This window comes from Calypte anna, chromosome 5 (assembly GCF_003957555.1).
Source record: "Calypte anna isolate BGI_N300 chromosome 5, bCalAnn1_v1.p, whole genome shotgun sequence".
NCBI classification, from domain to species: Eukaryota; Metazoa; Chordata; class Aves; order Apodiformes; family Trochilidae; genus Calypte; species Calypte anna.
In genome coordinates, this window is record NC_044250.1 from 313,620 (window position 1) to 447,625 (window position 134,006).

At 53.5% G+C, this 134,006-nt stretch overlaps 9 protein-coding genes across 14 annotated transcripts in view; 6 read left to right on the top strand and 3 right to left on the bottom strand.

The window, feature by feature from the left end:
• The first annotated feature begins 1,883 nt into the window (after positions 1-1,883).
• On the top strand, positions 1,884-38,469 carry PTDSS2 (phosphatidylserine synthase 2). 3 transcript variants are annotated; one of them, XM_008506003.2, is made up of 12 exons: positions 1,884-2,134; positions 11,429-11,530; positions 16,354-16,436; positions 22,325-22,392; positions 24,781-24,915; positions 25,617-25,667; positions 26,899-27,012; positions 28,513-28,631; positions 29,334-29,448; positions 30,998-31,143; positions 35,755-35,940; positions 36,180-38,469. In XM_008506003.2, the coding sequence occupies exons 1-12, from the start codon at positions 1,959-1,961 to the stop codon at positions 36,322-36,324; spliced, it is 1,440 nt and encodes a 479-aa protein (XP_008504225.1). In that variant the 5' UTR covers positions 1,884-1,958; the 3' UTR covers positions 36,325-38,469. The 3 variants fall into 3 exon arrangements, with proteins under 3 accessions (XP_008504225.1, XP_030306931.1, XP_030306932.1); XM_030451071.1 differs by lacking the exon at positions 1,884-2,134 and adding an exon at positions 3,208-3,506 and having other exon boundaries at positions 36,180-37,529; XM_030451072.1 differs by lacking the exons at positions 1,884-2,134; positions 16,354-16,436 and having other exon boundaries at positions 11,487-11,530; positions 36,180-37,529.
• Positions 38,470-39,583: 1,114 nt separating this feature from the next.
• On the top strand, positions 39,584-49,666 carry SYT12 (synaptotagmin 12). 4 transcript variants are annotated; one of them, XM_030451074.1, is made up of 8 exons: positions 39,584-39,672; positions 43,597-43,660; positions 45,494-45,687; positions 46,109-46,501; positions 47,324-47,539; positions 47,760-47,880; positions 48,089-48,222; positions 48,499-49,376. In XM_030451074.1, exons 2-8 carry the CDS (start codon positions 43,624-43,626, stop codon positions 48,670-48,672), a joined length of 1,269 nt encoding a protein of 422 aa, XP_030306934.1. In that variant the 5' UTR covers positions 39,584-39,672; positions 43,597-43,623; the 3' UTR covers positions 48,673-49,376. The 4 variants fall into 4 exon arrangements, with proteins under 4 accessions (XP_030306934.1, XP_030306933.1, XP_030306936.1 ...); XM_030451073.1 differs by lacking the exon at positions 39,584-39,672 and adding an exon at positions 40,184-40,328 and having other exon boundaries at positions 48,499-49,666; XM_030451076.1 differs by lacking the exon at positions 39,584-39,672 and adding an exon at positions 41,207-41,308.
• A 1,184-nt stretch (positions 49,667-50,850) lies between these two features.
• On the bottom strand, positions 50,851-73,719 carry IGHMBP2 (immunoglobulin mu DNA binding protein 2). The gene is made up of 15 exons (XM_030451046.1): positions 73,644-73,719; positions 72,758-72,927; positions 71,748-71,940; positions 70,928-71,025; positions 67,883-68,046; positions 67,394-67,603; positions 64,506-64,653; positions 62,531-62,705; positions 57,932-58,114; positions 55,926-56,044; positions 55,679-55,773; positions 55,244-55,367; positions 52,213-53,061; positions 51,625-51,797; positions 50,851-51,300 (listed from the first exon to the last, which is right to left on the bottom strand). Exons 1-15 carry the CDS (start codon positions 73,715-73,717, stop codon positions 51,103-51,105), a joined length of 2,973 nt encoding a protein of 990 aa, XP_030306906.1. The 5' UTR covers positions 73,718-73,719; the 3' UTR covers positions 50,851-51,102.
• Positions 73,687-84,098, top strand: MRPL21 (mitochondrial ribosomal protein L21). Its single transcript, XM_030451085.1, has 7 exons — positions 73,687-73,790; positions 74,830-74,890; positions 75,539-75,624; positions 77,758-77,921; positions 79,277-79,329; positions 83,256-83,359; positions 83,918-84,098. Exons 1-7 carry the CDS (start codon positions 73,763-73,765, stop codon positions 83,980-83,982), a joined length of 561 nt encoding a protein of 186 aa, XP_030306945.1. The 5' UTR covers positions 73,687-73,762; the 3' UTR covers positions 83,983-84,098.
• Positions 84,099-90,416: 6,318 nt separating this feature from the next.
• LOC103539553 (ras-related and estrogen-regulated growth inhibitor) lies at positions 90,417-95,324 on the top strand. Its single transcript, XM_030451084.1, has 4 exons — positions 90,417-90,561; positions 93,034-93,090; positions 93,420-93,493; positions 94,000-95,324. Exons 1-4 carry the CDS (start codon positions 90,465-90,467, stop codon positions 94,483-94,485), a joined length of 714 nt encoding a protein of 237 aa, XP_030306944.1. The 5' UTR covers positions 90,417-90,464; the 3' UTR covers positions 94,486-95,324.
• Positions 95,325-99,929: 4,605 nt separating this feature from the next.
• LOC103539554 (SITS-binding protein) lies at positions 99,930-109,929 on the top strand. Its single transcript, XM_008506065.2, is given in 13 exon segments — positions 99,930-100,005; positions 100,493-100,811; positions 100,813-100,995; positions 103,298-103,469; positions 104,274-104,481; positions 104,583-104,691; positions 104,693-104,734; positions 105,492-105,692; positions 106,306-106,574; positions 107,661-107,797; positions 108,071-108,192; positions 108,700-108,879; positions 109,623-109,929. Coding segments are annotated over 12 exon segments (2,073 nt in total). The 5' UTR covers positions 99,930-100,005; positions 100,493-100,535; the 3' UTR covers positions 109,797-109,929.
• Positions 109,930-115,329: 5,400 nt separating this feature from the next.
• DNAJC17 (DnaJ heat shock protein family (Hsp40) member C17) lies at positions 115,330-128,346 on the top strand. The gene is made up of 11 exons (XM_008506005.2): positions 115,330-115,443; positions 116,723-116,792; positions 117,632-117,690; positions 118,959-119,046; positions 119,426-119,508; positions 119,712-119,808; positions 120,778-120,827; positions 121,036-121,113; positions 121,759-121,839; positions 122,559-122,687; positions 128,135-128,346. Exons 1-11 carry the CDS (start codon positions 115,366-115,368, stop codon positions 128,255-128,257), a joined length of 936 nt encoding a protein of 311 aa, XP_008504227.2. The 5' UTR covers positions 115,330-115,365; the 3' UTR covers positions 128,258-128,346.
• On the bottom strand, positions 124,767-127,032 carry C5H15orf62 (chromosome 5 C15orf62 homolog). Its single transcript, XM_030451088.1, has 2 exons — positions 126,544-127,032; positions 124,767-126,122 (listed from the first exon to the last, which is right to left on the bottom strand). Exon 2 carries the CDS (start codon positions 125,984-125,986, stop codon positions 125,468-125,470), a length of 519 nt encoding a protein of 172 aa, XP_030306948.1. The 5' UTR covers positions 125,987-126,122; positions 126,544-127,032; the 3' UTR covers positions 124,767-125,467.
• A 236-nt stretch (positions 128,347-128,582) lies between the features above and the next one.
• GCHFR (GTP cyclohydrolase I feedback regulator) overlaps positions 128,583-134,006 on the bottom strand; it is a 6,012-nt gene continuing 588 nt past the window's right edge. The window contains exons 2-3 of the mRNA XM_030451089.1: positions 132,125-132,219; positions 128,583-129,391 (exon numbers count right to left, since the gene is read on the bottom strand). Of these exons, the coding sequence (XP_030306949.1) occupies positions 129,265-129,391; positions 132,125-132,219 (222 nt within the window). The 3' untranslated portion in view covers positions 128,583-129,264. The remainder of the gene's footprint in view (positions 129,392-132,124; positions 132,220-134,006) is intronic.

A 134,006-nucleotide genomic window follows, 5' to 3' on the forward strand; every position in this document is an offset into this window, starting at 1 on the left:
AGTGGGAGGTGGCACCTCCTGGAAGGAGCTCGGTGCCTCCAGGTCTCAAAGCCCAGGGTGGGATGGCCAGGAGAATGCTCAGGTTGGCCGGGGATGGTGCTGAACCTGAGGTGTGTCTGCAGAACCGTGTTGGGTTTGGGCTGGTTATTCTCCACGGGCAGCATTCCGCCTGCTCAGGGCACCTTTTGTTAAATCCTTCTGACTCCGAGGTGCCCACTTTGTACCGAGAGGCAGAGAAGCCGCAGCACAGCAAAGCTCCTGCCACCCACAGGTGGCTGGAATTGTTCAGAACTGGTGTTTTCAGTCTGTGTCCCCATCCCGGCTGCCTGCTGCCATCGGGTGGACAAGTCCTTGATTTGCAGCCACCGAAATCTCTCATTTCTTCCTCGGTTTCCTCCTCCGGCTTTCCCTCCAGGAGCATCCCCAGGACTGAGGGGGTCACAGGGCAGGCTGGCTCAGAGCCCTTCTCCCTGAGTAATTCAAGTGTAAAACTGAACCGAGCCCTTCTCTTCCATTGCCTTTCTTTGGGTGCTTTTGCCGAGAGATGCAGACTTGTACCATCAGACACGGGGACAGCAGTGACACAGCCTGCAGGTTCTGACATCCCGCTGTCCTGCCACACACCGAGCGGCTCCTGGAAGTCTTCTGTTGTGGGGTTGGTTTTTTTTTAGGTTTTGCTTTGGGGTTTTTTGGTTTGTTTTGTTTGTTTGTTTGGGCTTTTTTGTTTTATTCTTTTTTGGGGTTTTTTGGTTTATTCTTTTTTGGCTTTTTTTTGTTTTATTCTTTTTTGGGTTTTTTTGTTTTATTCTTTTTGGTTTTGTTCTTTTTTAGTTTTGTTCTCTTTGGTTTTGTTCTCTTTGGTTTTATTCTTTTTTGCTTTTATCCTTTTTGCTTTTATTCTTTTTTTTTTATTCTTTTTTGGTTTTTTCTTTTTTGTTTTTTTCTTTTTTGGTTTATTCTTTTTGGCTTTATTCTTTTTGGCTTTATTCTTTTTGGTTATATTCTTTTTTGTTTATTCTTTTTTGGTTTATTCTTTTTGGTTTATTCTTTTTGGTTTAATTCTTTTTGGTTCTATCCTTTTTGGTTTTATCCTTTTTGGTTTTATTCTTTTTGGTTTTATTCTTTTTGGTTTTATTCTTTTTGGTTTTATTCTTTTTTATTTTATTCTTTTTTATTTTATTCTTTTTTATTTTATTCTTTTTTGTTTTATCCTTTTTGGTTTGTGTTTTTTTTTTTTAGTTTTTTGTTTTGGTGGTGTGTTTTTTTGTTTTTTTATTTTATGCTTGTTTTTGTTGTTTTTTGTTTGTTTGTTTGTTTGTTTGTTTGTTTTTTCCCCTACACCTTTCACATTTCCACAGAAAGTGAAGCCCCCTCTCTCTGCATTCTCACCCCTGGCACAAAGCACATCCCCTCCCCTCCACTCCAGCCAGGTCCATCAGGGCTCTCAAGCTCTCCATGACGTTGAGGGAACCCCAGGGCTGCGAGGCGCCCTTAGTGCCTCAAGAGCTCCAGGAAGGCTGAGGAGGGACTCTGGATAATACATGGGAATGCTTAAAAAACCGCCTCGACGAGGCCCTTCAGCACATGCCCCCGCGGCCCTGACCAATATACTTTATATAAACACAGAACAACCAATATATTTAATATAAATAAAGAAGAGGAGCCCTCAGCCCCTCGCCCAGGCCGCCATCTCCGCGCTCCCCTCACCAACGGCGCCAACACAGGCGGCGCGGGGGGGGGGGGGGGAGCAGGGAGTCGCCGGTTGCCGTGGCAACCGCGGTTGCCACGGCAACCGGCGACTCCCTGCTCCCCCCCCCCCCGCCGCCGCGCTTCCCTTGTCAGCGCTTGCGCGGCGCCGTGCGCGCTCCCGCCTACGTGGGTCGCGTCGGGGGCGCGCCCCGCCCTCCTCACACCGCCAGAGCCGCCCCCGGTTCGGTTCCCGCCGCCCCGCAGCGGCCATGAGGCGCGGAGAGCGCCGGGGCCCCGGTCCTGTCCCGGGCAAAGGTGCCCTGGAGGAACAGCAGCCACCCCCGCTACCCAACGGAGGAGGCCCTGAGAGGGTGAGGGAAAACCCCGCCCTGCGCCGCAGCACCGAGTCCGAGGTCTACGACGACGGCACCAACACCTTCTTCTGGTGAGCGCGGGCCGCTTCCCGCACACATCGCCCCGCAGCCCCTCCTGAGGAGGAGGAGGAGGAGGAGGCCTCGGGCCCTCTGCCCCGGAGTAGCCTTTTAATTCCTCCCTGTCCTTTGCGGACCGCTGCCGCCTGTTCCTAGGGGCAGTCGGGGCTGGGGGAGGAGGTGGGTGACCGGGTTTTGGGGGGATGCAGGTGGAGGAGGTGGCAAGTCACCCAGCTGCGTCTGGAGTTTTCCCTTTTTCTCGCTTGGCTGCCACAGATCCCGATGCTGAGGCTGCGAAACCACGGGCTGTGTCTAAAGATGTTTTTTCCTGGTATTGTGGTGCTGTTCATTATTGTTTCCTGGCGATTTGGCAGCGATTTAAGGCAGGTTTTGGGCAGTGGCATCTCCGTTCGCAGTCCTGTCACAGCCAGAGGTTCCTTTCTGCCAGACCAGGGGCTTCTGTGGCCAGGGGAACACTCGGGGGGTGTCCCTGGGGAGCCCCCAGGCTGTGGCCAGGCTGCCAGGCTTGATTCCCTCTGTTTCATCTGCATCATTTCCATGAACTCCCTCTCTTTCGAAGAGGTCTTTTTGTGTTCCCTGTGGTCTTGCTGGAAAGCTGAAGCTGTAATGCTGAAGGTTCTGCTGGACGGGCGTTTTGTAGGGTTTGGTGGCGTGCTGAGTCCTGAAAACCAGAGAATCCTGGAATATCAGCTTGGAATGGATCCCGAGGGATCATCTGGTCCAAGCCTTCTTGGCAGAAGGACAGGCTGGACAAAATGGGTGCAGAAAACCGTGCCTGCCTGCCTGAGGAGAGTGGGGCAGCCCAGTGTTTGTTAAATTCAGTGCTCGAGATGTGTGTGTGCCTAGAAAAGCACTTCCAAATCCTGCTTTTCCGGAGCTGTTCCAGGAATCCCCTTCAGCATACCTGTGTGTGTGCATCCCCGTGGCTTTCCCGTGTGCCCTGACCACACGGGCTTTTTGATTAAGGAAAGGCAGCCGGGGTGGGTGGGAGTCCCTGCTTTGGAACATGATCCCAGGGCGCTGGGGTTTGGCTGGAGCCTGACATGAAGGAGCAGAGGGGAGGGCACTTGGCTCCTGCTCTGCCAATCTGGGCAGCAGTGCCTTGGGGAGGAGGTGGTCTTGGTGAAGCCGCTGGTTCTGGGTGACATTTGTGCCCGTGCAGACTGTTGAAGGGACACTCGGGTACCTCGGGGTCGTGGGGTGGTCCCTGCAGACACCTGAGTGGCAGGAGGGTCACCGAGGGACATCGCTGGCTGGAGGGCAAGGGGACCTTTCCTGGGGAGCCCCTCGGCGTTGCCACATGTAGGCTGAGCGACTGGAGAGCTGGGTCCTGCCGAGTACTGCTGTCTCATAAATGGAAAATGGGTAAAACAGTCATTTCCTTACTGTCTGGCTCTTCCCAGGGGCTTGGGGGTGCCTGGCAAACACTTGCTGCTGGTTTTGTTGTGTAATCTCACCTTGCTGCACCCTTTCCCTGGGGTGTGGGGGTGCGGGGCCACTCTGCCACTCCTGCAGTTATTTTGTCCACCTGAGTTGTTCTTTTGGAAATCCAGATGTGCCACTGTTATCTCGGGGCTTCCCCTTTGTCCCCTTCCAGGAGGGCAGTTGAATTGCTCCTTAACTTACCTGTTTTATTTTATTTTCTTTCCCCTCATAGCACGTGCTGCTTGTGCTGGCAGCCAGGAGTTTAAACGCTTGTAGAAGTTTGAAGGTTTTCCCTGGTGTTACTTTTGACTTGTGCATGGCAGTGCTGAGTGTGTCAGTGTATCCGATGGCAGTGACCCAGTTCTTAGAGCAGCCTGTACTGAGGAATGATTTTCTTCCTGTGAGCCTTGGTATTCTTCTCGTGCTGTTACAGAAAATGGGATTTAGGAGAGTAAGTGCCCTCTGCCTTTGCCCATGTGGTGAAGTATGAAAAATCCCTTTTTTCCTTGGGGTTCAGAAGCTGGTGGATGTGGTTACCCACCCGGCCTGCTTGATGTCGGAAAGTTCAAGAGTTTTGGACTTGTAGACACAGTCAGGAGTCGTTCCAGAAGCAGTTCAGTTTGCAGAGGTAATTTTACTGCTCTGTGATCTTTGGGAAATGTCTGTCTGCTTTTTCAGCCTTGTTAAAGCTTTGAAAAGAAGTTACATGCTGTATAATGGATCTGGTTCTGTTCAGCCTTACTTGAGACTGGAAAATGCTGTACCTGAACGATGCTGTGGGGACCTGCTCAGTCAGCTGGCAGCTCTGTGTCACTGGGAAGTGTCAAGGAAAGGGAATGGGAAGAAGCTTTACTGATTGTCAGTCTCTGTACCTTTTGTTGTGGAACTAAAGTCAAAACATCTCTGAGTCCCAGCAGGGAGCTGGGAATCCCAGCCTGGCACCCACTGCTCCAGGCAGATGCTCACTGTTGTTCCCAGGACCTTTGATTGTTTCTTGCTCATCTGCTTGGAGAATGCGCTTTCTGGTCACAGACAAAGCACCTCTTTGTGGCTGAGATCCTGACTTATTTTTTGTACAGTGTGCAGCACTGTAAATCTCATATTTTAACTGAGCTAGCATGAAAACACCACCGGGTTTGTTTTGTTTTGTTTTTTCAAATGTCCCCACATAGAGCCTTCTGCAGCTCCTCTGTGGCTTTGTGTCTGCAGAGGAGCCAGCACTGACACGTCTCATGGGTTTGTGCTGCTGAGACTTTGTTTTGTGCAGAAAAAGGTGAATCCAACAGAAACTGGGTAGTGACCTGTGAGCAGCAGCAGTCAGAGATGCCTAAAGGTCCTTGCAGCTGGAAAAAGAGGACCTGGGTGTCTTTCTGTGGGGGAGCAAAAAAACTTGGTGAAACGGTAAATTGATTTATCTCTACTGAATAAATAATCAATAACTGAGAAATGTAGAGCTGGGGAATAACTTTTTTTGAAGATGAAACCTCTCCCCCCTCCCAGCAGCCAGCAACAGGCAGCAAAGGTGATATGATGGTATATATCAGCCTAGCCCAGTCTTGGGTTACCAGTTTGGGATCATCTAGTTTAATATTGTGTGGGATTTTCTCCTAAAACATCAGTGTTAGCCCTGATTTCTGTACACATTTCAAAGGCTGTGCTTAAGGCTGCATGCCTTCTAGGAAGGCATCTGTCTTGATTTGAGGCTGTTGGGAGGTGCTAGATAAATATTTGCCACCAGGTTGCCTTGTGACTTTATAGGTTAATTGCTTTTAATAAGGCTTACTTTAATTTGAACTTAATTAGCTGTGGTGTAATCTGGTGGTTATTGATGTGTTCTTGTTGCTCACAGTGAATAATTCTGTGTTGCCATCGTGTGGATGGGATTTTAGTTGCTGTGGTCGTAGTGTGGCAGCTCAGGAAGTATAAAAGAAACACAAAGAATTAAAAAAGAAGGAAAAGAAGGGAAGGGTGAAACGGTGAGTCGGAAGCTCTGTGGGCAGCTTTTGTAGGAATGAATTCAGCCTGTTTGGTGTAAAAAGCATAGAACTTGCAGGGAAGGTGGCTGGGGGTGCCTCTGCCTGGGTGTTTCTCTCCTTCTGGGTTGGTATTGTAAGAACTCTTCCCTGGTGGCAGCACAGGGCACGAGGGGTTGTGTGTTCAAGCCAGCCAGCTTGTGAAATACAGGACTGGTATTCAGAGTATTTCTTAGCCAGTCCTTGCACATTGTTCTCTCACCTGGCAGCAGTGTGGGAGTTCCTTGGGGCAGAGCTGGGGGTTTATCTGAGGGAGCTTAGGGAGAGATCTGCACCCTGGCAGGAACTTTTTCCATCCCCTCTGGTGAGGCCTGGCTGCAGCACTTCCCAGGTGACATTCCTCAAGCTGGCTGGAAGCTGAACATTTGCTGGATTTTTTTTTTCCATCTCTTTAAAGCCTTGCTCTTCCCAGCAGGCCCTGGTCAGGTTCTGTATTTGCTGATCCACTCTGCTGCTTCTCCACCTGCTCAGAACTGACCAAGTTTAGGCATGTTGCTTAACCTGGGCAGAGAAAGCTTGCATCAGGGTGCTGCTGTGTCACCCCACTGTGTGTTCCTGGTGCCCAGGCATGTCCTGGCTGTGTCCCTCAGCACCCCAGAGCCCCAGCTGCCAGCCCACCCTGCACTGAACTCTGGCAGATGCAGACAGCTTTCTCCTGGGAACTGGAGTCTTGGGACCTGTTCCTGGAAGGAAGGAATTGCAGAATTCTTTCTGGTAAGCTACAAGTGTAGAAGAAATATTATTAATACAGAGGCTTTGTGAGAGCTTAATGCCCCACCTGGGGTTTAGGTTTCAACTGGGGAAGTCACTTTTTCTGGGATGGTGTAATGGAAGAGTTTGTGCTGAAGAGCACAGTCTGGGCTGGTGGGAGCTCTCTACAGGCAGCTTCTTCCCTCCTGATATTTGAGCTCTGTCACAGCACTTGAATTCTATGGCAGTTTACAAAGCAAATCATCAGCCTGAAAAATTATCTCTCTGCTTTTACACAGCTGAATCTGGCACGAGGGCACCTTCCTCCCTTTATTGCCATTTCTTTGTAGAGGCCTGAGTGAAGTGTGTGTAACCTGCAGTGCAAAGCCACACTCCCTCCATGGAACTGTTGGAAATCAAAGGTTTCCATTGCTTTAAACACATTAAAATGTTGATTACTTAAGAACAGGTAGGTTGGGGAACTTTGATTAACTTGTGAGCTCTGTAGTACTGATGAATGGGAACTTTGTCTTTCCTCTCTTATTTAAAGGAAAACAAGAGATCTGCTGAAGCTTTGCTGCTCAGCCTGTTGTGGTTTCCCAGGGGGTTTTGTGCCTCTGGGCCTCTCACACAGAGTGATCGTTTTGTGAGAAGCCCCAGCTTATGGCCAGGAAAATGGACGTTACTATTTTGGAGTCTCACAAGCTCATCCAGAAACTTAATCAGTGCTGTGTACCTTCAGAGATGTGCTGGAGACTTGCTGCTGGTCTAAGAATAGGTACTTTTTATTATCCCTGGAGTTTAAATGCATTCTAAGACGCAGCCTCCAGAGTAAAACCTGCAGCCTTGTTCTGGTGTGGATGTGGATGAGAGATCTGTCACGAACTGCTGGTTAACCTCTTGGTTTTGAAATGCTGAAGCCTGACTGCAGCATGAACACCCGAGTTTCAGGTCTCTATTTTAGGTGTACCCACAAGATTATGACCAAGGTGGAATCTTTGTTGAAGGTTTTAAACCCCCTCAGTCTATCCAAACAGGATTGTTTCCCTGTTAGTTGCAGATTTTGAATGTCAAAATATTGGTCAGTTTTAAATTGTCACTAATTTTTGTTGTGTTTTCCTGTACCTTATTCTTCACACTAACTTCAACACTATCCTGCTGGGGAAGTAACAGATCTGTTGCTGCCTATTTGTCCTGTTTTCATAGAATTGCCATCGTGTGTCAGATGATGTGCTGGAATGTGGAAGGTAGAGAGCTTTGTCATTTGTTCACCTTTCAAGTCTCTTTCAGAAATGCTGTTATGACTTTACCATAGTTTGGAATAAAGAAAAAAAATACCTTTGTGAAAAAGGTGATGATAGCTGAGGTGGGACTAGTTGCTTTTGTTGACAGATTCTTTCTCTAACAGTAGCTATTAATACAGCTTCTTAATCCAAGGGGGCAAACCCTACCTACTGGCTGCTCTTTGGAGTTTTGTTTCACCTAGAGAACTGACAAAGAGATAAATAAACCCTTTGCATGGTGTTCTGCATGATTGATACTGTCTTTAATGTAGTTATTGCATCACTAATGCAAAGAAGAAGAGCAGTGCTGAGCAGTGGGTGCTGAGGGTGTGGTCCTGCTCATTAAAGCTGATTTTAGTTTGTGCTGGAGGTGGAATGAGGTGGTGCCCGCCCAGCCAGGGTGCTGCTGCTTTCCCTCCAGGTCTGGAGGTATCTCCCCCAAAAACATTTCCTTTGGTGTTTTTGCCACGTACTTTATTTGGAAAATGAAAGATCTAATAGCCATTTCCTTGGAAAACCTGCAGTTTCTCAATGTGTCAGGAGGACAAATGGCCATGAAAAGGAGAAACTGGAATCAAATTTAACCCCACAGAGTGGAAGAGCCCCACAGCTCTGGAGGCTGAAGGGCAGGAGAGGTGCAGTGGCTGAGGCTGCCTCTTGGTCTGCCAGAATCACTCACTGGGTGTTCAACAAAGGCAGCAGGGCAAGGAGGTTTATAAAGCCAAAACTGGAATGATTTCACTCAAGTGTCCCCATGTTTCAATAAGGAAAGAGCTAGGGGCAGGGCATGGGGAGACAGCCAAGTGCTAGTGCAGAAAAATAAGTTCCTTAATGTTCCAGCTTTTTAGCACTTGGGGATTTGTTGTGTTGATCTTCCTGTCCTTACACACTGTGCATGTACTTTTAAGCACTGCTCTCTCAGAGGTTTTTTGACATAAAGCCTCCTGGCTATTGGCTGTACCCCCTTGCTCCTGCTGTGTTCCCCCACTACTGTCTAATTCCAAGGGTATAACTCCAGCTCTGCTTAGCTCTGCTCTTTCCAGCCTCCCCAGCCTCCAGGCCAGGAGAACTTAAGCCTTTGCATAATTCCTGTGATGCTTACCTTGCTGGCATGGCCTTAGCTGTGTTGTCTTCCTCTTGCCCTACGTGGGGACTGAAATAATCCCTCCTCCTGCACTGTCATTCACCTGGGGTGACTGCACTTGCCCCAGTGCTTCTGGATGCTGTTAATTTTCCTGGCTAGGGTGAGCACTTCACATTTGGTTTTGTTCCATAGGACTGAGGATTTCTCTTTTCTTTTTTTCACTCCCAAGCCCTGGGAAGTTCTGGTGTGTGTCTCTGTAGGTCTGCATGATGCTCTGCTACCTCAGGCAGCTGCCATCCCTTCATCACTTCTGCTTAAAGCTGCCAGCCTGCTCTTTCCAGAAGACACAAACCAATCCAGGAGGTCTCACCAGCCTTCTGGGTTTCATGCTAGACTGAAAATCTATTCACATGGCCTGGCTGTCTTGAAAACTCACTGCAAGATGAAAACTGAGCCAGAAGGGACAGGACGAGGTACTTAGCCTTGTTTGGGGAAGTGGTGGAGTTTCCAGTTGGTGTTGGAGGCACCAGAAGTGAACTCCCCAGGGATGAATGAGAGGAGCCCATGGTGGCTCTGGTAGAGGAGGTTCTAGCTGGGTTGCCCTAGATGAGGACATTCCAAGCACTGCCTGGGCACAACACTCAGAGCATTGGGAATGGAACTGCCTTCATGTAGGGGATGTGGTAAGATGGAAAAGAGCATTTCTGGATTTATTTCACTAGCCTCTTAGATATTAGTTTCAAAAAGGGAAAGAGCAAGCCAAGGTTTTTCCTGTGATGGAAATACAGGTGGGGTTTATATTAATTCTGTACATATCTACATGCAGCAAACAAGGCTGTGGTCTGGATGACGTGGATTAGAGCATTTCATCCAGCCCCCTGCTGTCCTGCCTTCTTTGAGAGGGCTGTATTTAGTTTTTTAAACTACTGTAGGTTGCAAAATAGGCCCCATCACGTGGCCCTGAGGTGCATGTTAAATACGTGCTGCCTGAATCACCTGCTCTGGCATCCTGGGAGGCAAGTCAGAGGGAAGATGCATCTCTTGAGCAGGGAGCTTGCTGCTGCTGAGCCTTTGTGTGGGGTTTTTGATGTGTTGATTCCTTGCTAATTTTGAAAATACTCGTGGGTCCTTCTCTTTTTTTGTTTTGTTTTGTTTCCCCTGGAGCTGTGAGTCTGTGTCCTCTGGACTCCAGGGAAGGGTAGTCTTAAATGCCCAACACCTTTATAGCAGTGGCAGAAGAGGATTGCATCTGCTTATGAGGTATTGCATGTGTTTTCCAGTGGGATTAGAGGGTGCTGGGAGACGTGGCTGTGTTTGGATTAGGATGAAATCGTAGTTCAGAATAATTCTTACCTTTCAGAGCAGTGTTAGGTAGGTTACTGGGTGTGATGTTTCAAGGCAAGTCAGTGGACTGGGAAATCCCTGGTGATCTCCTGATTATCATTCGTCTTATAAGCTGAGAATATACAAACTCTGGTCTTTGGGAATACAGTGGAAGTGTAATGTTTGCTTCTATTCCAGTATGATAGAAGAAGGAGATGTAAAAAGCACCAGTCTGTAATTCTTGTCAGACAGTAATTTTCATTCAGTTTTTCTGTTCTCTAAGCTTGATGCTGTGTACCTGTGTTGTTGTCATCATCTGTCTTACCAGGGGGTGTGTAGGGCTCCAATCCAGAACTCCTGTCCTTATGGTTTGGTCTCCAAACCGCCCACACTGCTGAGCTGAGGGCACAGGAGCTTTCTGCTGAAAACAGTGAAGGGCTTCCCATTAGCAAAGGGTTTTTCAACTTGAAATGAAGAGTGCAGTGCAAGAATATTTCTGTCACGATGAGATGGTTGGGGTGGGGGGTGTATGCACATCAGGAAGCTCTGCTCTTCACTCTGGGATCTACTCAGCTCTGTTTTCTCTTTCACACCCAAAAGCTTACCAAACAAAACCAGGCTGAGCATGTGGGCTCTCAGGGATGGGGAAGGGAGAACCTGGGACCCCAAGTGCACCAGCCATGTCCTGCCTGTCCCAGTGTGTCACACCAGCAAGGTCACACACTTCCCTGGCCACCAGGCTGTCCTGTGGGGCTTTGCTGTCACAGCCCTCCCAGCAGAAGCCCTGGAGCAGAGATGGATGCATGCAGCTCTGTGGGACAGACCTCTCACCCTCATCTGGTTTCTGCTCCTCAGGTCTGAGATGGAATGAAAGCATCAGAATTTCTGGACATCAGACATCTAGAGGCAGCACTGGGATGCTTATAAATACAACTGCTCTCATCCAGGGATTTCTTTTAGTTATTTTTCTTTTTTTAACTAGTTTTGCTTGTAGTGTGTAATTCCCATGTGTGGAGTGAATTCCCTTCTGTTTGGTGCTAAGAGTGTTCAGTCTGTTGCAGTTTTTGTTAACAGGTTTGAAGCAGAGCTGTTTCAATCCAGCACCCTCAAGTATGTCCCCAACAAATCAGGAGAGAAATCTGGAAGGTTTTAGAGTGAAATCTTAGCACAGTTGGTGGTGATTTTTTTTTTTCAAGCCGCTGCTGTTCATTTGGCAAATGTTTGTGCCAGTCTCCCAGAACTCAGAGCTCTGGGAAGGGAATAGGGAGACCCATCCTTGTGGGAAGCTCCTGCCCCATGCTGGAGCTGGTAACTAAATTCTGTTTTCTCTGGGCTGCAATAGATAAAACTCCTCCAGGGTCTGTCTCGGGCTTAGTGAGGCTCCCCTGGCAGGTGGAGATGTAAGGTTTTCTCCTTTCTGATGTCAGTTTTCTCTTTTCTGCATTTTAGGAGAGCTCATACCTTAACAGTCTTGTTCATCCTCACGTGTGCGCTGGGCTACGTCACCTTGCTTGAGGAAACCCCCCAAGACACAGCCTACAACACAAAAAGGTCAGTGTTGCAGACAGGGTTTCTGTCAGCTGTGTTAGGAAAGCAGCTGTGCCAACAGGTTACCCTGCACACTTTTACCTTGTGTGTCAGCTACCTCAGGTGACCTTTGCATTAACTTGTTTCAGTGCCCAAACCCTTAGAAAGTGACAAAACCAAGCCTAAGTCTGTAAGCTCCTTTTGAGCTGCTGGTTGAATTTAATTTCTAATCAGTTTACTGTCACTCACTGTCATACCCACTGGCTGCTGAGGGTGAGTATTTAAAATCAAACACAAAACTCTCTCTAAAGCCTCGAAGTACTGGTAATAATCCTGCCCCTCTTTCTTAAAATAACCTAACTTTCTAAATTATGTGAGCTGTGACTAAATTTTTCTGACTTCAGTGCTTTTTGTAGAGCCATGTTCAAGATTTCAGTGCAGATCATTCATTGTCATTGAAAATTAGCATAAGAACTTTTAGCCCAAAGGGAAACGATTGGAAAATAAGGGGATTAATCTGTCACATGTGGTCCATTTCTGCCACAATTTAAAATGATTAAATGTAGTTGAATTTCTTCTCTTCTTAAAGAAATACAGTAGGGAAGAAAAAGAGAGAGGAAAAGTGGTCTTCTGAAAATCCAGGGGTTGCTTACAGACTGCAAAGCATCCTTGCTATAAGCATGAAAATAATTCTGTTTTCTACCAGCCTAGTTTCTTAAATACTATGCTTTTTTTTTCTCTTGCTATTAAAGTTTCTTCCTACTTTTTTTTTTTACATTGTTAAAGTGGCTCAGGATATGGTATTAATTCTCATGGAGCACAGGACTTGGGATATTTCCTGGGATAATCTGGGTTGTTATTCTGTCAGTTTCACAATAGCTGTAGCTGAGGGTTGGTGTTTTCATGCGTGGGGGTGAAATGGAACAGGCTGGAACACAGTGCCCTGTCTGGGGCTCTGGTGTGATCACTGCCAGCTCTCAGGAGTCAGCGTGGGGAGTGGATGGAGACCACACTTCCAAAATAAAGCAGGGGAAAAGCTGAATGAGAAGTGATGACACATCATGAGGGAGTAAGACAGACACAAGGTCACTCAGTGGAATATCGTAATATTAAGATTAGAGCCTTTGCTGCTTGAATACAAACAAAACCAGAGAAGGTTAATCAGCAGATTATTCTTTCCTGCATGAAGCAGAAGCTGCTTTCTGCACTTTCACTGCAGGCAATAATGTGTTGTTAAAATCAGTCTCAAAGCATCACACTGGGCCATGAGTAGTGGATGCTTTTTGATCCCCTCTGCATCTCTGGCTGTGGAATGTTGTCTGCAATATCTGGATGCAAAAATACGTGACGAGCAGTGTCCTGAGAATTGTACACAGGCTTCAAATGGGGGGTTTTGGGACTGGTTTTGAAGGATGTATCTCTGTTTCTACTCAAGGTAGAAACAACTTATGCTGTTGCTGTAGTCACACTACAGGCAGAGTTCTCAGACAGTCATTAATTCAGACAGGTCTTTACTTTTTGGAAGCTGGCAGTCCAGACCTAACAGAGGAGTCCTGAGTGTCACCTCTGGTGCCTTGGCCCTGATGTACAGAGCAGGTGGAAGTCTCTGTGTTGTTCAGCACACGCCTTATGCTGAACCAGTTTTCAGTGAACTCCTATCTGGTCCCAATTAAAACTCTTTTCTAAGGTCTTTGCCAAGTTCAGCACCATTAAGCACAAAGAGTTCCAGCTCAGTTCATGCCCCAGCCCTTGTTCTTGCCTCCTGTACCCTCCATGTGCCTGTCACTTTCTTGCATCTCCCTGTTCCTGACCTGTCTGGCTCTTTACATGTATATTTGAATGAAAAGAGGCATTTCAGAGCAGGAGTAAGGTGGTCACAACATCCATAAGTATATCTGTATCTCAGATTTCCACAGATGTTTTTTTTTTATTCCAGAACTTTTAAAATACCTCCTTCTGCTCTGAGGTCTTTTTCAGTCTTAGTGTAGAGCTGCTGTGTGCTGTGATCTAACATTCTGGCCTGCAGAAGGCTGTTGCTGTGCTATTTCACAGGAACCCTTGCCTGCTTAATGAGCAGAACAGTTTTATTTCCAGTGAGCAGTGTCTCTGGCTGTCAGGCTTTTTTATTTCCAACTGCTGCACACTGACAGTGGAGCAGTGTCTGGGTGCTGAGGTGCAAAGCCTGAGCACTTGCAAACCCTTCGACCTCCTTTGTTCCCAGGCTCTACTGAGAGGTTCCAGGGTGCCTGTGAGCTGTGTTAGGTGCTCAGAGCAGAACACTAAATTAAAGCAAAGTGTGCAAATTGCTGTGCTGTGTTTCCTGGGTAGCTGAAGCCAGGAGGAAGTGCTCTGAGGCTCCCAGCTTTTCCCCTGTCAAAGTGCTTCACCCAGTCCCTTAGAGAAGCAGCTGAGGGCAGGGTGAGTCCCTGGGTTCACACAGTAAGTCACCAGGAGAAATGATGGGCAAAACCAAAACCAGAGCATGAGCCTCTGAGATCATGGGGTGTGGTATCAGTAGCTCAGGTTTGTATTTGCATCTGTTTACATACTGGGTTTTGAGTGGCATTTTCCCTCCTGCAGCATGCTAGGGCAATTAAAGGAGGATTATTCCTTTTTTTTTTTTTTTTTTTAAGATAAGATTTATAGAAATGTTTTGTATGTAAACTTAGTCAAAGGTCACTAGGATCACACAGACAGATGTTGGTGTGAGGGTGGGATATACCAGTGACCAGAGTGCTCTGCTGTAAGGACAGCTGAAGATCTACACTGTTGGGCTGTCATGCAGCAAAGCCTGGCTGATCAATGAGAATTTTTATTCCCACAGTTCCTACAGCATTCAGAGCAGCCTGGAAACAGCCCATGCTGTCTGACAACTGCCAGCTTCTTCTCTTCCCCAGGAGGAGCTGACAGATTTGAGGGTAGCAAAAAAAAATTCAGCAGGGTACTTGAATATTTGCATACAGTGGCTGTGGAAGGAATCCTGATCTTCCCAGCACTTCAAATGCTGAGCAGGAGTCCTTGGGAAAAAAGGTTCATATTTTTTCCCTATAAAAAGCACATTTAGGTTTAAATAAATTCCTGTATGCATCAGGGTTGTGCATTGAATTTCAGGGGGTGAAACAGTCTCTCTTCTACGACTCCTTTCTGCACTTGCTTTTGGCAATAACTGCTCCCTGCTCACCACTGTACCAGGTCTAGGTGTGTGCCTCTTGGCAAGTTGATGATCTCCAGCTCCTGTAGCTGAACCCCCCAGAGCAAACAAGGTCACCAGGAGGCTAGATCTGCATCTGCCAATCTGCCAGCTCCTCAGCTTGTGACACCACGGAGGGGATTGTACCAGCCCAGATTGTGCTGGGGATGCAGCAGGGAAGGGACAGGGAGTGGGAGCTGACTCATTAAGAGCCCAGAACAAAGGATGATTACACAGATACTGGTAGACAAGCTTCATTGTCTTGGGTCTCTGAATCAACTCTCAAAATAACACAAACAATAGCTTGTTTGTATTTATGAAACTGTTGCCATGTTCCCCCTTTCTTATTTGGCTAAGTGCTCAAATTATTTCTGTAGGCCAGCTTTTGCTATGGAATGTCTTCTCTGCTGCTGCTGCTCAAGAAAATATGTTAGCCAGGTTCCTCCAGGCTGCCTGCAGGGGTAGTTGGAACTGAAAACCCCTCTGAAATCCTGGAGAAGCTCTTGCCTCAAGCCGTGGAAAGCCAGCAGGCCAGGCTGCTGCTTGGGCTTTGGAAGCTGCATCAGGAGGCAGCACAATGGTGTGCAGGGGAGAAATTACCACAGGAATGGAGCTGGCATGGCTACTGTGCAAATCTGTGAGCTTCTTCAGAACCCCTGGTGATCCTGAACTAGAATAATATAGCTGGAATTCCAGCTTATTGCAGCACAGCTGCTCTTTGGATGAGAGTGGGTTTCAGGAGAAGGAGCACAAGTGTGAGCTCCTGCTGTGATGGAGGTTCAGGTCCTCTCCAGCTTGAGGGGAGTTACCCTCTCAAGTGATCTTGGATCTAATACAGATCTCTTGGCTCATGGCTGAGCATGATGGTGAAGAATTCAGTAGCTAATTCTGTTGTGCTTCCCAGTGTCATAAAGCAAGCAAAACACCTGAGTTGTATCTTTTAAGGTAAAACCTGTTTTTCTTTTCTGGAAGCACAAACGTTTTATTGCCAGAGGTGAATGTCACAAAACAGTTTTCATTAATCCCTTTGTTTCCTACTTTGAAAGATGTTCTTGAAAGGTTGAAAAGAGCATTTTTTTCATTGCATTGTACCATTTTATCCATGAAGACTGAAGGAACATGGACAGACCACAGAACCTTGTATTCATGAAAAACAGGGGGTGCCCCCTGACAAAGAACCTTTCCTGGAGTGATGAGCAGCTCTCTTAATTCAAGTTTTTTTCACCACCTAATTTGAAGTGTTCCTGAAAAAGTGAGGCTAAAAAGACTTAGGGAGGTGTTTGGCTGCTTGTGCCCTGGTGATGCCCTGCAGATGGAGGCTCACCTTGGCTCCAGGGACTCCTCCTCTTCTTCTGTTCTTTGCTCCTCACCTGGCTGGCCCAGTGCTGGTGAATGACAGCAAAGTGGGAGGGAGGGAAGCAGAGGGAGAAGGGTGGATGAGGAAGCCTTGGGGTTTGAGACAGTCTGTCATCAAACCACGCTTAAAAGTAGAGGAATTTATACCCATTTCCCTGAAATAGAACCTCCAAAAGGCATCTGTTTACACTTGTTATCTTTTGGAGTTAAGAAACAAAGACCAGACATTTTTACATATCATTTGCAATTTTATTTGGAAGATGAAACATTTTAAACAGTTTGCTCTGTTTCTCACTTTCAGAGGTATTGTTGCCAGTATTTTGGTGTTCTTATGTTTTGGAGTCACACAAGCTAAAGATGGGCCCTTCTCAAGACCTCACCCAGGTAATTTGAGTTGCTTGAGTCATTCAGATATTTCTGGTAAGTTGCATGGTTTGTGGTGAACGTAAATATTTGTGTTACTTAAAGAGAAGGTAAGTCCTAACTTAAATAATAATAACAGCAGCACAGGTTCATTCACACTGCACAGGTATCAGGTAGTCTCTCAGCTTCCACCCAGCCTTCAAACAGCACAGATTGCCCTCCTGTAGCTTCCTGTTGGTAGCAGAAAGCTTTGTGTGAACTGCCAGGTATTTCCTGAAATGGGACTGACTGCACTTCTCACCACGTGTTGCTGAAGCACTCTGCTCCTTTGCTCTTTGTTCATTTCCACAGTAACTGGTAGATTAGAAGCCCTTGATTATGTTTTTAAAGGTTTCTACTGTAACTGTAGGTCTTGAAAGCCTCTGAAAGCACAACACAAAACCTCTTCCATGTAGTGCTAGGTCAGATGAAAAATGAAAATATGCTATTACCTTTGGTTGTTTTGCCTATTTTTAGATGTGAATTATTGAGGAGGAATTAAGGGAATTTATATAGGCTTCACTCTGAAAGCATTAAGCTCTCCAACAGTCATAGAAAGCTGTAAATATTTCTTATGCCACAAATTCAACCTTGCAGCTCAGGAATGCTGTTCTGTGTGAGAAAGAGTGGGACCTTAAGGACCTTCATCAAAACAGAGGTGGTTCTGGAGTAGTGTCCATAGCACACCTCTGCAAACTCAAGGTTTTATTTTGAGGTTTGGGTTTGTGAGGTCTTACAGCAGTTCTGAGTCTTTCCTCTCTGTTACAGTGAACTCTGGTTTCTCCTCTAAGACCAGTGAGTCCTTTTAAGGACACAGTGGTGTTTGGGTGCTTTGGAGCAGCCACTGGGTTTGTCTGGGTGGAAGGTGATTTTATTCCCCAGAGCACAGTGGTGCAAATTGGTTGGGGAAAGTGCCAGGATCTCAAACTTCCAGAAAAGACAGAGCCAACCACCACCTCTGCTTGCTTCTGTCTTGGAAAGAGCAGCTGCTGGACTGAGGATCTGGCAGCAGAATCAGAGCATCCATGATCAGGGTGACTGATGGAGCTCTCAGGGATTCAGTCACCTCAGTACTGAGGGTATTCATCTCAGCTTTTGTCTGAACTTCACCTTTCCTCTAACACGTTTGATGGGCTGATCTTCTGCAGAGTGGTTTCCAGGGGCTGTAGCAGTTTGCTGGGACAGGGGATACTTCCACAGCAGGAGTTCTGAGGACCTGTTGAGAGGCCAGAGGCCATCCTGCCCTCTGCCTTCCCCGTGGGGAGGCTCCTGCGTGGCATTGCAGCCCCTGAGGCTCAGCCTCAGCTCTCCAGTTACAGGAGAGTGTATCAGGGAAGTTCCCTTCAGGCCACGGAGGCTCTAACCTTAGCTTCCTGGTGCTGTTCCAGGAGAAAGATCTCATTCCCCAGGAGCTGGCAGCTCAGGCCACTGGTGTGCACTGCTTCCATTTATAGGGCGGAAGGAAGGGCTGGATCACTGGGGTCACCACTGTCACACACAGCTCTGCAAGCTGGAACTGGACATGCCCTGCCTCATCGGCTGGTTTTTGGAGCCCTATTACTCAGTATTCAGCTCAGAGATCTGTTATATTTTTGTCTGCTTTTCATGCTTAATGTTTTCTGCTCTTACCCAGTGTTAATCCACCTGGTTTCTCTGTCCCCAGCTCACCTGTGCCAGTTCACCACTGCTTTCACTAAAGCAAACACGTTTTGCTTTTGGTCTCCCCCCTCAATATAAGTCTGCTGTCTCCATTACATTTTGCTAGTCCTTCTCTTTGTGTGTTTTGAGTGTTCTTCTTTCAAATGGCTGACAGAGCTGTGGAGGGTACCAGAGGTGTGAGAACACCCATGCTTTTGGGGTGCTGGTAATGCTTCCCAGTATCCCTCTGATAGCACCTTGGTGGCTGGGTCTGTGTCCCCTGGGCTTTTCCTTGGCTGTGTTGCACTAACAGCTGAGTGACTGGCAGAAAATGCTGAATCCTTCTGTTTCAGCTGGTAAAGCCCAGGTGAATCAGGACTGGTTCCCAAGTGTAAACTGAGTTTTGAGCTCTTCTGCTGTTCTGGTCCTTTGGCATCATCCCATCTTCTTGCTGTCCCTGCCTCCCCTGCTGCTGCTGTTTGTGCTTTGTGTTATTAACCTACTTTTCACTAAGGTCATTAATGAAACTGATCTAAGCAGCCACGTAGGTGGGATCCATCCAGATTGGTGGGTTACTTGTTTATTTATTTGGTATTCCTGTCAGTATTCTTGGCAGGGTCAGCTTCAGCCAGTAGCTCATACAGCTTTACAGTTCCTCTGCTGATTTCACACCCTCCTCCTCCATTTCCTTTACTCTAGTTAATAATTTGTTACATGGCCCTTGTTACAGTTGCCTTGCTGTGATTAGAAAATGTAGGACAAGAAAATCATGAAAATAAATATCTATGGTTGTTTAGGCAAGTCTTCTTTTCCCACTTGCCCTGCTTTTTATCCCATTTTCCATTTCCTTTCTGGAAACCATTGGCTTCAAGGGCTTCATTTGGTTCCATCCAAACCTTCTAGCAAAGCAGGGATCTTAACCCCAAGGAGATATATTTTACAGGGTACAGCTCTTAAGCTTTGCTCGAGAGTCCATTTATTGGTGGGTGAACACACAGATTTGGGGAGCATAATGCACATCATGATGCAATTAATCCCAGATAAAGTCACCATCAGTGTGCTGGCTTTTTAGTGTTTGTAAATAAAATATATTCTTTTTTCTTGTTGTCAGCTCCCTTTGTGGAGCCTTGAACGTGCAGAGGTCCTGGTATTGTGAGAGATCAATGATGCTTTGTTCTCTTTGTCAGGATTACATGCCCACACTGTAAGTTAAAAGAAATTTTCCATGGCAGTTATTAATGCCCTAAGACATGGCTTTTGATACTCCCAGCCTTTGCCAGTGGTTATTTTGACTTAATACATCATGTGTGACAGCACAGGCTGCTTGGAGAGTGACCTGTGCAGTTCCTCACTAATCCAGGGGCTGGAAGGGTCAGCCAGGGAATAATAATAATGTGATCTGCCCCTTGCTGACAGCAGCTCAGGAACCTGGGTACTGTCAGCTGGTTTGGCATCCCCGTTCTGGGCTGTTGGGGCAGTGGTGCTGCTCACTGGCTGCTTTTTCCCTGACTGGTGGGCTGGGTCTCTGTCCAGGGGTCTGGACAAGCTGAGCTACTTTTCTATCTCAGCCTGGCATTTGGTGTGTTCAGGCACCCAGAAATGCAAGGTTGCCCACACACAGCTCTGGCTAGTTCTAAGGGCTCACCTGCCCTCTGTTCCTATCTGTTGTCCCACCTCCCAGTGCCTGCAGCTCCCAGTTCAGGGGTGCTGCTTCTGAACCTTCTGAGCTGTCTGTGCAAACCCTCGTGCTCCAGGACAATCCTCTGTGCTGGCCCAGGGGCTGCTCAGCCCAGGCACTGCTCCCTCTGCAACTTCTGGTGAGCACTTCACAGCTCTCACCCACTCAGCAGCCTGAAGATGAGTGTCTTGCTTGGGCAGAGAGCTTAGAAATTATTTTCTTTACTCATTTAGCCTTTCAGGTGGGCACAGGTCAAACTCCAACCTCTGCTGAGAAGTGGGGTGAGTGGCTGGTTGTGTGCTTGGCCAGGGAAGGGTCCTCCCCAGTGGCAGCAGCTTAGTGTTTGAGCAGAGTGATCACCAAACTGTCAGGTATGTAAATGATGAGTTGAAGCCTATTTCATCAGCCAGATAGTGGTAATTTGAGGGAGGTTCATGGTGACAAGTGTGCTTACGGAAAACAAATATTAGAGGCATGCCAAAAATAGCTTCAGATCTACAGCTGAGACCTGTCCAGGAAGAGAGAGAACACAGTGTGTGTACTGCTCTGGAAACATCTTGTTTCTGGTGCATGGGTACAGATAGAAAGTGTTCTTGAAAACCTCTTGGGTGCTTAAGTGAGCTGGGCAGAAAGCACACTAAATTACAACCAGATCTTTGTTATTACTATGAAGTGTTGCTGAGTGTATTCAGCAGCCTCGGTGCATAATTAAGAAATGACAATTATCTTTGTAGATTTTTAAGTAAGAATCTTCAAAGTTCGAAATTTCCAGTGAAAGCTGTTCCAGAGCTCTGAACTTCCTGTTATCCAGGCCACATCTGCCTTTTTTTATTTTTCCTTGTACTTTCCCCCCTGGCAGTGTAAAGTAGGCTGTTTTGATTAAATGAGCTCAGTGGCTTTGCTGGAAAACCTTCACACCTTCTCACTTTGCAGTCTATTTTAATGATGGTGTCAGAAGCAGGCTGTTAGACACTTGTGTTAAAAATGTGTGGTTTGTTGGTTTGGTTTGGTTTTGTTTTTTGAAACTGAGGATGAATGGGGCAAAGGCAACATTTATTTTTGCTTCAGGTGGCAAACAGTCCCCCCAGGAGCTCTGCAACGCTGTGGCTATTTCATTTCAGGTTCTGAGCTGACAATCAAGCATGTTTGCAAGCCCAGGGTTTTAGTTCTGCCATTACTTCTGCCATGGCCCTGATTTTAGGCACTGTCACATCTGCATTGCCTTTGAGTTCATTAACGACCATACCTGTCCTGAAGGTTTTTTTCCCTTTGTGGCAAACCATGTTCTGGCAGGTGGAAGAGTTTGCTGCCTCCACTCAGCCCTGTGAACAACCCTCTGGATTGCTCTGTGCCTCAGTCCAGCTCAAACCATGCCCTGGGTGTAACCATGGTTGGAGAGCTCAGTTCTGGACGTGTCAACAGGAAACACCTGAAGGAAAGTCCATTAACATCATTCCAAAGGGATTAGTACGTGAGAGATTTGAATACCCCCTCGGAATGAGCCCAGTTTTGCTGCATCACCCTGGGTGAATCTTTGGATGTGGTTAGGGAGAAAACACTGGAGCAGTCTGTGCCCAGCCTGGCTCTGTGTGCTCAGCAGAGACCAAAGGGCTGAGTTAGGGACAGGAGAGCAGCCCATGGACCACAGGGCTTGTAGCCAGGACAGCCAGAGCCTGCCACATGAGGACTGAGACTTCCAGAAGAGCTGAGGGGACAGGGATGGAGCTGGCAGGGTACAGACACTCCCAGCCTGTGCACCCTTCAGGATCAGGAGTTGCTTTGGCATGAGCAGAGCTGCAGTCACACATCTCAGGAGGGTAAGAAATGACTGCAGCCTGTGGGACAGAGCTCTGCCTGATGTGTCTCCTTTGGGACAGGTTTCAGATGATCTCATGGGTCTCACATTGAGCACCTGCTAATCCTTTGGGGTGTTTTATGATTTATTTATTTAATTCCTAGTAAAAGTGAAAATACCTTTGGTATTTTGAAATGCTGTCTACCTCTTTGAGGCAGCAACCTTGTCTTCAGGGGAAGGATGGGCTTGCAGGAGTAAAAGCAGTGGTTCCTCCTGCTGGACTCCATCTTCTCTGCTTCAGCAGTGCAGAGGCAGAAGCTGGCAAAGCTCACTGGCCCTGGTGGGGCTGGGAAAACCAAAGCTGGGCAGGTCAGGTTCCATGGGAATGTGGAGAAAGAAATGAGAACAGTTGAGGAAGGATCTTGTTCTCTTCCATGGGCTGCTTGAAAGCATTGCAAGTGGCACATACCATTTCTGCTAATTCCTATATAGTCACTTCACAGGTCTGAAGCATTTTTGTGCATCCTGCTTCAATCCCACAGATCCAGATCACTGCCTGAGCAGTTCTGGCAGGTTTCCATAGCATGAAGAACCTTTCTGGTTGTACCCTGGGAAGGATGGTGAACATTTGCACACTGGGCTTTATAATGTCATGGTGGGAGCATCTCTTCTTGAAATGTTTTCTAATATTGCAGTAAATGAATAATTGAGTGCTCTTTTGCTTGAAAGCTTTCTAATGTGCTCCTTTTTTTTTTGTAGCTTACTGGAGGTTTTGGCTCTGTGTGAGCGTTGTGTATGAGCTCTTCCTCATCTTTATACTCTTTCAGGTAAGTCACTTAGAGCTCTGGTTACTAAAAGCCAGTTTCATAATCCCTTGTGGGGGATTAGGATACCTGCTGGCTGCAGGAGATACTCTTCATTTTTGTGATATCAAATAATTGTGCTACTTACTTCTGGGTTGAGGGAAAAAATTGATAGAAAAATGTTTCACCTTTTTGTCTGACCTCCAGCCCTTCTCAGCCTAGGTCAGACACTGCAGTGGAAGGGCTCTTAAATCAGTTCATAAGTAGTCAGAACTATTGTTTGGATCAAATGCCCAGGATTTGCTGCTTCTCCTGTTTGGTCTCTTCTCTGCTGGACTTGGTTTGGCTTGCTGAAGTTGCATACCAACTCTTAGTTTCCCAAGTTGTACAGACTGTGGGGTGAATTCATCTGTGGGGCCATATTTAATCCTCTGGAAGACTTTTCACCTTAAATGATAGGTGCTTTGGGTGTTTTTTGCAATAAACTAAAACTTCCTGCACAACTTTGTGTAGTGGCAGCAAGCTAAGGATGATGTTTTTTCTGGAAAGACACTCTTGGTGCTTCCAAATAAAGTGTCTTGCTTTTTGCTGTCCTATTGTGCTTTAGGAAACTGAGACTTTCCCCCTGGCTCTTTCAGTGCTCAGAAGTGCAGCAGTTGATGTAAAATATTTTGAGATAAGCAAACCTGGTGCCACTGTGTTCCTTTTTGTGTACTTGACCCTGCTCCAGAGCAAGTCTGAGCACCAAGAAGGGGCTCGAGATGTGGAAGGAGACTCACTTCTCCTCAGTTACACCACCCAGGTTTTGCAGCCATCTCCTCAGGAACAGCCTGCTTTGAAACCAGCAGCAGATGTGGAGATGTTAGGGGCTGAGGGGTGGCTGCCCTGCTCTGAACAAGAGCTGGCTGTGCCTCAGCTTCCAGTTACAGTCCCCTGCTGTTCTTCCTGCTGACATCTCAGTAACATTTCGTGCTCTGCAGTTTAAGAGTTGTGCAAGTGCCAACACATACTCATCAGGTAGCTTTAAAAAATCATTTTAGATGAGAGAAGGATCAGGAATGTATTTTTTTAAACAAAAAACCAACAACAGAACGTTCTGCTTCTAGAAGGCAAGTGAGCTTAAAGGAGCTGGGCTGGAACTCAGAGGTGTCAGGATCTGCCTGCTGTTGGAGTAGGGCATTTGCTTTTTAGTGTTAATCAAGCCCCTAACCAAAGATTTCCTTTGGCTCCAGCATTTCTTACTCTACTTGCCTTTCCTGAAGCCTCCCCAAAAAGCAGTGACAAGTTCTTTTAAGAACACAAAACTGCCTTTTTTTTATTTTTTTTTCCCTGTGCCTGGCTGGTTGGTGCAGCAGGCAGCTGGAATGTGGCTGCAGGAGATCAATAAACAACAGTTTGAGTTCTGCCCCATTGACATAACTTGGGGGTCAGTGGAATCCTAATGTCTCATCAGGATTTCAGGCTGCTTGTTCTGACCCTTTCCCAGGAATGAACAGGTCTGTCTTGCCTTTTGTGCTGTTATTCCTCAGCCCTGAGGAATACTCACTCATTCCAATTTATTTTTGTTCCTGCTGCTTCATGTCACCTGCTTTTTTTCCAGGCACCCTTACAAATGACAGCAGCAGTCAGACTGGATAACACACTTCATTTTTATTTGATAGTGCTGCTGTAGTTCTGAATTCTAACAGAGAAGCCTGGAATTGCCTTGTCTTCCTCTGCTGGTGTGTTGGGTTACCAGGCAGGAAGCTGTTCAGGGCTCTCACTAGCTGTTGCTCAGCTCTTTACTAAAAATACATTATTACTTTGCAGAGGTTGAAATAAGGGTAAAGTTATGCTGAGTCTGTAGGTGACTGAACTCCTTTAAAGCAAATACAGGCTGGCTCATAGTTGAAGCTTGTCTTGCAGTTAATGTGGCTTTAGTGGGTTTATTCTGTAGTTTTATTATTCCTGTTAATTAATTTTGGCCTGCTTTTACTTGCCACTTGTCAGCCATAGCTGCCACATGGCTTCTGGTGTGAGACACTGGCCACAGCAAGGAGCAGTTGCACTGGGAAGTACTCAGCAAAAGTGTGCCTGGGTTGCTAGCAAATTACTTCAAGTTTTCACCTGTTTGTAACCAATATTTTGGTAATTTCTTCTGGAAGGCCGTAGGGGAGTGGCTTAGAAAACAGGTAAAGATCTCTGGTTTTTCATCTCTAAGAAGTCTTAGGTTCTGTAGTAACTTTTGTTTCCCTTACTATTTAGCACTGGGGGGTCCAGAAAGCCAGGTGTATGCTTTGGTGCTTCAAGGTCTGGGTATAGTTCAAGACTTGCTCTGCAACAATTTCTGGGTACAATGCTGATCTTAGTTTGTACTTTCTGTGCATCAATACTTACTGAGAGAGAAACATGGATTTTGTGTTCCCTCTGCAGACTGTACAGGATGGCAGAAAGTTTATGAAGTACATTGATCCACACCTAGGTGTTCCTTTGCCAGAAAGAGACTATGGTGGCAACTGCCTCATTTATGATCCTGGCAATGAGACTGATCCATTCCACAACATCTGGGTAAGAAAAAAAGAAAGTTACTTGCATATGAGTCTGGCTGGTTTTTGGTAAAAGGTTGCTTAGCTGAACTCCTCAAAGGGCAGTCATCTGAGTGCTGAATGAGAGGACAGGTCAGGACTGGCTCTTGTCTCTTTGTGTCCTAATTACATCACCCAGGGGAGAGGGGAAACTGTTCAACAGATCTTGTTTCTCAGATCGTTTAAGATCTCCCACTCCCCCAGGAGTTTTAAGTTTATTTGTGTGCTTAGCAAGTCTTCTCACAGTCACCTTGAGGCACAAAGTTCAGAAGTTGCCCATGAGTTGCACTTCCCTGAACAGCAGAAACCATCAGGTTGCTGTTTCTTGCTGGCAAACAGAAGACCTGAAAATCAAGGGCAAAAGAATGAAACTTGCTGTGGCTTGGGCATGTTCTGCTGCTGTCCCTTTGCAGGGCAAGGGATGTGACACTGAGCAGGACCAAGGCAGCCTCTGCTTTATCAACACAGTCCCAGGTTCTGCCTCTTAAAATCTTTTACTTTGCTCAGAAGAAGGTTTGTTGGTTCATTGTGCTGGAGAACAAATAAACTCATAAAAAATATCCAGTATTTATATGGGAAACAACTGAAGTTCATTGCTGTGTTTTTCTTGGGGGAAAAAGCAAGCCTTAAGAACTGGGCTATTGCTTGTTGTGCCAAGTGACCTACACTCTTCTTGCTTTGTAGGACAAACTGGATGGATTTGTTCCTGCTCACTTTTTTGGCTGGTACCTGAAGGTAAGAATGGGTCTTGTGTTGCATTTCTGTTAGAGCAGTATTCTGCTTGAAGGCTTGGCTGCTCCTCTTGAGTGGGGGCAGTCTCCAGGGCTTGGAAGACATGAAAGGGTTTTTTTCCTGACCGTGTTAGGTCACCTCGTTTCTCTCCAGAGTAGCATTACAGTGACAAGCTCCCTCCTCCACCATAAATCACTGGGAGGTCAGATCAATAAAAGTAGGAACCCTTACTCCTGTAGCAGGATAAATGCTTGAAGGAACTTGGAAGGTAGAGTTATGGGCAGTGTTTGCTGCTCTCTGACATGGGTGCACAGTGATCCACTGCTGCTGTTCCCAGGCACAGTGCCAGCCTCATCAGGAGTTAAATCATTAAATCTGTAGTCATTTCATTCTTGTTACTTTTTAATCACTGTTAGACAACTTCAGTTTTGCTTGTCTCTGGCAGAACCATTCAACAATGTTTTGCTGTAATTTTGGGCTAAATATTAGCTTTTTTTTCTAACCTGGGCAAAACTGACTACCTAACTTTATTTTTCCCTGCAGACCTTATTTGTTTTCTTATCTGCAGGACCCCCTATAGAGCAAACAAAAGAACTTAAGGCTGTTTTAAAAGTAAACTGAAAGTGTTGTGTTGGTTTTGCCTTTTCAGCACTGAGGAAGTCTTCCTCTGAGTGTTTTGGCTTGCTCTATTTTTTCTTTCCCCCTCACCAAAAGATGAGTATGCAAAGCATGGGGGACTTGGACTTCAGCAGCCTGTCTGTGGCTTGCTCTGTCAGTTATTTAATTTACAGCTAGTAATTAATTTACAATTGTAGAATTGTAAATTTGGAGAATCCTGGGGCTTCTTTTTCCGAGAGAATTACATTAGAAACTTAAATATCAAAATAGCATTTCAGTTACAGTCTGTGTTTATTTTTACAAATAATGTCATGCTGGGGAAGAAATGCCTAAATAGTGAGAATCTGGTAACATAAGTGGAGCAGGAACACATTCCTGAGGAACTGGGATGGGAAAGGGTTAGGAAAAGAAGTAGTAATTTTTCCATACACTATTGCAAAAACCAGTGAATCTGAGCATTGTCTCTGCAGCATTCATGGAGTCCTTTATCCAGGTTTCTGAAGGGTATTAGTGTTAAGTGGTGTCCCACTCCTCAGCCTGGTGTGCAAGTGTGTGTTTTGGTAATGCTGGGCAGCTCTGGTGGAGATTTGACAGGCTTTTTTCTCCCTTTTTATAGACATTGATGATTCGAGACTGGTGGATGTGTATGATCATCAGTGTGATGTTTGAGTTCCTGGAGTACAGCCTGGAACACCAGCTTCCAAACTTCAGTGAATGTTGGTGGGATCACGTATGTACTGCACAGATCAGGATATGTTTGTCTAAATGAGAGTGTGAAGTATAAATGGGAGTTAATAATAATGTTATTATTAAATATATTTTATTATATCATATTATTAAATATAATTTAATAATGTTATTATTAAAGAGAGGGTGTGGGAAGTGCTGAGAACTCAACTGCATGCACGTTTCTGTGACTGCTGCAGCTCTGGTGCTTCTTTGTGTTGAGTTGGTTCTAGGTTTGTCACTGCTTGTGTAATTGGTGGGGTTTCAACTTCTGCACTTGGTTAGATGTTTGCTTCAGTTCATTTCACTCCAGAGATAGAATCTAAAGCTTTACCTGAATGTTTTGAGATACTTGATAGTGGTAGAAAGGATAAAATCTGAAATCAAGAGAGAGGTAAAACTTTGTGTAAGAAGTTTCAAGTGGTGATTTTTCTTGCCCATTTGGACAAAAGAACCAAACCAAACAAAAACCAAAACAGATTTTTATCCAGTGTGTATCCAGCTTTTCCTTCTGTGTAAACCTGTCCTCACTTTCATCTGAAAACAGTAAATATTACTGTGTCCATAATCTCTGATGTGGTTCCTAAAAAGGCTGTAAAAGAGAACCATTTGGCCTCACTGCAGAACTGTGCAGTCTTTGCACAGGGTGGTCTGTAACCATCCTTGTCCTCAAATCCTGCTTGTGTCTGTTTTTTCAAGCCAGGGGGACTGCTGTGATCTAGTTTCTCTGTGGAAAAAACAAGCTCTAGAGCTCAAAGTGACACACTTTTTTTTTCTTCTTTTATTTATTTGCCTGTGAAATGCAAATTGGTTATAAGAGCCATCAGAAGTCCCTGCACCCAGAGCACACAGCTTTGGTTCTGAGGTTGTTTCAGCTTGATTTTATTCTTACAGTACAAGCTCTTCCCAAGCTTGTAATGATTTGCAGTAAATGCATTATGTATAGAGACATCAAGCAAAGCTGTTTTGTCTTAAAACTTCCTATGGAATTAACACTGTGCTCTGTTTCTTTGGATGCAGAGGACAGCAAGGTTTTTGTCAGCTCAAGAGCTCCATCTCCAGAATTAACACTTGGCAGTGAGGCAGAGCACGGGGAGAAACTCCCTGTTCAATTTCACATCCTGTGCCTGGATGGGGAAGTCCTTTCTTTAGGAGGCAGCCTGAAGCTGGGCACAGGGAAACCCAATCTGTAGGAACATGTTCAGATTTATTTGTGTGTGTAAGTTCTCATTGAAGAGTGGAGCTGAGCTGAGAGTCAGTGGGAGGTGTCTGCTGTGCAGCTGCAGGAATGCAGGAGAGGAGGATCTGCAGCCACCACCTGTAGAGCAGTTTTGCTTTGGTTGTGCAGGTTTGGGCAGCTGAGGTTCTTTGTGCTGACAGTTCCTGAACCTCTCTTCTCTGGGGCTGTTCACTCCTTGTGACTGAGTGTCTCTGCCTGGGGGTGTACTTCTGGTGTTTCCCTGGTACAAGCTTCTCCAGCATCACTCTGTTTTTCTCCTTGCAGTGGATAATGGATGTGATCTTGTGCAATGGATTAGGAATTTACTGTGGGATGAAGACTCTGTCTTGGCTTTCTTTGAAAACATACAAATGGCAAGGACTTTGGAACATTCCTACATACAAGTAAGTTGGTGTAAAAAGTGACTGCACAGCAGTGGCACAGCACAAAAGTTGGGCCCAAGTCAGGTGCCTCAGTTGCTGAAGGGTTCTGTTAGAGTTGAGGTGAATTAAAGAATTCATGTGTGCTTAGCAGAACCTAGTAACTTAATGCTGCATGGAAGCTTGCTCAGGAGAGTTTTATTTACCTTGCAAATGAAATGATATTATACCTGTCATGAGCATTGCCTGGTGCCTAGGGATGGAGGGCAGTGTGTGGAAATGAGCTTGGTTGCTGCAGTGGTTAAAGGAGATGAAGTCAGGATCCTACTCTTTCATTCACAGCAAGGATCAGCTTGGTCCCTGTGCAAATGGGTTCCCCAGTAATCAGAACTTCACAGTAACTGGGACACAAACTTCCAATTTAATAAATCCCTTGTAGTCCTGTACCAGTAATGAGCTACCCATTTTCTGTAGAGTGCCTCTGCTGAGCAAAGCAGAACTGAGGATCTGCTTAGACAGTGGGTGTACTGCCTTAAAGTTGGAAACAGAGTCCAAATGACAGGCTTCTCTGGCTCAGAGTAATGATCTCAGCAAGCAGTAATTTTGGGGGTAAATGGAGGCATTTTGCATGCATGACTTGGTGTCTCAAATGGAGATGTTAGTAGATTATGTCTCTTACGTGCTGTTTATTAAAACTGAATATGCCCTGGTTTTTTTTCCTTCCAGAGGTAAAATGAAGAGAATTGTCTTCCAGTTCACACCATACAGCTGGGTGAAGTTTGAGTGGAAGCCAGCGTCCAGCCTGCGCAGATGGCTGGCAGTTTGTGGCATTATCTTTGTTGTAAGGACACTTCTTTTCTCTGTTGTTTGGTTTACTGTTTTGTAACACTCAAGCAACTCTGCAGATGATAACTCGGGCTGAAGCTCTGACCTGGTGATGTTTCTTTAGTTGAGGCTGGAAGAGATCCCTTCCAAACCCTGCAGAAAAGGTTCCTGGTTCCATGTCCCTGGTGCAGTTCACAGACTCAGTGCATAAATATTTGTTCTTGCTTGCTGAACAGTGTTGATTGGCAGTGTAAGGAACACAGAACTGTGCTCTACACGTAATTCAGCACGTAACTGCTGTCCAAACCACAGGCTTTGGATGAAGGTGGCTTGTTTCCCTCAGCCTGAAGCAGATCTGTGCCTTTTTACAGCTGGAGAGGACTGCAAGCAGAGCCTCAGGCTGCTCTGTGTTGGCTCTGGGCAGCGTGGCTCCTCAGACACAGCTTTGCCTCAGACAGTGGTTTTGTACAGACTTCAGTAATTCAGTTATCCCTGGTTTTCTTTTCATGGTTCACTGAACATGTAGCACATGAAGGTGTTGACAAAATCCAGCTTGACCAGTTCAGGTAAACTGCCTCCCCATTTAGACAAAGGAGAGAGCAAACTGGCTTCCCCAGTGGCCACAGCAGAGTGACAGTGCCTCCTTCATCTGAGAGGCTGAAGCTGTGTCATGGCAGTGCCTCACCCTGAGTTCAGTGTCTGTGTCACTGTCACAGGTATCGTGAGTGACACAGAGGGAAGGCACACTTGGTGCTTTTTCCCTGCTCCTCCTCTTGTCAGCTGGAGAACTTTGCCCTTTGTGCTGCCGGTGGGGTGTCACTTGGCTCCGTTTTGAGCTGCTCAAACTTACTTTAGTTTGGCAGCTCTAGAGTTTAAAAACATCATTAAAAAAAAAAAAAAAAGCCTTGTGACACTTCCAGTGATTGCAGAGGCACTGAACTGAACCAGTTCCTGCTTATTGCTGTGGTACAGGCTGTAAGGTGATGAGTTTGTTAACAGCAGATAGACTTAATGCCATTTGTTGTAGTTTCTTTTGAAGTGAGGAGCTTGTGTCTACTTGTGCACTTAATCACACTGTCAGGGCATCTCATTAGAGGACACTTTGCTATAAATGTATAACCAGTTCTCTGAAGCTGGCCTTGGCAGTGACATTTGCATAACTCTGTAAAAAAGAACCAAACCTCACCAAAATCCCCAGGATGTAATCTTGTCCCTCCTGTCCCTCCCTCAGTCAGGTTCGAAGTGATGGTGAAGAGACAAGTTGTTGCCTTTAGGATTTGGTATCAGTAGTTCTGCAGGTACTTCAGACCCCTGATGAACTTGTTCAAAATTGGAGGCAGGGCCTATCCAGGTTTCTGTTTTCTTTAATACCTCTTCCAACACAGACAATTTCTACAAACCCAACTGTTCCTGGTCATGATTGCAGCTGATGTTGGTGTGCTCAGCAATGCTGAGCAGGACCTTGCTAGGGAAATGGTGGGGGGAGTCATGCAGGGAGAGAGGGAGATTCCAGGCTTCATTCAGGGAATCTCACTAATGTAATTTAAAATGCCCTTTTTTCTCAGTTTTTATTGGCAGAGTTGAACACATTTTACTTGAAGTTTGTCCTGTGGATGCCCCCAGAACACTACTTGGTCCTGTTACGACTTGTCTTTTTTGTCAATGTGGGAGGTGTGGCTATGAGGGAAATCTACGACTTCATGGACGACCCGTAAGCCATTCCTCTTGTGTCTCTGTCATGCCAAGCTTCACTTGCTTTGGGTTGAATTTGCTCCAGCTTGCTGGCATCCATCTCAGGGCAGTTGTTCAGCTTGTTGGGGTCAAAAAGACCAAGTCCCAAAGCATCTGCTTTGTGTTCTTCTGTTTTGGAGGTTAAACCCTGACTAGATCTGGTTAGGGAACAGCAGTTGTTAAGGGTGTTCTGTGTGCACTGGTTTTAACTTCAGTTTTTGATAAATGCTTACACTTTTGAGAATGGAATGTGTAATTTAGCTAGAGTGCCACTGGCTGGTGGGCAGAGGAGTACTGAACTCACTTTCAGATTGATAGCCAGGAGCTGCAGTCCTTACAAGTGCTTTCTAAAGACAGCAGGGCCCAAACTGACCCAAATATGCATTTCTTAAAGGTGCTTCTCTCTCGAGCTGTCTTCCAGCTGCTCCCTGGTCCTCTGGAGCTCTCATGGCACCCTCTTGCAGATTAGAGGACCCTCGATAGCAGAGTGTGTTGAAGGCAAAGTGCACCCATACACATCAGTGCATGAACTTTCTGACTGTTCTTATGTAAGCATCATATTTGTCCTTGCTGCTTTTGTTTCTGCAGACCATGCAAGACCTGAGAAAGCTTTGTTCTCAAAGTCACGTTTTCTTTTAAGTTTTAGTAGTGATGCCACAAACTGCCTGAGCTCACATCTTAAGTCTGAGACAACATCTGGCTGCAGGGGATGCTCATTGTCTGTCACTGACCAACGCAAAAAGTGTCTGTGTTCAGAATTCAGGGTTCCAACTTTCTGTGAAGATCAGTTCCCCTTGCAAGGCTTTGACTCCTAGAAGTGGGAAGAAGGGTCAACCCCCATTGCTTAGCTGGATTTCAGGACACTCAGCAGAGGCAGACTGCCCCTGCCTTTGGTGTCGGAACTGCTGGTTTGGGACGTGCCTCCAACTCAAAGGTAAGAAGAGGCCTCAGCCTCTCACTGGGGAGCTCCTCTCCTTAGCACCATGCACAGTCTTCTGGTCCTTGTGTTTGGGTTGGAAAAACTCCTCTGCCTCTGTGCAACCACATGGCATGGCATTGAAGTATAGGAGGCTCATCAGTCACCGGTGCCTCATTGCTGCTTCAGTTGTTGCCATTCTCTCCGTGAGCTGCAGGAGTTCATCCAGCAATCAGAGACTCTCATCCTGAACTGCATGAATTCACCATTGCCACCACTGCCTACTGGCCTTGTGCCTCTTGATGGGCAAGATATCCAACCCTCCCTCACTTCTGAGGTTCATGGCTCTGCTTGATGCACCACAGAGCTGGCATCAGACTGTTCATGCAACATGGCAGAGCCCAGCATCTGGTCTTACCCACTGTCTTCTCTGAGAAGGTTTTTGCTGCTGGACTTAGAATCTCTTGTGCATTCCAGGTCATCCAAGCAGATAGAACCAGTCCCCCTTTTACCAGCTTGGCTGGGTGTCTTTTCACAGGAGCATTTTCATTTTGAACCCAGGAACTGGTTTGGATGTTTCCTGTTGTGTTGTAGGGAGAAGCTTCTGGGGAAGAGCAGGCTGTACCAGAGGCTCACAGCTGACAGAACAGGAGGAACCTTCCTGACCTTTCCTTTTGGAAACATACTCAACTTCTTAATGGACTAAGGTTGGAATATTCCATTGACCTTCAAAGTCAGGACCATGGCTTGTTGCCTTGTCTGGTAGTGACAGGATTGTCCAAGATAACCTGATTAGATCTCTCCAGCTAACCTTGCAATAGTTAGTCTAGAAACTTGTGAAGTTCAGATGTGAAGACTCTCTTTTTCTTGTTCCAGACTCTCAGTATCTGCAGGCAGTGCCAGGGCTTTGCTTGCAGGAACTTGGCCTGAGCAAGGTGATGGCCAAGTACCTAGGATTGGCATAATCCAAGAAGAGGGGTGCTTCATGAAGCTGTTCTCCATCTCCTTCACCCCACGTTCCAGTTGCGATCCCCATGCTGCTTCTGGGTTCTTGAGGACTGGCCATGAGAGACATTCCTAGCAGAGATACCTTCCTGCAGGACTCTGTAGAATTTGACTTTGTCATATCTTCCTGGTCCTTCCTGATCCTCAAGTCTTTTCCAAGGAATCTGCACTGAGGTCATGAATTTTAATCTCATTCATCAAATGGAAAAAACAAACAAACTTGCTTTTAAAATCTTTCATGAACAGTAGGGCAGGAAACCAGCTCTCTTCCTTGGCAGGTTTAGGTTCTGCACAGCTCTTCTGTCAGGGTTACCCTTAGTTCTTCTGCCAGTGTGCTGTTGTGAGCTAGTGACAGAAAATGATGGAAAATGAGGAAGCAGGTGAGCAAAGCAGAAAGCTGAGCCAGTCGTCTCACCACTGGAGCTCACAGTCAGAGCTCTGCTGTTCTGATTCCTCTGTCCATGTGGCAAGGTTTGTTTCTGCCCATTTAATCTGTCATACCAGATGAACCACCAGGAGCAGTCTCTGAAGTCCTTTCATCTGAGTTGGTCTGGGCAGGATACTTTTTAAAACTGAATGCACTCATCCTGTCTGCATCAGCAGTAACCTGCTGTGTTTGGAACACTTCGTGTGCTTTGAACTTGGGCATTGGTGTCAAATACGACTCCTGGGCCTCGTGTTAAAAACCCATGTGTGTTGTGTGCTTGACTTGCAATGACTTCCCTGGCTTCAGGAGAGGGAAGAGAAGCTCTTTTTGCTGTCTCTGCTTAGATCTCTTCCCAGGCACTGAGAATCCATGGGGATGCAGTTAGATGGCTTTGTTTTGTTTTGTTTTTTTCCACTGCGTGGCAAAGCCAGTAAGAAAATCTGTCCCAAAGAGCTTGGGTGGCAGCTGAATATCCCAGCACTTAATGAGCCAGTGCCTCAGCCAGGCAGGATTCAGACCAGGCTAGAATTTCCCACTGCTGCAGTGCCCCAGAAGTGCTGCAGAGGTCACCTCAACATGTCCATCCCTCTTCCCAGCCCTCTGCAGCTTTGGTACACATTGCTTAGCTCCCCATCTTCTCTCTCCTGCCTCAGTACTTCTGCCACTTTACACTGAATTCTTCCTGGATGTGTTTCACTCCATCTTATGCTGTGTTAGGAGTGGAGTAACACGGTCAGATGGACCAAAAAGAAGGGACCTGGTGGGAACCTGTCCCTCAGGATATACTGGAGTTAGGTGAGAGGACAGAAGAGATGCTTCCTGGGGTGAAAGCAGAGATGTGTGGAGCAAAGCAAAAGGGGCTAACAGGGAAGGACACCACAGTGAATCTTTGTGTGGTGTTTAAGTAAAAGCTGCATCCCAAAGACTGCTGAGGTTGTTGTGGGTGCCTGCTGGTGAAGCAGTTGGGGATTGTGGTGTTGAGGGTGCTGCTTTTCTCATGTTCAGTCTTCCTTGTTCCACATCAGTTGGGTTTCAGGGAACATTTATTTAAATTGTGCCTTTGGGTGGGGGAAAAAAAGAGAAAAAGAATACATACAACTTCTTGTAGCTTTCTCTTGGTTCTTTCCTCTAAGGGGAACAAAATCCCATTTTAGATTCAGAGATGGGTGATGGAATTAAAAAACTTCATCTACCAAGCAGGAAGTAGTGCTGCAGGGCTGCAGGGCCACCCAGTGTGCAGTCAGAAAGGGTTTGTTCTGTGTCCCAGAGAGGATCCCCTGTGGGTATTGACATGTGGAACATCTGGGCTGTCAGGTCAGTCAGCTGTCAAAATGCCAAGTCTGGAAGTGACAGGAAGAGGCCAGGACAAGGGCTGGAGGCTCTGGCTGGGTTAGGTGGAGCAGCTCAGTTTTCTCCTGGGAGGGCACTGAGGGGCTGGGGAGGCAGCCTGTGGGTGTTTTGGGGTCATGGGGTTCCCGTGCAGGAACAGGTGACCCAAAAGATGGGATATTTCCATCTCCCCCTCTGCAGGCAGAGCCTCTGTAGAGATGTTTTGATTCCACTGCAGTTTAATTTCCAGTGCTGCTGATTGACGAGTCCTCCCCTAGATGTGTGCCAAGCACTGCAGCTTCTCAGCACCTTCCCTGGTACTGCTTAGAAACAAACCCTGGCCATGAAACATTAATCCTATATTTGCCCCAGGGTTGTGTTGTCCTAGAAGTGAAATGCTGTCCTTGCCTCCTCCAGTATCTTGCTTTGTTTTTAGTAAGCTTCCTTCATTTCAAACCCGTTCAGAGATGATTAGTGACAGCTCATCAAGTGCCTTTTGGAGGAGGGAGTGAGTTCCAGGTGCCCTTGTGTCAGGGTTCAGTGTGCTTGCAGCAGTGTGAGCTGCTGAGGCAATCTAGGAGTAGAGCTCCTGTACCCTCAGCCTCAGCTCAGGCTGCTCAGATCATTGTTTGGTGCAGATTTACCAATCCCCTGAGCATGAGGTTGTCTTCTTGCATCACACAGTGATAAACTTTAACTTTCCATGTGTTTTCAGAGCCTCTGAGAGGAAACTTGAATTAACAGCAGCATGAAAGTCATCAGCCTGCATAGCTTTAGTACGTGTGTAATCCAGACTACTTTTAGGATTGTGCAAAGCTGAATGAAGTTATTACCCCAGCTGTCTCTATGAACGTTTCTCTGAGTGCTCAGCTTTACAGCAGGAGCTTTGTTTCATCTGCATGTTTGTTTTCTAGGAAGTTCCATAAGAAGCTGGGTCAGCAGGCATGGCTGGTGGCTGCTATCACTGCCACCGAGTTCCTGATCGTGGTGAAGTATGATCCCTACACCCTCACACTTTCCCTGCCCTTCTACATCACCCAGTGCTGGATCCTGGGGATTATCCTGGTGCTCACCTGGACAGCCTGGCGCTTCTTCATCCGGTGAGCAGGGCTGGGCTCTTCTGGACATCCCTTCAGCAGTGTCTTCTTGGAATCATAGCCTCATAGAGGGGTGTGGGTTGGGAGGAACCTTAAAGTTCACCCAGTGCCACCCCTGCCATGGGCAGGGACACCTCCCCCCAGCCCAGGGTGCTCCCAGCAGCTTGCATACAGCACAGACTTGGCTTTTACTGGTTTTATTCCCAGCCCTGGTTGATGTCTGCTTGTTCTTCTCTCCTCAGTGACATCACTCTGCGGTACAAGGAGATCAGGAGACAGAAGCAAGAGCACAGGCACGAAAAGGAGAAGTGCTTGAGCAATGGGGATGGACACTCAGCCATGCTGGATGAACACAGCGGGAACAAACTAAAGGAGAGGAAACTCTGAGCAACAGACAAAGGGCTGAAAAGAACTTGTAGTGTTCAAGCTGGCCTGGTGGACAGTTTCAACCTTTCCCTAACTTGTAATTTTCATTGTTAGCTTTCCAGCACGTGAGAATCCTCTCTGGGCAGGGGGGGGAGGAAGAAAGATGTGGTGGTGACATGCAGACCCTTTCTCCTCGGGTACTGGTGAGAGGTGGAGAAAGTCTGTGTGGAGGGAAGTCAGAACCAACACCATGGGGAGGAGATGGGATCTTCACCCAGGTGTTGTGTGTCTTCCCTGGAAACAAGGCTTGGAGGTCAGGGGCTTGAACATAAGGCAAAGGGAACGTAGCTGATCTGTTTGCAGTCAACTGTGAGATTTTAATTTTGACCTTTGGGCATTAGGAACACTTTGTTTTGGAGTGGGACAGATACCTGGCGTAGGAAACTGAATTATTTTTATCTGCTCAAACTTACCTTGAGCTGTGGAGTGAGGTTGTGTAAAGTGTTCAGCCACCAATGAGCAGAGCTGCAGCCAGGTAAGCCCAGAGAAACTGCAGCTTGTGCACAAGTTGCATAACTTGCACAGAATGTACTCAGAACACTACAGCCCCTCAGCCATGGGGGCATTGCCTTTCTCTAAACTGACTTCCAGCATCCTGGGATAGCCTACAATAGTTTTATGTTGTGTCACAGCTCTAGGGAGACAGAGAGCTTCTCCTTAGTTCTGTTTTTTTAATTTTATTTTTCTTTCAGTCTTGGTCATCTCTTAAATGGAAGGTTAAACAAGAAAAATCAACCTTCCTTTCCTTCATTTCATGGAGTGAATTGCATTACAAGGAGAAAACAGGGAGTTACTCCATTGGTCTTAAATTACTTGCCTTATTCTCAGCTCTCTTAGTTCCTTACCAAGAAGGTTTCACTCTTGGTGTCTGCTGCAGGGGGCATGGCAGGCTCTGCCACCCCTCAGAGCTGTCCCATTCCTCCCAGGGTGACTCCAGGCTGAGCAGGCTCCTGTGTCCACTGGAAGAGTGGCCCAGGCACGGAGCAGCTGAGGCTGAGTGCATCCTTCTGTGTAGCAGCAGAGGTCTGCAGGCCAAGCTACAGTGTTCCTGCTGGTGACTCAGCGTCTAGGAGAAGCTCTTGGAAACCTGGGCTGCATTGTTTTGTTGTGTTTTTTTTCCAGGTCATTATTCCAAACTCTAAGTGCTACACTAAGCCTCGATTCCGTAACCTCTGCTCTGAGCCTTCCCTGAGGCACTGATGTAACCCCAACCATGTCACTTTACATCCTGTGAGCTCATCTGGCTGCTAAAGGGTATTTTTCAGGGAAGTGTTTATCTAGAAGAACATGGCAAAGACACCACCAGTAAAATTCCAGAGTGCAACCCCAAAGTTTTTAAGTGGCAGAGCTGCTGGCTAGCAGGCAGCCACGTTTTCCATCTGTTCAGCAGTGCCAGTGGCAACCAAACTCTGCATTTCTGCTGTGATTATGGGTGACCCAAGTGCTCCCCAGCCCTGAAGAAGGGGCTTTGGGCAGTCATCAATTAACTGAGCAGTTTGCTTGTGTCTGAAGAGCTCAACAGATGAGCTGAGGGTGCTGCTACACAAGAGGCAGCATCACCTCCTGCCTCCAGTCCCTGCTGCTCGTGCAGGGCAGTGTTTTGCTGTGTTAGTGAGGAGTGGTGGCTGTGTAACTGGGTGCTGAGAGGTGTGGCTGATGGGCAGAGTGCTGAGGTGAGCAAGTATGTATTTCTATGCCTTTCCACCCAGAGTCATTGCTAGTTCCAGCTGTAGAGCAGCCTCAGGAGCCCTTCCCTGGCTGGTTGGTAGCTCGTGTGTTGTGCTGGTGTCCTCCCAGCCAGGCTCAGCTCGGGCTCTCCCCATTCTCTTCACACTGTGCAACCTCCTGGGTCTGTCTCAGGATTTGGGTGGTGGGAGGAACATGGTGGGGATGATCTGTCCCTGTCCCTGCCTCCCCTCCCCACCAGAGCCCCAGGGGTGCACATGTGGAATATTCCTGTTCCCTGGGAGCCCTCCTGGAGCTTTGACCTGAGGTGTGACCCACGGAGCTGTTTGTCTGCAGCCATCTCAACAGCTTTTGTGGTCGGTGGGGGTGACTGAGCCAGTGTAATAAATGATGTTTGCTGGTGTGTTCTTTGGTACCGTGGCTCTGGGCTCCTGGTTTCTATCAGTGGTTTTGGGGGGGGGGGTGGTGGTGCTGAGGGGGCTTGGCCTGGGTTCCCCTGGTGGAAGGTCTGTCTGGAGTGACTGCTGGGCCTGCAGGGAAGGAATTATCCAGGTGTTCAGTGAGGTGGGTGTTGGAAGCCCTCAGTGCAGTGTTGTAACCAGGAGGTGGTTTGTGCAGAGCAGGTACCAGGGTGCTCCTGGGGAACACTTTGAGCTGGGTGCTTCCTGCCCTGGCTGTGGCTCCGCTCAGTCCCACCTGGCCTGGAGCATCCTTCCCTCTGCACAGGGAGATGAACTGGGAGCTGGTGAGCCTCAGTTCTGAGCACTGGGGAGGCAGAAAAGGAGCTGAGCCCATCCTGGGGGAGCTGGAGGGCAGCAGTCCCACTTCTGGGCACATCTGTGTGTCCTCGTGTGTTTCCTTACCTTTTTTGTGCCCCAAACCTCATCCTTGTGGGGCTGTGTCCCCATCTCTGCCACGAGGTTTGCCAGAGGTAAGTTGTTGCCTTTAGAATTTTTCATTTGGTTTTTTGGAGCTGTACTCGCTGAGCCATGCCCTCCAGCTTGCAGCAGCCTCAGGTTTGGATGTGGTTTCCTTTTTTTTAAAGGATAAGTTTGTGGGGGTTTTATTATTATTTTTATTAGACTTGAAAGGTTGCAGGGTGCTGCTTTTGGAGGTGTTTCCTACAAGAACTCAGACTTGGGCACAGGAAAAGTGATTTAGGTTGAATCCAAAAAGTAAAGTGAATTGAATTACCTGGAAGAGCAGGTAAGGAGCTGCCTGGTGTTGGGTGAAGGTGAGAGGCACCAGGTCTGCAGGTGGGGCTGCTCCCGGGGACCTGTTCCAAGAATGTTTTCATAGATTAATAGATTGTTGAGCAAGAATCAATAGTCCCTGCCTAGCCAGCTGCGGACCCTCTGCTGTGTCCCGATGGGGGTAGAACCCCCCAAGGGGTGTTTGGACCCCCTGGCCCGAGCTGTCCCCCTCCATGTGAGGTTTGTCAGTCCCCCTTTATCCCGTTATCCTCAGGGCTGTCCAAGCACGGGGGTGGTGACAACCTCACGCTGTCTCTTCACCACCTGATGGTTCCGGGACCACGGGCATCCAGCTGGGGCTGGAGGAACCCTGGGGCCACCTCCCAGTGCTGGCCCGACCCGGTTCGGCAGCCGCAGAGCCCTGCAGCAGGTGGGTGTCCTGGCCCTGGTGGGTTCCTGGGATGAAGGTCCCAGGAGTGTCCCCTGGCCCTGCCTTACCTTGGCCTCTGGGGATTTTTTCTCACCCAGAATGGGTTTTTTTCCCACTTTCTCCAGTCCCAGCAGTGTCCGGCCGGTTGGGGTCCCGCTGGGCTGGCAGGGTCCTGGTACCACACGGACCTTCCCTGAGGACACGGCTCTTGGGAGTGGGGCGATCCAGAGACCCCAAATACCCACAGAGAGAGATGGGGGGGCAAGAGGAGAGGATGTGGGTGGCGATGGAGAGAAATCCAACCGAGGGTCCGCGGGGTGGTGGTCCCGGGGGGGCTGAAAGGTGCAGAGGTGCTGCCGGGGGTGTTGGGGGGGTCTCTGGTCAGCGGGAGGGGGGATCAGGGTGCCCGGCCGGGGGATGCGGGTGCCGCATTCGGCCTGGGGAGCCCCGAACTTAAGGTGTGGGGGGGCAGGAGCCGTCCCCGGTTCACCCCAGCGTGTGGGGGGCCGGGGGGCGGGCGGAGGGGCGGGACGGAGCCCTCCCCCCCCTCGGTGGAGCCTCCCGGCCCCGCCCGCAGTCCCCGCTCCGCCGGCCGCGGCCCCCCCGCAGCCCCCCGCCATCGGCCGCAAAATGCACCTTTTTTCCCCAAAGGAGCGGTGAGTCCGGAGCCCGCCGAGCGCTGCCCGGGTCAGGGGTGGGGGGGTCACAAGGGGGGGGTAAAGCCACTGTCGTGGTCCAGCCCCGAGGGATGCGACATTGGTGACAGCAAGGGAGGGGAGGGATGCTGGGGGGACACTCGCTGCCGGGTTGGGGCACCGCGGGCCTCCTGGCTCCTCGGAGGGGTTTGCGGAGGTTGTTGGGGTTCGGGGCGGAGGTTGTTGGGGTTCGGGTGTCTTTTTTTTTTTTTTTTTTTTTTTTAAGCAACTTCCTAAGGAAAGTTGCCAACCTGCAGAGCTGGGTGCTGAGAGTGAGACCCCCCCAGCTCACCCCCAGCCCCTCCCATCTCATCCCCAGACCCCTCCATCTCCCACCCAGACACCCCCAGACCCCCATCTCCCTTCAGGAGCGCAGATCTGCCTCCCAGGCCCCCCTCCTGCGCAGCCCCCCTCCTTTCCCCCCAGCCCCCCCCGTGGCCCCCTTGGAGCGGGGATGAGCTCAGGGACCCTCTTGGTCCCCCCCTCAGCCTCTGTTGCTCCTGCAGAGCACGGGGGGGTGTTGGGGGATGTTGGTGTTGTTTCTCCTCCCTGCCTTGCCCAGGGGCTTTGGGGGGTGAGACCAAAACCTTGGGGAGGGTCCGGTCATTCCGAGGAGCATCCTGGCGGCTGCAGAGACCGCCCCGGCTCATCGCACCAGTGAGCAGGAGGCGCAGCCCGCAGCCCCTCCGGCCCCGCACCCATCCCGCAGCTCCCCCCATGCAGCAGCCCCGGCTCGGAGCTCAGGGTCCTTTCCACCCATCTGGGGGCTGCAGGGGGTGGGATCCCCACTCCTCTACAGACCCCCCAGGATTTTTTTCCCTGCTCACTTAAAGCCCCTCCCGGGTGCCTTTGGGTGCAAATCGGGTGGGATCGGTGCAGAGCTCCTGGCACGAGCTTTGGGGATGCTCCAGCTGCGCGGTCGGGATGGGGAGAACCCAGGAGTGAGTAAAGCTGGGGCGGGGGGACCCTCAGGGGTTGGGGGCAGAGTCCGAACCCGGGTTTGCTGCCGTCCTGGAGGTGGTTTTGGTTTTGCCCATCGTGCCAGCAGCCAACTTGATCCTGGGCTTCCCCCTCCGGCGGGAGGGATGGAGGAGGGGTGGAAAACCACGCTCGGAGCTCGGGAGCAGCGGGGCAGTGCTGGAGGAGGGGAGGGCTGAGGTCATCAGCGAGATGAGTTTCACCCGGTCTCAGGTACCCGCTGAACCCGGGGGTTGGTGCCTGGGTTCGGGAAGGGGTGAGCAGGGGGATGATGGCTCCTGAGGTTTGTGGTTTGGATTGTGGCATTTGGGGGTTGCAAGGTCTCTGGAAGGTGTCTGCAACTGTTTGTCCCCCCTGATCCCCGGGATTTGATTGCCCAGGAAGGGATTTGAAAGGTAGCTTGGCGGGAGCCACAGAGCATCTCAGTGAAACGCTGGCAGGGAAGAGCCACAGCAAATCCCTTTCCCAAGAGCCTCGCAGCTTCGTTTGCTGGCTGGGGAAGGGCTGGTGGTGTTCTGCTACCAGGAAAATATTCCTGATTTAATCCCTGTGCCGAGCACTGCAGCCACTCCGTGTCTCTGGGTGATGATGCCTGGGAAATCTGCTCGAGTTGCTGCTGTAGAGCTCATCAGAGAAGGATCGGTTGTTTTGGTTGTTTTGGTGGGTTTTTGGGGGGTGGGGGAGAAGAAAAAATACAGAAATGTTTTCCATACAGACATTCTTTCCATACAGAAATGGAAAATAGGAAAGAAATGGAGGGTTTTTAAAGGGCTGTTAGGCCCCCCCTGCAGAGAAAGTTGGTTCTGAAAACTTCTGTATTTTTGTACTTGAGAAAGCCACCAGGAAGCAGTGAAAGGAAGGGAGCCTCTCCCCAGGGCTCTGTAGCTCTTCAGGACATAAAAAGAGGCTGGTTTGGTTCAATCTCCACCATGTTGTAAGATACCAGGCTGGGTTTCCAGCAGGATCCCTGGAGCTGAGCTCAGTCCATACATGACACGAGTTCCGCACGGTCTCAGCCCAGGCTTCACGGAGTGTTTCTCGTTGTGCACAGAGGTTTGTGCCCGAGGAAGGAGGAGGGGGGGAGGCGATCTGCTGCTCCCAGCCCTGCCCCAGCTCTGCCGGCGTTGGGTTCGTGGCTCCAACGCGTTTAGGAGAAACTCTGCTCCTGCTGCTGCCCTGGGGTTGGCTCTCACGGCCCGGGCTGAGGGACCACTAGGCAAGAGTGGCTGATAAATTGTGATACTCTGCAGCTTCCATCATTGCTGTTAAAATACGGGCATGGATGGTTTGGGGGGCGGGGGGGAAGTTTGATCACCCCCCCAGCGCCTGCAGCTGTGAGCATCCGAGGTGGGCTGGAGGATGGCTCCAAAACTCGAGTGACTGCCCACGCCAGGCAGAGCCCCGGGGGGAGGTGGGCTCTGGGGCTGGGGGAGGTTTGCAGAGGGTTCAGGAGGACCCCGATGGGGAGGTCGGAGTGTGGTGCTGGGGTTGTCCTTGGCCTTGGGGTTCAGGGATCTCCCCAGCAGAGCGTGGTCCATGATCTCCTGGCCCAGACGCCAGGCAGCAAGGGGGAGGTTGGCCCGGTTCCCGTTGGATTTGCGTATTGGGGGATCCCAAACCCCCTGTGTGGAGTGGGAAACACCTGGCTGGGATAAACCCCCCCTTCGGCATGGCCTGGAGCTCAGCCCAGCAGCCTCCTCGCCTTCAGATGGAGCTCACTTAGGATTCGCCTGGGAAAACCCCTTCGGGGAGGAAGGGGATGGAGCTTCCCCGCTGCAGGAATCTGTGCCCAGGGAACGGCCTCATCTATCCCAGGAATGGGGCTGCTCCTCCTGCCCCTGGCCATGGCAGAGCTGTGGATGCCCCTGGGTGAGGCTTTTCCGAAGGGAGAGGGAAGATTTAAGATGGAAAAGAGATTAAAAAAGCAGCAAAGGGCTCCTGGAAGAGAAAGGCCCATGAGAAGAGCGATGGAAAATGTCACCCCTTGAATACCCCCGAGGTAAATCCTGCAGCTCTGCGTCTCGGCGTGGCCATTCTCCTGCTTCCCGTGGGGTTTTCCATCCTTTCTCCAGCTCCTCCTTTAGTGGCTGAGCTGCTTCAGCGCACGTTCGCTCCGTGCCTGGCAGAGGAGCTGACACCGGCAGAGATGGGGAGGCAGCAGCTCTCCAGCATCCCTGCTGGAAAAGCGAAAGGCAGGTAGTTTTTTTATTTTCCCCCTCTTTTTCCTAACTCCTTGTCTCTCCCCCCGCAGGCTGTCCCGCTAGAGGCAGCGTGAGCCATGGACACTGCGCAGATGAGCAGAGCCCCAGTAAACGGTGAGTACCAACTACGGGTCTGGGGGCTCCACGGGAGGGATTCCTGCAGGAGGACTCTGCTGCACACACACACACACACACACACACACACACACGCTTTGCTTTCCCAACACAAGGGTAAAACCTTCAAGCCCCCCTCTTCCAAACTTCCCAGCAGCAGGAGCTCAGCCGTAGGAAATGGGGAGGAAGGAACGGGAAGCAGGTTTCCAGCTCAGCTGGGGTTTGTACCTGGAGTTGTTCACAAACCAGTAAAGAATCATAGAATCTTTCAGGTTGGAAAAGACCCTTGGGATCATGGAGTCCAACCACCATCCCTCCTCTACGAAGTTCTCCCCTAAACCAGACCCCCAGCACCACATCTCAACGGCCCTTAGGCACATCCAGGGATGGTGACTCCACCACCTCTCTGGGCAGTCTATTCCAGTGTCTGGCCACTCTTGCTGTGAAAACTTTTTCCTGATGTCCAGTCTAAACCTACCCTGCTGCAGCTTGAGTCCATTCCCTCTTGTGCTATCACTAATTCCCCGTGAGAAGAGACCAGCACCAACCTCTCTGCAATGTCCTTTCAGGGAGTTACAGAGAGCCAAGAGCTCTCCCCTCAGCCTCCTTTTCCTCAAACCAGTCCCAGCTCCCTCAATCGTTCTTCAGAAGATTTATTCTCCAGGTCCTTCCCCAGCCTCGTTGCCTCCCCCTGCTGCCCCCCTCCAGCACCTCCATCTTTCTCTTGTATTGAGGTGTCCAAAACCGGACACAACACTCAAGGTGTGGCCTCACCAGTGCTGTGCACATGGGGACAATCACCTCCATACCTCTGATGGCCACACGCCCCAATTTCGCCCCAGCTCTGCTGTAAAGAGCCCAAAAAAGCTCAGCGAGAGGGTGGGGGAGAACCCAGAGCCCTGTGCAGACCCTGAAGGGTTGGGGCGAGGTGGAGGGGAAGGAGCCAGGTCCTGCCCCCAGCTTTAACCCGAGGGATCCCTCCTGGGGCTCAAACGGAGGCGCTTTGGGTGCAAACAGTTGGTTCCTTCTGCTCCATCCCTGCGCTGCTCCGGCGGGAGGTTGGGGTGGGGGGGAGCAGGGGGTTGTCCCTCTGCTGGGATGCGGGGGGGGAGGTGATGCTGCCCCGGGCTTTTTCTGGCTCCGGAGCTGCTACTGGAGGATGGAGCGCTCAGTGTGACGCGGGAGGACTCCCCAGCAGACCCCGGCAAACAGAAACCTTTTCTCTACGTGTCGCCCCCCCCTCCCCTTTTTTTTTTTTTAGTGTTGCGCTGGAGCTGGTGCAATGCAGCAGCCCCGAACCCGCTCCCTGCCAGCGCTGCCGCTCCACTCCCCGCTGCAGCCCTGGGGGTCCCCGCCCCGTTCCCAAAACCTTTTTTGTTGCTGTTGTTTGCTATTTGTTCTTTTCCCCCTATTTTCGTAGTGGTTTTGGCTTCCCCAGCCCAAGCCGGGTGACGGGGGGGCTGCCTGGGTGCAGAGGGTGATGCTGGTGGGCGCCGAGCACAGCTGGGAGCAGGATGGACCCGCAGCTGCTGGAGGGACCCCCCTCCCCCCGGGTCCCCGATTTTCCTTCTGTGCCAGAGAACGGGCTGAAGTCCCCGTGCATCCCCGGGAAAACAAAGCCCAGGATTTGGGATGATTCGGGCTCCAAAGCTGCTGCCTGACACCACCCGCATCCCACCCCAGGGGGGACACGAGTGTGTGTGTGTGTGGGGTGATTCCCCACCACCTCATCCCACCCCATCCTCCCCCAGAGCCGGGTTCTGGGGCAGGAGCAGAGGGGGATGGAGCCTCCCGCACCCCCGGGGGCTGACGTTGTCCCTTGTCCCCTGGCAGTGGCCTCCAGCCCGCCCCGCTGGGAGATCGGCATCTACGCCACGGGGGCTCTGGTGCTGCTGGGGGTCGCTGCCCTCAACCTCTGGAAGCTTTGGCGCTCCGGCACTTACCCGGCACCCTCCCCCTTCCCCAACTACGACTATCGGTACCTGGAGCAGAAATACGGGGCTGCCTGCGAGGATGTCAGGCACAAGGTAAAAAAGGGTGGGTGGGAGGTTTGGCTTTGCCTCCTGCCCCCTTCATGGAATCCTTCTGGTTGGAAAAGATCTTGGAGAGACCATCGAGTCCAACCATTAAACCTTTGCAATGTGGGAGCTGTTGGAAGGGGCAAAAATACCTCCTGCATCTTCCCATGGTGGGGGGAAAGCCACCAGTGGAGGTGCTGGAGAGTTTTTGGGAGTCAGTGTGGAGCTGTAGGCAGGGCTGGGGAGCTGCAGGAGCTTCAGGAGGGGCAGGGACCCCTGGCACAGCAGCTTGAGGCCGAGCAGGGGCTGTACAGTGCTGGTGAATCCTGGCTGTCCCTGGCTTTGTATGGAGGGGGTGCGATGGGATGGGATGGGATGGGATGGGATGGGATGGGATGACATGATCTGCTTTTCCTCTCCCTGTTGGCAGCGTGGGATGGTCCTGGGCTCACAGAGGGTCCTGGAGAAGACCTCACCCATCCGCAAGCCCAGCCTGAGGGTGGATGACACCTTTGAGAGCATCAACGAGCTGGGGAGCCTGGAGCTGATGAGCAAAGACCTGGGCTTGGCCCACTACGGCCCCTTGAAGAAATCCATCTCGGCCGACTCCCTCAGCTCCATCTCCTCCATCGGGAACAACTTTGGCCAGGACTTCACGGTGGGGCAGGTGGAGGTCTCCATGGAGTACGACGGGAAGGCGGCCGCCCTGCACGTGACCCTGCTGCAGGGCAAGGACCTTCTGGAGAAGGAGGACGCTCACTTCGAGTCCTGCTTCATCCGCATCAGCCTCCTCCCCGCCGAGCAGATCGTCGGCATCTCCCGGGTGAGACCCTCACTCCCCTGGGCACCTCTGGGGGGAGCGGGTGAAGGTCTGGGTGGCTGCACCAGCAGGGCCAGACCCCAGGGGTGTTTTGGGGTGAAGCTTCCCATTCTAAGTGCTCCAAGGGATGGTGCTGGGAAGTGGGAGCCTCTGTTTCCTCTCAGCAGCTGCTTTTGGGCACAACTTGGGGTCAGCCGGTTGGGCTCAGTGAGGATATTCTGGAATGGAGCAGAAAGCTTCACCCCACCAAGGGAACCCTCCCATGGGGTGGGGGTACCATGCCAGCCAGCCCTGACTTCAAAATATTTCCACACCTTCCTTTCCAGGCCGTTTTTCCATCCCGAGATCAGGCTCTTTATTTATGCTCTGTATTATATTTATTATTTTGCATCGTTACTCATAATTCACCAGCACCCTTTACCCTCTTCTGCTGTCCCAAGACAAGTCCTAAAGACACTTCTGGTTCTTTTTTCTTTAATGCTTCCCACCCCAGGGGCTGCTGATGGACCCAGAGGGTCTGGGCTGAGCCCCTGCTCCTCTGCCACACCCTGAGCTCCCAGGGTGCAGAGCTGCCCCACTCCTGCATCTGCCAGCACCAAACCAATCTCCACTTTGTAATTAATAGAATTAACAGGCAGCAGGGCAGCTCGTGGCCCATTTTCTGCCCCAGCCTCCCAGCTAAGCTCGGGTGTGCCCCATACACAACCTCTGTCCTTGGGACTGGGGACACATTGTCCTGGCTGCTCCCCACAGTTCCCACCAGTGGACGGGGTGGAGAGCTCCCACGGGTGGTGACCCCGGGAATCCCCACCCTGCCCGTGGCAGATCCAGCGCAGTGCCTACTCCGTGGCCTTTGATGAGCACTTCTCCATCCCTCTGGACCCCTCGGCTCTGGAGGAGAACGTTCTGCGCTTCTGCGCCTTCGGCATCGACGAGGACGAGCGCAGCGTCAGCACCGGCCTGGCCGAGATCAAACTCTCAGACCTGGACCTGACCACCCGGCCCTTCACTGCCTGGCTCTACCTGCAGGACACCAACAAGGTGAGGGGCCAGGGGGGTGCTGGCCCAACTCCCAGATGGGGCTCTGGGGGGGGGGGTTTCTCCTCCCTGGGGCTGATGGTGGGCAGTGGGATGTTGTGTCCTGCAGGATGTGAACAAGTTGATGGGGTGGTGGGGGGGTCACCTCCCACGTGGGGGGTTTCTGGGAGGGGTTTCTCCTCCCTGGGGCTGATGGTGGGCTGTGGGATGTTGTGTCCTGCAGGCAGTGGACACAGTGGGGGAGATCCTGCTCTCCCTGAGCTACCTGCCCACGGCTGAGCGCCTGACAGTGGTGGTGGTCAAAGCCAAGAACCTGGTGTGGACCAATGGCAAAGTGACCGCAGGTGAGCCCGGGGTCCCTGGGCCTCCTGCAGGAGGTGGAATCTCCATCCTGGTTTATCCTGCTGCCCTGCATGGACATTGATTGGAGTGGCTCCCATGGTGGACAGGCCCTACCAGGAATAGTAGGCTCTACCACCAGGGATGCTTCCCCAGTTTCCCCGTATCACTGGTACAAGGTGTGGCTGACCCCAGGGTTTCTGTCCCCCCCAGACCCCTTTGTCAAGGTGTACCTGCTGCAGGATGGCAGGAAGATCAGCAAGAAGAAGACAGCGGTGAAGAGGGACGACACCAACCCCGTGTTCAACGAGGCCATGATCTTCTCAGTGCCAGCCATCGTGCTCCAGGTCTGTCCCAGCCTGGACATCTGGGAGTGGGGGGTGGGACAGGTCCCAGCCTGGGGACACCCCCCCCCCATTGCTCCTCAAGGTCCCCAAATCCCTGTGTGGATGGGAACTTCCTGGGGAGGCGGCAGGAGCTGGGGGGAACCGTGGATGTTTTGGAGGCTACAGGGGGGGGTGCAGGGTCCGTCTGTGTGGGGGTGTCTGGGGAAGGGAGGGGGAGCTGTGGATTTGGGCTGGGGTCTGTGCTGTGCACAGCCTCATCGTGTCTGTGTTCCCCAGGACCTGTCCCTGCGGGTGACGGTGGCCGAGTGTGGTGAGGACGGCCGAGCCGACAACACGGGGCACGTCCTGATCGGCCCCACAGCCAGTGGGATGGGCACCACGCACTGGAACCAGATGCTGGCCACGCTGAGGAAACCCATCTCCATGTGGCACCCCCTCCGCAGGAACTAACGGGGACCCCCAGGGGTCTGCACCCCAGCACCGGGCAGGGGGGCTCAGCCCAGAGCTGCTGATGTGGCACAGTCCTGAGGAGCACCCAGTGAGACTTTGGCTCTGCACACCTGAGTGGGCTTCACACCTGGGTGGGCTTCACACCCGGGTGGGCTTCACACCTGAGTGGGCTTCGCATGCACTGGAGGGACCCACCTGGAGAGGATCCCCCCTTCAAAAGGACCCAGACCAGCAGCAATCTCCCCAAACTGCTCCCCAGCATCCCACCCACCCCATGGCACCCACTGTGCCCCCCCCCGAGAGCTGCCGGGAGGGGGGTCTGCTCTGGGAGGTGGATTTTGGTCAAAGAGAGGGGAAATGGAGAAGGGGGGGATAAAGTCCCAGCTTGGTGTGGTTTTTCTCAGCACGTGTGGTTTCTCGGGTGGGTTTGGTTGGGGCTGCTCAGAACTGCACAGCAAATTCCTAATTTTTATTTTTTTTTTAAGGCAAATCTCACTACTTGAGGGACAGTTTATACAGCTCTTGGTCCTGGAGTCCTGCTGGGACCCGCTCCTCCCAGAGCTCACTCAGTTTGTCTGAAATGTGGGTGCAGAGGGGACCATCCTGACCAGGGGCAGGAGCAAGAGACTCCCCAGTTTTATAATTTTTAAGCCTAACTCCTCTTCCAGAAGGAGGGAGGAGAAAAAGCTCTTTGGATCCCATCTGCTCCTGACTTGGCCCCTCTGTAAGGTTTGGGGTTGAGAGGGGTCTGGGGGGCTGTGCTGGAGCTCCCCCCTGCTGGGGGCTGCCCTGGGGACACCCCTGCCCTGCTGGGACCCCACAGGGAAATCTGGGGGTGTTTGGGGCTCTTTGCCAGAGGAGGTGGAGGGGTTTGGGGATGCTGGGGGCAGGGGGTGCTGGGATGCTGTAAGCAGGGGGGAAACAAAAAAGAAAAACACCAAATTGAGCCATTTAGCACAGATTAAAGACCCCAGGGTGGTGGTACCCCTTGCTGGCAGTGATTTTCCTTCCTGCTCCTCTGTCTCCTCTGCCTGACCTCGGTTTTGGGGTGGGACTGGGGTTTCTCTTGCAGGCACTGTTCGGGCTCCTTCTCCTGGATCCATTGCTCACCAAGGCACAGGTTTCCTTCTCCCACGCTCCATCTCCTCCTCCTCCTCCTCCCCTTTTCCCCAGGAGCTCTGGTGTCCCATCTGCTGCCACGCCAGCCCGTGCCATCGCTCTGCCGGCTGACGCACGGCGGTGCTGGGGACCCAGCCCCGAGCCAAGGAGCTGCTGGGAGCAGAGGAAGGTGCTGGGCAGCAAGGTTTGCCCAGGGCTGGGGCTGCAGGGGGAGGGGGTTTGGAAGGATGAGGTTTACTGAAGGGTTTTGGTTTGGTTTGTTTTTTTCTGGAAGGAGTTCACAGGCAGTACCAGCAGGCACCGAGGTCTGGGGGAAAAGCTGTTTGGTAGCTCCCTGCAAACTGCTGAGCCAGGTCAGGATGAGCTGAGCCTTCCACTGGTGCTGGAATCACCCGTGGGTGAGATGTGAGGTATTCAGCCCCCAGGTGATGGTCCACGGATGGTTTGGGGCTTTCTGCTGTGCCCCTCTCCAGCAGGTCCTCTGTGGAAGCACCTCAGCACCTTCTCTTTTGTGCTGGGGCCTGCATGTGCCACCCTGGGGACAAAAAATGGCTTTTTGGGCTGTTCCTCAGCAGGTGGAGGGCCCTGGGCAATGCATCAGGGCCTGCTGGGAGCCATCAAAGAGAGGGGACAGGGCCAGGAGCTGTGGGTGGAAGAAGAGTCTCTGGAGATGAGGGTCAGCAGGCACAAACCAAAGTGGGAGATGGATTAGTTTGGGGGCAGAGGAGCAGGAAAGGGTCTGTGAGGGAAGGGTGACACTGCAGCCCTCTCCGTCCCCGTGCAGGGTCACATCCTGCAGCAGGGCAGAGGCTGGTGGGGCTGAGCCCCTCTCATGGTGGGGAGGGGAGGCAGCCTGGCTCTGCTGGCCCAATGGCAGCTCCAGCCCCCAGCTGGGAGGATTGATGTGCTGGGAAAGCAGAGTTGGAGACATCCATTTTCTTGGTCACCCTCCCTGGAGAGGAGAGGTGACCCAGGGGCTCAGTTCCTCCCTGGTTCCCCACAGACATTCATCTTCTCACTGGGAGGAACATCACAGTGACAGCTGGTGGCCTGAAGTGTTTTAATACCCGTTTTCCTGGCATTCCCCAGCCTCCCTGTGTACATCCATCCATCTCTCTGTCAATAGGTGACAGGGACAGAGCTGCTCTCCTACCTCTGCCTTGGCTCCAAGCTCTCTACCACCCAAAAAAGGGGTGTATGTGTGTGTGTGTGTCCCCTTCTCCTCTGGGGCTCAGCACAGCCCCTGGAGCATCTTTGGATTCTCATGTCTGACCCATGCCTTTGAAGTTAGGAAAGAACCCCTGGGCTCCTTCACTTCTCCTTCTCCTTCTTTTTGCTCTTCCTCTGGCTGGTCAGCTCACTGAGTTTCTTGTCCAGGCGCCGCTGGAGGTGAGCTCTCCTGGCAGGATCCAGGGATTTGTCTTTGGAGCCACTCCCAGGGTAGAGAACCCCTTCCCTGCTGATCCTCTGCCGGGCCTGGGCCTTGGCCTTCTCCCCACAGCCATGAACCTGCCAGAGAGAGAACAGACACAGCTGGGGAACTCTTGGGCACCTGGGCATCAGGGGATTTTACTCAGACAGAGCTTGGGATTCCTCTTCCACCTGCTTTGCACCTCCCCCTAAAGCCATTTATTTACAGCTCAGCTAACAGGAAACAACACAGAAGGGTGATTTTTCTCCTGGGATCTGCACAGCAGGTAACTCAGCTTTTTTTTGGATGGTTTAAGTGTCTCTTTCCAGATCTTTGAACATCTGGAGGAAGCTCCCACCCAGGTGTGAGCAGCTGAGCTCCTGACTGTGTCCTCCTCTCCAGCCCCCCTGGCCCCAGGGTACCTCGGGGATGTGGTGGCTGAGGCAGTAGCTCCTCTTGCAGTGGGGACAGAGCTGTCCCAGGGTGGTGACGCTGGCCTGGCAGCGGGGGAAGCCACAGGTGGTGTCAGCTTTCACAGCAGCAGCAATCAGAGCATCGAAATCTTCCTCTGCTCCACTGGTGGCTGATGGCTTCCCTGGGGAGGAGACCTGGACACTGACCCACCTGCTCAGAAGTGGAGAAGGAACCCAAGCGAGGTGCAGCTGCAGCCCCTCTGTCTGAGGCTGAGGAGGCTGCTTTGACATGGGCCAGGTACCCCCCTCTCTTCCCCTCCTTAGATTTGAGAGCCCCCCACCTAACTCCTGAGCCTCTCTTCCTGGGAAGGGGTCCCCAGCTTGGGATTTTTGGACTGAAACATTCCCCCAGGCACCCAAACCTCCTCTCTCCCCAATGCATCCAACTGAGCTGGGCTCCTGCCTGTCCTCACCTCTGCACAGTGACCAGCAGGGAGCTTTCCACATCCCCTGCTCCACAACATGAAGGCCGTGGGTATTTGGTATCAGGAGCCATTCAAAGATGTCCATGAACTCTGCTGCTTACAGAGTGCCTACCTTTCTCTTTTCTCCTGCTGCTGCTGCCCTGGCCGGCAGCTCCGGGCTCCCGAGCCTTCCTGGCTGCCTCCTCCCGACGGACCCTCTCCAGGTGCAGGCTCTTCAGATCCACCTTCCCGGAGCTGCTTCCCTCTGGCTCAGCAGGACCAGGAGTGTCCCTGCAGGGAGGCTGTGGCTGAGGAGCAAGGGGCAGCCCCTGGCAGGGGCTGGGGGCAGCAGCCCGGGGGGGCTCTACAGACCCTTTCTTGCGCACGCTGATGAACCGGGCCCTGCCCTGCCCCGTGCTGAGGTGCTGCAGCCCCCGCTCCTCTGCCAGGAGGTGAACCAACATCCGAGCATGGGAACTGAGGGAGGGGGGGAAATCCATCTGTGTCTCCCTGCTCTCCAGGAAGGCCTCCAGCGTGGCCTTCAGTCTCTCAGCAACATCTGTCACCCCCGTGCTCTGTCCCCCTGCTCCTCCTGTCTCTGGGGACAGCTGATCCCCTCTTGTCCCCACACTCTGTCCTCCTGTTCCTCCTGTCTCTGGGGAGGTGGGTGCCTTTTCCTTCCCCTGGCACCCAGCTTTGGGTGCTCCCGTGTTGGGTTTCTTCCCCGGGGGTGTTTTGGGGCGCTTTGCTCCACTTTTTCCCCGCTCGCCCCGTCCCCCCGTGGGGTAGTTTTGGGGGACAAGGTTGTCGAGGTACTGGAAGGCAGTCCGCACCTCCCCGTGCTGGCTGAAGTGTCCCAGCAGGCGCTGGAGGAAGGGCTGGGTGCTCACTGTGTGGCTGTCACAGACGATGGCCACGTGCCGCCGTGCGCGGGTCACCGCCACGTTGACACGACGGTCCTCGGCGAGGAAGCCCACCTCACCTGGGTACCAGGGAGAGAAAGAGCCCATCAGGGGGTGCAGGGATGTGGCCCCAAGGACTGGAGGGTCAGTGCTTGCTGGGCTCTGCTCCCTGGCTCTCGCTGTCACCTCCATCTTTCTGCCTCTGTCTCATGGGGTCCTCGCTCTGCTGCTGGGGCTGGGAGGAGGAGGGATGGCACCTGGCCTTCCAGACCCTGAAGGGGTTACAGGGATTTCTGACAAGGAGATGGAGTGACAGGACAAGAGGTGATGGTTTTAAGCTGGAAGAGGGGAGATTTAGCTCAGACACAATGAAAAAATTCTTTTCTGTGAGGGTGCTGCCCCCAGAAGCTGTGGCTGCCCCATCCCTGGCAGTGTCTAAGGTTGGATGGGGCTTGGAGCACCCTGGGCTGGTGGGAGGTGTCCCTGAGCATGTAGGGGGTGTGACTAGATGAGCTTTAAGGTTCCTTCCAATCCAAACCATTCTTTGATTCATTCTATGATTCAAATAGGTTCCTGATGGCCCACAGCACAAGGTCAGGCTGGGCCCTGGGAGCAGACACAGCACAGAGTGAGGTGGAAGCTGCTCACCTGGTGACACAGGTAAAGGAATAACACCTGGGCCTGCCCAACTATCCCTGAGGGTTTAACCCAGAAGCCTTCAGGCAGCTCTGCAAGGTTTGCTCCTGTTCTTTGGCTGTTTTCTAGAAGAAGAGCAGCTAAGAGTGAGCCAGTGCCAGGATGACTCAGGGAGGATCAGTGAGTGAGATGGGTGGTGTGGGTGGCTTTGGAGTTTGCAGCTGCTGGGGATAAAGCAGAGGCCAGTGGGGAAGAAATCAACATCTCTGCTGGTGCAGTGACCAGCCTGGCTCTGCTCCTGCCCTGCCTTGCCATGGTCTGCACTGCCTTTGAGGACCAGGGTGTGGGTGAGCCCCTCTTGTGCTCTGCAGCTTATAGAAGCATCTCCAGCCCCTCTGATGGGGGCTGGGGGCAAGGCTGAGCCCTCTGCTCCAGCCAGAGGGTTTCCTGCTGGAGTGGGAATGGCTGCAGAGGGACAGGGTCAAGGTTCCTTCCCCTGTGCTGCAAAAAAGGGTTGGGATTTCTCCCAAGGACCTCAGAGGGCACTGACAACATCTCCTGTGTCCTGTGCAGACCAGAGCCGTGCCCAGACACCAGGAGAAGGTGATTTTTGTCCCCAGGGAAAGGGAGTGACCCTTGCAGGGTGGCTGAGCCTTGGCTGCCAGCCATGCCCAGGAAGGGGACACACACCTTCACGGAGGGCCCCAGCTCCCACTCAGCAAAGCTGAGTCACTCAGGACTATTCTTAGTCCTGTCCCCCACCTCCATGCTCCCCAGTGCTGCTTCTCTCACTCTTGGCTTTCTCAAAAAGGAAAAAAGAAAACAGACAAGCCTCCTCCTTCCACGCATCCTCTCATCCTCTCCATTTCCTCCTCACCACCACCCTTCCCCACACACCCACTGCAGCACTGGCAGCAGAGGGAGCAGGGCAGGGGCTGGATGGGTCTCACTGAGGGTTTGAAATGGGCACAGTGGCTCATGGAGTGTCCCCCCTCGTTCCCTGGCTGTCACAGAACCCTTCAGCACAGAGCCCTGAGGCTCCAGAGCAGCAGATTTATTTTTTTCCAGCTATTAACTTCAGCTGCTGATAGGAAAGAACTCGATTTTCCGCTCTAGATTTTGCTCCCAAAGAAGCATTTTCCTTGTGCATGACCTGCCATGCCAGCTCCTGCTTGCTTTCTTCAGGGAAGTGGTGCAAAAAATTGGCTTCAAAGCCAAGAAAATGAGCCCCCCAAAATTTCAACTTCTGAGGGAAGTGCTCAGCACTCCAGTAAACGTGGTGCTAACCTGACCTGTGCCATTCTTAGGGCCCTGGTCTCAATAACTTCTGAGGCCTCAATAGCCTGGAAATGTTCCAAGTCAGCAGCTCTGCCTTCTCTTTTACCTGCTGCCTTGCCCAGGAGCCCTCCTCTGCAACTGAGGCAGCAAATACTGTGCATGTGGAAAAAAAAGGCTGGAAAGGAAGGTTCTTGCCAGTAAATTAATTAAGAGCAAAGTGCTATAGACTGCCAGAACTGCAAACAAAGCACAGCACTCAGCAACATGATGAGGGCCCTTTGAGCAACCACACAGTCCCCAGTTCTTTCCCACTCCCCAGGGAGCAGCTGCCCAGCAGTGAGCTCTCACCTTTCCTGTTGGATCTCACAAAGGAGAGGATCACTGCCTCTTTCTCTCTTCCTTGGAAACCATCAACTGATTTGATTTCTAGCTCTGGGTACCTGTGGCAAAGGTGCTCTCTCAGCATGTCCACCTGAAAAACACCAAGAGCTGCTGCTTTTCAAAGAGCACAGGGTGCAAAGGATTGCAATGGCACTGGTTTGGTCAAGTCCCTTCTTCCTAAACCCACCAAGATGAGTGCTCACATCTGGAGGTCAAGTGCTGAGACTGGAAGACACCTGACTAACATCTGCTGCCATGCCCTCAAGTGGCTTCAAGGTGGAGAAGTTGGAAGAAATGCTGGTTATACACTTTGGCTCTGCTGATTTCCACCTTTGTCTCTCTCAGAACATTGTGGACATCAAGGTTTGGCCCCACCTCTGTGCCAGGAGCAGATCATCTCACCTGGAGGTTGTAGGGGGCCACAACAGCAATGTCTCGTGCCTTCACACCAGCTTCCACCAGGGCCTGGATGTGCAAACCAGCCAGCTGGACCTCCCCTAGGGCAGAGAGCAGGAGGGATGGAACAGGCAGAGCCTGAGGAAACCTCCCCACCTGCCCCTTGGCAGCCAGGAAGGGCCAAGCCATGTCCTGCCTGCAGCTGCCAACAAAACCCTCAGGACATGTCTCATCTTTAGGTGAAGGATGGTACCTGGATTCCCTTTAGACTGCTCATCTTCCACCTCCAGCTCAAAGAGGCCACAGCCAGCAGTGTCTATAAGCAGCAAGGGAATTGTGGTCTCTTCTGTAGAGGTGACACCTGGCAGGTCCCTGCACAAGATATTTGGGAAAGGGCCAGTTAACAATGATGCCAAAGGGATGATCAGCTGTGGTGTTGCTTACTGCTGGCAAGGACAGAGGGAAAACCCAATCTCCACTTGGAGGCTGCAGACCAACAGCTGTGTCCCATGGGGTGAAAATGCAGGAAGATTGGCTCTGGAGATGGTGAAGAATGACAGAAACTGGGAGCTGAGGTTCCCCCCTTCCTGTTCCACCAGGTTTCAGACACCTTTGCACTGAAGAGCTCTGCTGGTGTCTCCAGGGGTCCTGGAGTCAGTGGCAGGAAGGACAGCAGGACCTGAGAGCCCCAGAAGAGTCTGGCAATGCCAGGAAGCCAGAGCTGGAAAGCCACCATTGCTCTGCACCATGGCATTGCCATTTAAATGCTCCCCCAAAATGGAAAGGAAGAGCTGAGAGCCCTGGAGAGCTTCCTCCTGGGCTGGGCTGCAGAGCCCATCCCTGCAAGGCAGGGGCACAGCGTGGGGGTGTTGCTGTCTCACTTGAATGGCCTCGAACAGGGAAGATGTGCAGAGCCAGGGAGATGTGGCAGCTGCTGTCTGGGGCTTGTTGTGGTGTTCAGAGGAAGCAGTGCCTGAAGTGCTACCAGAGATTTGACAGCAGTGCTGTTGGGCAAGAGAAGAAAGCGCAGAGAACCACAGAGGGATTGGAGCTTTCATATCATTCCTACAGCTGCTGCATTAAAAAAAAATTTAAAACTTAGTAAACCATATTTTAAAGCCTGAGGAAGCTGCAAGCTGAACTGACAGCCTGGGCAGAGGACATTACTCACTCCACTGACAACAAAACTTTCCTCTCCTGAACAGAAACTCATTTTTCTCCTGTCTGAAGCAATCATTGCTGTAAAGCCTGGCTGAGAAGGTCTGGAGATGAGTGAAGCTACACCAGAGAGCCCAAGCCCCTGCAGAAGAGCCCAGGATGCACCTTCCCCAGTCTGGTGGCACAGCAGAGCTCAGAGGACAAGCTCTTCCCATGGCTGACCTGAGCAGAACCCCCAGGATGACTGCAGCCCCTCTTCACCAGGGTGCTGGGGCTGCCCTGAACACAACCCTCACCCTCCACAGCCAAGTCTCCTGCTCAAACTCCTCACAAGTAAGATTATTTTGAAACAAATGTGTGATAAAATGGGCTCTCCATCTCCCTCTGTCCAAAACAGGAACTGCTATGAAAGAGAAAGATTTTAGGGGCATATAATTTTTTCTGATTCTGAAATATCTGCATTTTACAAACAGTATTGCTAACAATACAAGAGCTCCTTGCAGACAAGCCCTGCAACATTTTATGCTTCTCCAGCAGAGAAAATCAATGTTTTCCCATCTGCCTCCCAGAACTGCACTGACTGCAGTTTTAAAAAGCACCAATTATTGACAGTCACAGCGTGTGTTGGCAAACAACTGCCTGTCCCAGGGTGCAATGGAAATGGAATACCAGTCACTTTCTTTAAATTAGCAGAGAAATGGGAAAGCACTGCAGGCAAGGAATGGATCCCATGCCCTCAGACCTGTCCTGCCAGTGCAACTCTCCAAGCTGGAAAGGGAACCTGCTTCCTGATGTGGCTCTTGGGACACTGAGGGGACACACGCTGCCCTGGTAATCCCATGGACATGTGGGGACACAGCAGAAGTCTGGTGGCTGGTCCTGCCCTCGATGAAGAGTTTGTCAGGGAAGAAGGGCTTGGGGTGTGCCTGCAGCAGGGACGATTTATTTCGTTGTTCCTTGCTCCAAAGGAGGACACAGAACAGAAACACTACTGCAGGGCCAGGAGGGAGGGAAGGCTCCACCACAGGAAGGGACAAGCTGCAGAGGAGGGGGTGACAAAGACATCTCTGCTCATGCACCAGCCCGGAGGGAGTCACTTACTTGAGCAAATGCTGTGCCACGGAGGGGTGAGCGGTGAGGCGGCCGCCGTAGAGCTCGGTGGAAGCCCAGTGCATGATGTCCTGGTGCATGCGGTACTGCACCCTCAGCATCCTCACCACCTGCTCCCCGTACCTCTGCAGGAGACGCTCCATCAGGCTCAGGGAGAGCCCCTCAGCAGCTGCCCTGCGTGGGGAGAACAAGGCACGAGTGGAGTCTGGCTGTCTGAGGAGCTGGGGGACAGAGGTGACCTTGTGGGGACCACCAGCGCCGTGCCCCGGGACCCCCAACACCTCTGTGTAAGGAAACAGCTCCAGAACAAAACCCTCTCAGCTGCAGGCTCACCCCATGACCATCCTTCATCAGAGCTGTCAGGGTTACACTGCTGGTGGCCCAGACTCAGCTCATCTCAGAGCTCAGGGCACTCGGGTGTCACCACAGCCAGACCTGTGGTGTTCCCATCACTCAGCCCAGACAAATGCACCAATGCATTTCATCACCCACTAAGAAAACCAACGTCACCTCTGGCAAAGGTTCTGTCCTTCTATCTGTGACACAAATTAATAATGAAATAAAGCCTCCAGGAGCCTAATTGCCTCCTCTTCACCCTACAGAAAGGGCTCTAGCAGCATCACCTAATGGTACCATCCAGGGGAGCAGGACAAGAACTGCTGCACTTTGATTTCACATCCTGACCATTCCAAAGCAGAAGATGTTTTTCCTGCTGTGTGTCCAGTGCCTTGCCCAGGACTGTGGCTCCTGCTGAGGGGCTCTGGCTGCTACCAGAACAAAGCACAGTGATGATGAAATGATAGAGAACAGCTTGGGGAAAGAGGCAGAGCAGGTCTGCAGTGACTGCCCTGGGGAGCATCACCTTACCCCATGGCACCAGGGCTGCTGCTGGGCTGGAGCCTGGGGAATGCCCTGAGAGCCTCAGATTGATTAAAACTGCAGAAGGGAAAAGCCAGAGTAGATCTTTCCAAGAAGCCCAGTCTCCTCCTTGCTGAATCACAGAACACAGCAAATGGGGGAGGAAAAAAACCCAAAGGGGTCATGAGCTTGGAATGGACACAACTGCAGGGCCAGAGCTGCTTTCCCAAGGCTGCTGTGAGGGTAATGAGCATCAGAGCTGATGAGCAGCACAACCAGCCCCAAAGGCAGGAGGAGGGCTGGCAGGTTTGCAGGGAGGCTCTTGTGCTTTACCAGACAGAGGTCTCCAGCTGCACACTGCATTTTGCTGCTGATCATGAACCATGCTGAGGTTGGCCATGAGACTTCTGCAGCTCCCCTAACCTAAGAGCAAGCCTAAAGCTGTTTTTCACACAGAACTGGCAGGAAAACCCTGGTGGTTTTTCAGCAATAAATATTCTGAAGTGTTTCTCATAATGATATACAGCAAAGCATGGGGGAGGCATTAAGCCTCACACTGAGCCTTAGAAATATTGCTCTTCTACACACTAGCAGCACAGCTTCCACCACAGGGATCTACATCAGGTTCTGTGTTGAATTAATGATGAGGATATTAAACTGCTTGCTAAGATTTCACCTGTTAATAAATTCCCTATTAGCCGACCACTCAATTCATTCCTACAAGGCTTGATTTCTGTGCCAACAAAATCATAAGAGCAGGGAGCAAAAGCTTCTTAGGTATCAATTGCTTTAGAAAAATGAAATTGGGATAATAGGCTGGACAGAGAGAACCAGGCACCCGATTGGGAGTATCTCCTTTCAGGTACCTAAAGTACCAGCAGGTGAAGCCAAAGGAAGTGAGGCTGTGCAGAACTCCCCCCTTCTCTGGATATCCAGGACTAGCACAGGGATTTGGGATAGTGCAGACATCCAGACTGACTGCTAACAAACAAGAGGGCAAAATATTCCTCTGTGTGTCTAAGGAACAAGTTGAGAGCAAGAGGTCTGATAAGTATCTGCAAATAGCTGGAGAGTGTAAGAACAAATTAATGAATCAAAGCCCTGATGCGGAGACAGATTAATTAGGATGTCAGGAAAAAAAAGGACTAAAATGAAAACAAGGGGGAAAAAATGTTCCTGTCAGACAGTAGAACATTGTGATGCCCCCTGGGAGCAGGCCAAAACCCAGGGGGAGGCTTGAGGGAGATGTCCATGAGCTTTGGAGCAGGCTGCTGCCTACAAAGTACCCAATATTCCTGGCCAGAAGAGCCTTCCCACTGCAGCAGGACTGACTTCACACACAGAGTACCAGAGGATCCTGCTGGCAGCCCAGATTCATCCTGCCTAACTTTAGACCCTTCACTGAGGCCCCGAAAATAGGAGCCCACACACCTCAGGTCTGCTGTCATCAATGGAGGAGAAGGGGAAGGTGGGTGGGAGGGTTTGAGTCCTCTGCATGAATCACCCCTGGAAACAGCTTGCAGTTTTTCTTTAACCAAAGAGGAGCCAGCAGGTGCTTTGGTGCCTGCAGTTGATCTCTGGAAATACCTAACAAGATGGAGGCAGAAGGCTGCAATGAAAAGAGCTAATAATTTTTGAAGGCCTTTGAAAAGTAACTGGATTTTGCAAAAGAAGTTGTGATGAAACTCTTTGTCAGCTTTTGCATTTAATTAGGAGGTGATGGAGCCAAAGGATCCAGCTGGACCTCACTGCACTTCTCACCACCAGCTGGCAAGGCTGCTGCTCACCAGACAGCAGCAGAACCTGAAAGAAAGAAACTCCATTCAGCACGAGGCAGTTCTGCTTTCTCCAGGGATAACTTGTGTCATCCCAGGTGTCCCCTACAGGACAAATGCTCATCACTGTGCTGTTTAAACCCTCTGCAGATCCCAGGGTCTGCACTGTACCAGCTTTGCTGTTTAGGCTAAATCAGAGACTTGCCTGGAAAGCAGCAGCATTTGGGAGCACAGCCCATAATGCTTTCCATAAGCTGAAGTCCCTTTTGCATTTAAATCTTCCAGAAGGCTGAGCTCTGGTGATGTGTGTCCTGGCTGACCATGGGCCCTGGACCTGCTGATGCCTTCAGCAATAATTCTATTTAATGTAGCAGGCTTTTCAGATGGTAATTTACTGGCAAGCCAGGCTGAGCTATAAATCTGTGCACGCTATTGATTCAGGCACACTTTCTTTCTGCTCTGTTTGATTTTCAATCTCCTGAGCTTTAGGAAGGGCACAGAGTGACACTGTGTTTAACTACCCTGGAAGCTCCTCAACTAAAAGGGATTACCCCCCAGGGGCTGGGAGCTGACCTCCCATCCAACAGCCCTGCACAGACTCCTCCAGGGGGGAGGATCTGACTGCTGCCCACGCTCCCTTTTCGTTTTACACTGGCCAGCTCCTTGTGCAGCTGGGATTTTAAAAACAGGGAAAGAAACCATGGAAGACACACAGCTAAAGTGGCCACCTCGTTGGAGAGAGAAGCAATGGGAGCAGTGAGGACAACCAGCCTGGCCCAAGTCATACCCATCCAAGGAGCAAGACAGGGTTTCTGATGGAGAAAGAGAAGGTGATGATCACCTCTGGCCACAGCAGAGACGTGAAGCAGTGGCAGCTGCTGCAAAAGTCAAACTCAAAACTCAAAAGCACAGCTCCTCAAGCAGGGCCTGGAGGAGCCCCAGCAGGTATGCAGCAGATGGGTCCTGTCAGGGAGGAACTTTTTGCTGTTGCCTCCATGATGCAGCACCAGCAAAGGCTCCTGGCATCAGCCCTCAGGAGTGAGCAGGACAAGCAGCTGGGCAGGAGCCCTGGAGAGCTGCTGAAGAAAATCTGCTTCCCTTGAAAGCTGGGCCAAGCCTGCCAGCACCTGGGGGTCACAGCAAAGACTCATATAGTCTGTGGGGAGGAAGCAGGAGAGAAAGTTAACAAAGGCAGCCCTACTTCTGCACCAGGACAGGTCAGTAACTCCAGACCTAGAGCCAGATACACAGGAGCACATCTGTATTTTCAACCACCCCCAGGCTCACTGGTACTCTGGAGTATTCCCCTTGAAGCACAAGCAATTTACAGCAGCCACAGATCTTTCCCACAAACTAATTGTTCTTAATGAGCAGGTTGTAAGGCTTCATAATCACTGCTGGGTGTGTGATAACCCCTTGCAGGACCACAGTGGGAAAACTCCCACACCAATACCTTAAATAAATGTGGAGCCACAGAAGCAGGATTTAACAAAGGAAGAGAAGAGCTGGATTAAGCTGAGCATAAGCCTGAATTCACTCTATGGAGTCTGCAGTCAGCAAGGAGGAGGTGAGCCAGACCACCCTGCTTGTCAGGCAAGTGGAAATCACATGTAGAAAAACAGATTATCTTTCTTAAAAACAAATATTTTAATGTTTGTATATAGATTCTGGTCAGTGAAACCAGCATTTGTGTCTCTGCTTTGTTCACCTTCTCTTTGCTTACCACTTCACCAGTGTGAATGGCTGATGGGATTGGTTTAAATTGGTTTTTTGAGCAACTTTTCCAGGCACTCTCAAAGTTACTTTGCCCAACAGAGAGAAAACAAAGAATTCAAACACAATTCTGGTGGTATGACCAAAGCCAGCTCACAATAAATAACCCACATTAATGAAATGTCTTGGCATTTGAGGCCTGCAGAAGCTCTAACAGGAGGCAGGACCATGAACCACTCCTTACTTGTGGGAGATGATGGTGGGGGGCAGCTGCTTGTGGTCCCCAGCCAGGATACACCTTGGAGCCTTCAGCAGAGGGATCCAGCAGCTGGCTTCCAGGGCCTGAGCACACTCATCTATCACCACCAGATCAAAGTGATTTTCTGGAAGAAGCTTCAGTGGCCCATCAGAGGAGGCACCTAATTTAAGGAGAGGGTGCACAGCTTAGCAGGAAGCACAGAAGAGCCAGCAACCTGCTTTTAAAACAAACACCCTCTAATGGTGATGGAGGGAGGCAGGTAAAGTAATGCTTCTTTGCAGAGATTGAGAAGTTCAGCTCTGTAGTCATGCCAGATACACACACACTTACACGTGTATGCCACGAGTGTTTTTGCCAACTTCTGGTTGTCCTTTCTTGCCCCAACATCTGGGCCCAAAAGCTTTCAAGTATCTTTGAAAAACAAGAGTGAAACCCAGATGACAAACAGAAGGATCTGCTGGAATGCTTCACCCAGAGCAGGAGCAGAGCAAAAACACTGATGAACACCCACCTCCCTTCTGCCCTCGGATGCAAACAGAACCCCCTCACCAACCAAAACTGAAAGGATGATGGGCTGGAGGCTCACCCAGAGGAAAGATCAGTTCAGACCCTGCCTCCTCTGCCCTGCAGACCCCAGCTGGGCTGCTCTGTCCTTCCTCAGGAGCAGGAGAAGCAGCAGAGGAGCCCTGTGATCAGACCCCCCCAGCAGGGCCTGTCCATCTGTGCTGCCACAACAGCCCTGCCAGGATCCAGACACCACCCCAGGCTGACCCACACCTGGAGCAGAACTGTGCATTGCAGAAGCTTTAAAAACATCATAAGGGAAGGGCTGCAGAGGGAGGAGAGGAGGTTTAAGCACACCAGACAAGGAGATTTTCATTCAGTGTTCAGAGGAATGTTTTTTCCAAAGCTCCCATGCTCTGGCAGCACAGGTCTGAGAGCAGCAGCTCTGAGCAGGGGGATGCTGCTTTGCTGCTCTGACTCCTGCTCCCTCCACAGCTCTGCACTGGTTCAGAAGTTGCTGTTTGTCATCTGAGACTCCGTGTTTTCCTTTCTAAAACAATTTTTGAGCCTGTATGAACACACTCTGGTACCAAGAGGCATATACCTGCAGCCTGAATTTCACAATTCTGCTGTGAGCTGAAGGTGGAAGAAGCAGAAATATTCTAGCCTGGGTGCAGCTGTGCAATGGGTTTCCTCCCTTACAGCCTTGCAGCCTCACTTGACTTTACTGAACTATTAACTAAAGGTCACTGATGCCCCCGTGCACTGCTGTGATTCAATTCTCTCCCTGCTGATCCTAGCAACAGAGCACTTTGGCTTGCACAGTTCTCATCAAACTGTGTGGTTTCAGGCAAATATCAGCAACTGAGAAAAAGACAAAATCCAAGCCTTCTGTTTCTGCCCTTTTGCAGAAGCAGAATTGCACAGAATTTGCTGAAACAGATTGCCCCCTGGCCAGCAAGCCCCCCAGCCCCAGGGGACAATCCCATCTGTCAGCTGGACAAAAGGAAACCTCATTGTTCCAGGCAAAGCTGAAAGAAGTGAGTGGCCAATTCCCAGCAAACAACGCACGGGAGGTTTTTATCTTTCCTTTAACCCTCCCACAAGTAACTTCTGAATGCCCCATCAGGCTCTTTTTCACCACCTAAAATTACTGATGTTTCTTTTCAGCAAACAATCCCTGAGAAACCAAATCCGAAGATTTTTAAGTGGGCTCTGGAGTATTTTAGGTCTGATCCAGAAAAGCACTTCAGCATGTGTAACCCCTGGAGCACACGTCCTGTGAGTCACCCCAGAACTAACCAAACACCTGCAAACACGTGTGCTGTTCCATCAGTCACAGAAATGACCTGAGCAGGAAGACTGAGCCTCCCTCCTGCTGCACTGCAGGGCTCTCAGTTCAGGTGAGTCCTGGCAACTCAGGTAACAGCCCACAAAGAACAAGAGGATCTCAGACCTGTGTTGGTAGCCAGGATGACACTGGCATGGGTCAGGGCTGCAGCCATGGCAGTTTCTTCCCGTTCCTTCAGCTCCTTCCTCAGTGCCTTGATCTCACTGAGAAAATGGCTCCGCTCCCCCTTGTCTTGAGCCTTTTTGCTTTTTGCCTACAGAACAGAAAAATCAAGACAGCACAAACTGTTTCTAGGGGTGTCTCCAGCTTCTCAGGTAACCAAAGAACCTGGATACAGCCTGTGTCCACCAGGACACACAGGCTCATCTTCATCACCCCCAGGAGCTCTCCCCAAGCCCTGCCAGAAAGCTCCTTCCACAATCAGTGTTGCCTGAAGCACAAGGAGTATTTCTGTCTGTGCAAAAGATGAAGCATTTCAACATAACCCCAGGCTCTGAGCAGGAAGCAGCAGAATGAGAACATCAGTGCCCATAAATCCTGTCTTTAAATCCTCTGTGCAGCCCTCCCTGCTCTGCCTGGTGCATTCCCAATGCCCCAGAGAGCAGCAGGGAGGAGGTCAGAGGCTTCAGGACATCTGAGGGCAGTTTTGGGGCTCAAAGCAGGGAGGAATGTGTACTGGTGATGAGGCTTAGAGGGAAGAAAGGTCTTGTGCCTTTGCTGGGTGAGGAACCAGGACTTCCTATCTCATTTGGAAGAAGCAAGGACCCTCTGGCTCCAAGTGACCTTGAAGCAGGAGATCTCCCCAGGCTGACTGCTCCATGTCCAGCCAAAGAAGCAGCCTTGCATTTTTAAAAAGGTGTCTCTGAGCTGCAGAAAATGAGTCAGAGCAATATCTAGACAGGCTCATGGCTTGTTGTAGCAACACCTATTAAATAAAACACATCAAATCATCACCACTGGCTGCTGGAGCTTCCCTGGCCAGCAGCTCTGAGACAATGGCCAGAACAGTGTTCACTGCAAGTCACCCTGAGAAAGCCACCAGCACTCTCAGGTGGAAAATGGGAATATTTCCTGGGAGGGAAGGCTGATGACTTGAGAAAGCTGAAAGAGCTGCAGAGAGAAGCTTTTGTAAGCAGCCAAACCAATGAGACCTGATGGTTCCTACAGTCATCCTCCTGTGGATGGATCCTCTGGGGCCTATTGTGGCTCAGCTCACACTGCAGCCTTTCCCCTAGGAAAAGGGAATTCATGCCTCCCCTCTTTTGCTTGAACTTGTAGGTATCCAATACCTGTGAGACCTCTGCATGTCTGTCAAGTGCAGCCAGAACTGGCTGACAGGCTCTGAAGCTACAGAGGAGGGTCCCAGACAGATGTGGTGACAGCAGATCCCACAAGCACCCTGTCCTCAGCTGGATCCACAGGGACAGGGTGGGCATCACCCCCTGAGCTGAGCCAGGTCAGCACTGACCTTCTGCTGGGAACTGATGGTGCCAGGGGGGCCAAGGGGCCAAGGCTTACAATGGGGAGTGTTCTCTGATGCTGGGTGCTGACACTGAGATCTGAACATCACCCTGACTCTCAGCTCTGGGAGCAGCTGCGGATCCCAGCCCAGGGGTCCCACAGCCCTGTCAGCCCCACAGAGGATGTTTGGCAGTGGGATGGATCCCACCCCCCTCCTCATTAGGGCTCTATGGGTGCCAGCAGGTTCTAATTGTCCTGACCCACCTCCTTGGGTCCCCACCCACACCCTGGATGCTCTGGGAGCTGCATTTAAGGCCAGACCTTGCCCCCTTCCTGACCTATAGGGCCTGTGTTCTGGGTCTGGTGTCCTTGCTGGGGGAACTGCCTCATTGGCTGACCCACTGGACCCCTCTGCCCTTCCTGCTCAGGAACTGGGGGCTGCATCTTTCCAGAAGCTGATATCCTGGAGTGCCTGAGCAGGTAAGAGAAGGAGAAACAAAGGGGTGGAGGAAAATGCAAGTCCAACATTACCCAGCCCTCAGATACCCTCTTCTTCCCTTAATCTATGTGCAAGAACTCTGGATGCATTGGGAAAATGGCTTCTGGACAAAGCTGCTGCCAGAGGAGGGGGGCAAAAAGGCTAATTAGTATCAAAGCCTGTCATCTCAAGTGAGAGAGCTACTTTGTCAATCAAGTTTAGGAAAATTAGGTTGTGAAAGAAGAAATTAAGGCTGGATTTTTATAGTGTACTCTGCTTTCTACTTGAGGTGGCTGAGTGGGAGGGAGTGTCAGGACAGCCACACATCTTGTTAGGAAATGAATTAATGATGTGAATGTTTCTGGTGAAGAGGATGGCATGAACAACACCAGACAGATAATCTGGAGTGCAGGGCACTGCAGCATCTCCCCACGGAACAGGAATTATTATGAATTTTGCCACTTCCATGAGGAATTTGGCCAGGAGTTTTGCCCTCAGCTCCTTTTACAGCAGATGAAGAGGAGCACTGGTGGCAGGTCACTGGAGCTCAGGCAGAGGCTCTCTGAGGAACCTTTTCAGGCTGGAAGCCAGTTCTAAAACTGCCAGGATTGCACCCTGGTTCCTTTCCCCCAAGGCCAGGTTAAAAGCTTCCCAGCCAGAGTAAATGGGATGAATCCAGGCCACACCATTCCCCTCTGCTCTTAGTCCCTGCACTCTGCTGCTGCTCCTTCCCTCTCCTGCTGACTGACCACAGGGAGAGGCTCATCCCACCAGTCTCCTCTCCCTGCCTGTGTGTGGTAAGATCCAGACTGGGATGGTCACCGTGGGCTCGTGAGCCCACAGACACCAGGGTACAGGCTGGCCAGGGCTCCCATCAGGACTTGTGACTGTGGTTTGCCTCCAGGCACAGATTTTGGGGCATCCCAGAGCACCTGACTGTGGTGACTGCCTTCTGAGACAGTGCAAGAAGTGGCAGAATTGTTCCCTGGTGATGGAGACCCAGCAGCCCTGGTCAGGGCCTGTTAACCCAGGGTGTGGTGCAGGGATCACTTACAAAGGCCTGGTCAATGTCCTTCCTGATATCTGCCACTATCTGGGCATTGTCCCCACGGGCCAGGATGGCATCCAGGGAGTGCTGCTGGATGGGCTCCAGCAGGCGGGCGGGGTGGCCCAGCCGCAGGATGCGGGTGCTGTGGGTGCTGTGGGCTGCCAGCCTCTCCACCAGGTTATCCACTGCCACGTTAGAAGGGGCACAGCACAGGACCTGCAGGAGGAGAGAAACCCAAGGATTGTTACTGCCCAGGGCAGCAAAATGCTGGAGCAAGAGTGTCCGAGCAGCAAGAGAGCCAGAGGGAGGGAAACCAAGGTGGGCAGTGAAGCTCTGAGCCCCCAGGCACCAGAGGAAATCCTCACCCTGCTGCAGGGTCTTTAGTAAGCAGTGAGCCTGAGCTCTGAAGCTGCTTTCTGCACCTCCTGCAGGGCCCAGGCTCTGCAGTGAAGCAGAGGAACCCCAGGCTAAGCCCAGCTGCTTCCTGACACTCACTTTGAGGCCTTGCTGCACAGCTTGCAGGATGATCTCCACCAGGGTCGTGGTCTTCCCAGTGCCAGGGGGTCCATGGACTATGGCAAGCTCTCTCTGGGCCAGGCAGAAGGAGACAGCCTCCTGCTGGGACACATCCAGGGAGGTGTTGTACAGCTTCAGAGGCTCTGGGGAGACAGCAGCAGAGTCACTGGGACCTCAGCCTTGACTCAGGGGCTCAGTGAGCAGCACAAGTCCACAGGCACAAATTAATTCAGCTGATCATGAGGATAACTTTCCTGGGGAGGATGGCACGTTGTGTACCACCCAGCTGGCTAAAAAAGCCCAGGTTAGCAACAGGAGTGTTCTGAAACACACACGTGGGATCTCCTGGGTGTGGAGGCTGCTCTGGGTTTATTTTAAAGGTGAGCCAGCACATTTAGTGAGCCTGCAACAGGAGGAGGGGAGGAAGTAACTGATAGCACAAAAAAAATAAAAAATCACTCCTGTTCCAGTCCACAAACCCAACACAGCACCAGTGAAAAAAGAGCAGGGAAAACTACTGCCTCTCTGATCTTAAAAGAGCAGTCCTGTATTTTTTCAACAATCCCTGAAAAGGAAGAAAGGATACAAACCAGCAATAGAAATGATGAAAACTAAAATTAGTTGGGGCTTTAAAGATCAGAAAGGCAAAGAATGTGGAAGTTGCACTACAAGACAATTGGTTTCACTGCAGAAGACAGAGTTCTCAAAAGCTGCTTTTTACCTCCCAGATTTATCTAATTTAAACCCATATTTATTCTTATCTCCCATAATCCTGCTGCTAATCTCCTTGTTCATTATGGAAGTTAATTACAGCAAAGATGATGACTCATTACACTGAGGTTTACTGAAAATAATGTTCCCATAAAAGCTTATATAAGGCAAATCTCTGGGCATCATTCCCTGCTGGGCATCATGTGTTTTATCCCTCCCTTTGCATGAAGGGCTTGATAAAAAAGCATTGGAAGTTTTGGGGCTTTTTTTCCTGGTTTTAGGCAGGTTAACTTGTGTGTAACAACTTAATGCTCCCATGTAGCCAACTGCTGGCACAGACTTTTGAAGCAGCACAACTAAAGGGGGTGTCAGTGTTAAATGACATCTGCTAAAGATGCTTGGTGAGGAAGAGGGAGCAGGGCAAGAGGTGCTTTTCCCTGTTAAGCTGCCTCTTGCCTTAGACATCATTTTTGAATTAGTGTGCTGCCGACCAGGAGAAGATCAGGCAGCATCCCATGGGCTGGGGAAGAAGGGAGAACTGCCAAACAAACTGGAAGGCATTTCCCACCACGAGGAACAGCCGGCACGTAGGAGTCATTGATGTTTCCTCCTCGCCCAGGGGATGAGCTCAGAGCCAGGCTTCTCCACACCCCCTCCCTGCAGCAGACACTGCCCAAGTTGCCATCGTGTGGGCAGGTTGGGAAATGTGTCTGTCCTCTGGGCTGGGGGAGGAGGAGGAAGGCAGAGCCCCTGAGGGGATGCTGTGGCTCCTCCCTGCTCCTCTCCAGGGGATGCTGTGGGCTCCAGGTGTGTTCACCTGAGGAAATGCAGTCTGTGCACCCCAGCAGGGCTCTTGGATTCATAAGCACAGACACACACAAGTATCTGCTGGATAGGCAGAAGGATTTGCAGAGCTACTTCCAAAGGACAGACCTGTTAACCCAGCTCTGCAGTGCTGCCCCCTGATCTGTGGAAAGGAGGAGTGTAAATCTGCAGGGTGGGTCTGATGGTGGTCAGGGAACTCAGCCCTTGGAATGAAACCTGATCTAGGAGTCTACCACTGGGAAAAAAAAAATAAAATCCACCACCAAGGTTGGTCTGCCAAAAACATTTCCAGAGATTTTTCTGCACTTGAGGTGAGGAAGTGGGTTGGAGGGTTACAGCCAGCTCCAGGGAGGGGTCTTTGCACCAACCACGGATGGGAACAGTGCTCAGGTTGCCCAGAGCTGGAGACCTCTTGCTTCCCAGTGTCTGTTCCTCCTCATCAGTCTGCACAGGCACCAAGAGCAAACCTGGCCCTGTCCCACCCCTCTGCAGCACAACCTGACTGCAGCCCAGCACAGTGGGACAACATCCAGGGGGTAATCACGCCCGATGCTTCCAGACCAGGAGCTGGCAGCCCTGAGTGACCTGCACAGGGTTGTTGTGCCTGTGAGAAGGCACCCCCGGAGTGCTGGAGGGGAAGGGGAAGTGTCTGCTCCTTGAGGAGCAGAGCGGTGCTGGCCTCTGCTGGCAGCAGAGCCTCTCCAGATCCACCACAGCTTGGTCATGGGAGGAGATCCTGTGCCAGGGAGGTGCAGCAGCTTTCTGGTTGGGGAGAAAGGAGCTGTGGAGTCAGAAGGTCCATGGGAGGCTGTTCCACCCTGCCAGAGCCTTTTGCTGTTCCCAGGTGAGATCCTGCCCTCTCCTCTTGCATCCCCTCTGTCTGTCTAACGTGGCCAAAGGGTTCTGTCTGTCAGTGTTCTCACTGCTGGGGAGATGTGAAATTCATCTCTGGGCTTGGCTCAGCCCATCTGAGCCATCTGGTGAGAAGGAATTTGTTACAGGGCAGTAACAGAGGGGCAGTTCTGCAACCACAAGGGGAAAAGCAGAGCTGAAGTGAGTCCATTACAATTTAATTCTTGTAGCTAAGATTAAAATCCTGAGTGCACTGAAGTCTCCAGGTAGCCCTTCACCTAAGTGCAGGGCTCATCCCTTTGGAGCTGAGACTCACACCAACACATACTTTGGCAGTGGTACTTGGTGTCAGAAGCCAGCAGGGACAGAGCAGAGCCCTTCTTCTGTGGGCAGGAAGCTTCAGGCTTCATGATTGCTCTGGAGTGACAAGATTTCCCCCTTTTCTCCACAATAACTTCCCATATCTCTGCTTAAAACCAGCATGAGAGGAGTAGCACCCCTTCTGCTCCCACCCACCCAACTCTGACATCATGTACCAGGGCAGACTGAACCCAGGAGCAGCCTCAGCGTCCCTGGCTGGGAAGGCCCTGAGGCTCTGACCCTAAAGGTACAGAAAATTTCTCTAGAAATCCTTACTTGTGTCACTGGCTGGGCTGGGAGCAGAATTGAAGAAGAGGACATCAATGAGCCTGGCAGCTGGGCCAGCACGGTACCCATGGAGTGTGTGCAAAGCTCTGCCAAAGAAGCAAAGAGGAGAGTTACAAACACAGCTGGGATTCCTCTGGGGATTCCTCTGCACCTCAGGGCTCACTGGCAGGAGACTGTGGCCACAGCTTTAACTCTTCCAAAGCTGAGAAGTGTTATTTCACACCAGACAGGCCCTGAGTGCTGCACCCCCTGGCTCCCACCCACACACATCCCTCAGACTGCTCAGACCTCCAGGCCCTGCTGGCAATCCAGGCTGATATGGTCAGAGCCTGTGCTGAGCCCTTCCAGCACATCAGTTCAGCCAAGAACCACCCCCTTCTCCTTCCAAGATGGAAAAGGCTCTGCACAGAACCCAAGCAGTGCCAGAGGTGACAAAATGTGGCACAAAAATGTGCTGCTGAGTGTGGGATGAGGGGTGGGAGAGGGAAGAGCAGGACCATTGCAGGCAGCAAGTAGATCCATTCAGGCTGTTGTGAGGCTGCAGTGCAGCAGATCCAGATGAGGCATCCCCAGCCTGGGTGCCCTCAGCAGGCAGCAGAAAAGGAAAAATGCACTCAAAAAGGTGGATCCCTCCCCTGTGTGGAGATGCCATGGCAGTCAGAGGGATGAGACAGGAAAGGAGAGGAGCCAGGCCTTCTGAAAACTGAGCTCTGTCTCTGAGGAGCCTTTCCAGAGTAACAGTGGTGATTTCCAGCAGGCTTTGGTATCCCTGGGCAGAGGGACCCCTGGGCAGCCCCCTGGCACTTACTTCCTCATCCTGTTGTAGGTGACATCGTTGGCCAACTTCAGGAGGCGGTAAGAGCCCTCAGGGTCCAGGCTGGGAAGGCCCTCCTGGGACTCCTCAAAGGCCACAGTCACAGCTCTGGGGGTGACACCTGTAATGACACCACTGGAGAGAGGGTCCCCCTGGCCAGCAGAGTCGTAAAGGCCCACGATGTCCCCTGCAGAGAGGAGTTTGGAGAGAGAGAGCAGGAATCAGAGCAAAGGTTTTGGCAAAGAAGCTTTTACTGGAGAGAGCAGTGTCCTCCCAGGTGACTGCTGTGCAGCCATCAGCAGAGCAGAGGCTCTTCCAGTCCTGCTGTCACTGCCAGGTGACAAAGGAGTGGAACCCCATGGTATGGTGGTGCAGTGGAGACTTCCAGCAGGATGTCTGACTAAGTTTGTAACCTGGCTGGGGAGTCACACTCGTTGAGGGTTAAATTTCATATTTACAAAGTGCAGGAACCTCTCCTCCCTCAGGTCCCTCAGCTCCAGCTGTGTTTTCATGGATGTCAGGGCAGAGACACCAGTGACAAGGGCACTGGTGCTGGGTCTGTGTTCATCCATACCTTTATTTCCAACAGAAACCCCACATGCCCACTGCTAACAGCACCTATTTCACTGCTTCCTTGCCCAAAACAGCAGTGCAGGGGAGGGAGGAAACATGGTAATGTGGAAAGGAAAAAAAATAAATCCATTTTGCAACTAAAAGGTGACAAAAGCTCCTTACTGACTGCCACAAACATTTCACCTTGTGAAAACAGTGCCAAAAATCTGTAATGACCAGAGACCAGGGTTTTGTTTTTATAATTCCAGAAGGAACACCAGCTCTGACCACTGGTGCCACATAAGAGCCAAGGGACAAGGAGGCTGCTTCTCCCCAGACCCATCCCCTCCCCATGAAGCCTTCTCCATTTCTTCCATCCGTTTCCAAAGGGCAGAGGGGGAGGACACTGCTCAGCTCTTGACTTGCTTTGTGTGGAGAGGAACAGCACTCACCAGGCCCGAAGCTGTTGTAGGGCAGCTCTGTGTCTGGGGGGTGTTTCCTGGGCTGGAAGGTGACGAGCAGGCGGCCGTAGAGCCCTGTCCTGTGGGCAGCAGCACGGAGATGGAGCAGACAGAGCCCACGGTGCTGCAGCTCCCGCAGGGACACACTCTGCTGCCAGGTCCTGAAAAACAGACACAGAGACACAGGCACACAGAGACAGACAGACAGAGACACAGGCACACAGACACAGAGACACAAAGACAGTCACAGGCACACACACACACAGACACAAAGACACAGGCACACACACACAGAGACACAAAGACAGTCACAGAGACACACAGAGACACAGGCACACAGACACAGACAGACAGACAGACATCAGCTCCAGGACACCCCCAGGGTAGGGAAGGAGGGGAAGGATGCTGGGGCTGCAGTGGGTTTGCCCCCGGCTGTCTCAGAGAGGTCTGTGGGGTTTTTATCCCCAAGCCCCAGGTTTACTCTCCTCAGGCCCCCTTCCTGCCTGGTGTCCTGGGCTGCAGGGACAGGAGGTGTCAGGGGACAGCAGGCTGTGTGGGGACAGACAGCCCCGTCCTGGGGCCTTGGGCTGTGCTGGTGGCACAGGAGCTGTGTGTGTCCTGCAGGTGACACCGGGGTTTCCCTTGGGGGACAGAGCAGATCCTGGGAACAGGAGCCACCAGGGTTCTCCTCAGGGGGCAGCAGACCCTATGGAGGTGCCACCAGGGCTCCCCTCAGGTGCCACCACGGTTCCCCTCAGGGTCCAGCAGGCCCTATGGGTGCCGCAGTCTCCCCTCAGGTGCCACCATTCCCCCCCAGCCCGGTGCCTCGGGCCGCTCCCGCAGGCTCCCCCGGCCCGGTTCCGCCCCTTCCCGGTACCTGCTCTGGGCGAGCTCTGCCTCCCGCTCCTCCCGCAGCAGCCGCAGCTGCCGCTCCGCCGCCTCCGCCGCCATCTTCCCGCCCCCCGCGCTTCCGCTTCCCTGTCAGGAGGCAGCGCCATGGCGGGGCCCCGGGCCAGGGCTGCAGGTCAGCGGGGACCGGAGCGGGACAGGGGATCCCAGCCGGGCCCCGGGCAGCGGGAGCCCCGTCCCTGGGAGGGAGTTAGAGGGGGGAGTTTGTGTTCGGGGTGCTGAGGGACATGGGTTGGTGGTGACCTGGGCAGTGCGGGGTTAAAGCTTGGAGCTGGTGACCTGGAGAGGGTTTTTCGGTTCAAATGGTTGCACGATGCTGGGACCCGGGACTCTGCCAGCCTGGGGGCAGCCGCAGAGGTGTGGAGGGGGGGAGGAAGAAATGGGAACCAGAAGGAGCATGACCTGCACCCCCATTGCCAGCACCCCCATTGTCTGCCCTTCTCCAGCTGTCTGGGCACAGCCCGGGGGTCCCAGGACCCCCCCTGCTCTCTGGGCTCTGTGGGAGCAGGCGGGGGGCTCAGGGTGGGTGAGTGGGGTGTCTGTCACTCGGTGTCCTTCAGCGAGGGGCTGTCCCAGCACACTGGGTTTGCAGAGGTCTGTGGCAGGGCTGAGCACAGGCTGCCCTTAGCCGAGCAGGTTGTTCCCCAAAGGGCAGTGTTACCCCAGAGCCAGCCCGGGGGAACCCCTCAGCACTGCCTTCCCCTCTGCTGCCCCTTCCTGCAGAGAGCTGGAGATGGGCTCGAGGGGTAATTTCAGCTGTGGTAAAGCCCTTGTTCTGTGAAGGTTCGTGTTTGTCACTCTGGAAAGCACAAATGCATTTTTCTGATTCCAGCATTCCATGGGAAAAGGTGTTTGGGGTGGTGAGAGCCCAGGCACAGGGCATGGAAAGCAAATTCTCCCAGTTCCTGTATCACTGGGAGGTGCTGGTGAGGTGCTCTCACACTGAGAGCTGTGTCAAGCTCAGGAGAAATTAGAGAGAATCCTGGAGTAACTGCTCCATCCCCTCTGCAGAGGGCTGGAAGGCTCCTACCCCTGCCTTGTAGCTCATTTCCTCCCTCCTCTGCCTTTCCCAGCCAGTACAAAGCCTTCCCAGGGACTGGAAGCCCTGGGGGTTGCTGTTTGTGTTTAACTCTCCTTCCCTTTCTCTCTTCCAGCCCTCTTGCTTTCCTCTGTGGTCCGGCACCAGAGCTCCCAGAGCATCTCCCCGCAGCACGGGTAATGTTGGGGCACTTTCTGCTTTGCTTTTCACCCCAGGGAATGCTCTCCTTCCCCAGGAGCTGGGGGGCAGCTTGCTGCTCCTTTGGAGAGGAGGTTTGGCACAGCTCTGGGTTGCTTCCCAGTAAGTTTTGGATTCACTGCCCCTTCTCAGCTACCTAAGCCGGAGGAGAGCTCTGTTGGATTGTGTAATTAAGCAAATAATTAGAGATGGATAATTAGATCCTGCGCTGAGTGAGTGTGGGCTCAGTCTTGGTAGGCAGCAGGGAAGTCACTCAATAGGGATGTGGCAAACTCCTCAGCTGCAGGAAGGGCTTCGGCTGCCCCTCATCCTTCTGGGCATGGACAGTCTGCTCCCAGGCCAGGCTCATCTCCCACCTGGAGTCTGAGACCTGATAAACACTGGATGCTGATAAGCACTGGGCACCTGACAACTCCAGAACTGTCCCTGCAGTCCCTGTACAATGTGACTTAACAGCCCCAGCACCACAGCACCCCGAGCCAGGGACCTTCAGGCTCCAACTCCTGCTCCCCCTGTGGGAAAGCAGTTTCTCCTCCAACTCCTTTTACCTTTTTTCCTCTCTCCATGTTTCACATCTCTTGACAGTACCCATTTGCTACAAGTGCATTTCACCTTCTCATTCACAGACTTGTTGCCAAAACATCTCTGACCTCACCTCCTTGGCCTGAAGTGAAACTCCCAGATCCAGCAGAAGAAGCCAAGTATCATGCAGGTAAAGTGACAGCCAGCCCTCCAGCACTGCCATGGCTGGCCTGGCTGAGCATTAGTACAGGTTTTGGAGCTGGTTTCTGTTCTTCACATTTTTATCTCAATTCTGGCCTGTGTTAGTGTCACTGGGGCTGTGACAGAGCTGCAGGGGTGTGACACAAGGCAGAGAGCAGCTGGGAAGGGACAGGGCAGGAGTGAGAACCTTCTTGTCCCCACATCTAGCCAGGGACATTGAGTGCAGCAGGGAGGTTCCTGTAGGTGTTTCCCTGCCATGCTCCTGGCTTGGCCTGGCTGGAATGTGTCAGTGTCCCCCCTGGGACTGGGCAGAACTTCCCCTGGCAGGTGGGATGTGACAGGTAAACACCCAAAGGTGATGTGCTGAGCTCATCCCACCTGGGAGCACTGGTGGTAGGGACACTGGGGTGGGGTGGAGTGGGGTTGGATGGGATGGATTGGGGTGGAGTGGGGTGTGATGGGATGGGGTGTGATGGGGTGGGGTGGAGTGGGGTGTGCTGGGCTGGGGTATGCTGGAATGGGATGGGGTGAGGTGTGCTGGGGTGGGATGGAATGGAATGGGATGGGGTGGGATGGGATGGGATGTGCTGGGCTGGGGTGGGGTGTGGTGTGGTGTTCTCAGGACCAGGCAGCACCCATCTCCCATCCCCAGGGTGTGGGTGGCTCCTGCAGTTGCTGTGGTGGTGGCAATGAGCAGTGAGGGCTTCAGGAGGGCCCTGAGCTCGGATGGCCACTGCCAGACAGCCACACTGCTGCCCTGTGTCAGCCCCTGGGTCACCTCTGCTGGAAGTGGGGGAGACCTGAAAGGGGCAAAGGAGTTCTGCAGGGGAGAGGGGAAAGCTGGGCTGTGTCCCCCCCTCAGTGCAGCCCCTCCTCTGGCTGAGGGGTGTTCATGGCTGTGCTCCAGCTCTGCTCTCTGGCTGCTTTCCATCCTGCTCTTTGTCTCCCTTGTGCCCCCGGGGTTCCTGAGGTGACAGACAGTGTTCTGCCCCAGCAGTGAACCCTCAGCTGCTCAGTGGGATCTGCTGGAGCCCTGGTGTGAGCCAGGGTCCCATCTGAAGCCCCTGATGGCTCCCCTGGGGCTCCTGGGGGCTGCTCTGATTTCCGTGCTGTGTAACCTCCTGCTGGTGATGAGCTTGGATCCTTCTGCCCTGGCTGTGCTTCTGCAAGGCAGGGAGCAGCCAGAGCCCTCCCCTGCTGCCTGAGGGAACAGCCAGGGATATTTTGGGAAGGGTCACTCCAGGGGGTGCTGAGAGAGGAACCATGCTGGCAGGCAGATGGTAAAATCACTTCTTGATGTTCCCTGACATGGGAGGTGTTGGGAAGAGTTGTCCACATCTCAAGGATGGTGAGGAAAATGTCTCTGGTTTGAGTTATAAAAAGACTGAGGAGGAAGCCCCAGGGGGAGGAAGGTGAAATTGGAGAAGGAAATGAACCTTGTCAGAGCGTGGCTCTGCTGGGGGCTTGGCTGAGGGAAAACTGTAGGACAGCAATTAGAAAGCTGGGGTTTGAAATGTTGACCACAGCACAGGGATGGACCTGGGTCAGCAGCTCAGAGCCAGAAGAAATTCCTTGTGCTCGTTGTGTACAAAAAGAGGCAGGGATTCTAATTTTTCTCTGGACTTTCTCTGGCTGACCACTGTGAATCAGAGAGAGGAGTACACAGTGGGGGGTTTCTTCTGGGACAGCAGTTCCAGCAACACAGAAGCTGAACTCTTCATCCTGGTGGGAACTGCAGCAACTACTGCCTTGCAGATCATTTCTGTTCTTACCACAACCTTTAGCAGTTTGTGTCTGCTGAGTTGAAACTTGGAGGCTTCCAGGCTGTTCCTGTAAGGGCTGGTTTAGTTTGACCAACTGCTGAATTCCTCTCTGTCCCAAAGGCACGTTGGTTTGTTTACATTCCAAGAAAAAAAAATGATTCAGCTACTTTTGAGGACAATGAAGAAAAATCTGCTTTTCCAGTTACAGAAAAGAAGTTGCTCCTTTCCTGAGCAGCTCAGGAGGCTGGAAAGCTGCTGCTTGGCAGTGGAGTGCTGCTCATTAAGCAGAACCTTTTGATGTGCCCATAAAAATTGTCTTTGGGTTCAGTTCCTGCTCCCTCCCTGCTGTTTGCCCACAGAAGTGGTACAGAAGGTGAAGGAGCTGATCGCAGCGGGGCGGTACGGGAGGCTCTTTGCTGTGGTCCACTTTGCCAGCAAGCAGTGGAAAATCACCAGTGAGGATCTGATCATGATGGACAACGTCCTGGAGGCGGAGTGTGGAGACCGCATCCGGATGGAAAAGGTGGGTGCCAGGCTGCTGCCCTGCTCCTGGGGCCAGAGCAGAGGCAAAACCCACAGCCAGGTTGTAAGGAGAGCTCTCCTCTTGCTCCTCTTTGCTGTAGTTCTGCTCCACTTCCAGTTCCTCTGCTGGTGACAATATTAATGTGGTTTCTATCGAGCAGGGCTGGGGTGAGTCATGGCATGCTGCAGGAGGAGGCACATTCCTCTTGGGCTAACTTCATCCAAAAGAAAAAACTAAACTAAAATAAACGAGAGCTGTTGTTTCTAGAGGCAGCAGCTGAAGCCTGTGGTTACCTTGAGGCTCCAAAACCAAAATCCTTGCAGTTCCCCCCAGGGGACTGTCACTGCTCAGAGCTGCACCAGATCCTTATCAGGATGAGTGGGTTGGTGGAGGGAGAGGGCAGAGGGGAGAGCTGCCAAGGTGGAGTTTGGTATCTTTATCCTTAGCCCTGGTTAACTGGCAGGAACTTGCAGAGACTTGTTAACCCAGAGTTAGGTGTAGGATGATGAAGGGGGATCCTTCATCAGGGATCCTGCTGGCTGTCAGAGCCAGGCAGGTTTGTTGCTCCTCCCGTGCTCTCAGCTCCAGTTTTGAGGCTTCTCTGCATCTGTGTCCTCCATCCTCATGCTCAACAAAGAGAGGATTTTCATGGAGCAGCCAGCTAGGAATACAGAGGCCTAGATGGGAGTGGAGAAGGTGGAAAACTTCCCAACCACCTTTGGGGATTTCACAGTCAAAACCCAAAGTCAGGCCCCTGGTGACCAGAGAGAGTGCCTGGAGCTGCTGCCATGCAGTTAGTGTGGGGAAGGCAGGCTGTGAGAATTGCTGCCTCCCCTCACCACAGCCTCTCTCTTCCTGCCTGCTCCTTGCCATGTCCAGATGTCCATTTCTTTACTGCTCACCTCGAGGCCTCAGGGAGGAGGAGGAGGAAAGCATTTCTGTACCAGGATACTGAGCAGTTCTATAAAAATGTATGATTTTAGGAGCTACCACTCGCTCAGATCCCACGCAAGGCTTGTTATTCTTCTCCCCTCTATTGCTCCTCATCTCTTTTGCAACTGTTGGTGAGGCAGAACAGAAGGGTTCAGTGTGTTCTGATCAACAGGGAGATATTTGCAGAGGACGTTTCAGTAGGGTACACTCCTGCAAGAGCCCAGTTCATGAATCTGTTCCTTGCCTGCTGGCTGCCTCTCCCCACCATCCCTCTCTGGTGCCAGTGTCAAGTCTGACATGTGTAAAGGCCCGTTTTTAAGCAGTTTTGGCTCCTCTATGGTGACTGTAGAATTGGGAAGATATTGCTTGCATTCCTGCTGGGATGATGGGGCAGTGATTTATGTCTGATTTATTTTCCACAGGTTCTGCTGGTTGGTGCTGACGACTTCACACTTATTGGGAGGCCGCTCCTGGGGTAAGACAGCTCTCACAGGAATTACCTTCCAGACAGGTCTTGTGTTTAATTGCAGCTTCAGAGCTCCTGCAGTCCCTGAAGCTGAAGAAAAACCCGAATTTATCAGCACTAGCTTTTTTCCCCAGCCCTGTGGCTTTTGGAAGAGTCACCAATAAAACCAGGTCTTCAGCCTCTGCTGACTCCAGCCATCACCACAGTGATGTGGGTGACTGTAGGACAGTCACCTCTGTTGGGGATGGCTCTTTCTCTCATGGTAGAAGCCTTGCACAAGCCAGCAGTAAATCTTGCTCTTCAGCATCTTACCCTGCTTGTGATGATAGCCACCTTGGAATAACCCAGCAATCCTTCCCTGGCACTGGGCAGTTTCACTTGGGTTGTTTTATCCCCCTTCCTTTTGCCCTTGCCTTAACCCATCAGTCCTTAATCTTGTAAAGTTCCCAGTTTTCCCTTCCTCCAGTGGTCACAGAAGAGGGGAGGAGGCACCATCTCCATTCCAGTGCTGTGGGACCTGCTCTACACCTGGATCTTCTGCCTTTGCTTTTCCAGAAGCCTGATGTGGGGATCAGGTGGCAACTGCTCAGCTCCCAGCAAGGGCAGGAGCTGCTCTTTTCCCCTGGACAGGAGGTTTTGGTGATAAAACCCAAGTCAAAAGTGGTGAGAGTGTTTGGAAGCCCTGGCTGTGGGCTGAACCACACGTTTGGGTCTGAGCTCAGATTGCAGCAGTTCTGGCAGAGGATGGTCAGATAAGGAGGAGCTTCAGTACATCTGAGCATTATTTCTTGGTGGCTTGGTAGGTTCAGGTTAGAAATACCATGTGGTTTCAGATGGGTTTCACTTCTGAGTGCCTGCTGTGGTACTGGGGGGTTGTTGGTGTTTAAGGAGTTAGTTGTGAAGTGCTTGCACAGCTGATGAAGCAGTTTCAGTGGCACTGTTGGGAAGTGCCTCAGGTTCCCCATGGTGGGGAACTGGCAGTCCTTCCAGCAGTGCTGCAGACAGAGCTGGAACAGCAGGGCACTGGGAGCCTGGGAGATGCTGCCAGACATATTGCACTTGTGGAAGATTTCAGAAAGGGGGAATCTCATTATTAGGACCATGAATGTCATCTTGCAGACACTGAGAGCCCGTCTGTCCTTCCCCTGGCCCTGGGGGGTTCTTTGCACCACCCAGTTGGTGTGCTGGGCTTGGCTGGTGAGACCCAGGAGCTCTGGGGAAGGAGGAGAACCATCTGTGTGGTTCCTGCAGGTGCTCCAAGTGTGAGGAGAGCCCTGCCAGGTGCTTGAAGCTGACCAGGCTGCACATCTGCCAGTGTCAGCTGGAACTCTGGCAGAGGAGGAGGAGGCTGAGCAGGCAGGGAGGAAGGCTGCTGGGAGGTGCCACCCTCCCTCCCCTGCCATAGGGAAACCTCCTGAGTCCTCAGCTCTGCTGCACGGGCTGAGGAAGGGAAAGCAGGGCCCAGTGGGGACTGTAATTCTTTCAGATGGTTCCCAGTTGTGCCTAAACCACAGAGGTTTGGGGCTGGATGGGAACACAGGCAGGCTTGGTTTTCTGTTTTAAAAATAAACTCCTCAAATGCTTGGAGCAGCCTCCATGTAAGACATTTCCTTACAGCTGCACTCCCTGCTCAGGCTTGGGGGTGGGTGGGAGCTTGTCCAGGTTTGTGCAGATGGTCATGTTTGACTTTGCTGTAGCAGTCAGATACCTCCCAAGATGACACTTCTCTAAAAACCTTAAAAAACAACAGTGCAACAAAACATATCTGCGTGGCAGAGGCTATTCTGGGAACGTCTTGCTGGCTTCTGCTCTGGAATCTCTTGGGGTTTGTGTTTGCTCAAGCTCGTGGCTCTCTGGTGGATGGGCAGGAGGGCAGCAGGCAGCATGCAGCTGTGCTTTGGGTAGCTGTGCAGCACAGAAATTCCACTTTTTTGAGCTGTGGTCACAACCCAGGGCATTGCAGGTTTGTGTTGCAGGCCACTGCTGAGTGCCCTCAGCTGTGTCAGACCTGAGGGGAAGGAATGGTGGCTGTGAGAAAGATGAGCTTATTCTAGACAGAGAGCAGCTGCTGGGGGGCTTCTTCCTGCAGTGACCCTGAGCTCTCTTGTGCTGCCCCCCCCAGCTGCCACCTTGGACCTGTTCTGCTCCCAGCCAGCCTGGCTGGCACTCAGATACCTCGTGCAGGGAGCAATCTTGTCAGTGTGAAGGATAACCCCTTGTGATCCCTGGGGGTTGTGCCCTGGATCTTTACGCTGCTGCATGCCCCTAGCACTCAGCCCAGCTCAGGGCTTTGAGATTTCAGGGTTTTCCTTGCCTCCTGCAAGACTCTGATAGCTGTTGCTTTGTTGGGAAGCCTTTTGCTGCTGGAAGCAGCAGGCCTGGCTGTCCCTGTCAGACTCTGGGAAATGTGTGACCCCCTTTTTATTTTTATGGACATTCCAATCATACCTAAAACGTTCAAACACTTGATAAAGTTGTTTTGGGTTTTTTTTTCCCTCGGGCTCTCTTTTGCTGAGGACTTTTCTTATTCACTTGCACTTCACCAGCAAGTTAGTTTCTGCTCTGCTTCAGCCTTCTTTCACCCAGCTGGTCCTGGAGCTTTGTCCCACAGGGAAGGATTCCCAGGGCCTGCTTGCCTGCAACTTGGTTGTGCAGCATGAAGCCACATGAAGCCTCAGCAAGACCCTTTAAGCTTTCCTGGAGAGCACATCAGCACCCACCAGCAATGTGGGGGACACATCTACAGACCCAAAGCTCCCTGTGTGTTGTCCTGGGGGCTCCTATCTCTGGGCTGCATCTGGAGAACCTCCCTCAGCTGGGCTGCCAGGGTCACCCAGTGATCTCTTGGAATCTGGGTGATCTGAGTCTGTGTGCTTCTGGAGAAGTCACTAAGTGCAGCTTAGATCAGATTGCTCCTCAGGACACCCTTCCCTCCCCACTCAAGGATGCAGTCTGCAAGATATATCTATTGCACCTGGAGGGTAAACGTGGAGAGATGGTAAATGGCTCAGAGCCTTTGGCCTCCTGGTGACCTTGCTGGAACAGTTGGGCTCCATGGGCTTCCCCTCTGCCCCCCTTCACTGCAGACAGAGCTGTCTGTCAGGAAAATGTTCTTTAAATGTCTTCCTGCAGGGAAACGAGCATGCTGATGAGCTTTTAATGGTGTTCTGCAGGGAGGCTGCACAAGAAGTGTCTCTTCCCCCTCCTCCCCAGTGGCTGTTGATTAAAACCATGCTTTCCAAAGACTGGCTCTTGTCTGGAGAGACTTCTCTTCCCAGAGGAGCTGTGGTGCAGACAGGTAGCTGGTCCTGCTTTCACACCACCTTGTTTTCCAGCTCTGCTGTTTCTCAGGGCTCTGTTTCTAACCATGGGGGGACTGCTTCCCTCAGAGAAGCCCTGGGTGGGCAGGAGGTGTGTTTGTCTCTTTTCACTGAGCCTTTACTCAGGTGAGCAAGGGGAGAAGACTTCCCTCCAGCTGCCCATGGTACTCTCTGTAAGGTGGTTGGACCTCTGTGCTGACCAGTGTGGCACAGGAGAAGGGGCCACGGGTGGGCTTAGCCCAAACCATGAGCAGAGCAGGACACGTGAGTCTGCCAGGGGAATTTATCTCACTCTAATCCTACAAGTTCCTGCAGGTTCATCTTCCTGCTGCCTCCCTGCCTGTTTCTGATCTCATCCCTCACATGACAGGGGTGTTGCCCTGCAGACTGCCACATCACTTGGCTGGCCCACGTGCAGCACCTTCAGGTTTTTGTGTTTGCACCCCAAAGGCAAAACCCTGTCAGAGCTGCCTCCTTCCACTGGGGCTCTGTGGGCCCTCTGGGTCTGGGCTCTGTAGGGCAGGACCTGTTATCTCTGTGTCACTGTTCCCCGCTCACTGATAGGGGAAGGATGTAAATCATTAAAGAGTGATGCTGTTAACATGTGTTTTTAAGGAAGGATCTGGTCCGTGTGGAGGCAACGGTGATCGAGAAGACGGAGTCGTGGCCAAAGCTGAACGTGCGCTTCTGGAAGAGGCACAACTATGAGAGGAGGAAAAGTAAGATGGAGACAGAACTTCCTTCCCTGCTTCTTTTGGTGCTGAATCCAGGAGGGGGATGTACCCTGACCCAAGGGCAGCTCCTGGAGAGGGAAACTCCCTCACTGTGTCCCCAGGAGCCCTGGTGGCACAGCACCCCTTCCCCAGCCCCGCCTGTGCCCACTCTTCTCAGAGAGGGGATCTCCTGGCCAGAAAAGCACTCCTGTTCTCTTTCCAAAGCCTTAAATGTTGGCTCTGCAGTCACAGGTGTCAGCAAGCCTCAGCAGTATCCTGCAGCAGGCTTTTGGATTACCAAACCACTGCCCTGCTCAGCTGTGGCTGAGACAGAGGTAATTTATGACTGGTTTTTTTATGGAATGGACTAAAACTCTGACCAGGCTGACCAAGACCTCTTGTTCCTCCTTTGGTGAGGGTGTGCAGGGTCCTGCTGAGGTGACACCACCTGCAGCACAGCCTTCCCAGGCTGGAGCTGAGCCAGCAGCAGTTGTTCCAGAGGTCTGCAGCAGTCTTGTGCTCTCATCTGATCTCTTTTTTTTTGTTTCCTTTTTTCTTTTCCAGTCATCACAAACCCACAGACTGTCCTTCGGATAAACACCATAGAAATTTTCCCCTGTTTGTCCTGATTGCCTGATGGGATGCTGCCTGGCTTAGGTTTATCACTGCTTCAGGCAAGTGTGGAAATAAACCTGGTGTATTGTGTGAAAGTTCTGGGCATGTTGCTCTTGTCAGAAATGGAAAACTGTCTGTACTCCCTTTTTTTTTAAAAACAAAAAAAAAATGTTGTTTTTTTAGACTATAGTTTCTGCCTTGATGGTGTTTATTTGTCAGGGGGTTTAAACAACCCAGGACCCTTTCCTGATAAATCCCTGCTGCTCCATTCATGTGATTCCTGGCACTGTATGCTTTGGGGAATGCCCTGGGGTACAGTCTGACCCACAGCAAATGTGGGGTGCAAGATGACTGTGGGATCCCAAATGTGCTCCCAGGTCATGCCAAGGGGTGAAAATCCTCCTTAAAGGTTAGCAACAGGAGGGGCAGCTGAGAAATCACCCTCTGCAAGGTGAGCCAGGCCCCATTGCATGGCAATCATTTGTCTGTGTGTCTAACACCATCAGAATAACAGGCCAGTGGCTCAGCAGCTGAGTGTGTTTTCACATCTGGATCCTGGTGTTTTCTCTCCCCCTTGTCTGCACGAGGAGCACACTCACTCAGCAGCACGTTCAGCAGGCTTGTTTGCTGCCTGGGCTCCTGCCTGTAGCAACAACCAGGAGGAGTTTCCTGGAGCTTTCAGCAGGCTCCTGGGGTAGCTGTGAGCTTCCCTGCAGCTACCAGGAGCAGTGTCCCTGCTCACCTCCCTCAGGGGTGCCTGGCTTCAAAGGTGCCAGGAGCAAAGTCCAGGCATGGGTGTCCCTGTGCAGCCCTTTCCTGAGACCAGGAGGATCTCCCACAGCCCTGAAGGAAGTGCCAGTTCTGAACACAGGGTCTTGTCCTGTCCTTCAAACCTCCCAAGTCCATGTAGACCTCCAGGAGGTCACTTGAGGGGCCATAAACACAGCTTGGTAGCTCAGCCTGTGTTTCAGCTTCAGCCAGAGGAGGATCCAAGCGTGCTGGGGTTAAGGCTGACTCATCTCTTCCTGCTTGGGGTGGTCTGGCACTGACAGCCCTTGGGAGATGCTGCTCCTTCTCTCCTGCCCCTGTGGGGAGGTTGGACACGGGGAGGTTGGACACGAGGAGGTTGGACACGGGGAGGTTAGACATGAGGAGGTTGGACATGAGGTTGGACACGAGGAGGTTGGACACAGGGAGGTTGGACATGAGGAGGTTGGACACGCAGATGTTAATCAGCTCATGGTACCCTGCAGGTAGGAACCTTTCCCTTTCTGCCTCCATCTGGAATGCAGCACATCCCCACCAGACATCACCTCCCACCTCTTCCCCCCTCTGCCCGGGGGTGGCTCCTGGGACAGCAGAGCCCAGTGGCAGCTTGCTGCAGGCTGGCAGGGACGTCCCTCCCCTCACAAGCTGTTCCTGGTGGTGGTGCCAGCTGGAGCAGTTGGGCTGGAAACGTCCTGGTTCTCCTCCCTGGTTCTGGAAGCCACAGAAGTGCTGAGGAAACGGCGTGGACGGCTTGGCTAGGAGGAGGAATTGTGCTTCCTGAGGATGGAAAAACACTTGAGAATAACCAGAGAGACTTCGAGGCTTGGAAAATAGGGGAGGAAGAGCCCAGTGTTGGTTCAAAAGAAAAAGCAAGTGGATGGGTAAAACTCTTCCCTTCAAAGAAAAGCCCTTGGGAGGTGTAATTCTAATCCAGGTGAGCTACTGTATGGTTTTAGGGTGACTTCACAGCATTTTAGGGGAGAAAAATACAGTAGGAAAAAATTCAACCAAACTTGAGGTGTCCTGGGATTTGTTTTGAGATTGTTGTAATGCCAAATCAGAGAAAAATAACCAGATTTTAATCAAATGATGCATTCAGACAAGAAGGGATTATTTTTTGACATTCTCTTCAGGGGAATTTAAAGTGAAAGCCTTTTGTTGTTCAATGGAAGCAGAAATCCCCAGTTTTTCTCTGGGGTGAAGGCACAAGTCTCCGTTTGGCTTCTCATGGGGGGGGGTGTTGGCTTGTGGTCCTCTTTCTGGCTGCTCACTGGGGTTTGCCATGTTTAAACAGCTTAAGACCAGAGATTTCTCATCAAGCCAGGCTTTGCCTTTCTGGTTTTTTTTCTCCTAATCACTGATTCATGGTGGAAATTTACCCATTAGGACAAAGCATCTTGGGCAGCAGGTCAGGTCAGGGGAATCAGAGCCGAGCCTTTCAAGATGAGGCATCCACGTGGCCAAGATGAGAACCAGGGCTGAGCTCCTGCCAGGCAGCAGATCTGCATGTTTGTCCTCCTTAATCCCCCCTTGGTGCTCTGTTTAAATAAGGATTTGCTGCCTGGGGGGCTGGGGGCATCGCTCTGCTCTAAGTCAGACCCAAATTCCAGTGCCTGCTCCCTGCCCAGCACCCTCAGCGCTGCCGCCTGCTCTGCTTTCCCTCTCCAGCTTTCGAAGAATGTCAGGAGGACTCAGCTCCTGTCCCTGGCAGAAGGACACCAGGCTTTGTCACACAGACCCTGCAGACCCCCAGGACCCCCCTCACCGCCCCTCTCAGCTGAAGGGAGGTGTTTAACCAAGCCCCAACTGCCTGGGCATCATCGCACACGAGCCCTGGACCACAGCACCTGGGGATCCCTTTGTGGCTCCAGGTTTTTCTCCTCCCCTCCCCTCAGATCCAGATGCTGGACTTGGAGTGGGGTTTCAATCATGAAAAGGCTAAAGCTGCTCTTCTGAACCCTCCAGTGGGACGTGATGGGCACAGCTGCTCCAAAGTGCTCAGAGTTGGGTTTTCCATCCTGAGGAGAAGAAGATGTCTGTTGTGATGGGAGGGGAAGCAGCCCAGGCTGGCCAGCCCACAGGACAGCTTCCTGCAGCACACATCCACAGCTCTGTCTGGGCAAGTTTTCAATTACCTCCATGATGGGGTTCCTCTTCCTTCCCTTGGCAAGTTGTTCTGTGTTCTAAAATCAGCTTCCCAAGCCAAGCCGATCCTCGCAGTGTGAGGTTCTTCCTGCCACCAGGAGCCCTTATCCGAGCAGCCTAATGAGGTGTGATGGATGGGGAAGCAGCAGCCTCCTTCTGGACAGGCCAGAGCTTCTGTGGGAAACCAAGAAGTGCAGGAAACTCTCTCCTTTTGGGACCCGAGGGGCAGCACAGGGATGGAGTAGCTGATCTTTGGATCTTGATCCTTGCCCTGAGCTGCAGACCTTGGCCCTGTGGAGGCAGCAAGGCAGCTTGAACAGTTCTCCAGACATCTCCCCCAGGCTGGGGGGGGAAGGGAAGGGAAGGGAAGGGAAGGGAAGGAAAGGGAAGGGAGGGAAAGGAAGGGGAAGGAAGGGGATGGAAAGGAAGGGAAAGGAAGGGAAAGGAAGGGGAGGGAAGGGAAGGGAAGGAAAGGGAAGGGAAGGGAAGGAAGGGAAGGGAAGGGCTGTTCATGTGCCCCTCGGTGCTTTTTTTCTTCCCTGTCAGCTTCGGGAAGACTCCTTGGGGCTCTGAGGTGGAGCCAGATTGATTTTCTCTGTGTTCTGGAACCAGTGCCTCAGCAGTTGGAAACCAGCAGCAGAGAATGTCACACCAGGAAACCACCTCGGTTGGGCTTCTCTGGCTCTGGAGGGTTTCTGCTCTCTGGTGACCCATAAAACATCCTTCTCAGGTGGGAGAGGAAGGGAATGCTCCACCAGCGGGGCCGTGGTGCCTCCTGGAGCAGCCATCTCTCCTGGCTGCTGGGACAGCTGGGACAACCTCGGTGGGGCTGGGGCCAAGCTGGGCTTTGGGTTTGGTTGGAACAGAGTGATCCTGTGGAGCTGCTGGGGAAGGAGAGGGCCCTGGAGCCTGCCAGGGGTTTTTAACTGCTGGCTTTGCTCTAGCAGCCAAAAATGTGTTTATTGACAGGGTGGTTCAGTTCTGTTCTTGGAGAGCATTCCCTGATGGCTCCAGCTGACGTTGGCTCTCCCGAGGTGTGCTGGCACCCGGCAGGGACAGGGATGCAGTCACTGGAGTGACAGTTCATGACAATTCATGTGCCACGTGAGCTGGAAACACGGGTGCAGCCCATGAGTGCTCAGGAGATGGGCTGAGCATCGTGGGGCCAAGGCTTCTCCATACCTGGGTCATTTCTGAAAACTTGGGAGCCCAGGCTCCCAGCTTGGTTCGGAATGGAGTTGGTTCCTGTGGAGGTCTCGGAGCATCCTGCACCTTCCCAGCACCCAGTGGAAAGAGAAGGGCCTGGGGTTTGTGTTGCCTGCCCTTTCTAAACAGCAACAAACACACCACCTCTCTCAAAGGCAGCAAAGTTCCAGTTTGGGGGGGGAGTTCTCAAAGCAGTCGATCATCCAGCAGGGAATTAGTTTGGAGCTTGCTGTGGCTGAGGTTGGAAGGGACTTTAGAGGTCACTTGGTCTGGGGCTCCCATGATCCAAGGCTAAAGCCTGAGGGGTTTTGTTTCTTCATCTGCTTTAGGACAGCATTTTGTTTCTACTGGGCTGTTGTTTGCAGGGACATGATTCATGGGTGCCTTTGGCCTCTCTCCCAGAGCAGGCTCCACATCTTTAAAAAACATGCAAGTATGGAATAGTCTGACCACAAATATTTCAACAGAAACCAATATCTGTTCCACCTACTTCCATCTGGCTCCATCACAGGTGCCTCGTGCTGGAGGTGGCTTATTCAGCAATTGCAGATGGTGAAGTCATGATTGCAGATGTTGAAGTCACCTTGGCAGGAGGGTCTGCAGCAGAGTGGGCTTGTCTGGTGATCCCCAGGGCACTGCAGTGCTCTGCAGCCCCTTGACTTAAGTTGAGGATGGAAAAGGAACAAAACAAGTTCTGGTCTGGGTCAGTCTACTCCTACCCCTGTTCTGGAGATCATTAAACCCCTGTAGTTTGGAGGGAGAGAGGGAAGTAGGATGGGTGCCATTTCTCCTGCAGAGCCCTGCCATGGGCATCTCACCATCTCTGCTTGCCTGGATTTAAACACCACTGAAGAGTTTTGGGTGGACTCTGCTGAGTGCTGCCCAAAGGCTCCAGAAGCCCAGGAAATCACCTGGATGGAAACCTCACCTCTCCCAGGCTCTGCTGGGCCCTGCCCCATGGAGCAGCCTGGGGCAGAGCTGCCCTGGGGTTCTCCAGCAAGGGAGATGTTCAGGGAAGGAGCCCAGCCAGGGGCAGTGGACAGGAGCTGGGCTCTTGTCTAGGGCTCTGTTTCTGAGCTTAAGGGACTTTGCATGAGGTCAGCCCAGAGCTCAGAGGTGCTCTCTATGCTGAGAGCATCTACCATGGATCTCCTGTGTGGTTTCTTCTGCGTAGGAGAAAGGAAATTGAGCTATAAATAGGAAGGGAACATAGCAGAGGCTTTTTTTTTTCTTGACAGCATCTGGGGATCAGCTTTTGTCTGGAGATGGGGGGTTTGTTGCTCTTGCTGTGGTCTTCTGGGCTCCAGATGTGGCCGTGCCTTGAACGTGGCTCTCGTCAGCCTTGGGGAAGTGGTTGAGGAACCCAATTGTGGCACAGAGACACCCGTGGGAGCCCACTCCAGCTCTGGGGAAGGTCTCTGTGCCCCCCAGGGCCCCTCTCTGCCCGCAGAGCTGTGGTGGGTGGCAGCAATGCCATGGATCACCCTTCTCCAGGTCAAGGTGGGACAGGCTGGCCATGTCCTGCCTGGTGTCCCCTGCAGCCCTCAGCAGCATTTGCTCCGACACACGATAGGGACTATAAATACCAGCGGGGTTTCAGCTTACATCCAGGGTGGCACAAAGGGTTTGGGCTCTGCTGTGAGCAAAGTCACCCGAGATGGTCAAGGAGAGAGGTCCCCTTGCCAAAGAACTGACTGAAGCCTCGAGGAAAGTGACTGAGACCCCAGCACAGGGGTTTTGGGCTGCTCCAGGCCCTTGCTGGGATCTGTCCTGGGCTTTGCAGAGCTGGTGTCACCCGTGTCCCGTGTGTCCTGCACTCTGTGGCTGCCACCTTGCCCTGCTGGTGGCCAGGGCCGGGGCTGGGGCTGCCCGGGTGGGCTCGGTGAGGACCTGGAGGCTGAGCCCACGGGCTGTGCCTTCCCCGACAGCTCCTGCACACACCGGGGTTCACTGAAAGGGGACTCCAGGCAGGGATCTGGGGGCAGGCAGCCCCCCGGCCATGTATCCCCCTCTGGGGAGGGGCTGCACCTCCCCTCCTCGCCGTCCCCTTTGGCTATCCAGGCCAGCAGCTGCCTTGCCTTGAGCAGGGGGTCCCGGCGAAAGACCCCCGGCCTGCGGGGAAACTGAGGCACGGTGCCCGGAGCGCCCAGATCCCCCGGGAGGAGGCCACGGGCACCGCTGCCGCCGGACCCCCTGCCCGGGGGGAGCAGCAGGAGGAGGAGGAGAGAAGGAGGGGGAGGAAGAGGAGGAGGAGGGAAGGAGGAGGCGGTGGGCATGGGCTGAGCCGCCCCCGGGGCGGAGCCGCAGCCGCAGCCGATGGGGCAGCGCCCGGTGGAGCGGGGAAGGCGGCGGAGCCCCGGTCCGGTCCGGTCCCGGGATGAGCTTTCCGCGGCCCCTCCGCCGCTCCGTCAGCCTCAGCCCGGCCCGCACCCTGCGCCTCGTGGTGCTGGGACAGAGCGCTGTGGGCAAGACAGGTAGGACGGGACCCCCCGGTGCCCCCCGGGCATCCTCCTGCCATCCCCTGCATCCCCCCGGCATCCCCCCCAGAATTTCCCCTCCCTCCCCTCTGCATCCTCTCTCCATTCCTTCTCCTGCCCCTCTGCATCCCCCCAGCACCCTCCCTACATCCCCTCTGCCTCCCCCTTCCAATCCCCCTCCAGTCCTTTTGCATCCCCACCACGGTCCCCCCGGCCCCCCGGTTGTCCCCCGGGGAGAGGGGTCGAGCCCCCCGGGGTCCCGCGGCGGGGGCAGTTTCAGGGAGTCGGGCTGGGGCTGAGCTGCTTCTCCATGGCATAGCCCAAGTGGGACCCCGAGCGCGACCCCCATCCCGGTCCCTTGCAGAGCACTCAGGTTCCCTCCCGGGAGGATCCGCAGCGGGTGCTTTGCAACCCAGCTCATCCCAGGGGGGTTTTGCTGCTGGTGGGACCCAAAGCCGAGCTCAGCTTTGTGCTTTAATCCTCGGAGTTGGCTGCAGGGAAGGGAACGCTCTGCGGGGTTTTTTTTTAGGAAAACCCTTCCTTCCTTTCCCTGCGCCTTGCCCCTGGGGGCAGAGGGTCCGGGATGCTGAGCACCTCAGCTCCTTCACCCCACTCCCGGCCGGGGATCATCCTTCCAGCTCTCCTCTCTCCGTGTCCTTGGGGACAGGGTGATGTCCTGCCGGACTGTCCCTCTGGGAAGACACAAGCTTTTCCCGGGCTGTGGTGGTGGCACCTCCAGCTGGCAGCCGGCAGCCTCGGCCCTTGGTGCCTCTCAAGTTGTGTTTCCATATACAGTCACCGGCGAGTGCTTCCCGGGGAATAATCCTCATTTCCCTCGGGCGATTCATGGAGGTGACTCCCAGGTCTCAGTCAGCAGCCCCTACAGCTCCAGATGCACCCACAGCACCCTGGGGGGGTTCCCATGTCCCCTCTTTGGCCTAGAGCCACCAGCCATGGCACTACAGGTCCCCTCCAGGTCCCCCCAGCCCAGCCAGCCTGTCCCTGCACCCCCCCAGTGCCAAAGCCCCCCAGAGGGAGCAGGAGAGGCTCTTGTGCCCCTTCCATGGGTTAGATCATCCCGGGGTTCCTCCAGCTGGGTCTGTCCCCAGTGTCCTCCTCAGTGGCTCCCGGGGGTCTGCCTGGGGTGGGCTCAGCTCCCAGGTGCCTCCTGCCTTTCCTCAGGGCTTCTTGGTGTCCCCTCAGGTGCTGGTGCCAAGAGCAGGGGGGAGATGGGGTGCCGTGGGTGGGGATCCCCTGTTTTGGGGTGTGGTGAGGGTGGGGTTGATCCCAGCACATCCCTGAGCTCCTGGTGCTGGTAGGGTGTGGGTGGACCCCACATCACCCAGAGCTGTGGGTGTCCAACCCCTTGGGAAGGAGGAGCTGGTGGGGAAGGTGAGAGTGGGAACAACCCAGAGGGCAAATAAAACCCAGGAAGCTGCAAAAGGGGAAAAAAAAAAAAAAACACCTCAGTTTTCATCAGAAGTTTGATCCTTTGGAGCAGTTTGGAAATCTTTGGATCCAATGATCCGAGGTCTCAGTTGCTCCAAGTGGGGCCGGGTTGGGGTGCAGCCCCATCAGGAGTGTGAAGGTCTGACCCAGACCTGTCCTTTGTCTGAGCACCCTGCAGGCATCCCTGGAGACCAAAGTCAGTACCAGATTAACCCTTTCAGCTTGGGGCTCTCCACGGAGATCCCTCTTGGGAGTTATGAATGGTCAAGATGGTGAAAAAAAAACAACCTAAAATCCCTTCTAGGGCTGTGGGGATGTGGAGCCCCTCTGCCTGCACCTCCTGCCCACTGCAGCTTCACCTCCAGCCCCTTCTTCATCCCTGGCACTGGGTGCTCTGCTCCACCACCTCTGCTCTGGCTGTGGGTGTCTGCCCAATACATGGGACTGATCCCCAGAAACCCTTTTCTCCCCTCCCCCTGGTTCTGGGTCACCTCTCTGTAGATGTGAGTGGACTCTGGCTTGTCCCCATGGAGCAGGTTTCCTGTATCCCAAACTCCTTCCATCCCATCCCATCCCATCCCATCCCATCCCATCCCATCCCATCCCATCCCATCCTTTCTCTGGGGACAGAGGGGTCTCCTACTGCTGGAAGTTCCCATCAATGGCAAAGCTTTTCATTTTTATTTTTTTCTCCAAGGAAAAGCATGAGGAATATCTTTGAATTTTTGGGCTCTGGCAAGGGGAGCAATGATCAGATTTAGCAGTTTCATCACTGCTCCTTCTCCCACCTCCCTGCCAGCAGGAGAAATGGGTCCAAACGATGCAATTTGGGTGCTGGTGCAGAGGGAAGGGGCAGGAGGAGCTGCTGGGGGTCAGGAACTCCCGCTTTACCCTGTCCCACCTTCCTCCTACTTCAGCCTTTGGGTGAATTTCCTGGGATTTGGTGCTTCTGGCCCACTTGGGGCTCTGCAGTGGGGTCTGACAAACCCTCACTGAGTTCCTCCTGGGTTTCTTCCCCAGCTCTGACCGTGAGGTTCATCACCAGGAGGTTCATTGGAGACTACGACCCCACCCTGGGTAGGTCACAGCCTTTTTCTTGGTGCCTTCACCCCCCATTCCCTTCTCTTCCCCTTGGCCAGCCCAGCCGTGGTCAGACCCTGTCCCAGACAGGGTACCCCCTGCTCACTGCAGCCCCTTTCCCATTTCTGTTGTTTTGTGGAGGCAAAATCTGTGTGGGGGGTGTGGGCACAGGGCTGTCCCCTGCTGAGGATCACGTTGAGGTGTGGGATCAGCACGGAGGCCACGAGGGTTGTGGGTTGCAGGAGGTGGAAACGGACTCCTCCAGGGCTGTCCTCTGCTCCCTGGTGGCTTCTCTGAGCTGTTCTTCTGTGCCTGTCCTCCTCCAGAAATGATTTACAGACACGTGGCCATCATGGACGGGGAGATGGTGAACTTTGAGATCCTGGACACAGCAGGACAGGTGAGCTCACCCCTTCCACCCTGGGCTGGGCCAGCAGGGAAGGGTGGCTTGCCCTTGAATCCCTGCTCTTCCACCAGCTTTCAGCTGTGGTCTCCCAAACATTGATCAAAATGGGGGCCCCAAGCAGAAGAAGGACAGAGAGCTGTTGGAGCAAGTCCAGAGGGGGCCATGGAGGTGATGGGAGGGCTGGAGCCAGGCTGGGAGAGTTGAAGGAGGGGAGACTGAGATGAGATGAGATCCTAGGAAGAAATTCTGTGGTGTGAGGTGGTGAGACCCTGGCTCAGGTTGCCCAGAGAAGCAGTGGCATGAAGATGGGGCTGATGATCCATGATGATCTCCATCCATCCCCTCGCCCAACCCTGTTCCTGCCCCAGGTGCTACTGCCTGCAAGCCCGGGGCCAAAACCCCGCAGGGAGAAGGTGAGAGGCTCTCCTGGGAGGTGTCCCAGGCAGCAAGGCAGGGATGCTGGGGCTCCTGGTGGTAACAGGAGGGTGTCTGCCCCGCAGGAGGAGGATTCCCTGCAGATAGAGGAGAAGATCAAGTGGGGTGATGGCTTCGCTGTGGTGTACTCGGTGACGGACCGGTGCAGCTTTGACGAGGTGATGAGGCTCTGCTTCCTCATCAACCACATCCACTCCAGCCCCAAGAGGAGCAGTGCCAGCGAGCAGCCCCCCGTGGTCATCGTGGGCAACAAGAAGGACTTGCAGTTCGACAGGATGGTGTCCACGGAGGATGGGGAGAACCTCTCCAAAGCCCTGAAGCTTCCTTTCTATGAGATCTCCACCCGGGACAGCTACGAGGAGACCGTGGTGGTGTTCAACACCCTCTACCAGGAGCTCATGAGGCAGGGGCATTTCTCCCCCGGCTCCTTCAAGAGGAGGACAGTGTCCAAGCTGATGGAGAAGATCCCTAAGATGCAAGCCAGCTCCACCTTGAACTCTGCGGGACGGAGCCTCAGCTTTAACTCCTTCAGGGACTACATCCCCGAGTGAGCTGCTGCAGGGATGGGACCCAGGGATGGGGTTCCTGCTGCAAGGGCTCAGGTGCAGCTCGTGGGGCCATGCTGGCTCACAGGAGGGGATGGTTAAGAGGTGGGGAGGGTGAGGTTGGGGTCCAACAGCCCTTTAAAGCCCCTAGGTTTTCACAGAGGGGCTTTGGGAAGATGCTCTTCATCCGTCTGACCCCTTTGCTCCCTCCTCCTCCTCCTGCACGGCTGAAGTCAGTATGAAGGTGGTTCCTGGTGACTTCAGTGGTGTTGGGTCAGCCCTTGGAGGCTCAGGAATGTTTTGGGCCCAGCACAGACAGGTCTGAGTGGGTTTTCCCACTCTCCTGGGTGAGCTCACTGGCTGTTGGTGCCCCAAAGTGTGGACCCCCAACACTGGGGTGGCTCCTGGGCTGTCCCCAGCTCTCCCTGTCCTGGGGAACTTGGCTGCTGGGGGGTAAAATCTGGGTTTCCCCCTGGGTTTTGGAACAGGAGGTGGTGTGGGGGGCAGACCCCTGGGACCCCCCTCCTGCCCTCTTCTTCCTCCTGAGCTGACACCACGGGCACGCTGGAAAGGAGAACAGAGATCTGGGTGCAGGGGTGATGGGGAAACAAGCCCGGGAATCCCTGGCTTTGCTAAGAAGCAAAAAAACACCTTTTTAAAAGAATTTGGGCTGCTTTAATTACAGTGTAAATAAAACCTGGGCAAAGAGCAGTGCCAGTGGCAGATGTTCCTGCTCCATCTCCAGCCCAAGGCACTCAGTGCTGAGACTGAGAGATGTGAGGAGGAAATTCTTTGGGGTGAGGGTGCTGAGCCCCGGGTTGTCCCCAGAAGCTGTGGCTGCTCCATCCCATCCCTGCCCACAGCACGGGATCACCCTGAAGGTTCCTTCCAACCCAAACCACTCCCCAGTTCAATCCTGGATGTCTGCCTCAGCTTTTCTCCCTGCTGCAGAGGTTTTGGGTGTCCTTGAGCACTTCGTGGCTGAAGCCCCTGCAGCCCCCGGGGGGGTTTCTGGCTGGAGCTGCAGGTGGCTCTGCCAGGCTCCCCAGCTGTAATTAGCAGGAAAGCTCATTAGTGCCAGGCTCGGCTGCTGGCAGGGAGGAAGAGGAGCTCCTCAGGGCTGATTGCAAAAAGCCTTCAGGGCTCTCCGGGGGGGAGTTTTCCCTCTCAGGTATAAAGTCTTGAGGATGCCACATCCGTCGTGGGTGGGTTCTTGGGAGTGGTGAGTCCCAAATCCCTGTGGTGGGGCTTAGGGAGTAGAGAAGAAGAGGAGGAGGAAGAAGAAGAAGGAGGAGGAGGAGGAGGAGGAGGTCTCTGGCTTCCTTGGAGCAGAGGCTGCAGCTGCTGGGGGAGGTGAGTTACAAGCAGGTCCCTGGAGAGGAGATGCCCGAGGTCCTTCCCCTTGCAGCCCCCGGGGGGTGTGGGTTCTGGAGGGGCTGCAGGACCTGAAAGCCTTCCCTGGCTGGGCAGGACAATGCCACTAAAGTGACATTTAAGGGGATTCAGGGGGTGGGAGCCGGGGGTTTGCGAGTGGGGGCTGTGGCTTGAGTTTCCTTGGAGACCTCCAAAAGAAAAGCCCAAACCACCCTTGGAGGGCATCAGGCTTGAGGGGTGCTCAATAATAACAATAAAGAGACTGCTGGAGGGGTCGGTGTCCTGTGCTCATCCCCTGGGTGTTTGTTGGGAAATGCCAGGGGACACGCGGGGGTCCAGGGGGTTGTCCCACACCTGGGTCAGCCCGTGCCTGGGCTGTGGTGTCTCAGCTCCACAGAGAGACACGGAGAGCTTCGGCCTCATCATCCAGAAGGCATCTCCAGGGCAGTGCCTTAATTCGGTGTGTGGGCTGCAGAGCTGCTCGCTGGGAAGCTTGGGAGAGGCAGAGGAAGGAGGGAAATCCTCTCCCGAAGCTCCCTCGCCTGCAGGTCCCCTCCCCAGCAGCCCCTGGCTCCCTGAGTCTTCCTCACTGTGCTGGAATCCCTGTGGTTCCTGCTGCACCCTCTGGTTTGGGGGGACCCTCCCCAGAAGTGACCCCGTTCTGCAGCTGGGCTGGGGTCCAGCATCCAAAGCCTTGCTCAGGAGGGGAGACCCCAGGTGGGGTCAGCAGGGGCTGAGGACAAGCACGGAGGAGTCGGACAAAAGAAAAAAAACCGAGGGTTTGGGCTTTGTGAAGGGTTCCCTGGAGGAGGGGTGCATGGTTCTGGTTCTGGAGGGATGTGTGGAGCTGTTTGGTGGCATCTGCCGAGCAGGGGCTGCTTGTGGACCCCCAGCCCCAGCAATGCCCAACCTCTCCTCCTCTGAATTGCTCGGGTTTAAGCTCGGAGCAGAAAACAAAATGTGAATTTCTGGGAGCTGCCGAGTTTCCTGGGCTTAGGGTGCAGCCCCGAGTCCCAGGGGGCTCCTCCTGCTCCCTTCACTGCCCTATAAACAGCCTGGGAGTTCATAGAAATTCGGGATTGCTTTCGAGGGAGGGAAAAAAAAAAATCTCATCTGGGGCTGAGATTTAGATTTCTAAAAGCTGCATCACCGGTTTTTCTTCCTTTTCTTCCTTCCTTTTCTTCCTTCCTTTTCTTCCTTCCTTTTCTTCCTTCCTTTTCTTCCTTCCTTTTCTTCCTTCCTTTCTTCCTTCCTTTTCTTCCTTCCTTTTCTTCCTTCCTTTTCTTCCTTCCTTTTCTTCCTTCCTTTTCTTCCTTCCTTTTCTTCCTTCCTTTTCTTCCTTCCTTTTCTTCCTTCCTTTTCTTCCTTCCTTTTCTTCCTTCCTTTTCTTCCTTCCTTTTTTTTTTTTCTTCTTTTTTTTCCCTGTTAAGCCGCTGGGCAGCTGAGCTCTCCCGCCCAGCCCAAGGCTCTGGAGGGTGCGAGGATTTCACAGCCGAAGGGTTTCAAAGGAGCAGCCGGGAGCTGCAGCACCCCCTGCCTTTTTCTTTTTTAATTTCGGGGTCTCAGAGCTGCAAAGTCCGGGCAGGGTGAAGCTGCCTCGTTCAGCCAAGGAGGGGACTTAAGACTGGGGAAAACCCGAACCAAAACAAGAAGCAAGCCCAGCGGGACAGGTCGGGTTGCTGCAAACCAGGCGAACTGCCCCAAAATGTGTTGGTTTGGGTTTTTTTTTTCCTTTTCTCCTGCAAGCAGTGGAGCAGAAGAGGTTTTTCTTGGCGGTGTGAGGAAGAGCAAGGGAGGTGAAGCCCGGATTCCCGCTGGGCACCGGAGCCAGGTGGGGCTGCGGCTTGTGATGGGCAGGAAAAAGGGTAAAACCGCTCCTCCACCCCCAAAAAGAAATGTAAATCGGGTGGGGAGAGGGTGGGGAGAGGGCTGGGAGCCTGTCTGCTGAGCTGGGGGTGTGAGGGGCTGATTTGCCCAAAATCTCCAGCGGGATTTTTCCCTGCTCTGCAAGGAAGGGTTTTGAGCTGCTGGATAAGGAAAGGTTCTTTTTTACCCCCCCCCTGCCCCTTTCCCCGGGTGCAGCCCCCCCCGTACCCCATCCCGGTGCCCCCCTCGCAGCCCCCCGTGTGTCCCAGCTTTGCCTCCAGCTCTCCCACATCACCCCAGTGCTCACCCCACAGCCCCTTTTGGGGTGAGGAAGGGGAATTGCTGATTCCTCTGTGGCTTTTCTCAGCTTTTAGGGCTATCACCGTGTCCCCATCCATCCCTCTCTGCCCTGGATGGAAAGATAAAGCCCTCCCCAACACCCCAGTCCAAAGAGCATTTTTTTTCTCTCCCCAGCCCCGTTTCTGTATGTTTTTTAACCAAACTGTGCCCTGGCTGGGGCAGGTGGGTTTATAAAACCTCTCATAAAGAGCACCCATCCTGCAGCCTTCCCCATCACTCTGGTGGCAGAAGGCCCCCTCCTTCTCCCTGTTTTCTGCAATATTTCCCCGTTTATTTTCACGAGGTGTTTTGTTGAGTTTTTTCCCCATCTCCACCTGCCTCACTCCTCCTCCTCATCCTAGATCCAACCTTTCCTGCTGGCTCTGGAGCCCCAGCCAGGCACTGGGAGATGCTGGTCCTCCCCTGGAGGACCCAATTTCCTCCCCATCCTGAGTGGATGTTTTCCCAGCTGAAAGGAAAAGTTAATCCTAATTCTGGTGGTGGGGAAGACCCCTCCCAGGATTTGCCTGCCCCACGGCTGTGGGTTTTCCTGGTGGATCTGAACAGCCCTGAGCCCCTCGAGCAGCATTTCCTGGGGTGAGCAGCACTCTTGTCTGTGGGTTCCAGGCTTGGGTTTGTCGGGTTTCACCTGGAAGCAGAGTGGGCAAACCCTTGGAAATCTCTGTTTATTTATGATTTAAATGTCTGGGCAGCCAGCGGGCTGTGGTGCTGCTCATCAGAGCCAGGGCTGCCCTGACCACCCCGGGACAGAGCAAGGAATGGGGGGAGGTGAGTGCCTGGGGCATGGAGCAGGGCAGGGAAATCCCAGATTTTCTGTGCTGTGGGGATGGGAATGGTCCCAAGGGGGTTCTGCTGGGGGGACACAAGCTGCACCTCGACCCTGGGGGAGCCTCACTGAGCATGAGGGAGAAACAAGGAGGAAATCCTCCAAAATGTAGTAATGAAAAAATCATTAATAATGATAATGGAGAGTGATAACAAATAGTAACTGATGAATTATATCAGATAGCTCTAATAATGATAATTAATACTACTTATAAATTGTAATAACGATGGGCAATAATAATAAATTGTGATACTAAATAATATTTTATGATTATAATAATAATTACTAGATATCTGGCACAGGTTGCCCGGGGAGGTGGTGGAAGCCCCATCCACCCATCCACCCATCCACCCATCCACCCATCCACCCATCCACCCATCCATCCATCCACCCATCCCTTGAAGGTTTTAAGGTCAGGTTGGACAGGGCTCTGGGTAACCTGATCAGTGGGAGGTGTCCCTGCCCATGGCAGGGTGGTTGGAACTGGATGACTTTAAAGGTCCCTTCCAGCCGGGACAATTCCATGAGTCCAATTTGTACAGAGCCAAAGCAGCCAATGAGGAGGCTCAGCACTGCTGACACTTTCTCCCTGGTGGATTCACAGGTGTGTGGTAAGGGCTCAACCAGAGCCACCTCCATCACCTGGCCAAAAATAAAAATCCATTTAAATGATTCCCGTGTAAATCAATGCTTTTTAAAACATTGTGGGGCTTTTGTTGTGTTCGGGTTTGGGCTTTTTGAAGTTGGGTTTTTTTTGGTTTTTTTTTGTTTGTTTGTTTGGTTGGTTGGTTTTTTTTATTTTGTTTTTGTTTTGCTGTGTTTTTTTTAATTCCCTGCCTGTGTTTCCCATGCAGGTGCCTGAGGGAAGCGGGGTGGCAGGGAGGGAGGGAAGGAAGGAACGGAACACGGCTCGGCTTGGATAACGCTCCTGGGTTTGCTCGGCTCAAGTTCCCTGGGCTATAAAGAGCTCTGAGGTGGCCGGGAAGGAAAAAAACCACCTTGGGGAAAGAGGGGAAAAAAAACCCGACAGCAGAAAAATAATCTGGGCACCACCGACCGCTTTGTGAGGGCAGCTGAAGCATCCTGTCACCTGCCTGCAGGTAAAAGGAACCCGGCGGGGGGGGAAGGGGTGTCCCTGGGGGGAATAAGCCCCCCACCATAAATCTAATACTTTTGTAGGGAAGAGGGATGGAAAGATGGAAAATCCCCTCCTCTTTCCCTACCCACCCTGCCCTTTTTTTCCCAGCACCTCCTGGCAATTTGCTGCCGCTTTGTAAACCCAAAGCTGCTGCAGCAGCCCCGAAACCTGGGGGGCTGGGGGTCTGAGCTGCTGCCCCCTCCCCCCCCGTGTCCCCTCCCGCAGCTTTCGGCCATGCCAAGGGGCCCGACTGTCCCCCCGGGGGGGTTTGGGGCTGAGCCCCGCAGCGGAGGCTGCAGAGCAGCAGAGCCTCCTCTCCCCCCGGGATGGCTGCGCAGAGTTGTGGCTCCGTTATTTCTTTTTTTTTAATTTTTTTTTTTTTTTTAAATCCTCCTTGGGCGCCCTCCAAGCCCAAGGTTTTCTTTCTTCTTCTGTTGCTGCTGCTGCAGGAGGGGAGGCAGAGGAGCCGGAGCATCCCTCGGGGGTCCCGGGATGCCCCTCTCCCGCCACACCGCCCAGATCCCGGAGTCCACCTGGACTTTGGGCATCAGGGAGATGACGGAGCCCTGGAAGGGCGCCCTGGGATGCCTGGGGGTGGCCGTCTTCTTCACCATGACCATCGGCATCATCTCCTGGCAGGCGCTGGAGCAGTCCCCGGAGGAGTGGGTGCTGCGGGGCGGTGCGGGGGGGATGCTGTGGGAGCGGCGGAGGGGAGCGCTGCTCCTGCGGGGGCTGCCGGGGGGGCGGACGGCGGCGGTGATCGCGGTGGGGGGGGGTCCCGGCTGCCGAGCCCCCTCCTCCCCGGGATTACTGCTGGCACGACGGGCGCCTCTTCTGCTACGCCTGGGAGGAGGACGCCGAGCTCCGGCTCTCCCTGGAGACCCCCCCGGCCCCCAACACCGAGTGCTACAGCGTCCACTGGACCCCCCTGCGCCCCGACGTCCGGCTGAAGGTAGGGGGGACACCCTACACACCCCACCCGCCCCCAACCATGGCCCTTCGTGGGGTTTGAGGGTAAACAAGGCAAAAAGGGGAGGGTCTGTGGGTTGGACGTGCCGATTCCCAGCAGGGTTGTGGGGGGACAGCGTAGAATCCCAGAGGGGTTTGGGTGGGAAGGGACCGTGCAGAGCACCCAGTGCCAAGAGCACCTCCCACCAGCCCAGGGGTCTCCAAGCCCCATCCAACCTTCAGCAGGTCCAGGGATGGGGCAGCCCCAGCTTTGGGGTGAAGGACACCCCATCTTCCAAAGGGTCCTGGCTGGGAAAATCCCCTCATGCCTTGAAGCTGAGCCCCAAAACCACGGAGGGGCCACAGCCACCTTCTCCTGGGGCCACGATGGTGACCCCAGGGTGGGGAAACCGTGTTTATATAGAGACCAAATAAATAACTACTCCAGATGACAATGCTGGCGAGAGGCACGAGGAGCTCAGCAGGTCCCTTCCAACCACAGACACAATGGGCAGCTCTCTGGGGAGGGGATCCATCCCTCCCTGCTGCTCCAAAAAGTTATGGGAACTTGTTGTGTTTTGTTTCTTTCCCCTTTGCATCTTTCCCAGTTCTCTCCCTTGCTAAATAAAAGCAGACTCAAAACGAGCTGGAGGGAGGGGAAGGAAAAACCTCGTCAGCCCACGGGGTCCTGTTGTGGGGGGTCCTGGGGACAGGCAAGGGAGTGGGATGGGATCCTTGGGGATTTTCCCCCTAAATCACCCATGAAGTCATTTTGGGGGGTGGGAGGGGTTGCCTGAGCCCACCTGTGGCCTCGCCCCCATCCATTTGGGGTGTCTGGGAGAAGAGGGAGAGATAGAAGAGTTATTTCCCCCCTTTTTTTATACAACCAACCCCCCCATAAAACCCAACTATTAGAAAACATAATCCAGTGACACTGTAGAGTTAGGAAGAGCCTTTTTTTCTTCTCCCCCCTCTCCTAGCTGGTGTGACTCGTTCAGCTGACACCTGGCAGAGCTATCGGAGCCTCCAGGGTTTCCACTTTAATAATTTACACCCCCTGTCCCCACCCCTGAGTGAGACTGAACCTCTGTCTGCCCCTTGGCAGGAAGAAGATGGGGAGCTCCTGGAGCTGCTGGGGATGGGGTGATGGATGGGGGGGTTGGGGTTGGTTGGGTGGTGATGGGGTTGTGGTTGGGTTGTGATGGGGTTGGTTGGGTTGTGTTTGGTTGGGCTGTGGTGGGGTTGGGTTGTGTTGGGTTGTGTTGGGTCCCTCTCTGCCCACCCCAGCCTGCAGGCCCGGATCCCCTGGGGGGGCTTTTGGGGAATCCTGTCCCAGGCTGTGCAGTCACGAGGGTTGCTAAGCCCCACTGATCCCCTGCTTTGGCAGAACACTGAGAGCCTCTGAGGGAAAGCTGATGGCTTCTGACAGGAGGCGGGCTGAAGGTGGGACACCCCCCTGGAGCACTGGCTTTTGGGGCTGGCTTGCTGCTCCCCTGCCCCCCAGCCCTGTGAGGAGTGTCCCCAGCACCCTAAGGGGTTTTTCAGCCTCACCAAGGACACTGCTTTTTCTTGTCAGTCCCCACGACCCCGGGGCACTGTGGTGGCACCACGAGGAGCAGCAGAAACATCAGCATCTCCCTGCCAGCTCATCCTGGGGATGCTAAAGCTCACTGCTGGTGATGGGTGGTGGGTGCAGGGCTGCCTCTGGGCCCCCCCGGCTGCTTCACAGTGATTGATGTTATTTAAATTCCTCTAAAACCCTCTGACTTTGGGGAAGAGCTGTTTTATTCTCCCTACATGTAATTTCCTTTTTATTTTAAAGGCTGAACCCTGGGTGTTCAGGCAGTTTCATTCCCCCAGTGGGATTTTCTCATCCCTGCACCCAGAGCGTGTTGCATGCAGACACAGGAGGGGGAAAGGAAGCAGAATTGTCACCTTAGGCTTTAATGAGAGTTCAGACGTTGCAGTTAAGGCTCCTTTTGTTCTTTAAGGCAAAGTGCATAACTCAGGCTTGTGACTCTTGCTGGGTTTTTTTTTCCTCCTCCTGCCCTTACCCCATTTGACAACTTCAATAAACCTCAGGCTGAGCAGTGGAGGCACCAGGCAGAATTTCACCGTTTTTTGTGCCTGGAAGCTCAGCTCTTGTTCTTGTCCAGGAAAAACTTAAAGCTCCCCATCTCCCACTGGTGAGCTGCAGAGAGGGGGTAGTGAGCACCAGCAGCTTCCTGCAGCAAACCCCAACACCTCCTGGGCTGGGTTTGTTCTTGCTGGGCAGCAGCCTAACCTGGGCTGGCTTTTCCCCCCAGGATTGCTTCTCCATGGCCAACATCTCCTGGTATGGAGGGGCCACCACCCGCACCCCCCGCTGGCCACTCAACCGGGCTGAGAGCCAGGCCCAGCCCTTTGTCAGCAGTGACTTTGCCAGGAATCCTGAAGGATTTGGACCTGTTCTGGACAGATATTTTTTAGGCTCGACAGGTAATCACACCCTTCCCCATCCCATGTCCTGTTGGTTCCATCCCTCTCCTCACCCCTGGCATCCAGGTGAGGCATGGGAAAGGTGTCTCCCAGGTAGAAATATCCTGCCAAGGGGAAGGAGAGGATCCTGAGCATCAGTCCCTGGTTCTGAGTGGGTGCCTGAGGTGACCCAAGCCACCCCAGGGATCCCGTGCTCCTGGTGAGGAGCAGAGCTCTGTGCCCACATCCTCCAGCTCCTCTTGAGTGGCTTCACCTTGACAGGTCCCTGATGCTGAGGGGGTTTAGTTGCTGTCGTCATTTTTTGGGTAGATACTTGGGTTATTCTGCAAAACCCTGAAATTCAGCTATTCCCCCCCAAAACTGATCACTTTGCCCAACATGGGTGAAGCTGAAGCTGCTGCTGGAGCTGAACAGGGAGCAGCAAGGCAAGGAAGGGAGCAACCCCAGCCCTTGAGAGCCCTTTTGGAGGTGAAAAGGGATGGGCAGGAGCAGAGGGTGGGGATGTTCTTCCCCAGCCAGCATCACAGAACCATCCGGGTTGGAAAGGACCCCCCTGAGATCATCAAATCCCCCCCTTGATCCCCTCCCCCCGTGGTTCCCAGCCCAGGGCACTCAGTGCCACATTCAGGCTCTTCTTAAAACCCTCCAGGGCTGGGGAATCCCCCCCTCCCTGGGCAGCCCATCCCCACACCCCATCACCCTCTCCGTGGAGAATTTCCTCCTGACACGAACCAGTCGGGGCGGGTCCGGGGGGGACCTGGGTGCTCAGCCCGACACCGTGTCCCTCTTCTCTCCCCCCCACAGGAGTGACGGTGACGGTGGCCCCCGAGGTGCCCCTCTTCCTCTGGCTGGAGAGCGATCGTCACTTCTGCCTGGGGACGCGGGCGGGGATGGCGGCGGTGCCGCTGCGGTACCAGCTCTGTGTCAGCCCCGACGTGGCGGCCGCGCAGCGGCACCTGGGCGGCCAGCGGGGGGGACAGGCCCGGGCCCTGCCCGACATGGCCCTCCTGGGGTGAGATCCTCCTTCCCCCCACACCTCGGGGACGTTTCCCGAGCCCTCCTTGCTGTCCCCGGCACCGGGTGCCAAAACCCCGTCTCGTCCCGGCCGCGCAGGGCTCCCATCTGGAGGTACCAGGGACCCGAGGGCTCTGCTGCCAAAATCAAGCGGGGTCTGAGGTCTCTGGCCAGGAGGCTGAAGCGGCACCGGCTGCAGGAGGGGGTCCCTGGCGCTGGGGGAGCACAGCACCATCGTCCTTGCTGCTGAGGTACATCCATCCCCCCCTGCCAGCACCCAGCTCAGCTTCCAGATGTTCCCCTGGACACATCTGTAGTCTGGTTCTTCAGCCCTTATAATTATTGCCTTTCCCCCGTGGCAGTAAATCTGTTTCCTTCTTTTTTCTTTTTATTTCCAACTTTAGGTCTTTCCAGTCTTTCTTCCCCTTTTATCTTCCTTTTTTGGGGGAGGGATAATAGAGAATAATTCTGTCCTTTGGTTTATGGTCTGCCCAGGCTGCTGAGCCATGGCACAAATGGAGAGCTGCACCACCAGCTCCTGTGAATCATGGAACTGTTTGGGTTGGAAAAGTCCTTTAAGATCATTGTTCCCACAGCAGTGTCCCATGTCCCTCATCCCCACATCCCCAGGCTCTGAAACCCCTCCAGGGATGATGGGGACTCCAGCCCTGCCCTGGGCAGCCTGGGCCAGGCCCTGACAACCCTTTCCAGGCAGAAATTCTTCCCCAGCTCCAACCTAAACCTCCCCTGGCACAACTTGAGTTGTGCCCAAAGTTCCTCTTGTCCCATCCCTTGTTCCTGGGGAGCAGAGCCCGACCCCCCCTGGCTCCAACCTCCTCTCAGGGGGTTGCAGAGAGCCACAAGGTCTCCCCTCAGCCTCCTCTGCTCCAGGATCAGCCCCCGTAACTACCCTACCTATAAAATCCCAACACCCCTATTAAAAAAGAACCTTTTCTTTTTTTTATTATTTTTATATTTTTTTCCCCTCCCTGTCTCTTCCTCCTGCAGGACAATGTGCCCGAGGCAGGGGGGAAGAGGCAGGAGTCAGGGGGTGCCTGGGCCCCCTCGTTGATCTCCCCCCTGCAGCTCTCCATCACACTCTCTCCCTACGTTCCCGTTTCCTCCCGGCTCTTCCTGCGTTCCCTGCGGGATCATCAGGACCTGGGATGCTCCTGGCTTGGCCTCCAGCCCAGCCCCGGGGGCTGCTCGGTACCACACCCTCCCACTTGTCTTTTGCCACAGAATCCCAGACTGGTTTGGGTTGGAGGGACCCTAAATCCCCCCCAGTGCCACCCCCACCATGGGCAGGGACCCCTCCCCCAGCCCAGGGGGCTCCAAGCCCCATCCAACCTTCAGCACTGCCAGGGATGGGGCAGCCACAGCTTCTGGGGGCAACCTGGGCACCCAGGGGCTCAGGACCCTCACCCCAAAGGATTTCTCCCTCCCCAAGATCTCCTCTCCATCTCCCCTCTCCCAGTTTAAAGCCAACACCCCTCATCCCATCACTCCCCACCCTTACCAGAAGGTTTTGTGTTAATTGTTTGCTATCAGCTCCAGCCTGTTTGGCTTTTGGGTGGGGGGTGTGAGGGGGGTTTGCACCTTTACAGGTTGCACTCTGATGGTGCCAGGCATGGTCGGGCAGGAGGAAGGCAGAGCTGGCACCTCCAGCCCCTGCCCTGGTGGGATGTCCTGAGGGTCAGACTGGTATTTGAAGGGTTTAACGGGTACCTTAAGGGTCAGGTGGATACTTTAAGGGCCTCGTGGATATCCTAAGGCTCCAGCAGATATTTTAAGGGTCTGAAAACCATTTCTCCCCTCCCAGATCCCGCTGCTGACCATGTGGAGGGGTCAGCTCTGTGCCCGCCTGAATGTCACCAGCAAGGTGGCCCTGAGCTGGTACCTGGCACGTGCCCGGCGCTTGCAGCAGGAGCTGGGAGCCACTTACGTGGCCTTTGAAGGGGTGGAGGGCAATTCCTTCCTGGAGCAAGCTGTCCCACCTCCCCCTGAGCTGGAGGGGGACCGGTACACCCAGGCACTGGTGGCAGCACTGGCCAGACTGGGAAATGCCACCATCATCAGTGCTGGGGCCAGGTGGGTACCAGGGGGGGAAGATGCTTTGCTGGAGCTGATGGCCCCTGGGGAGGGGGGGCAAGGTGATGCTTTAAGTGTGCCCTTGGGGTTCCCAGGCACCCCTCAGCACCCAGGGGACCACTGGGGAGGAGGTCTAGGGAGGGGTCACTCTCATACCTCCTCTTGCAAAGGGTTACACAGGATCTTTGCAGAATGACATTTCCTGGTGTGGATGAGGCAATGATGGCAAATCCCAGGAGAAGGCAGCTTCAGAATAGTTTGTTTTGAAAGAAAAGGCAAAGTTCCACCTGCCAGGGTGGTGATGGGCTCATGGGCTCTCACTCAGCCAGCTGCACAACCACAGTGGTGGAAAGAGCCCCTTCTCTAACCATTTTTAGTCCACCTAGGATTGTGCCTTTCCTGGTGGGCATTTCCACACCACGAGAGTTTCACCAACCATTGCCTCAGCCTCACCTCCCCCCGAGATGGAAAGTCAGCACAGGGCTGGGAGGAAACCAAACCCCAGGAGCAAGCAGGCTCAGACCTCAACCCTGCTGCTCAGAGGAGCTCCAGACCATTTTTCAAGCCAAATCTCACAATAAAGGTTCAGATTTGACCCTTCTGGGCCAGCAGAAACTTTGTCTTCTGCACCAGGCTGCCTGATGGCATGACCCCTGCCTCCCCCCAGATAAAGCCAAGGCAGAAGCATTTTACAGAAATATTTCTGTAAAAAGAAAAAAAAAGCTTATACTCCAGCTGGTGTCCTGGGTATGTCTTTTGTGAGTGTTTTCCTGCCATGTGAGGACACAGTTACAGCCCAGAGCATGGCTGTGCTGCCATCAAGGTGTGGACCACCACGTGCTCCTCATGAGGAGAACAACAGCTTTGACTGGGGGTTTTGGGAGAAGGAGGAGGATTTGGTTACCAGACTGATGGGTGCAGTGGCTGGAGTGGGACTGGGCAGCACTGGTTTCCCTCCAAGGGGGATGCCAAGAGGTTGGAGAAACCTGCACCTTGCTTCAGCAGCTGCTGGGACAGCCAAGCACCAGGGAGCTCTGGTTCCTGCCAGCCCCCTGGTAACTCAGGGTTTGTGCTTGTCCCCCCCAGCTCCAGTCACCTCCCGTTCTTCATCCAGATGAGCCCCTTGCACTCAGACTGGAGCCACGCTGGGCTGAAGGGGCTCATTCCCTCCGTGCTGCACTACAGCCTCCTGGGATACAACTTCTTCATCCCCGATGTTGTAGGTAATAATTCCTGCCCTGCTTCCTCCCCCTGCCCCATCCCTGCCTTTGCTGCAGGGTTTTCTGCAGTGGTTGCTCAGGGAGGGGTTTCTGCAGCCTCTGCTTGAAGAACTTGGTTCCTGGTCCCCAGTTTTCTGCTGGGCTGACTTGAGATGAACATTGTCAGGGAATCAGCAGGGGAACTGACAACAACCAAACAACCAGACAACCCACTCGTGCTGTAGGTTTCAGGAGGCAGCTCCCAGGCAGCCTCACTCAGCTCCTTGTCCCCCCCAGGAGGGAGCCTGGCTGGTGACACCCCAGGGGACACGGAGCTGTACGTGCGGTGGCTGCAGATTGTCACCTTCCTCCCCGTGATGGCTTTCAGCAAACCACCCTGGCTCTGCTGTGATGCCTGGGTATGTCCCTGATGGAGCCAGTCCAGAGGAGGCCCTGGAGCTGCTGGGAGGGCTGGAGCAGCTCTGGAGCCAGGGGGAGAGAGTTGGGGGTGTTCAGCATGGAGAAGAGAAGGAGAAGGTTCTGGGGAGCCCTTGGAGCAGCTCCCAGTGCCTGAAGGGGCTCCAGGAAAGCTGGGGAGGGACTTGGGACAAGGGCCTGGAGGGATGGGATGAGGGGGAAGGGTTTGCAGCTGGGAGAGGGGAGATGGAGAGGAGATCTTGGGCAGGGAGGGAGGAAGGGAGGGAGGGAGAAATCCTTTGGGGTGAGGGTGCTGAGCCCCTGGATGCCCAGGTTGCCCCCAGAAGCTGTGGCTGCCCCATCCCTGGCAGTGCTCAAGACCAAACTGGGGAAAAAACCCAAGAAACAGAAAGAGAGATACATAAATATTCATTCTTTCTTCAGCTTGCTTTGCTGTTCATGGTGTGAGGGACTTGTCCTGAGGGTCTGTTCCTCCCTGCCCACTGCAGGTCCTGAACCTGACCCGTCAGTGCATAGAGAGGCACCGGGACTTTGTTGTGCCCCTCCTGATCAGATCCAGCCAGGAATGGCTCCGGATGGGCTTCCCCATCTTCCGGCCAGCCTGGTGGCTCAGCCCCACAGACCCCACTGCTCTGACCATCGAGGACGAGTTCCTCATTGGAGATGAGGTAGGAGGTGGTGGGCTGGGTGTCCTCCCAGGGGCACCGAGGGCAAACCAGGTGACAAGTGACAGTGCTGCTGCCACCCCCTCTCTGGTGGGGATGTCCCCTCCCTGTGATGTGTCCCTCTGATCCCAGTGCAGGTGATGAAGTGTTCCCTGGGCCATAGATGGCCAAAAAAGGCCTTGGAAAGGAAATTCAGGCCTTCCAAAAAGACTTTTCTTGAAGAACGCTGTGCCCCGTCCTCCCTGTTTTATAAGGAGACTTTGTGCAGCAGCAGTGCTTTATCCTTGTTCCTCCTGCTTTGCCTGGATCCCAGCTCAAGATTTTGACAGTTCCTACAGCTGGGGTTTTGGGTTTTTTTGCTTTTGTTTCACTAAAAGCCTGGTTCTCAGTCCAAAGTGTTGCAGCCCCCCTGCAGGAGGTGTTCATCCATCTTGATGTGGGGATGCTGCTGACTGTGGGGACATTGTCTCCCTAAAAAAGCCCCAATGCCAACAGCAAAGCTCAGGAGGAATTTGTTCCTTAGTTTAATAGGAAAAAACCAATCTCAGTGCAGTTCTGGAAGCCTTGTGCTCGCCAGCTTTGGCCTCTGCTGGATGGATCCTCTCATTTCCAGCCGGGAGCCAGATCCCCCCATCTCCTCTGTGGGGGGAGAGGGAAGAACCTCAGCATCCTTTGGGACATCCCAGGGGACATCCTGGCTGATCCTCCCCTGCTACACCCCTTTTCTTTTCTTCTTCTCCCTGCAGGTCCTGGTGGCTCCAGTAACAGAAAAAGGGCAGACATGGAGAGATATCTACCTGCCTGGGGAAGGGCACCTGTGGATGGACACCAGCACTGCCCGTGTCTTTGATGGGGGCACCATCCTCAGGAATTACTCTGCCAGCCTGGAAGAGGTGCCTGTTTTTATAAAGACCTCCTAAGGACAGATTGCCCCAGCCTGTGGCCAGCTGGCCACTTCCAGAGCACTGCTGGCCCAGCCTTGCTCGCTCTCCCTCAAGACTCTCTCAGCCTATTTGCACTTTTCCAACAACCTTTTTCTTTTGTTTTGTTTGACTCTTGCAGCAGATTTGTTGTTTTGACAGTTTATAATTCTAAACTAGCAAAATACAGCCTGGCACAGAGGGCCCCCCGGGCAGGATGTGACCTCTGTCTGTCTTCCCAGGGCTTTCCCAGCACAGGAGCTGTGCCTCGAGGTGAACACAGAGCTGGTGGGAAACCTGGGGCAAGGGGAGGTCCCTGGGCAGCAGGATTCTGGGGAAGAAAAGCAAATCCCATGAAGCCAGGGAGTGGCTCAAACACGGGGTGATGGGGACAGGGGGACCATTGCCCACCCTCAGATGGGGGCAAAAACTCTGGAGCTTGGCACCCCCATACCTGACCCTCACACAGACTCCTGGGTGCCCCAGCCTCTGCTTTGCACCACTGCTTGAATTCTATGGGTTTTCCTGGTTTTTCTGTTGGTGGGACCAGCCTTCTGCCCTCCAGCAGAAAACAGCTCCAGGGATCCACTGAGGAGATGCTCAGCTGCTCCAGCAACTGCCCAGGGGCTGAGGGGGGGGGGATAGGAGACCCTCAGCTTCTTCCCTGACCCAAGAGGTACCTGATGAGGAACACCCAGAGGAGGAGATGATGGGGTCTGGGGAGGACAATCCAGATGCACCCAGGGGCCCTTTCCCAGCACCCACCCAGGTTGTTCAGACACATCAAAAGACACCAAATGACAGAAGGAACATCTTTATATTTGGAGGGGGGTGCTTGGCCAGGCAGAGGGCTCAGGAGGCTGTGTCTGGAACAGCCCTGGGGAGCCCAGGACTGGGTGGTCCCTTCCCACCACCTCCTGGAGTCCTTCATTTGCCACCAGCTCTGAGCCCTCTGCCAGGATCAGCTCCTTGGCACCTGCCTTCCTCCAGAGGAACTGTAACCCCCATGCTGATGGCACTGGCATGGCCTTCCCCTGGAGGAAGCCAGGATGTCACCTTCAGAGGGCTTAGAGCTGATCCTGACCCCTCCTCTGCTGGTCCTGGCTTCCTTCTGGGGCTGTGGGACCTGCCCTGGGATCAGCTCCTTCTCCCATCCTGTTCTCTTGAGGAATCCCAGCCCGTTCCCTGCTGGTGCCCACTCCTCTCTGAGGGGGCTGTGATGTCCCCTTTGGGCCTTGCAGACCTTCCCTCTGTGCCAGCAGCATCCTGAGCCCCGTCCTGCCCCTGCCTCCTGCTCCCTGGGCAGGGATGAGCTCCTCTGCATCCATTGAGATCCCACATCTGGGACCTGACTGGGACCCTCTCCTGGGCCCTGGTGTGGCCACCAAGCTGGCACAAAGGGGACCTCTGGATCCTCTCTTGGACACTGCCATGGTTATCATCCTGCCCCCAAGGGGATTTGCTCCAGATTCCTTCTCGGGTCCTGGTGTGGCACAACAGGGACCTGGACCTGTCCCAGATGATTTCCTCCACCCTGGTATGGCCATCAGGGTGCTGCACAGGGGACCTGCTCTGGACCTCCTCTGGGGCTCTGGGCTGCCCACTGAGGTGCTGCTGGGGGGACAGGCACTGGGCACTCTCCTGGGGTTCTGCATGGCCATCACCCTGCTGCAGAGCTGACCCACTCTGGTTCCTGCCTTGGGCTCTGGTGCAGCCATTGAGCCCTCGCAAGGAGGGTCTGAATCGGACCTTTTCTGAGACCCTGGGGTGGCCAGAGAGCTGACACCAAGAGGACCTGCTCTGGACCCTCTGCTGGACCCTGGTGAGGCCACTGACTCCCCACAGGGGGGGTCTGAATCGGACCTTTTCTGGGACCCTGGGGTGGCCAGAGACCTGACACCAAGGGGAGCTGCTCTGGACCTTCTGAGGAGTCCTGGTGAGGCCACTGAGGTTCTGTCCCTGGAAGAGGTTTGGGGGCCTGTCCTGGTCCCTGGTCTGGCCACCACCTTGGCCCCAGGGGTGAGGTCTGTGGTGTCCCATGGCTGCCGTGGTTCCTGCAGCCCCAGGCTGAGCTCCCTTCCCTCTGCACAGCTCCAGGGGGTGCAGCTCCTCCTGGCTGGGTGGCAGCTGCTGGCAGATGTAGGAAAACCTTCCCCGGCAGAGGGGACAAGTGGGGTGGCTGCACCCCCACTGCAGGATGCAGGGCAAGCAGAAGCTGTGCCAGCAGGGGCTCAGGAAGGCTGTGTTGCTGAGGCTGTCCTGGCAGATGGGGCAAATCTCCGTCCTGGAGGCATCCATCAGTGCAGCCTGGGGCACCTGGCTGGGGGTGGCAGCAGGGGAAGAGGTGCCCTGGGCTGCCAGCTCCTCCTGGGCTGCCCCGTTGTCCTCCTCTGCCATCTCCTGCTGCAAACAGAAGGGACACAAAGCTCATCCATCACCTGCCCCCCAGACACAACCCGCAGGCAGCAGCAAGTGGATGGAGGGATGGGCTGAAGAGGTGACAGCTCTGCCCCAGGGTCCTGCATCTGCTGCCACAAATGCCAGGGACTGTCCTGGAGCAGATGGGTGGCACCAGGGACATTCCTGTGTGCTCCTGCTCCCTGGCAGGATGGTGGCTGTGGAGCTGAGGGCACCATCAGCGAGGTCAGACAGGACTTGGAGCAATCTGGAGGTGTCCCTGCCCGTGGCAGGAGTGGGACTGGGTGAGCTCCAGGGTCCCTCCAACCCAACCCCCTCCATGATTCCCTAATTCCATGACTGACCTCTCTGAGTTGCAGGGACAGGGATAGGAAACGCTGGAAAGTGTTCCCCATCTTCCCAAGCAGAGCAGCAGAGGGCTGGGGGTGCAGGAGGTCAGGACCAGTGCCCTGTGTCCTGCTGGTGGCCCTGGTGATCCTCCCCGTGCCCTCATCGGGGACTTTGTGGGATGGGGGTCTTCATCTCCCCTCCTGCAGACAATGTCCCCCAGGCACCAGGACAGCTCTGTGGCCTCTCAGGGCTGCCCCAGGCCTGAAATGAGGAATGTTGGGGGGGGTCATTGTGACTCTCTGGTGACACGACAATGCTGTTGCTGACCCCACCCGGATGAGTTCCAGCCTTGGTAACAGGGGGTGAAAACCCCATCTGCAGAACCTACTGTGTCCAGTGCTGGGCTTCCAGAGCCTGGGAGAGGAGCAGGAAGGAAGGCTCAGGCATCCAGTCCAGTCTGAGACCTCCAGATCTGACTGAGAGCCAAAGCAAATCCCTCTGCACCCAGGGGGCTTCTCTGCTTATTGAGTCTCCAAGTCCCTTCTCAGGGTCACCTCTGGCACCTGCAGTGTGAGCAGCAGCTCCCTGCAGCAAGGTCCCTGACCAGGGAGCAGAGTGGGAACACTTTCCAGCTCCTTCCTCACTGTGCAACTCCCGTTGCAGCAGGAGATGGCAGAGGAGGAGAACCGGGCAGCACAGGACCTGGCAGCTCAGGATTTGGCAGCTCAGGACCTGGCAGCTCAGGACCCTGCATCTCAAGACCTGACAGCTCATGACCTGGCAGCTCAGGAGGACCTGACAGCTCAGGACCTGGCAGCTCAGGAGGACCTGGAAGCTCAGGATGTGGCAGCTCAGGACCTGGAAGCTCAGGAGGACCCTGCATTTCAGGACCCTGCAGCTCAGGAGGACCTGACAGCTCAGGAGGACCTGGCAGCTCAGGAGGACCTGACAGCTCAGGACCTGGCAGCTCAGGAGGACCTGGCAGCTCAGGAGGACCTGGCAGCTCAGGAGGACCCTGCAGCTCAGAACCCAACAGCTCAGGACCCTGCAGCCCAGGACCCAGCAGCCCAGGGCACCTCTCCCCATCCTGCCAGCATCACCCACATGTGCCAGGCCACCTCTGAGGATGAGCTGTGCCCACAGTGCCAGGACACCCTCAGCAGTGCATCCTGTGCTGCTGGCTGCAGGCACTGCTTCTGTGTGCGCTGTGTTCTGGAGTGGGCACACAGCCCAACTTCAAGCCCACACTTCCAGCAGTCCCTTCGTGCCACCTTCCCCCAGCTGCAAACCCACAACCACGAGGAGCAGGACGACTCGGACGACATCAACAGGGAAGGGAGGTGGCTGCGTTCTTCAGGCCAGCACCCTGGATCTCCTCACAGAGAGCACGGTGATGGCCGTGCCAGGGCCCCCTGGATGGACCCATACAGGCCCAGGAGCCAGCACCAGCATGGCCACGCCAGGGACCCAGGGAGGGGACGCAGCAGGTCCAGCAGGCAGCATCATAATGGCCATGCCAGGGATGAAGAGAGGGGACAAAACAGGTCCAGGAGGCAGCACCAGGATGGCCATGCCAGGGACACAGGGAGAGTACGAAGCAGGTCCAGGAGGCAGCACCAGGATGGCCACGACAGGGACACAGGGAGAGGACGAAGCAGGTCCAGGAGGCGGCACCGGGATGGCCGCTCCAACTCCTCCAGGAGCAGGAGGCAGCAGCGGAGCAGGGCTTGGGACGCTGCTCACGACGAGGAAGCTCTGGGGCCCCAATGGGGCTTACCAACCTCCTCGGTAAGGAGACAGAACCGACAGCATGCGGCCTGGGATTCCGCCAGGGAATGGCACAGGAGAAGGAGCCGATCCTGGAACAGGTCCCAGTCTCGCTGGGAACACTCGTGGGACTACCAGAGCGGACAGAACTGGTGGGACAGGCACAGGGGTAGGACACGGAGCAGATCCCGTCTGTATCGCTGGGAAAACCCCATGGAGCCCCCAGGCACGGGCTCCTCTGCCAGGTGGAGGACATGGAGCAGCAGGGATTCAGCTCCAGAGGAGGAAATCCTCCTGGATTATTCCAGGAGAGCTCAGGGGCCGCGCGGAGGCCGCGGTTCCCGGGCAGGGAGGAGAGCATCCCGGAGGAGAGCATCCCGGAGGAGGTCTGGCAGGCACAGGTAGCTCGTCCTGCCAGGGACCTTCAGCTGCGTGAGGAGCCCAGGGCACAGGAGGACAATCGGGGTGGTGGCTGCGCAGCTGCGGGGGAGGGGACACGGGGATGGTGGCAGTCGGATTGTCACCAACCGGCAGCGGACAGGATGGAGGCGGCCCCAATGCTCCTGCTGAGGCATGGCCAGCCCTGGCAGAAAGCTCTGCTGTCACCTCCTCGGGAGCCATGGACTCGAGGAGGGGGGAAGAGACCTCTGAACATCACCGAGTCCAAGCACAACGGGAGCGGGGCTGCCCAGGGCTGTTTCAGTCGGGTTCCGTTCGGCTTCCAGCCCTCTCTGGGCAGTTTGTTCCAGGACCTCCCCCCCAATAAACGAGTGATTCAATATTGTGGCCGTTCCTTTAACTTCCCCTTCTCTTTCTGGGGGAGCAGTGGCAGTGTGACAGGGCACAAACGTGACGGTTGCTGTGCCCGGGACGGGCAGTCCCGGAAAACTACCGCTCCCAGCATGCCCCGCGGTGCCCCCGGGAGCAGCCCCTGCGGCGGGGTGGGCGCGGTGCACCCTGGGATTTGTAGTCCGGGTGGCCGGGCGGGCAGGGGGAGGGCGGCGAGCGGAGACTCCGTTTCCCGTGGGGCGGGCGGCGGGGCGGGGAGGCCGAAATGGCGGTGGATAAGGAGCTGCTGGAGATGGACCTGTACGGGCTGCTGGGGGTCGGCGAGAAGGCCTCGGAGAAGGAGGTGAGGGCTGTGACGGGGGCCCCGGGCCCTGCTCCTCCCTCCGGAGCGCGGCTGTGGCCGGGGGCTCGGACCGGGGGCTGGGACCGGGGGGCTGCGGTCGCTGCTCCGCCGTGGTGGGGTTGGGCATCGCCGGGGGTTTGTCCGGAATTCGTGTCCCTGGCGTGGGTCGTGTCCGTGGTGTCAGGAAAGCTCCCCCGGGGGTCCCGCATCCCGGTTGCTGGGGGTGGCTCTGCCTGCGGGAGCTGCCCCCGGGTCACCGTGTTCGGTTCGTGGGTTTGGAAGGAGGCGTGCGGGGTTTGGTTTGCCTGGGGGGCACGGGAGGGGAGCAGCTCAGCTGGGAAAGTGACCTCTGCAAGGGCAGTTCTGGCTCCGGGTGACCGAACCCAGTCGAACTTGAGAGGGACGCTGTGGTTTTCCCCGTTTTTGGTTTTTTTCCCGAGCAGCAGCAGCGCCCAGGGTGAAACACGGAGGCAGCAAGAGTGTCTGAGGCTGCCGGGGCATTGCCGGGGTGTAAAGCACTAAAAGGGGAGTGAGGGGGATGGAAGGATGGGGAGAGCCTGGAGGTGTGCTCAGCTTCCCTGCACAGACAGTCCCGAGGGGAAGGGGCTGAGAAAATCCCGAAGCGGCTCCTGCGGGGCTGCGGCTGCTCCGCTCCCTGCCCGGAGCGCTGCCCACCAGGTGGAGCTGAGACCCCGCTCGGGGGGCAGAGAGGGGCGGGCAGGGGGGGCCTTCCCTGCCCTGGCAAAACCAGACGGGAAAATAACAAAAGAAAAACCCCGAAGAGCAGTTTTGTTTGTTTGCTTCTGCAGTTTTGGGTTTGTTGTGTTGCTGGGTAGTTTTCTTTTTTTTTTTCTTTTTTTTCTTTTTTTTTCAGGGTTTTTTTTGGGGGGTGCGGGAAGGTTTTGTTTTGATTTGGTTTTTTTTTTATTTTGGGGGGGTTTGGGTTTCTTTTTGTTTGTTTGTTCGGCAGTTTTTGTGGGTTTTTTTTTGTGGTTTGTTTGTTTTTAGTTTTTTGTTTGTTTTAATTTTTGTTTGTTTTTAGTTTTTGTTTGTTTTTTAGTTTTTGTTTATTTGTTTTTAGTTTTTTGTTTATTTGTTTTTAGTTTTTGTTTATTTGTTTTTAGTTGTTTGTTTGTTTAGGTTTGTTTGTTTGTTTGTTTGTTTTTAGTTTTTGTTTGGGTTTTTTGTGTGTTTTGTTTTATTTTTGTTTTCCCAAGTTGCCTTTCTCAACACAGACTGACCAGCACCAACCAGCCCATGTCACCTCTGGCCCTTGCAGGTGAAGAAGGCGTTCCGGCAGAAGGCTCTGACGTGTCACCCAGACAAGAACCCAGACAAACCCCGAGCAGGTCAGAGGGACACCAGCAGCTCTGGGGGTTGGTCCCCACATGGACGGGCTCCTGAAGTCTCCATCTGTGGGGCTCAGGGGTGTTTTTAGTGCCTGGGGCTTGGGGTTGGACACAGACACATTGGGTTAAGAAATTAAGAAACATCAGTGCTGAAATGCTTATTTGGCCCTCTCAAAACCTCCCCACACTCTGCTCCAAGCTGTGCTATCCCAAGTATTTTAATTACTATTTTAATTAACACCTCTCACAGTTAAAACTTCAGTAGCAGGGTTATAAATCATTTAAGTGCCTATTTTTGCCTGATAGAGATAAGGCCCTGACTCTTTGGACTCTTAGCAAGGTCCTTTTCCACCAGAAAATATATATACTGAAAAATAAAAATAGTATCTACCAGCAACGAGAGGGAAGCTGCTGGGGGCTTTGGTGCTTGCAGAAGGTGGAGGAGGAGTTTGAGGTGTGTGGGGATGCCTCCAGCTCAGGGGGGAAACATTCCAGGAGGAGGACGAAGGGAAATGTAAAAGGTTTGAATCTCAGGCTGCAAAGCTATTGCTGTAAAAGGGAGAATTTCTTTGTGAGAGTGTCTTTCAGGCTGAGTGCAGGCTGAGCAGCTCTCTTTGAATTGAAGTTTTCAAGATTTCTGTTAAAATGAAGCAGTCTCAGTTCTGGTTTTACACTGAGGTTCCTGTCCTTTGGGTCGGGCTGGCCCTGCCTGGAGGTTGGCTTACAAAGGCTTGGGGAAGAAGATTCTTCTTCCTGGTGTTCTGCAGACTTCTTCCATCAGGAACTGTCTTTCCTTGTCCATCCTCAGGCCACTCACATGCTTTTCCTCTCATTCCCAGCTGAAATCTTCCACCAGCTGTCCCAGGCCTTGGCCGTGCTGACCGATGCCACAGCCAGGGTAAGGATGTCTGTCCCACAGGGGGTGGCAGTGTGGGGTGGTGATCCCTGATGGAAAAGTGCTGGAAACTCTTCTCCTGGCTGCCCTGCTCGCATCTCCCACTGTGACTTCATGAGTGGAAGTCTCACCTCTCACTCCCTGTAGCTCTCCTTGAGACCAAACAGGAGGTGCCAGGTCAGAGCTTCTTGTTCTGATTTGCTGTGCTCTGTCTGTTTGCTGCAAGGTGAGATACTGTCTTTAATTATGTGCTGGGCTGGGACATATCCCCTTTGGAGAAAATTAAAACAAGTGATAGGCAGCACTGACACAGGGAGATATTAAATCCCCATGGCAACAGTGCATTTGCAGTTCCCTCAAAGCCAAGGTCTGACAAATAAATCATCCCCAGATGAGGCTGCCAAGGCTCAGCACCTTCCTTTCCATGGGGCAGAGGATGCAGCAGGGCTGAATCACTGTGATGCTGTGACTGTCACCACCTCTCTGCTCTCCCTGCAGGAGCAGTGCAGGCTGAGCTCTCCTCTTGCTGTGAGGAGGCAGCTGGGTGCCTGCTGCTCAGGGCCTGGAAGTGAGCTGAGCATGTGAGGAGAAAAAAGAAAAAAACAACTCAAAATAAGCCAGTGGGACTCTCCAGATAAACTCAGGAGAAGAGGGCATGTTGCAGTCAGAGATGAGAGTGTTTAGTGACATGAAATAGCCCTTGAAACACTGGCAATTGAACTTTTGGCTGCAAGAACATTTTGCCTTCTACATTTTAAAAAGGAAAAAGTGTGTAGCAAACCATTCCCCAGCAGGAGGCAAAACTGCCAGCTTTTCCACTTTATGAACCAAGCAAGGGCTTTCCTGTGCAACTGCTCTGCAAGTACCATCCTTCTGCACCATAGAAACGTTCCTGGGAGCCCAACATCTGCCTTGTGAACAAATATTTTGTATAAAATAAACCTTTACAACTGTAAAACTTAATTCCAAGCCTGCTCTGTTACCAGTGCTCCTAATGCTGCTTTTGGCACATCCAGGAAACCAAAATGTTTCTCTCTCCAGTACACTCTGCAGTTATCCCAGACTTCCACACCCTTCTGGGCTCCATCTGGAGATCCTTGGGCCTCTGCTCCTCTTTTCAGGACATTGGTGTTTGTTTTCAACACCTTTAAGAGGAATGCTAGCATGAAGCAGAAGAGGCTTTCCCTCTGCTCACAGTGTTCCAGTATCTGATCTCCTCTCCTCTCTCTCTCTCCTCTCTCTGCTTTCACGTTTTCCTTTGCTTTTGGCAGGCAGCCTATGACAGAGTGAGGAGGGCAAGGCAGCAAGCTGCAGAGAGGACACAGAAACTTGATGAGAAGAGAAAGAAAGTGAAGCTTGGTAATAAAAAAAAAAGCTGCATTTCATTTTCTCTGCCCCCAAAGTCTTGGCTAGCTGGGTGTTTGCATCTCTTCACCTCTGGTGGATCCCTTTGGGGTGGCCGAAGGGGTGGTTTGGCCCCCTTTGGGGTGGTTCCTTTGCACCCAGGGCAAGGCAGCTGAAATCTGCAGGGGGAGGGAGCTGGGGTTCTGCTGAGCTCAGGCTGCTGGAGCATTGCTGTGCCTGGGCAGAGCAGAGGCAGCAGAGCTGTCAGGGCTCTGCTTTGACAGGAGGGGAGGTGCAGCCAGGTCTGTGACCTCTCCATCCATCTTTGGTCAGCAGCAGCAGCAGCACTGGAAATTCTCTTGGAAGTGTTTTAATTTTGTTTCTTGCTCTGTAGATCTTGAAGCCAGAGAACGAGAAGCCCAGACCCAGGAGAGTGAAGAGGAGGAGACCAAGATAACGAGAACATTAGAACAAGAAGTAATTACCAGTTCTTTTATTTCTCTTGTCCTTTTGAGAAGAATTGCTGGGACACGAGGGGTCCCAGCTGAGGAGCACTTGAGATGTCAGGGAGGAGGCAGTGGGAGGGTTCCCCAAAGGAATTTAGGGGCCAGGAGGTGTCCTGGGCAGTGTCCCTCTCCATGGCCCATCCCTGGCACTGTGCTCTGCTCCCTCTGGTGCAGATCATCCGCCTGTGGGAGGAAGGCTCCCGGCAGCTGGAGGAGCAGCAGAGACTCATCCAGGAGCAGATCCGCCTGGAAAGAGAGCAGCAGATCCCAGGTGAGCAGAGATGAGGTTGCAGCCCTCAGCCAAACCCCCTCCCTGCAGCTGGGACCCCAGCTCCTCCGAGCAGACCCAGCCTCCTGGCTGGGCACAGTGCCACACACAGGGTCCTGCTCAGCCCCTTCTGAGGGATTAATCAAAAGTTTGGGATCTCTGCAGGGTTCCTTCCTTACACCTGGCATGCTGCTCTGTAGCACAGTGCTGCTGCTCCTTTCCCATTAATATTCCAAAGCATTGGATCTCCTTGGTCTGATGTGGAGCCTCACAGTCGTGCTGGAGGGAGCAAAATGGGGGAGGATTCAAGTTGATAAAAGATAATGGGTCACTGCTTCTGTGTCCTCTTGAAGCTCTCAGTACTTCCCACCCAAAACAGACTCCGTGTGGGCAATAAACTCCTTTGTCTGGGGTTGCTGAGGCTTTCTGGAACTTGATTCTCTCATGTTCCTAGGACCACCAGGGTTTTCCTGTAGGACTTGTGTGTAAGTCACTCAGCCCACCCTGGTCTGTCTGGACTCAGTCTCAGAGATCAGGAATTGAGGAGGATGTTGAGCATTTGCTCATCATTATCAAGTGCTTAGTTCCAGACTGAGTTCTTAGGCTATGCTGTCCTGGCCTTTGTCTGTCCTTAATTCTTCCACACTCCTTCCCAGCAGCACAACCCTCTGGCAGGGAAAAGTGCTGCAGAACTGACAGGTCTCCTGCTTCTATTTTTACTCAGCTGCTTCCAGCCTTGATCGTGGCAACTCTGGGCAGCACAGAAGGGAAAAATGCTGACATTGAGTATTCAGCCTGTAGTACAGCTGCTGATGAGAGGGTTGCACATGAACTTTGGGGCTGAAATGGTCTGGTGGAAGTGCAGAGGTGTTTGCTGTTGCCATGGGGACATTCTCAGGGCAAATTCTGTGCTAAATGCCCAGGAGTTCTCACCCATGTCCTTGCCATCTTTCTCTCCTTTTCCCCCCTTAGGCAAACAAGAAAGAAACGGAGCAGAAGGCAAAGTAACTCCCAAGCTCAAGGTAGGACTTTAGGAAGTGAGGTCCATGAGCAGTGGCTCTCCTGTTCCCCAGACACTTTGCTCCCTTTGCAGGTTCTGCTGCTGAAATTGGCAGTTCTGGGAGTGCAGCTGGACTCAGCAAACTGGGTTGTTGTGCCTGTGGCAGGAGCTGCACTGAATGTGGCAAAAGATGTGAAATTGTGCAACGTTACCTTGTGTTTGTTTCCCAGCTGAGATGGAAATGCAGGAAGGAAGATGAGACCAGAGGAGGATACTCAGAAGATGTTCTGCTGAGGATCCTACAAAAGGTCCTGTCTGAAACTCTCCTACTCCTCATCTTCCCCAGCTCTCAGTGGTGTAGGAGGATGGTAAATTCTGGGCAGCTCTGTGTGAACCAGGGTGGCTCACTGCCCAGCTTTGTCTCTCGTGCCATTTTCAGAAGCCCATTAGCTGTGAGCAGGCCCCCAGCTCTCTCTCAGCTCTGTATCATTCCAGCAGGGGCTCCTGCAGCAGTGGCTCCAAACCCTCCCCACTGAGTGGTTAATCCACGTGTGAAAGTCAGTCTGGCTGTGGGGTTCTGCTGCACTTTTCCCTCTGCTTAAAGCCCTGGGTATGAGCTGCTGTGGGAAGTTCAGAGGTGGGAACAGAGGAGCCTTTGATCTGATCCCTGCAGCTCTTTGATCTGTATTTTCCCTGCATGCCACTATCTCCTGCAGCTCTGACTCCTCTTGCACTGGGGTTTGCTGGGAGCAACGTGTGGAGCTCCATGACTCCCCAGAATTATTTCCTGAAGGGGCAGAAATTGTGGCAGGTTGGGATCAGTGGGAGCTCCAGCCTCACGTCTGTGAAACACCTCTTTTCACTGCCTTGCTTCCAGCAGGTGGACTCCACTTCTTCTCTTCTGGGTCTGTAATTAACTTTTCCTTCCTTCTTTTCTTCCTGGGTGCTGGCAGTATGGTGAGGTGCTCAACTTGTTGATCTCCAGTAGGAAGACTGGGAGTGCAGTGGTGGAGTTTGCAACAGTTAAAGCTGCTGTGAGTCTGGGGGGGACCCCGGGTGGGGGTTGTGGAGGGGAGGGTCAGCACCCTGGGGTGCTGCCGTGTCATTAGGGCAGTGGGGATGGGTGATGGGAGTCTGAAGGCTGCACAAAGGGAGTGGCAGGGCTGGAGGCATCAGCCCAGAGCAGGTCATGCACATCAGCAAGCAGGCTGGGCATGGAAAAGGCTGAGGAAGGAGACACCCCTTAGGCAGCAGGCACTGAGCCATTGGAGCAGCTCTGGCTGCAGGTGAGTGACCCAGTGTGGAGATGGGCTGAGTGAGTTCTGGGGGTTATAACAGGCATTTAGAGCTGAAAAGAAATCAGGATATCTGCCCTCACTGTGGGTCAGAATAATCTGTGTGGCTCTGGAAAGAGAACTTATTTCCCTTAACTGTGGCAGTTCCATCAACTTCCATCAGCTGTACAAGGATCTCCACTCCTTGTTACCCCTCCTTTCACTTGTATAGCTAATAAGCAAAAGCCTCAAGTTCTGTGAGCTGTTTATGAGATCCTGGCAGTGGTGTCTTCCAGCTGTGCTTGCTGCACATCTGGACCCTCCGGGGTGTTTCTCACAGAGGGCAGCTGTGGAGTTCCCCCTGTGTGTGCCCTGCTTGGCCCTGATCCTGCCTGAGATGGGAAATAAGATTGTTAGTGACCCGTGGGGGAGCAGGGTCTGAAATCCAGATGGTGATGGAAGAATTTTTTTATTGGCAGGAGATGGCTGTGAAGAATGAAGTTGGGTTGATAAATAATCCCCTGAAGATTTCCTGGCTGGAGGGGCAGCCCCAGCACAGCCCCAGCACAGCCCCTCCTGACAGCACCAGTCAGCCCAGGACTTCACAGGTAAGGAGACCAAGGCTGCTCTTATTTAAATCTGTTTCTATAGCAACCCAAATTTTAATTTGCATTTGGGATGAGCCACGTGTATTCCTGCCAAGGAGCTCTTGCTGAGCTACCTGCCTTTCTGGGGAGCAGCTTTGGCCTGGGGTAGTGGCTCCTTTGCAGGAACCTCTGCCTGAGCAGCAGCATGCTGAGAACACAAGTGGGAGCCTGGCAGTGGGTTCCTGGCTCTGTGGGCTCAAAAGCCCTGGCTCCTGGCAGGATTCATCTTGGCTTGTTTCTACAGCTAAGGCTTGTCAGGGTGGGACTGCAGCATCTGCTGCCATGGAGGATTAGCTTGGTGGAGCAGGAAGGGCTGAGCAGGTTAAAGCAACAAGTGGGGATGGGGATGGGGATGCTGTGCCCTGGCAATCCCCTGTGGGATTGGGGAGCAGCTGGGGAGGAGTTACAGCCAGGGACTCCCCTCCCTTCCAACAACTGCCCTGATGGTGCCTCTGGGTCCTTTCTGCTGCTTTTGTGACTAAACTCCTGTGGTTTCTGTGGTTCCATTGCACTCGTGCTGCCCAGGTTCAGATCTCCAAGCTGCTCTGGTTGCTGCCTTTCCTAGTTCCTTCTCCAGACTCTGCTGCTTCCCCTGGGATGCTTCCAAAGTCTGTGCTGTGATCCGTAGCTTCTCTTGGCTGTACTGCTTCCAGTTCCCTCACTCTTTCTCCTCAGCTCTCTGACTCCAGACTATGCAAAATGAGTTCTTTCAACCTGCCCCAGCCTCCTCCCTGCTCATCCTTTCATACCCAGTCTGGCTCCCCAGCCATCAGGGCCCACATTCCTGTTTTCAAGCTGTACTCATCCCATTCTGATTCCTGCTGCCCTCGCTTCCTATTTGCTGCTCCCTCCCAGTGGCTCCTATTTTTGTCTGAATCCACCCCCAGCTTTGCTCCCACTCTGTGCAAGTGCAGCTCCCCCCCAGCTCAGCTCCAGACACCAGCCCAGGAGCTGCCAGGTTCTCATGGTAACACACTCACTGCTTGTCCCCTTCAGAGCTGTGTCTGCTCCCTGCTGGGGCACTCAGCCAGGAGCAGAGCTCCAGAGCCTTCAGAGGAAAGGGGGGCTTCAGAGCTGGGGGGCTTTGGGAGCAGTTCCCAGGTGCAGGCAGAGCAGGAGCTGTGCTCTGAGGAGGTGGGCAGATCCTTGCCTCCACACTCCTGCTGGGTTTCTTCACATCTCCAGCACTGGGTACACGTTGTCCAGCAGTTCCTGGAGAGCTGCTGGAGCCAAACAGGCAAGTTATGCTTGAATTACCAAAGCTGTGGCTTGGCCAGCATTCCCTGAGGCTACTGGAGAGCAGTGACTGCTGACTGCTGCAGCTCTGCCTGGTTCCAAGCACCCAGAGCTGATTTTCCCACCACAGCATCCTGAAGCTCTCCCTCTGGGGAGCTCTCACCTTGCACCTCTGGCAGTGGCACCTCCCTGCCTCTGCCCCTCACCCCCTTTGGAGCTCATTCAGCCTTCAGGTGCTGGGAAAAGCCTCCTGCCTGCCCCTCTTGGATCTTTTCTAAGCTCCTTTGAGGTTTCATAGACTTTGGTTTGTACTGTCTGCCTTTGCTGTGAGCCTAAGAAGGGTAAGAGCCCCCTCTGCCCTCTCTGAACCATCTCTGTGCCCCTTGCTGTAGCTGCCAGCAGAGCCTGTGGCTGCCTGGGTGCAGGGAGGTTTTCCTTCTGCTCAGATCCTGGTGTCTGATCTGGCTACGAGCAAGGCAGGCAGTGGTGACCCAGCAGTTTCTGCAGTTCCTGGGTAGCAGTTTGCTCCAACACTGCCTGAAATGTCCCCAGCCTGGCAGAAACCTCCCCAGAGCCCCAGGATGGGGGGAAGAACTGCTGAGTGCTGACCCCAGCCCTGTGCTCTCCCCAGGGGCAGGTGAAGCACCAGCAGCTCCAGAGGAGCAGAGCCAGGCTCTTCCCCACCCTCCTCGAAGCCTCAGGTGCCAGAGAGGGCAGATCTTGGTCACTGCAGGACAGGCACCTCTGCCCTGGGCTCTCTGCTTTGCTGCCAGTGAAATGAGGCACCCAGACACTTCAGTCACAGACACATTTATTCTTCCTGATCTGTACAGCTGATAGGTCAGTGCATGCTCCAAGCAGCAGTGTCTAGAGAAACTTCTGCTAGTAAGGTAAACAAACTGCAGTTGCTGTATCAGAAGCCTAGGTGGATGCTTACCTGTTTCCAGGCTGGGAGTGCCAACTGCACTTGAGTTGGGGAAAAAAGAAACCCACAAGGAAGCAAACAGGAAAAAAAAAGAGGAGGGATGGCTTTTTTTTCTTTTTTTACATCCAGACATGGTGGGAGTAGAATCCCCAGGTCCTGTCTCTTGACCCCTGCCACAGCTCTGGCAATGCTGCTGCCTCCTGCTTGTCCACAAGTGCTGCAGGTCGTGTCCCTTTCTGTCCCCGCTCCCAGTGTCACAGCCCCAAAACACGGAGCAGCTCTGTCCTTCTGGGAGGAGGAGGAGGAGGAGGAGAAGCAGAGTCTGGAGTGGGAAATTCCCAGACGTGGAAACTCAAAACCCCCCCAGGGTTCCAGCAGACAGTGCTCCTGTCTGAGCCTCCTGTGAGCTCTGCTCCAAAGGGCTCCTGGGCAAGGACAGGGACAAGGACAAGGACAAGGACAAGGACAGTCTGTGGCAGGTGAGGTGGGGACACCAGCAGGGACCAGGCAGGAGGGCAGTGCTGCAGCATCCTTCCCACTGGGACAGAGCACACGGGGGGTTGTCACATGAGAAATACCTTCAAATGGCATAATCCCTGGGGTTCTGTTTCCTGAGGGTCTGCAGCACATCCTCGAGAAGAGAGAGCCCCAAATCCACCTTGAAGGAGAGGAAGGGATCGGGCAGGTCGGGCAGAGCTGTGCCCGGCGTCTCGGCCGCCCCGCAGGCTGCACCCTGCTCCTTGTGCTGGGACTGAGTCTGGGTGGCTTTGTGGTACTGGGGAGCAGCCCCAGAAAAGGAGAGGTCAGGGTGGGAATCTGTGTGGTCGATGATGTTGGGGCAGCTGGAACTGTCCAAGTAGAGCCGGGGAGGCTTGGGAGGTGCTTGTGCCTTGGCAAGGTTTTGCTCACTCTGGTATGAGAGGTATTCGGACTTGTCCTTCAGATCCCTCAAGCATTCCCTCTTCTGCCCATCACTGTCCAGAGTGTGGCTGTTCTGGTTCAGGAGGATGACTTGGTTGCCCAGCTTTTTGTGTCTCCTGAGCGAGAAACGTCTGAAGAAGGTTGTGGACTTGATGGAGCCTCTCCTCCAAGTATCCATGCTGATGGAAGGCACCCAGGAGGAGGAGGAGGAGGAGGAAGCTGCTGACTCCTCACAGCCAGGTGTTGGGCTTCAGTTGCAGGATCAGCAGCGAGCCACACAACAGGAACAACCTCTTCCTTCCCCGTTCCTGTAGCTGGAAGGAAAACAGAGAGGCTGGCGTGTCAGGAAATGCAAAGTGCCCGCTCCCTCCCTGGGCTGAGCAGCAGACTTGGAGGCTCAGGAGTCTCCTTCTTCCGTGGGGAAGGAATGGCAGTGCCTGAGCTTCCTGAATCTGTGCTGCAGGAGTGAGCTGTGAGGAGCAGCCCAGGCACAGTCACCATGAGAACAGCTTTGCTCCAGCATCCAGAACAGGAGGGCACTCGGGTGCCATGGTAACCAGCACCCTTCTGGGGAAGGGCAGGGTATAAAAATCCCAGTGGGTGGCGAGGAAGGGAGAGGTGACTCAGTCCTGCTGGGGGAGACCAAAGGAATGCAGTTGAATGGAAGGTTAAAAAGGCAGCAGAAGGCAAAGGTAGAAGGCAAAGGTTGGGAAAATGGAATCAAAATCAACTTACAGTGAGCTGGAGCCTTGCCCGAGTCTAACAGGTGGGGAGGAGCAGGAGGAACTCCTGGAGCACGGGGAAAACCATGAGCACCACGTCCAGCACCACGCTGGGAGGTTGGAGGAAGCCAAGTCCAGGGGGCAGTCAGCCAGGTGGGAGCCACAACACTTCAAAAAAAAAAAACCCAACCCCAATGCCTCCTTCTCTTGCCGTGCCTCCCGTCGCTGCAGCTCCCTGTCTGGATGTGTTTGTTTGGAGCCAAGCCCTTGCTGAGTCAGCCACGTCAGGAACTGGGCTTTGCACCACTGGTAATTGCCAGGCTTGCAGGAAGGAGTAGGTGTGTGTGGAGTGTGGAGTGAGTGTGGAGTGGCAGAGCCCCAGCCCACGCTCCCCCAGCAGAGCTCAGCACCACCTCCTGGGTCGGGTCCTGTGGATGGTTCCTTCTCCCCGTGCTCCCCTCTCTGCCCCTGCTGCTCGTTCCAGCAGAGCTCCCCACGGGGCCAGGGCTCCTCTCCCTGCTCTGTTTTTCAATTTACATCCCGGAGTGTCAGGCAGTGATTCAGGTTTGTGCAGGTGATTCATCCGGGAGCCTCATCCAGGCTGTGCCATCCAGCCAAGCAGGTGACAGCACCAAGGTGCCCCTGGGGAGTGGACCTTGCAGAAACCTGGTTCTGATGATCCCATCTGCTGCTTCCCCAGGCAGAGGGGAGCCCTGCGTGTGCAGTGCTGAGAGGAGGCTTCATTCATGCAGCTCCTGAGGATCCAATTACAGCCTGATTAATCTCTTCATTTCCCAGTCTCCATTTCTCATCTCTGGGGGCTCCTGGCTTGTCCTCTGCAGCTGGAGGAGCCACGGTGCTGGCACAGGAGGAAAATCTGCACTCACCCCATTCTCCTGCAGAATCTTACTTTGCTCTTCTGTTGCCTTTTCCATCTCTGCTGGAGGAGTCCTTAAATCACCACTGAACCCAGTTCCTGGGAAAACGAACGTGGGATTTTTTTTCCTTCTTTCCCATTCACCTTCTGTGGAGATGCTTTTATTTCTACCTGAGCTGCCAAGGGAGTGAGGTGGATGTAGGTGTTTCCAGGCATTGCTGTGCTTCAGATACCTCTGAAAGAGTGAGGCCACCTCCGAGTGTGGAAGCAGAGAGCCAGACCCCCCCTCTGCTCTGTGCTGTCACCTGCTGCCCACCTTCCTTGGGGGGAGGCGGTGATGTGGCAGCTGCAGAAAGGCTCCCGAGAGCTTTTCCATGAGCTGAACACTGGTGTCAGGTCTGGGGAGGCACGGGGTGGTTTGCTTTCCTCAGCTGTGTGTAAACCACACAACAATTGGGTGATAATCCGGTGTTTTTATGGCACTGGCCTCAGGTGAGGGGTGAGGTGTACACTGGACTTTGCTGCCCTCCCAAAGCAGCTTCCCTGCTCCCCCAGGAGCAGGACTGGGGTCAGGCTCTCTGCCTGGGTCTCCTGGCTCCCTGCTCTCAGCCTTGCTCTGTTTCTCCAGGTTCTGGGGTCCCACCTGGGGATGTGGTGTCTGGGGGGGGTGTGGGAGCTCTGGGTGCATTCCTGTCCCTGCCAGGCTGTGTTTGTGTCCTGCCCACAGGGATCCGTGGTCTCGGAGCGGGATTACGAGAGCCTGGTGATGATGAGGATGAGGCAGGCAGCAGAGAGGCAGCAGCTGATCCAGCAGCTCCAGAGGGAGGATGAGGAGGAGTCTCACACCTAGCAGGAGCCAGGACAGCTTCCCCACTCCAGCCCATCATCCTTCGTTTCCAGAGCTGCTTCTTAAGTCAATAAACATCCTTTGTTTTTTAAGTCAGTGTAGGAATATGGACTCACAGGGACTGCAGCCCTGACCCCAGGGCAGGAGAGCTGGGTCAGCTTCACTCCTGGGGGGTTCACCCCCAGCTTCACACTTGGGGGGTTCACCCCCCAGGCTGTGTGTCCCCAGCAGCTGCAGGTGACAGAGGGGAAGGTGTGAGAGGTGCTCCCAGGAGCTGCTTTTGCAGGAGCTGTGGCTGTTGGAAACGACCCCCAGAAAGACACAGCTCTGTCTGGAGAAGTGTTTATTGATGGTGGTACCTCTGCAGCAGGGGGGATGGACACTCCAAACACTCCAGCACTGCAACAGCTGCTGTTGAGGTGACAGAGCCTCTGCCTGAAATGTTCACAAGACTTTATAGGGCCGTGTCAGGAGCAGTGTGTAACCTGTGTGTAACCTGTGAGTGAGCCACACTGCTGCTGCTGCTGCTGAGCACAATCCCAGCTGGGAGAGAAACTCAGAATCCCCATCTCTCAGGGAGCACTCTGCAGGCTCAGCAGCTCCTGCTCACGTTTTGGGGATGAGGTGTCCTGGCAGCCCTGCACATCCTTCCCCTGTCCCCCCCACCCAGGAGAAGACACAGCCCAGAGCTCCCCGGGGCAGCCCCGAGGAGCAGGCAGACCTGGCTGTTCTGTGAACTTCCTCCAGTGCATGCTGAAGAGGTGATTAAAATGGGAAGAGAGGGCATTTGCCAGCCTGCTGTGCAGAGGGATGCAGAGATGGAGCCATCTGCTCCCTTCCTCCCCTCCACCCTGGGGGCTGCTGAGTTTACACCGGGTCGAGTTTTGCCTCCTCCCCCCCACACCCGGAGCCTGGGACAGAAAGGAATCAAGGGGAAAAGTTTGCCACGAGTCCTGTGGGAGATGATCCTCGGCAGGGTCTTGTCCAGGAGGGACCCTGAAGTCCCCCCCTCAGTGCTCCTTGTGCAGGCACCAGACCAGGGTCTGTCCCACGCCCGTCATGCTGACCACCCGGTAGCCACAGCTCTCCAGCTTGTCCAGCACCACCCGAGGGGCATCGTTCACGTAGTACTCCCAGCTGCAAGCAGGGAAAAGAGGGCACCAAATGAGGGGGAGAAAGCAGAGATGCCCTGGTGGGAAGGGTTCTTCTTGCCCTAATGGCCGCTAAACCCACGGGAGACCCCAGAGTGCCCACCCCTGGCACCCGGGGGCATCCAAGGGTTTGGCCAAGCAGCTGGGGAAGTGCTCAAGGTGCCAGAGCAAGGAGGAAACTTGCCCAAAAGGGAAGGGTTTGGGGTAAACTGGGTTTGGGGAGCGGCTGCCCAAAGCCACGTGCTGCTGGGTGACCTGGGCTGGGGCTGCAGCTCAGGGGGCTCCGTGGGAATCTGTGGATTAGGAGGGGAATCCCTGCCAAGGAGAGAGGAAGGATCTGGGTGCTGCTGAGGAATGAGGAGCCAATGTTTGGCCTGCCTGGCTAAAGGTTGGGGGTGGCTTTGAGAGCTTGTGCTTGAAATTTGGGGGATGAGGAAAAAAAACTGCTGCCTTCAGCCAAGAATTGAGCCTTTGAAAAGCCAGAAGTCATCAGTGCTCAGCAGAGCTGCCAGCAGGGGTGGATGGAGCTCAGTTCCCCTTGGGACCTGCTCTGAGGCTTGGGATCTCTGTCCAGGGGGAACCCAGGGAAAAGAGAGGGGGTGGGGAGGGGAAGGGAGGCAGAACAGAGAGAGAAACTGGGCTGGATTAGGTGGGAAGCAGCAGAGCTGAAGCCCTGGGTGCTGGGTCTGGCCCTGTGGATGGGTGCAGATGGGAGAAGCCTGACAATAGCTGAGCTTTGGGTGAGTCACTGCTAATGAAGGGCTGCAGCATCACTGGGGAGCTTGTTTGGGCACCTTGACAAAGACTCCTGATCTTCATACTAATAACAATTAAAAAAAAAAAAAAAAGAAAAGAAAACAAAAAAAAAAAAAAGCAAACAAACCAGCCAAAAACATTCCCAAAATTGTCCTTGCCAAGGCTGCACAGCAGGAGTGGAGCAGTGGGGGTGTTAAGGGAGGTGTGCAGGCTGCTCTGTGGCTCAGGACAGATTAGACCTGGCTGTAAGTACAGATGTGGTGTCAGATAATGTGTCAGGATCAGCAGTGCCTCCCAACCTGGAGCTTTCTCTGCCAGGCTTCCCACATCCCCTTGGGATTCACAGGCTGGGGTTGGGCAATGTTGTTCCCACTGTGCAGAGGAAGGAGCTGAGGAGGGGACTTTGTTATTGCAGGAACTTAACAGAAAACTGGAGTGTGGGGAGGCTGAGAAGGAAACGTGCCATGGGCAGAGCCTCAAACACAACAGTGCTGGGGCTGGGACAGCTCCTTGGAGGTGTCCCCGAGGGTCCCAGCTGCCATCTCAGCTCCCTGGAGGGGAGAGTTGGCTGGGGAACATCTCCATCCGAGCCCGAGCAGGTGCCTGAAGCCTCAGCTCCCCAGATCTGGCAGAGAGGGATGGAGGGATGGGTCTGCATGTCAGAGCAAGCAGCTCCTGGCTCCACGTGGCCCCACAGCCACCCATGGGTGGCCCCAGCAGGATCCCCACAGCCCAGGGTGGGGTTGGCTCCCCCTCTGCTGGAGCTGGGTTACCCCCAGGGTTCTGGCTCTGCCCATCAGGTCTGGGATGGAAGGAGGGATGGTGGGGGCCTGCCTGGGCCCGGCAGCCCATAATAATCACCTGTCATTTGATAGAGCTGCAGAGCAGCACCAGCCTTCTCCCTAATTAGGGACAATTAAGCACTTCGTCCCCCAGCAGGTCCCTGCTGCTCAGACCTTTGCTCTCAGGCTCCTGCCGGGGTTGTGGTGAAGGTTCTGGGGCTCGGGGGAGGACAGGAGGTGAGTGTCCTACAGCCAGGTGAGTGTCCTACAGCCAGGTGAGTGTCCTACAGCCAGGTGTGTGTCCTACAGCCAGGTGTGTGTCCTACAGCCAGGTGAGTGTCCTACAGCCAGGTGAGTGTCCTAACACCCAGGTGTGTGGTCCTACAGCCAGGTGTGTCCTACACCCAGGTGAGTGTCCTACAGCCAGGTGTGTGTCCTACAGCCAGGTGTGTGTCCTACAGCCAGGTGAGTGTCCTACAGCCAGGTGTCTGTCCTACAGCCAGGTGTGTCCTACAGCCAGGTGTGTGTCCTACAGCCAGGTGAGTGTCCTACAGCCAGGTGTGTGTCCTACAGCCAGGTGAGTGTCCTACAGCCAGGTGTCTGTCCTACAGCCAGGTGAGTGTCCTACAGCCAGGTGAGTGTCCTACAGCCAGGTGTGTCCTACAGCCAGGTGTGTGTCCTACAGCCAGGTGAGTGTCCTACAGCCAGGTGAGTGTCCTACAGCCAGGTGTGTGTCCTACAGCCAGGTCTGTGTCCTACAGCCAGGTGAGTGTCCTACAGCCAGGACTGGAGCCTGGTGGGCAGGGGGAGAACTCCCAGCTCTGCTCCAGATCCTGGAGCTCTGTCCCTGGCTGGGATTGCTGGTGGCCAGGGCTCAGGTGTTGGTAGCCACATGCCAGCCTGGGGGTCTTCTCCCCCTCCTGTGCAGGGGGCAGGCACACAGCCCCCAGGTGGGACACAAACCTGGCTGGATTCAGGGGTTCAGGGATTTGTTTGGCTTCGTGGTTTGGTTTTTCCCAGAGGAAAAGATGAAGAGAGACCTCAAAGTGGGGATGAAGGGAAAGGGAGAGAAGGAAGAGGAAAGCAGTGAGGAGGATGTGGAGGATGTGTTGGTTGGTAAAACATCTCCTGGCACCAGGAAGGATCAGGGGGAGCCTGAGCTGGGCCAGGGGGGGACTTACAAGTGGTTGCCCATCATGTTCCTCTTGGTGGCCCCCAGGAAGGTCATCAGGCCGGGATCTGAGTGCTCATCCCCCACCATGGTGGGACCCACCTCCTGCAGGGAGAGGCAGGGGAGGGCTGAGGTAGCAGGGCCACCACATCCCCTCCCCCTGCTCCCAGTATGGCTCCAGTAAGGGCTGGACTGGGAAGGGAAGGAGTGCCAGCCCGGGACAGCAGGACCTTGGTGGCTTTGCCCCGGGATCCATCACCAGGGGGTTTGTAGGATCGGGATCAGGCGCTGCTCCCATCTCGGGGTGCAAACCCCTCAACCCCCCCGTGTTTTACCGGGAAACCAGCACCCCCGGGGACCTCTGCTGGTGGAAGGCGCCTTCGGGAATGGCTCCAACTGGGAAGGGTGAGGAGCAGGGAGCCAGGGGGGGTCTGGAGCAGAGGGGTGAGGAGGGACAGTGACATTCCCTGGGGAGCAGCGGGGGATCTGGGGGGGGGGATGGATGGAGGCTTCTCACCCCCCAGCCTGACACAGGGGGTGTCCCAGGGGACTCCTCCTCCCGCTGGGCAACCAGCAGCCAAACCCCGGGGCCGGGGGGGCATTTCCAGCCGCGGCTCCAGGCCCGGGTCCAGGCTGGGGCTGTTTGTTTGCCCAGGCAAAGGGCGGCTGCCAAGGTCCCGGGGAGGGGGACAGGGAACAGGGGACAGGGACAGGGAACAGGGGACAGGGACAGGGACAGGGGCAGGGGACAGGGAACGGGGACAGGGAACAGGGACAGGGGACAGGGAACAGGGGACAGGGACAAGGGACAGGGGACAGGGACAGGGGACAGGGGACAGGGGACAGGAGACAGGGACAGGGGACAGAAGACAGGGACAGAGACAGGGGACAGGAGACAGGGGAGAGGGGACAGGGGAGAGGGGAGAAGGTAGAGGGGACAGGGACGGGAACGGGGGACAGGGGACAGGGACAGGGAACAGGGACAGGGAACAGGGACAGGGAACAGGGACAAGGGACAGGGAACAGGGACAGGGACAGGGACAGGGACAGAGACAGGGGACAGGGAACAGGGACAGGGAACAGGGACAAGGGACAGGGAACGGGGACAGGGGACAGGGACAGAGACAGGGGACAGGGACAGAGGACAGGGACAAGGGACAGGGGACAGGGACAGGAGACAGGGACAGGGGACAGGGGACAGGAGACAGGGACAGGGGACAGAAGACAGGGGAGAGGGGAGAAGGTAGAGGGGACAGGGACGGGAACGGGGGACAGGGGACAGGGACAGGGAACAGGGACAGGGAACAGGGTACAGGGTACAGGTACAGGGACAGGTGACAGGGACAGGTGACAGGGGACAGGGGACAGGGGACAGGGGACAGAAGACAGGGACAGGGATAGGGATAGGGGACAGGGGATGGGGACAGGGAACAGGGGACAGGGAACGGGAACGGGGACAGGGGACAGGGGACAGGGACAGGGGCTCCTGCCTGCTCCATAACCACAGCACCAGCACCAGCACCCATTGCCGGATGATGCTGGGGTGCCCCTGCAGCCCCCCCGTTCCTTGGGCACCCCCAGGAGCTGCTCCCAGCCCCCCCCGTTGCTTTTTTTTCCCCCCCCCCTTCCCGTGGCGAACCCTCGTGCTTTGCCTTTTGGGTTTATCTTTGCCCCTTCGGAGAAGGGAAATTAAACCGGAACCGTGGAGCTGCTGCTGCGGCTGGAGAGGTGCCTGGCAGCGGGGGGGCCGGGGGGGCAGTGACCTCTGCCTGGGCTGCAATCGCTCAGAAGGAACATTTCCTCCTCGGTTCGCTGCCAGGGGGGGCCCGGCCGATCCTCCCCCCCCGGGAAAGGGGGATTTGGGGTGTAGGGAACACCCCTGGGGGGTGGAG

Bases quoted from the DNA above. Each gene is read 5' to 3' on its own strand.
- SYT12 (XM_030451074.1), top strand. From the start codon at position 43,624: ATGGACACTGCGCAGATGAGCAGAGCCCCAGTAAACG. The intron at 46,502-47,323 runs GTGAGACCCTCA...TGCCCGTGGCAG, and splicing joins AGATCGTCGGCATCTCCCGG to ATCCAGCGCAGTGCCTACTC. The intron at 47,540-47,759 runs GTGAGGGGCCAG...TGTGTCCTGCAG, and splicing joins ACCTGCAGGACACCAACAAG to GCAGTGGACACAGTGGGGGA.
- LOC103539553 (XM_030451084.1), top strand. From the start codon at position 90,465: ATGAGCTTTCCGCGGCCCCTCCGCCGCTCCGTCAGCCTCAGCCCGGCC. The intron at 90,562-93,033 runs GTAGGACGGGAC...TTTCTTCCCCAG, and splicing joins GAGCGCTGTGGGCAAGACAG to CTCTGACCGTGAGGTTCATC. The intron at 93,091-93,419 runs GTAGGTCACAGC...GTCCTCCTCCAG, and splicing joins AGACTACGACCCCACCCTGG to AAATGATTTACAGACACGTG.
- C5H15orf62 (XM_030451088.1), bottom strand. From the start codon at position 125,986: ATGGATACTTGGAGGAGAGGCTCCATCAAGTCCACAACCTTCTTCAGA.
- IGHMBP2 (XM_030451046.1), bottom strand. From the start codon at position 73,717: ATGGCGGCGGAGGCGGCGGAGCGGCAGCTGCGGCTGCTGCGGGAGGAG. The intron at 72,928-73,643 runs GTACCGGGAAGG...TCTGTTTTTCAG, and splicing joins GCAGAGCTCGCCCAGAGCAG to GACCTGGCAGCAGAGTGTGT. The intron at 67,604-67,882 runs GTGAGTGTCAGG...CTCCTCCTGCAG, and splicing joins CTGTGCAGCAAGGCCTCAAA to GTCCTGTGCTGTGCCCCTTC.
- PTDSS2 (XM_008506003.2), top strand. From the start codon at position 1,959: ATGAGGCGCGGAGAGCGCCGGGGCCCCGGTCCTGTCCCGGGCAAAGGT. The intron at 16,437-22,324 runs GTAATTTGAGTT...TTTTTTTTGTAG, and splicing joins CTTCTCAAGACCTCACCCAG to CTTACTGGAGGTTTTGGCTC. The intron at 35,941-36,179 runs GTGAGCAGGGCT...TTCTCTCCTCAG, and splicing joins GCCTGGCGCTTCTTCATCCG to TGACATCACTCTGCGGTACA.
- MRPL21 (XM_030451085.1), top strand. From the start codon at position 73,763: ATGGCGGGGCCCCGGGCCAGGGCTGCAG. The intron at 79,330-83,255 runs GTAAGACAGCTC...TGTGTTTTTAAG, and splicing joins ATTGGGAGGCCGCTCCTGGG to GAAGGATCTGGTCCGTGTGG. The intron at 83,360-83,917 runs GTAAGATGGAGA...TTTCTTTTCCAG, and splicing joins CAACTATGAGAGGAGGAAAA to TCATCACAAACCCACAGACT.
- DNAJC17 (XM_008506005.2), top strand. From the start codon at position 115,366: ATGGCGGTGGATAAGGAGCTGCTGGAGATGGACCTGTACGGGCTGCTG. The intron at 117,691-118,958 runs GTAAGGATGTCT...TGCTTTTGGCAG, and splicing joins TGACCGATGCCACAGCCAGG to GCAGCCTATGACAGAGTGAG. The intron at 119,809-120,777 runs GTGAGCAGAGAT...TTCCCCCCTTAG, and splicing joins AAGAGAGCAGCAGATCCCAG to GCAAACAAGAAAGAAACGGA.